Genomic DNA, 141,696 nt, shown 5'->3' with positions numbered 1-141,696 from the left:
ACTTATTTCTTCAGCTGTAGAGGATTGGGAAAGGGTAGGCTCTCTTGCTCTGTCAAAGCAATTAAAGATCACTTGTTTTGACCCTGTAAAGAACATTTCCACCTTTGGCATTTCTGTCCCTGAAGTTGGCTGAAACAGCCCTCCCTGAATGTTGTCCAATTTTTGCTTTATTCCTACTTATAAAGTGGGCAGGCTGGATCCCAGAATCTTTTTATAGCAAGTAGTAGGAGAGAAGAAGCCACTTTCAGCCTTGGATGCACAGTTTGCAGGCATGCCTTGAGCTCTCCAGAAAGAGAAGATGAGTATAAGAATATACTAGTGCAACACTCCCTTTTTTTAGTACCAGTGATTGAACCCAGGAACATTTAACCACTGAGTCACATCTCCAGTCCTTTGTTAAGTATTTTATTTAGAGAAGGAGTCTCACTAAGTTGCTGAAGCTGGCTTTGAATGGGCAGTCCTCCTGCCTCAGCCTCCCAAGCCACTGGGATTACAGATGTGTGCCACCTCAACCAGTGCAACACTTCTATTTTTCAATTGACCTTAATCAAGAGTCTGCAAACTAGGGCTGGTAGACCAGTTCTGGTCAAACCTACTAATTTACATACATTTTGGCTGCTTTCAGGCTGCAATGATGAAGTCATGTAGTTGCACCAGACTATGTGGTCTGCAAAGCTGAATTTATTCATTTTTTGCAGCACTGGCTCTGTCACTGAGGATTGAACCCAGGACTTCATGCAGGCTAGGCAAGCATTCTACCACAGAGCTACATCCCCAACCCCCTTTTTTTTTTTTAACTGGTGGTGCTAAGGAGCAAACCCAGGACCTTCTGTATGTTCTACCATGGAGCTATACCATACCATTAGCCCAAGCTGAAACTACGAGAAAAAATTGTCAACTTATTATCTAAACATATTGTCATTATAGATTACAGGGATTCAGTGACAGAATGATCCAGTTTCCATTGTGAGAAACTCAGCTACCTCTCTTAAGCTGGCAGGAAGTACTAAGGAGGGCATCTGCTCTCCTTGTGCTCATCTCCAGGGGTGAAACACACCTCTGCAAGAGGCTGCTTGCCTGTTGGTGTCACTGCTGAGGTTTCTAACCTGCAGCCTTAAATCCTTTTGCTCCAGACTATGCAAAGACTCAGACCACTGCTGCTCCTTCCTGTGGGGCAAAGGCTTAGACTCATAGAGAAGAAAGTTTCTGGGCTTCTATACTACACCCCCTATTAAAATGGCATTTCAGAAAACTACCTTCAAAAATATTTTGGGACAGGATATGGTGGTATCTGCCTGTGATCCCAGTAGCTCATGAAGCTGAGGCAGGAGGAAGATTGGAAGATCAAAACTTTGAGCCCAGGGACTGGGGTTATGACTCAGCAGTAGAGCGCTCGCTAGCGCATGTAAGGCCCTGAGTTCGATACTCAGCACCACATAAAAATAAATAAATAAAGGTATTGTGTCCAACTACAACTAAAAAAAAAGTTTGAGGCCAGTTTGGGCAACTTAGTGAGATCTTGTCTCAAAAGAAAAAAAGGGTTGAAGATTAGGTCAATGGCAGAGTAGCCCTGGGTTCAGTCCATAGTATCATCAAAAAAAAAAAAAAAATTTTTTTTCCTCTAAAGTTTCTTCAGCTGATAATTAAAGATAAGCAGGAAAGAAAGGGTCTGCTAAAGGGAACCCATTCTAAATAGTGACCTGCAAGGGCCCATTCCACTCATGATCTCCAGTGAAACAGGCCTGAAAATGATGCCCATGGGGAACAGCAGAAAAGGGGAAGGGTGCTTCCTGGGCTATTAAGCTATTTCTTCCTTTTAGCATTCCAGGCCTTTCTTTAAAATCCTGTTGCCACAACAGACACAGCTCAACTAGCATGACTGCATTTATTCTTATTAAACGTACAAGGGTGTATAAGTACAAGCCAAGAGGTCTGTAGAGCACTGTGTAAATACCAGATGGAACCATTCCTGTCTGTGAGGGAAGCCTAGATGCACCCCTCTCCATAGGGGACTGTCAACTGCATAATAACATCCAGCACTCTGAATTAAGGCTATTTGGCTCTGAGCAACTTGGAGCCTTTACTGGTGGTATTTTGGTCTGTGGCCCTTGAGTTGTCTCCTGCTCCATATCCCTGCAGCTTTCTCCACACGTAATTCCTACACAGAGTTGTCCAGCTGCGGAATATCCCTTCCAGGGAGAATTGCAGCCAAGTGCCCCAGTGTTGATTACAGCAACAACTTACGCAGAGGGTGTGATTTGGGGTCCTGCCACCTCCCAGCAGCTGCCAAAAGCCCAGGTAAATCTGTCCTAACCAAGCCTCCCACAGAAATATGGATCCATACCTGGCTTCCACAGCTACCTTGTGCCCTCACTAAGTCCCCACCACTATCACAAAGTCTTTCTCTATATTGTCCACATCTGCTCTTCCCCTCCATAGAAACCTGAAGGCCTAGAAACTAACTGGTGGGGTAAGAGGTTCAGAATGGAGATGCTAATGTTCCGTGCTCTGAATGTTGGGCACCTTGGTAAAGTTGCAGAGTCTCATTCCAGAACAGAAAAACCATCTGCCTCCTCTGTCCCCAGACCCCAAGGTGATACACCTCTGGTCTCCGATCTATCTCCCTTCTAGAATGCTGCTAGTTAGCAGAGTAAATTAACCACAGCCTCTGAATACTGTAAGCTCCTGTCAACCTTCCAGTTTGAGAAAAACAATCAAGCTCTATTAGGATGACCTTGAGGATAGTTGTCCAACAAATGATGATTAAGGTATATTTTATATCTAACTTCTCAGTCTCCCAGTCACCTCTTGTGGTAGGGATACCATACCATGTCCTGTAGTGGTCACAGGACATTATGTAAAGCAAGAACTTGGACACTTTTGCATGGGACCCACACCCTAATCCTATGCCCCTTGAGCTGAGAACCCTGTCCACTCCCACCTCACCATGGTCCTGGGTGAGGTGGAAAAAAAAAAAGAATGGATGAGGAGCAGTGAAAAACTAAATTCCAATAAGAGGCTAGGTATAACGAGAAATTATCCAGTGGGGGCAACAGGGGGAATTATGCCTGTTTCTGCTATGTTCAGGCGGGGGCCAAGAGAGGCTAGGTTCACACTGTGGTTTGCCTTAAAGCCCAATCCTTTATTTTTGGCAGAGCTAGGGGTTGAATCCAGGGATTCACAAAAGCTATGTAAATGCTCCTACACCCCCAGTCCATAAAGTCGAATCCTGAGCATCCACTGTGAGGCTGAGGCAGAGGAATCTGGCTCCACAGTGGCTTGTACTACAGGGGAGGCTCTGTGTAATGGTGGGCTGATCTCAGGCAGAGACCTGGTTTCTAGCTTTGGTCTCTCCTCCCAATTCTGAGAGCTGCAGTCTAGGCCAAAGACCACAAAGCAGCACCAGCAGAACACTCACTCTACCACTTCCCACAACTTTAAAAAGCAACAAATAGGAAGGCACTCTGCCTTTGCAGCTCCCTCTGCTGGTAATCATGAAAACTGCAGGCTTCTAGAGCCAGTGCCAGTACTTTCATGCCAACCTTCCAGCTCAAAGACTGGGTGGAGAAGCTAGCTCAGACCAAGGAAATATAAATGAATGAATATGTACATGATGGACCAGTTTTTCTCTAGGGAAGGGCTGACTGAGTTACTAAACTTACACAGACATTGAACTGGTACAGTGTCCCCCAGGTTCAGGAATTCTGAAAGCCATGATCCTGATGTGTCATTAAGCAACCTGTTATATTTACTGCCACAGCTGGACAGATGTAATATGAAGAGGACAAAAGGGATTTACTTTGCTGTCTTGGTAAGACAAGAGAATAGAGGAGAGGATTATAAGCCAGGATATGGAACAGAAATAATTGCTGCCCAAAAGGCAGACTCACATTCCCACATCAGTGCTTCCTTAATCCACCTTAGAGTTGGGAAGAAGAGGAAAACACAGAATTCTTTGTACTGGTCTCAGTTAAAAATTTGAAATTCCTGGCTACAGGCTGTAAAGTGGTGTCTCCTGCCTCCACACATCTACAGCACAGCCTGAACTCAAAAGCTCTCTTTTCCTCTTCCATACAGCACCATGACAAATACCAATAAAGATCTCTGCAATTGGTTTTCTTAGCCACCTGTTAGTCAAAAATCCTGTTTCTGCCCTTATTAAAGTAGTTTCTCTAAACTGCTCCAACAACAGAGGAAAACTGCAGAATTCTATCCATCCCCTCATCACCCAGATTGGAGGTGGGGCTCTGGCCTGAGAAGCACCAGGTGAGGGCTCTCCTGCAGGTTATGGACCTTCCCAGAGAGTCAGTGCCTCCACTGATTGTGAACTGACAGCAGTTCTCACTGCACTCTGAGCTATGAAGGGCCAACAGAGTTCTGTAGGCCTCGTGGTGAGCAGGGTCCACCTTGGAGAATTATGGCTACTGGAGGGTACAGGAAGAATCCCCAAGACAGCACCAGCAGCAAGAGCATGTGGAGGAGGCCATAGGCTTAGGGGGAATGAGGTCCAAGTCCTCATCATCTGGAATCTCATCCAGGTGATACCCATCTTGTAGCAGCTGCCGGCTCACATCCTGGTTTACCTGCTAAGAGAAGAGAGGAGGGGATTATAAGCCAGCTGCCTAAAAGGCAGCCTCACATTCCCATATCAGTGCTTCCTGTCCATGCTCCACCCCCAGGCCAACCCCACACAGCTCTCCTGACTATAGGAGGAAGTATCACCTTTTCCTGTTGTGCCTTCTCAGCAATGAGGGGCACCTAGGAGCCTTAGCTAGTAATGTCCAGTCTTCACTGACCCTCAGGAGCTGCTCTCACTAAAGAATCCTTAGGCACCTGGTACTAACACCAAATTCTAGATTATGTTGGAAGTCATTGTTCTTATCTTTCTCACTGAAAACCCAGATGTCCCTGTCAAGCCTAAAGAATATAGGACAATGATAACAGAACAACAGGCTTAGAGTCCTGGGTTACTGTGGAAGCAGGCAGGGAGCGGCTTTGTTTGTACTGCCTGTTAGACCTGTTATCCTTCCCTGCCAGCCAAGCTGGGTCCCTGCAAAGTAGAACCAGCCAGCCTGGTTTCACCAGTTCCACTGAGCAGACAGGAAATAAATAAGGCAGGAAAAAGTATAAGATTTCCTCTGCTTCTTGGATATTTTCTTAGTTTTAACACTCTTAGATACTCAAGGAGGATACAACATGCAAACTGCTTTTCTCTTTCCCAGAAACAAAAGGTTAACCAAAGATTCCAGGAAAATAAGGAAGAAATATTGGTGGTCTGCAGTTATAGACCCAGAATTTTACCTCCTTTAAAGGGAGTTAGCTACATGTTGGACCTTTTTCTTTCTTTCTTTCTTGCAGGGTCTTAGCTGGGCAAGGTGGCATAAACTTTTAATACCAGTAACTCAGGTGGCTCAAGCAGGAAGATTGTAAGTTCAAGGTCAGTCTCAGCAACTCATTGAGACCCTGTCTCAAAAAATAAAAAGAACTGGGGATGTAGCTCAGTGGTAAAGCATTCCTGGGTTCAATCTCAAGTACTGCAAAGAAAAAAAAAAAAAGAAAAAAGGTCTGTGTTCCCCAGATTAACCTTGAACTCCTGCCCTCAAGCAGTCCTGCCTCTGCTTCCTGAGTAGCTGCAACTATAGGTGCATGCCACTGCACCCAGCCAAGAATTTTATGTTCTTGGATTTCTATCTAGGACAGAAATATGTCCACAAAGCCAGCCAGGAGTATCTCAGTCTGGAACAACTGAAGGAACTGAAGTTTTTTTGGCCTAGAAGGAAAAAAACTGGTGGAAAGTGAGCAGGGGAGTGTTGAAGGCTGACCTCAGATAGGACAGTCAAAAGGGAGATTAGAGTTGCTGCTGGAAGGCAGGTATAGGACCAATAAATGGGTCCAGGTTGCATGAAACATTTCAGATTAAGAAGGAAGACTTCTTGCCAGGCACAATGGTGCATGTCTATGATCAGTTACTCAGGAGGCTCAGTTCAAGGCCAACTTTAGCAACTTAGTGAGACCGTCTCAAAAAAGTAAAATGGACTGGGGATATAGCTCAGTAGTAGAGCATCCCTGGGTTTAAACCCCAGTACTGGTGGTGGGGGTAGTGCAGGGAGACTTCACTAAATATTACTGAAGAAGGGGTTATGTATGTGTTGGGGGTGGGTAGGAAGCAATGCTTCTTGGAGGTACTAAGTACCCAATTACAAGAAGCATACAAGCAATCAGAGGCTAGTAAACTCTTAACTAGGATCTATCAAAAGGATTCCTTTAAATTGTGGTCTAGACTAGAAAATTTCTGAGGTAATTTCCAACCCTGAGGATATACCATCTCCTGGATTTTCAACAGATCTCCTAAGACGCCTATACCTCTGCTGGGGGAAGAGGGTAGAGTGGAAGATCGGAGAACAGACCGGAAGTCTGGTACAGTGCTGTGCTCACAGCAGGCACCAAACAAGCATTTGGTAGTGGTGGTGATGCTGCCTGTAGCCTGGCCCTGCACAGAAAGGCGCTCTGGACTTGCCTCTGCAGAGGAATACCCGGAAGAGTATCTGGATTCCAGCTCCCCATCACTAGGAGAAGAGGGAGACAGTCAGTTCAGGAGAGGCCTGTGGAGCACAGCTGCACATGGCAAGGTGGAGAACATGCAAAGGGAGGGGTGGGTCTGAGGGATTTGTGAAGCAAAGACCACACCATAGAACTCAAGCCCAGAATTTGCAGTGAGTGCAAATGGCTTCCTCAATTGGCTCCAGCAGGAATAAGGTCAATCTCACTAACAGTGCAGATATAATACATTAGGTCAGGATGATTCCCTGGAAACATTGGAGTTCCAAACCTAGAGCCGGATGATTACCTGTGAATCTTCTAACCAAGCCATCCTGGGAAAGGATAGCACTCAGAAAAGAACCTGGAATGTGCATGGAGGGCCTCAGAGGAGACAGGAAACAAGCAAAGGCACCAAGCTATCTGCAATGCTATCCAGGTCATTCCCCAAGGGGTAACACTCACCTGTCAGAATCAAGGGACACCAGGTTTTCATCTGGACTCTGGCTAAGAGCAGTATAGCCCTTGTTAAACTTCACTGACCTAAGGGAAGTGGGGAGGAGAAATCAAGCATAGATGAAAACAGGCATTTCACAGGGAAAGGCTTGATTATGAAAAAACTGACTGCACTACTCCAGACTGCCTTCTAACTGGTCACATGGTCACCACTGCCTATAGCTCCATGCTATTTGGCTTATAGCTCCTCAGAAAATGTACTGCCCCATTCCACTCCCCAACCCATGCTCCTGGGGAAAGTATACCTTGCCTTTTATGAACCAGCAAAAGCACCCCCCCCAACTACCTTATTTAATCAGAAGTTCTTGGGCAAATCCATTCAGTTCTGCAAGTTTCAGCTCACAGCACTAAAAGAAGGCATTGAAATGGGTAGCAGTGGATCATGCCTGTAATACCAGCCCACTCCTGCTGAGGCAGGAGCATCGCAAGTTCAAGGCCAGCCTCAGTGAAAAGTGAGACCCTAAGCAACTCAGGGATACCCTGTCTCTAAATAAAATATAAAATAGGGCTTGTGAGTGGGTGGCTCAGTGGTTGAGTGTCCCTGAGTTCAATCCCTGGTACCAAAAAAAAAAAAAAAAAAAAAAAGGCTGGGGATGTGCCTCAATGAAAAAGTACCCCTAGGTATAGTGAACCTGACAGGCTGCCGTCAGGGAATCACTGGGTCAGCCCTAAACGTGAGCACCCCGTCTCCCAGGCTGAGGAATAACGACTTTGGAAATTGTCGGCAGAGAGGAGGTGGAGCCCGCTGAGACCTTTTCCCTGAAGAGTCGGGGCGGTTCGGCAAGGAACCCAGCATGCCTTTTCTCCGCAGAACAGCTTTGGCCAGGTCCCGGTGCTTCTCTGGAAGTCAAAGGGCCCTAGTCAGCAGAGTTTCCCCCAGTCTGCCCTTGTCCCCTGAACGCCTGGAGACCGCTCTCCGAACGGATTTTTGGGGACGGAAGCGGAGTGCATCGAACCCTTCACTGGGTGCGAGACCACTGGGCTCCAGGACCCGCCCCAGTTACACGGCAGCATAAAACCTCGGACCACACTTACGCAGCTTGGCCTGAATGGACGGCGCGCGCGTCACCATGTACGGTCCACGCTTCTCCATTGTAGCAGGGGTACGCTCCCCCAGCCGGAGGGATCCGCTGGCGCTCCTCCCGGAGGGCGGTCCCACAGCTCCTGCCGCGTGCCCTGAGGCCCCGCCAGGCCGGGCTCCGGGGGTGGCAGCCCTCATCGCCGGCCCGCCGGGCTCTGCGGTCGCCATGGCCTGGCTCCGCCCAGCTGGGTGTCGCAGCCCCGCCCCGCCCCACCACTACCGAGCAGTCCGTAGGCCCTGGCGGGCGCTTCTTTACCAAGATGGCGGCGCGCAGGCGCGGGCCGCTCCCCACGGACTTTCCGGCCTAGTTGCTGGGCGTTGGCACAATGTCCTGCTCTGCCGGGAGATGGGCAGTTTCGGTCTTGCTCTTCTGGTACACAGCTACAGAACTTAAGTCCGTCTGGGCCTGGCGAGGTCGAGGCTGTCAGTTGTTTCTAGTCGAAATCGAACATTGACATTTGCCCAGAGCCTTGGGGTGTGCACCGGCTGGGCGTTAAGGGTTTATGCCCTTCCACCGACCCACTCTCTAAGCTCTAGCAGCATCTTCTTTGCGGTCTTCTCGCCACAACCCGAGCTCCCTGAGGATGGGCTCGGGAGAGCTTGGGCTGGAGAGAAAAGATCCATAGACAGTAGGGAGGTAATCGCAGAAAAGAGAATAGGCCTCAGAGGTTCAAAGATCTTGCGAGGTGGCACAAACTGGCTGCAATGCCTGGGTTGCTTAATCCGAGGCCAACCCCACCTTCTTACGCCACGCCACGTGGTGCCAGACACCTTGGACTGGCTGACCCTTTCTAGGTCTCAGTTTCCGCGTTTTACAGTGAAACTTTGGAGTTGAAGGTGTCGTTCAGTGATAGAGTGCTTACCTTATATGGGCAAGGCCCTAGATTTGATTCCCAGCACCAAAAAATACAAAGTCGAACCATGTCACTATCTGTTCTACAGTGACAAAAACAAAATAGGCACAAGAAAGGAGAGTGAAAGTGTACTCTTTGAGTCCCTGTGTGGCAGGACAGAGAGCAGTGTCAAGGCTCTTGACTTCTCCAACCCCCAAGGGATGTGCTCGTGGCTGGCTGGAAGTAAATTCCAGATCCTTATAGAACTGCCAAATCTCATGAGACTGTTCCATGGCTAATATATTGGCCTCCACAGGGTAGTTCATGGTATGCAGACTCTGAACCCGAAGAACTGTCTTCAGAAGGATAAGAAGAAAGAATTTCGGGCTGGAGATCTTGAGAAATCAAACAAATGAATCATATTTTGGTGTATCCTATCTCCTGCATAATCTGTTGGATCATTTTTGATGTCCAGAAACATCAATTTCATATGGCTCAATTTAATGTTTAATCCACATTAACTCCTAATGAAGCCTGCAGTTACTATTATACAAATGAGGCTTAAACGTGGTAAAACTCAGTACTTAGTGATAATTTGAACCCAGGTCCCCGTTAATCCCCTGCAAAAGCTGCCTGTGCCAGCTACTCTTTTACTGTGTGCGTGGGGAAGGGAGGATAGGGATTGAACCCTAGAGTGCTCTACCACTAAGCTACATTCCCAGCGCTTCTTTTTTAAATAAGTAAATAAATGTATGTGTATGTATATGTGTGTGTATATATGTGTATGTGTATATATACACACACACACACACACTTGTAGGTGGATACCTTTATTTTTATGTGGTGCGGAGGACTGAATTTAGTGCCTCACACGTGCTAGCAAGCGCTTTACCACTGAGCCATAACCCCAGCCCCCCAGCACTTATTTTTTATTTTGAAACAGTTCTCACTAAATTGCCAAGGCTGTCCTCGAATTTGCTATCCTGCCTCAGTCTCCCAAGAAGATGGGATTACAGGTATGCACCACCAAGCCAGGAACTATTCCAGATACTTTTGAGGCTGAGGTGGGGGCTCACTTGAGGCCAGGAGTTCAACCCAGCCTAGGCAACATAGCAAGACACCAAGTCAAGAACAAAAAAAAGGGGGCTGGGATTGTGGTTCAGTGGTAGAGCACTCACCTAGCATGTGTGAGGATCTGGGTTTGATCCTCAGCACCAGATAAAGATAAAGGTATTATGTCCATCTACAACTAAAAAATATTTTTAAAAAGAACAAAACAAGCCAGCCTCAGCAACTTAGTGAGACCCTGGCTCAAAATAAAAAATGAAAAGGGCTGGGGATGTAGCTCTGTGGTAAAGCACTTCTAGGTTCAATTTCCAGTACTCAAAAAACAAAGCAAAAATCATCAAAAATCAGTACCCAACATCATAAAGGAAAATAAAGAAAAAAAAATGGGGCTGAGGGGCTGGGGTTGTGGCTCAGTGGAAAAGCACTTGCCTAGCATGTGTGAGGCACTGGGTTCAATTCTCAGCACTGCATATAAATAAGGATCTATCGACAACTAAAAAATATTTTTAAAAAAGAAAGGAAGAACTTGGAGAAGAAGTAAATACAATAAAGCCTTTTTAAAAAATGGGGCTGAGGGTATAGCTAGCTCAGTGGTAGAGCACTTGCCTAATGTGAGAGGACCATTAGCACATATACACAAAAAAAGGAATGTGTGCTATTATTACTTTACAGTGTTTTAATTTAGTCTCATTTGCCTTCATTTTGTATCCTTTGTTTTTAGCACAAGGTCATTGCAATAAATATGTTGAGTGAATGTCCTATTTTCCCCTCTAACTTTTAGTTAACTTAGAAATCATAGAATTTTGGAACTGGGGACATGGTATACACATGTAAAATCCCAGTGACTTGGGAGGGTGAGGCAGAAGGATCACAAGTTCAAAGCTAGCCTCAGCAACTTAGCAAGATCCTGTCTCAACAAAACAAAACAAAACAGAAGAAAAAAAAGGGGGGAGGGGGGCACTGGGGATGTGGTTCAGTGGTTAAGCCCTGGCTGGATTCAATATCCAGTACCAAAAAACAAAATACATTGGGAATGTCGTTCAGTAGTAGAGCACCCCTGAATTTAATTCCCAGTACTGCAAAAAGAACTTTGGGGGTTGGAAAGGATCTTAAATATGTCTATAAATATATATGGGGGCTGAGGATATAGCTCAGTTGGTAGAATGCTTGCCTCCCATGCACAAGGCTGTGGGTTCAATCCCCAGCATCACAAAATAACATATCTCATACATTCTAAACTAATTAATGAAGAAACTGTTATCTTGTGATAGTTGTGACCAATTATTCTGATCTGGATATGTGCAATTTCCTTTCCACTTAAGAATGTCCAAAAAAAAAAAAAATTCACTAGGAACTTAAGAAAAATAAATTAGCCTCGTTCCCAAAACAAAACAAAACAAAATTTGGCTGACCTGGACACAGGGGTGCATGCCTATAATTCCAGTGGCTTGGGAGGCTGAGGCAGGATCCCAAGTGTGAGGCCAGCCTCAGCAACTTGGTGAGGCCCTAAGCAACTTAGTGAGAACTTCTCAAAATAAAAAAATAAAAATGGCTGATAATGTAGCTCAGTGGTATAAGTCCCTTGAGTTCAATCCCCAGTACCACAAAAACAAAACAAAACAAAAAAAAACTAGTTTATAAGAGGATGAGGCCCTAGGGTAAGAACTGCCAGAACATACAAGGCATAAAGCCCTTTCTTACCTTGCTACTATAAACCCTAACCCATAGTGACTGTGCTGCACCTGGGAATCCTCAACTCTTATATTCAGCAAAGCTTTATTCACCTCTGATTCTGTGGCAGGTGCTACAATAAGACCTGCAGACTTAATGATGACAGATAACATACTACCCCATCTCCAGTTCCCAGTCTCATTTCTTTGTTATTGGGAATCGGGGGAAGTTCCTTGTGGAGATATTCTTGGATGTTAGGAGCAAAGACACCCTAGTTTTAGGGCCCTCTTTCTCCTTTGGGTGGTCATATCCTTTATCCTCAGCTCTAAATCATGAGAATCCTACCTATTACCTAATCTTTCTTGGTCTTGAAACAGATGAATCTCTACCATCAGCTTAACTGTTTCTGCTCTTCACTGGAGCTGAATTCCTTCATATAGGCAAGTTATTTGGGGCTAGATATCAAAAGAGGATGGTAGACAGTGATTTTCTTGACACATGGAATTCAAGGAATGGCTGAATGCTCAATGCTATGAAGATCAGAGACACAGGAAGACTTTAAAGAATAACTGGACCCACACATGAGGGCTACCAGGACATTAACTATATTGTTTTGTTGTTGTTTTTTGGTACCAAGGATTGAACCAAGGGCACTCAACAACTGAGTCACATCCCTAGCCCTTTTATTTTCATTTTTTGAGACAGAGTCTCACTAAATTGCTTTGGGCCTCACTAAGTTGCTGGTGCTGGCTTCAAATTGTGATTCTCCTGCCAGTCTCTGGAATCACTGGGATTATAGTTTATGTACCACCATGTCCAGTTTTTTTTTTTTTTGGGTGCTGGGGATGGAATTCAAGTCTTTTACCATTAAGCTACATCCCCAGTCAGACAGTGATTTTTTTTTTTTTTCTTGATCCCATTATTTTGCTGAGGAGGTGCTCTTCCCATCTCAGAAATTTCTCACCAGGTGTGACTATCTAGTTCAGGGAAACTTCAACTTCTCCCAGCACTGGTAGTACAGATAACTAACAAATGGAGTATGTAAATATGGGAGTCTTTCTAGGGTCCCAGGGCCGTGCCCTACTTCTCCCCCAAATTAACTCATATTACCTCACTCCCAGTAAAGAGATTATTTCCCAGTCTTCACAACAGCCTCATATGACACTGGTATATCCACTTCAGATGAGGAAACTGAGGTCACAGAGGTTAACTGACTTGTCTAAGGCCACAAAATTTTACAGGTGAAGAGTTGATTCTTTTGTTTTTGAAGAGAGAGTCTTGTTATGTTGCCCAGAATGATCTCAAACTCCTGTATTCAAGCAATCCTCCTACCTCACCCTTCCAAGTAGCTGGGTTTATAGGTATATGATACTCTACTATGTTTAGAGTTGAATTCTTGTCACCAGTCAATCTCCCCTTGGTACTAAGGATTTAACCCAGTGTCACTTTACCACTGAGCTACATCTCTAGCCTCTTTTTCATTACTTACTTTGAGACAGGGTCTCACTAAATTGCCAAGGCTGGCCTCAAATTTGTAATCTTCCTGTCTCAGCCTCCCAAGTAGATGGGACTAAAGGTCAAGTGTGCTTTAATGGCATTTTCCATGTTTTCATAAAGAAATGTGCAGAATCTACTTCCAGGATATTTTCAGAATTAATATACTAGGAAAAAAGCTAGTTACGTGTCCACAACTGTGGACAGCTGAGACCGGCACAGAATCATCTCATTTTTTCAACCACATTTCCTCTATGTAGGAAAATGACAGACCAAACAATGTTTCTGCAAAACATGACTTCTTCTGTTATTAAGGAGGGACGAGCTCCCTGGTGAACAGCTAGACAGGAAGAACTGCAGTGACAATTAGTAATGTTGAGACGAGAATAGCTAGGCTTAAGCCATTTTCCCAAGCATATCCCAAAACTGTAACAAATATAATGTCACTAATCTTTCGTTCTCATTGTAATGCTGCAGGGTAGTTTCCATTTTCAGATAAGATATACACAGTACATAGTGGCACAATGATGCAGGCTGTAATTCCAGCTACTTGGGAGGCTGAAGCAGAGGGAGTGAAAGGTTTTTTGGTTTTTTAATTTCCCTTGGTACTGGGGATTGAACCCAAGGGCATTTTACCACTGAGCTATATCACAAGCCCTTTTGATTTTTTGAGATAGCCATCTCTCGAAGTTACTGAAGTTGGCCTTGAAGTTGAGATCCTCTTGCCTCAGCCTCCTGAATAATGGGATTACACACATACAACACTGAACCTGGCAAGGATTAAAAGTTTGACACCAGCTCAGGTAATTCAGTGAGAACTTGTTTAAAGATAAGATAAAAAAGGCTGGGAATGTAGCTAGGCAAATACGAGGCCTTGAGTTCAGAGCCCAGTAAATTAACACACACATGTACACACAAATACAAATATAAATCAGACTAAATTTTATTCATTTTGATGCTGCTATATAGTAGGTTGGGACTTGAACAATCTCAATCCAAACTCCCTTTGTTACCTTACTGCTCTATTATGCTGCCTTCCATCATTTGGTAGGCAAATGTTACAAATGGGAGATAGGAAAAACTGGTATCACGACTCTGCTGAGGACATAACCAGAATTTCACATAATCTACGTAGCATATTTGGCCAAAAATGTTTATTTGGATTTTAATAATGACGATATAACCAGGCAGGTAAAGATTACAGAACATTCTATAACGTAACTGGCCTAGCCTTTTTGTTTTGTTTTTGGTACTAGGGAATGAGTCCAGGGAGCTCTATCACTGAGCCATGTCCCCAGCCCTTATTTTTCATTTTCAGACAGGATCTTGCTAAGTTGCTGAGGCTGATCTTGAACTTGTGATCTTTCTGCCTCAGCATTCCAAATCATTCGGATTATAGCTATATGCTACCATGTACCACCTAAACTGAACTTTTTAAAGCATAAAGACTATGGTTATGTAAGAAGAAAAAGTTCTTGTTCTTAGATACATGCTGAAGTATTCAGGGGTAAAATGCCATGCCTTAACTTACTTTCAAATGATCGTGAGGAAAAAAATGTGTCTGTGTACTAGGTATAAACAAATGGTGGCAAACCATTTATCAGTTCCATTGTTTTTCCTTTTTACAGTACTGGATATCGAACTCAGGGCTGTGCTCATGCTACCACAGAGCCACATATCTAGCCCTCAAGTTATTCAAAGTAAAGCACAGGAGTTATTCAAAGTAAAGCACAGAGTCCAGCTTGATGGCCCACATCTGTAATCCCAGAAATTTGGAAGACTAAGGCAAAAAGATTGCAAACTTAAGGCCAACCTGAGCAATTTAGCAATGCTACAACCAACCATCTCGAGTTGGGTTTGGTGGCCCACGCTTGTAATTCCAGCCACTCCAGAGGCTGAGACAAGAGGATCGAAAGTTCAAAGCCAGCCTCAGTTAACAGTGAGGTGCTGAACAACTCATTGAGGCTGTCTCTAAATAAAATACAAAATAGGGCTGGGGATGTGGCTCACTGGTTGGGTGCCTCTGAGTTCAATCCCCAATAAAACAAACAAACAAACCCTTAAAGCACCAAGAAAGAAAAAGCTAGAGACCCTGTTTTGTTGAAGAAGAAACCCTGCCCATCCAAGTAAAGCTGTTGGAAGAATTCTGTATTTACTGTCTACTTTCTTTGGTGGAGCCAGAATCCATTAAGCTAAAAGATAAATGAATTTCTCCAGCAATTTGACTAACGGGGTTGTCACAGAAGAGACAAAGACACCCAATGGGATAAAGAAATTTATCCATAGATTGTACTTGTTACTTTTGTCTCTTAGTAATAGGCCTTAGATTTACAAGTCTGCTCACTTTGAAAATTATTTCTATTATTTTAGATTAAGGATTAGCAAATACTTTTTTGGGGGTGTGGGTTCGGTACTAGGGATTGAATCCATGGTCTATCTATACACTAGGCCAAGGGCTCTACTACTGTGCTACGTTGCCAGCCCACCAAGGATTGGCAAACTTTTTCTGTAACTGGCCAAGGGCCAAACAGTAAATACTTTTTATTTTGTGAATCATGCCGTCTCCTCCCAACTCTTCAGCTCTGTCAATGGAATGTAAATGCAGCCATAAATAATGCACAAAAATGTGAATTCAATTAATACCACTGAACAATGGATAGTAAATTTTGTGCTATCTATATTTTACAACTTTAAAAAAGAGCAAAAAAGTAGCTAAGACAATATACAAAAGGTGAGTGTGGCTATGTCCCAATAAAATCTTGTTTATGAACACTGAATCTGAATTTCATATAATTTTCACTTAACATGATATTGGTTTTTCAATCATTTAAAAACAAAAAATAATTCTTAGCTTGCAAGCAGTACAAAAACAGGTAGTGGGCTAGATAGATTTGTCCCATGGGCCATAGTTTGCCTCCAAGACATAAAGAAAATAATGTGAGCAAGTTAAAAAGTATGACTTATTTTTGAAGTCTAACATGTAGCCACCACAACTTTTCAGAAATTTAAAAGTCAGCATTGACAAAAAATACATCACGACATCCATCTATTTCTAGTAGAGCAGAAGACTCAGGCAAAACAAAATACAGAAATCTCAACTGAACTTGATATAAAGGAAACAGTAACCCACCACGTTCCATTTATCATATCTGTCCAGCTATACACTAAATCTTCAGCTGGTAAAAGAAACATCAATGCTTTCTTCAACCTTTACAATCTTTCAAACCATTTTCATTACCTAAGCTCACTCCTTCACCTCCTATAACTTGGCTTCAACCTCCCCCAATTTAAGTGAAGAAAAACTATCATTTGTTGACCATCATATGCTCTTTAACTTCAGTTGGTTTTTCATTTGTTTTGTGATGTTGGAGATTAACCCTCATACATGCTACTCTAGATCTCCAACCCTATTTTTAAAATTATACATAGAGACAAGATCTCACTAAATTGCCCAGGCTAGCCTCAAACTTGTTGATCCTCCTGCCCAAGCCTGCTGAGTCGCTGGGATTATAGGCATGCACCTGGAAATTAATGTCATGAAATTCTAACAAAAACTACTTTTAAAAATCCTCCATTTGGGGGCTGGGGTTATGGCTCAGCATGCTTGCCTGGCATGTGTGCAGCATTGGGTTCGAGTCTCAGCACCACATATAAATAAAATAAATAAATAAAGGTCAATCAACAAATGTTTAAAAAAAAAATTAAAAAAAAAAATCCTCCATTTGGGGCTGGGGTTGTGGCTCAGCAGTAGAGCGCTTGTCTCACACACGCAGGGCCCTGGGTTCGATCCTTAGCACTACGTAAAAAATAAATGAGTGAAATAAAGGTATTGTGAATAAATTTTTTTTTTTTAAAAATCCTCCATTCAGGCTGTGGTAGAGTACTTGCCTAACACGTGTGAGACACTGGATTTGATCCTTGGCACCACATGAAAATAAATAAATAATTTACATCTACAACTAAAAATACTTAAAAAAAAAAATTCCTCCATTCAAGCCAGGTGTGGTGATACACACCTGTAATCCAAGTGACTTGGGAGATTGAGGCAGGAAGATCACAAGTTCAAAGCCAGTCTCAGCAATTTAGCCAGACTCTAAGCAACTTAGTGAGATCCTGTCTCAAAATTAAAAAAAAATAAAAACGGCTGGGAACGTGGCTTGGCGGTAAAACGTCCGAGTTCAATCCCTTGTAGCAAAAAAAAAAAAAAAAAAAAAAATCCTCTATTCAGAAAAGCTGGGTATGGTAGGGAATGCCTGTACAGTCCCAGCACCTCTAGAAGCTGAGACGAGAAGACTGTTTGAGACCATTCTGAGCAACATAGTGAGACCCTTTCACAAAGAAAATCCCCTCTACTATGGCATATTATGCCCATTAAAAAGTACAAGACACACACTTATCAATATAGAAAACTATCTATTTAATCTTGACCTAGCAAAGAGGAAAAGAACAGAGTTGTGAAACAGCCTGCAAAAACACATAAGTGCCAGGAGCAGTGGTGCACACCTGTAATCCTAGTGGCTTGAGAGTGTGAGTCAGGAAGATTACAAGTTCAAAGCCAACCTCAGCAACTTAACGAGGCCCTAAGCAACTTAGTGAGAACCTGTCTATAAATAAATAAAAAAAGGCATTCTGTGCATCTATAACTACAAAAAAATTAAACAAAAAGGCAGCAGGCTGGGGATGTGGCTCAATGGTTAAGTACCCCTGGGTTCAATCCCTGGTGTGTATGTATGTGTGTTTGTGTCTCAATATTACTAGATATCTTTGTATAGTAATAGATATCTTTGTGTGTGTATCTATCTATCTATCTATCTATCTATGCCAGGCATGGTGACACACGTGTAATCTCAGTAACTTGGGAGGCTAAGGCATGAGGATCCCAAGATCAAGGCCAGCCTGAGAACTTAATGAGATTCTCAAAATACAAAGGGTTGTGGATGTAGCTCAGTGATAGAGAGTGCCCTGGATTTAACCCCCAGTACTCCGAGGAAAAAAAAGTTAACAGTGCTTCTTTATTATAGTTATACCATTACAAAAAAAAAAAAAACACATACTTTTGAGATATTCTAAAATATTTGCCTACAGATCAAAGGAGATGTGAGATTTAATTTTAAGTATTTGGAGCTGGGTGAGGGTGAAGGCTATAGGTGAAAAAAAGAATGGCTAGGACTGTTATCTGCTGAAGTACAGTAATGGAGTCCATGGGGATTTTTACTACTATATCAATGTCAATGTTTGAAATTTTCTTTTTCTTTTACAATATCTTTATTTTATTTTTATGTGGTGCTGAGGATCGAACCCAGTGCCTCACACATGGTAGGCGAGCCCTCTACCTCTGAGCTACAACCCCAGCCCTCAATGTTTGAAATTTTCTATAATAAAAAAAGTTGGCAGGGCTGGGGATGTGGCTCAAGTGGTAGCGCGCTGGCCTGGCATGCGCGAGGCACTGGGTTCGATCCTCAGCACTACAAAAAAATAAAGATATTGTGTCCACCTAAAACAAAAAAATAAATATTTTTTTAAAAAAAGGTGGGCTGGGGTTGTAGCTCAGTGGTAGAGTGCTTGCCTAGCATATCTGAGGCACTGGGTTCAATCCTTAGCATCATATAAAAATAAATAAATAAAGGTGCTGTGTCCATAAACTTAAAAAAAAAAAAAGTTATTCTCTTCTTTCTACATGTCAGCCTTCAATTTATTTCATACCTGCCTACAAATGGTTTTCATTGGAAATATTACCCTTTTTTGTTTCAAACTTTAAGTTTTTCTCACTAGTCTCTTTTTAGAACCTGAGGCCTTCCTGCCCAGTGATGCCTGAAATTTAATAGGTCCAGAATAAAATATAGCAACTTCTCCACCCTGAACCAAGATCCTCTTTTTATTGACTCTTCCTATAATGGCATCTTCACTCAAACATGCAAAAAAGGCCTTTTCAAAGTTCCCGTTTCCCCTTATTGAATTAGTGATCAACTATACCTCATTATGTGATTCTTGAAATTCAAACTTTTTCATTTCTACTGCTACCATCCTAATTCAAAATCCTCATTAAGGGACTATACAACTAACTTTCTTCCCTATCCAGTTTTTCCCACTTTTAGTTCTGTCTTTCCTATTCATTGCTCTGCATTCAGTGTCTTGGCATATGTTTGGTATGTGGAAGGCATTCAACAAACGTTTATAGCATGAAGACCACCATAACACTATTTCACCTTTGTAAAGTACTTGTGAACCTATGTGCCCTCCCATGACCATGAGAATAGACCATTAATTGATTTTGCATTCCTCCTGTCACCTATTAAGAGCCCAGAAGACTGACAAGGTCCCTCTTAGCTAGTTATGGTAAATCCTTTATATTTTGGTTACTAAAGCAAATTTAAATGTGATTACTTATACACATATAGAAACTATTAAAAAACAACAAACAAACAAACAAAAACTCACTCCAATGGTACAAAGGCCAAACATCACACAATAATTAAAATTATTTTTTTGGATCAAGAATTAATACTCTAGGGCTGGGGTTGTGGCTCAGAGGTAAAGCGCTTGCCTAGCATGCGTGAGGCACTAAGTTCAATACTCAGCACCACATAAATATAAAATAAAGATATGTGTCCACCTATAACTAAAAAATAAACATAAAAAAAAAAGAATTAACACTCTAGGGCTGGGTTTGCAGCTCAGAGGAAGAACACTTGCCTAGAATGTGTGAGGCACTGGGCTCGATTCTCAGCACCATATATAAATAAATAAAACAAAGGTCTATTGACAATAAACAAACAAACAAACACCACTCTTTCCCCAACCTAGGCTTCAACTTTAAAGTCATCTCCTGTGGGGCGCAATGGTGCACACATGGAATCCCAGCAGCTCGGGAGGCTGAGACAAGAGGATCCTGAGTTCAAAGCCAGCTGCAGGAACAGCAAGGCCCTAAGCAACTCAATGAGACCCTGTTTCTAAGTAAAATACAAAATAAGGCTGCTGATGTGGCTCAGTGGTCGAGTGCCCCTGAGTTCTCAACCACTGAGCCACATCCCCAGTAAAAAAACAAAAAAAGTCATTTCCTCAGAAGTCACCTATTCCCTCATGTAGGCCCCCATAGCATTTCATGTTGTTTCTCAATGCAAACAATAGAATAATACCTAATTTCAGTTCAAACTCATTTCCCTTTTATTAGTCCAAGTTACCATCACATGGTTTGGTACTCAATAAAGGAAAACTTGTTCAAATAAGGTAATATGTTATCATCAGCATTTCCAGGTAACTGTTTACAATCAAGTAGCAATACGAATAAATCCTTGGGAAGACCATCTGTAAGAGAAAACACAAAGAGTTAGCAATGGAAAAAATTAAGAAAAGATAGAAATCTTATTTAAAATAACCTTTAGAACTATAGCCTGGCAAACTACTCTCTGTAGCCTTTTTTTTTGGTACCAGGAATTGAACTCGGAGGGCACTCAACCACCGAGCCACATCCCCAGCCCTACTTTGTATTTTATGTAGAGACAGGGTCTCACTGCGTTGCTTAGCACCTCACTATTGCTGAGGATGGCTCTGAACTCTTGATCCTCCTGTCTCAGCCTCCCAAGACACTGGGATTACAGGCGTGTATCACTGCACCTGGCTTTCTGTAGCCTTTTCTGCTCGATCTTAATCTTGTCCCAGTCACGTCACAAGAGCTTGCTTTATGGCATTTTCATAATTTATATCATATGTAAACTGAATAGTCTTCTTTTTCAGTTAGAAAAGAATATGACAGTTGCACTTAAAAAAATAAATAAACCAAACTTTTTTTTTTTTTGCAGTACTAGGAATTGAACCTAGGAGTTTGTTATCACACAGCTATATCTCCAGCCCTTTTTCATTTTGAGACAGGGTGTCACTAAATTGCTGAGGCTGGCCCCAAATTTGTGATACTCCTGCTTTAGCCTCCCAAACTGGGAGGATCACAGGCATAGCTACACTCCCAGCCTTTAAAAATTTTTTTTGTATTATGGATTTAACCCAGGAGCACCTAACCACTAAGCTGGTCCTGAAGTTGCAATCCTCTTGCCTTGGCCTTCCAAGGTACTGGGATTACAGGTGATAACCGTGCCCAGCCAACATAAGCTCTTTAAATAACTTTGGATCCACTCATTTTGAAATTTTAATGACACATTTTAGTGCCACTTTTTAAAAATAAATGTCTTCTTACTTTTAGGGGAAAAAAATCCTCTATTTGAGCCTCATTATTTACATTTGAGAAACAGGAGTCTGGCCTTGGTAAATGCCCAGTACCAAAGTATCTGCACAACATGCATGGCTTAGTGAGTAAGAGCAATGGCCTCTAGGCCAGACTGCCTAGGTTCACACCACTAACTGTATGACCATGGCCAAGGTGCCTCAGTTTCCTCTTCAGTAAAATGGGAATAATTATACCAATAGTAACTACCTCGCAGGATTATTACAGTAATTAAATGGATTTAAAAAGAGAGAATGTACAGCACACTGTCTGGAACAGTAAAAGCTATTTACACCATATGTGTTTGTTAAATAAAATAAAAACAAAGCCAGATGCAGTGACACATGCCTGTAATCCCAGCAGCTAGGGAGGCTGAGGCAGGAGGATCACAGGTCCAAGGCTAACCTCAGCAACTTAGTGATACCTGGTCTCAAAATAAATAAAAAGGGTTGATGATATAACTCAGTGGTAAATTACCCCTGGGATAAATCCCTAGTAACCCCCAAAATTTAAAAAATTAAACAAGTTACTGCTTATAAATTTTCTGTTTTAACAAAGGATTTTCTGTACCCTGTTCACTGCTTAGACAATCTTGTGACTGTTTTGATTGCTCTGTCTTTCCAGAGAATGAGGTTACCAAATAAATTTTATTACTAAATAGTAGGTATTTAATTATTAAATCTATGGGGCCCACCAAAACGGAAGTGTCATTAAGTCTGCTACTGAAAAATTAAGGGCACACAAAGGGCTCTAACTCTTTGTGAAACTGGTCATTTTTTAGAGGAAAAATTAAAAACACAAAGGAAACAGGGCAAAATAATATCTGAAAATTTAGGTGTGGCACATGGACTTGCTGTTATGATGTTATTCTTTTTTTTTTTTTTTTGGTGGCGGGGGATGGGGTATACTGGGGATTGAACTCAGGGTCACTCAACCATTGAGCCACATCCCCAGCCCTACTTTTTTTTTTTTAATTTTTTTAATATTTATTTTTTTAGTTCTCAGCAGACATAACATCTTTGTTTGTATGTGGTGCTGAGGATCGAACCCAGGCCGCACGCACGCCAGGCGAGCGCGCTACCGCTTGAGCCACATCCCCAGCCCCTCCAGCCCAACTTTGTATTTTATGTAGAGACAGGGTCTTACTGAGTTGCTTAGCACTCCACTTTTTTGCTGAGGCTGGCTTTGAATTTGTGATCAGGATTACTGCTGGGATTACAGGCATGTCCACCGTGCCTAGCTATCTGTTATTCTTTGTGCTTGAAACAGTTTACATAGATACTTAAGTGAAGGAGGCTTTTGCTTGACTTTACACCACTTAGAGAATAATAACTATAAAAAATAACTTCAGTTCCTTAAATTTATCATCATTGTGATACTCTCTAAATCTATATGTTAGTGGATACTACCTGAAGCAAGAATAAGTGCTTTGAGAGCCCTGAATGACATTCACTTGCCCCTCCCTGGTTTATTCTCCTGCCTTGGTCACTGGTGTGCCGCTTACCCATGGGGATTTACACTTTGTCAAGGCCCAGTTCCTCTGGAGTGGAGATTCCCAGTTCATTTAAAGTTGGTCTAAGTTCCTGGATGACATAGGGGTAGATTTCCTTATGAGGTCCTGCTTTGTCCTGGTGGTAGAGAATATTGACATTTAACTGTCTGAAAACAAAAGCTGTCTTTATTAACAAAATTAAGTTGAAAAGCTTTTATAATATATGCAGCCTAGTGGCATAGTTAAACACAGATCATCAACTTTTACAGCAACACATTTGTCAATGAAGAGGACAACTTACACAAGTACTGTTCGAAGTAGCTTTTATTTATTAATTTTTTCCTAGCACTGGAGATGAAACCCAAGGACTCACACATTTGAGGCAAGCACTCTACTCCTGAGCTACAACCTCTACACCTTGAGGTAGTTTTTTTTTGGTTGTTTTGTTTTGGTACCATGGATTCAATCCAGAGGCACTTTACCACTGAGCCACAGCCCTAATCCTTGTTTTTTTTTTTTTGTTTTGTTGTTGTTGTTTTGTTTTGTTTTAGTTGTAGATGGGCATATTTTTTATTTTTACATGGTTCCGGGGATCGAACCCAGTGCCTCACGCGTGCTAGGCAAGTGCCGTACCACTAAGCCACAACCCCGGCCCCCAAATTCTTTTTATTCTTTATTTTGAGAAGGGATCTTGCTAAGTTGCTTAGGGCCTAAGTTGCTGAGACTGGTTTTGAACTTACAATCCTCCTGCCTCAGCCTCCTGAGTAGCTGGAATTAGAGGTATGTGCCACTGCATCTGGCTTGAGGTAGGTTTTAAAGATATTTTGAGAATAACAAAGATAATAAGACTAAATCCAGAAAACAAACAAACAAATAAAAAAAAAAAACCCAAACATTTTAAAGCCTGGAATTACTGGGAAAGAATGTGGTGAGGCCAGTCTCAGCAACTTAGTCAGGCCCTAAGCAACTTATCAAGACCTTGTCTTAAAATAAAAAATAAAAAGGGCTGTGAATGTGATTCAGTGGTTAAGGGCCCCTGGATTCTTAAAAAAAAAAAAAAATGGTGATGACAATTTTTGTAAGATAATTAAACATGCCCAGCAGGCAATAGGAAAAATTAAGTTAACACAGGAAAAAAGTTTTTTAATTTGCATCCAATTTGAGACTCTAACTGAATTAACTACCAGTGCTAAACGGATTGATAGCCTACAGAACCCTTAATTATCTTACCCATTATAGATAAAGTATGTCACTTTTCCCCTTACAGACTTTGAATTTCTTTCTTACAGGCCATAATATTTTTTCATGGAAAGCTGTACACAAAGAATATATATGTCCAGGGCCAGAGAATTTTGACAAATATATAATTATGCTTATATTGCCACAAAGTTTCTCAGGAGCAAATATTAAAGAGTCAAATGAACTAAGAAAATGCCAAACTGCCTTTGGCAAATTCTAAGTCTCCTTAATTGTATATATATATTTTTTAATTAAAATTCTGGTTTGTGGGCTGGGGCTGTATAGTTCAGTGGTAGAGCACTTGTCTAGCACATGTGAGGCACCAAGTTTGATCCTCAGCACCACATAAAAATAAATAAAAGGCACTCTGTCCATCTACAACTACAAAAAAATTTTTTAAAAATTCTGATTTGAAACACAGTATTTGGAGCTGGGGTTGTGGCTCAATGGTACAGCACTCGCCTAGCATGTACGAGGCCCTAAGCTCGATCCTCAGCACCATATAACAATAAATGAATAAAATAAAGATATTGTGTCCAACTACAATTAAAAAATAAGTTTTTAAAATAAATAAATAGAACAGTATTTGTTCTTTACAAACAAACAAACAAACAAACAAACAAACAAAAAACCCAGAAACAATAACCAATGGGAAGGGGGGATTAGCATATATGCTGCTACATTTTCATATATGAGTTCTCTTTTTTTAAAAATAAAATAAAATGAAATCAAACCACAAACACTGTTTTATAACTTTCTCCAGTTAATACCATGAATGTGTTTCATGTCAAACACATTTCTAAAATATTAATAGTAGTAATAACCTATTCTGGCAATCTCACCTCAAGAAACCATTAGCAACGTTTATTTTCATACTACAAGTAGCAAAAAGATTTATTTATTTATATATCTTTAGTTTTTTAGGCAGACACATTATTTTGTTTTTATGTGGTGCTGAGGATCCAGTGCCTCATGCATGCTAGGCGAGCATTCTACCACTGAGCAACAACCCCAGCCCCCTATCATGCAGTTTTTAAAGCCTTGAGTAATTTTTTTTTTTTTTTAATGATGCTGGGGATTAGAACCCAGGGCCTTCTGCATGCAAGGCAAACACTCTACCAACTGAGCTATTTCCCCAACTCCTTGGATAAATTTTAACTACAAAGTACATTCCCACTGTTTTGGATAGTTCAACAAATTAGAAAACATAATATTAATACCTGATCAACAGCTCACCCACTTCTAGAACAATATTAACAATGCTATTTCACTGACCTTAACAACCTCTAGGATACGAACAGCACTAGCAAAATCATTTAACCGCCTGCATGCTCGCAAAGCAGCATCAATGATTTTGGGTTCTGGAACCAGATCATAGCCAACAAGAGTGTTCATTCCTGTCAAATTAAAAAGAGGGCCATGTCAAACTGGAATACCCTCACTTAGACTAATATTTAGTATCTATATCCTTGTTGAATCATGACATATGATTATTTTTGGTACCAGGAATTAAACTTGAGCCCTCACCAAAAGCCACATCTTCTGCCATTCCCCACTACCACCCACCCATTTCTGGGACAGGATCTCACTGAGTTGACCAAACTGGATTTAAATTTGTGGTCCTCCTGCCTTTGCCTTCTAAGTAGCTGGGATTAAAGGCATGAGCCACTGCACCTGGCTAAAACCTGAGTTTTCTTACATGTAAACACTGTTTTCATTGTAATTATCATTTTCTCTTGAAACAAGAGGGTTATTTTCAACTCAGATCTTTAACAATATAGATTATTTTTGATGCTTTGAAACAGATTCTATTGGAAAAACAATCTGGACTGAGTTAAAATTATAGTATACTTACAATTAGTGACTAGTTATCATTAATGCTACTTATTTATCATTAAATACAAAACTGCAGCTTAAAAAAAAAAAAAGTTTTAAGTCCTATTCAGACTAGATTCTTATTCAGGGCAAAACCATTCATGACAAGAATTACAAAAAACTCAAACTATTACCCCAAAGGGCAAGAGAACCAATAACTGCTTAAGTAAATTATCTAAAAAGTACAAAATTGTTAACTACACTCAGCTAGTGCTATCTTTATAACAGTGGCTTTCAATTAGGGGTGATTTTATCACTCAGGAGACATTAGGCAGTATCTGGAGATATTTCTGGTTTTCACAACTGCAGGTGTATATGTAAATAATGGGTAGGTCAAGGATGGTGCTAAAACACTCTGTAGTACAAAGGACAGCCCCCTACAATAAAGAATTATCTAACTCAAATGTCCATAGTGCCTGCTTTTAAACTCTACTTTACACGAAATACCACAGAAGCTATAAACTTTCCTAACTGCAAATTGCACGACTGTAACCAGTTTATATGATGCATGTTTTCAAAAATAGCTACTTTCAACAAAGTAGTGGAAAAAGTCTGTATCTGCATACCAAAATAGACAAATATGTCTATGTCCCAATTACCTTTACGCAATTCCCAGGCATCTATATCTGGTTTATTGAAGTATGTCACCCAGCGAGCATCAAACTCCTCGTCTGTCTCATGGGACCCATGGGAATAGCAGCGAACTGATGGGATTGCTACAATGGAGAAAGAGCAATGAGTTTAATGTACAAAAACAGTATTTGACATATTTTGTCTAATGCATTGAGGGTTTATTGTTTTTTTTTTTGGTACGGGGATTGAATTCAAGGGTGCTTAACCACTGAGCCACATCCCCAGCCCTTTTTTATTTTTTATTTAGAGACAGGGTCTCACTAAGGTGCTTAGGCCCTGGGCTGTTGCCTAGGCTGGCTTTGAACCTGGGATCCTCTTGCCTCAGGCTCCAAAGCCTCTGGGATTACAGGAGTGCACCTCCACGCCTGGCTAATGCATTGAGTTTTGAATTAACTATATATTGTGGTTAAAAAAAAAAAAATCCAACAGGTCAAATGAAATAAATCTTGTGTATTGATATAAAAAGGTATCTTAAAAATTAAGCAAAGGGGGGCTGGGGTTGTAGCTCAATGGTAGAGTGCTTGCTTGGCACATTTGAGGCACTGGGTTCAAACTTCAGCACCACATAAAAATAAACAAATAAAATAAAGGTACAGAATCCATCTATATCTAAAAAAATAAAATAAAATAAATTAAGCGAAGAAAAGCAAGTAGAACAAAAAGTATTTTATGAGTACATTTATGCTTCCTGCCTCTAATGTGTAATGCTAGCTTGAAATTGTTACCTGGGTGTGGTGGCAAATGCCTATAATCTCAGAAGCTGCCTGAGGCAGGAGGACTACAAGTTCAAAGCCTACCTCAGCAATTTAGCAAGGCCCTAAGCAACTTAGCAAGACCCTGTCTCTTAATAAAATATAAAAAGTGCTGGGGATATAGTGATTAAGCACCCCTGAGTTCAATCCCAGGTACCAAGAAAGAAAGAAAGAAATCGTTAACGATAGTTGGGAGAGGAAAACTTTCTTCAGTGTCTCCCAAGTAGCTGGGATTATAGGAGTGTGCCACAGCACCGGGCAAAACTTTCTATATATATCTCCATACTGTTTGAATTTTTACCATGAACGGTATTAATTTCTAATGAAAAAGAATTTTGGGTCAGGATACCAGTGGCTCACAATTATACTCCCAGCTATGGAAGAGGCTCAGCCAAAAGGATTAAAACTTCAAGACTAGCCCAGGCAACAAAGCAAGATTCCGTCTCAAAATAAAATAAAAAGGACTGAGAATGTCCAACCTGGGAAACAGGTTAAAACTCTGTCTCAAAAAAATAAAAAAGTAAACAAGGCACAGTGGTGCACATTTGTGATCCCACCAACTCAGAAGGCAGGAGGATCACAAGTTCAAGGCCAGCCTCAGCAACTTAGGGAGATTCTGTCTCAAAATTTAAAATTTAAAGGGTTGGGAACATAGCTTATTGGTAAAGCATGCCTGGGTTCAATCCCAAGCACCAAATAAATAAATAAATACATAAATAAGAGAAAGTCCACGCTAGTTCTGAAGTGAATCTACAATGTATACTTACATTGGTTTACCTTTTTAAAAAATCTATGTGCCAGGTGCAATGGCACACACCTGTACTCAGCTATTTGGAAAAATGATCAAATTTGAGGTAAGCTTGGCCAACTCAACAAAACTGGTCTCAAATAAAAAATAATGGGGCTGGGGTTGTGGCTCAGTGGTAGAGCGCTTGCCTAGCACGTGTGAGGCCCTGGGTTTGATCAGCAGCACCTCATAAAAATAAACAAACAAAACAAAGGTACTGTGTACAGCTAAAAAATAAATAAATAAATAAAAATAAAAATAAAAAGTGTTGGGACGTAACTCAGTGGCAGAGTCTCCCTGGGTTCAATTCTCAGCACTGCAAAAAAATTAAATTAAAAATAAAAAGAATTTGCATGCTACATTTTTTGAAAACTAAAGTTAAAACAATAAAACCTAAAATTATCCTTGAATGCTTAAAAGTGCAAATATAAAGAATGATACAAAAAAAAGATACAACTGCCTTGGAAGACTAGGCAATTTCTTATCAAATTAAACACACAGCTACCATATAACACAGTAAACCACTCTTAAGTATTTACTCATGAAAAATGAAAGTATATGGACTTCCTTCCCAGAGTTAAGTATTAAACTTAACTTTCCTTTTACCCAGAAAAATAAAATGTTTCATAGTAACCAATTCCTTTCCTTTATTGCTAGGCATGAATTTGACTAGGTGAGTCCTAGCTTTGTTTTTCTAACTCTGAAACAGATGAGCAGCAAAACCATAAATTCAAGTAAAGGAAAGCATGACCCTGAATGATTCAATCACCTCTTTTCACGTAGTCAAATTACAAACTAGTTATACGCAAAAAGAAAAAAAAACCTTTCATAAAACATTTGTTTGGAATAATACAAGCATGTACTGCGACTATACATCTCTTCCAGGAAGGCAAAAACTGACTTCTCCCACTTGGTTTAAACTGTTACTTGGGGTGGGGGAACTATTACCGCAGGGGGAGAGTGGGTTCATAGTGGAGTACAATGAGCAATGGAGTCCACCCTCTTGCCCATGCATGGTAACAGTTCTGCTCCATAACAAAATTATGTTTCTAACTCCAGTAGAACAGATCTATTTTGTTAGCTATAGACATGTCCCCTACATATGTAACATTTTTTTAGGGAAATTATATAGGCATCCCACCACAACAATACTTAAGTACAACATTTCCACCTAGTTTTGAGGCTTGAAAGGCAAAATATTAGAAAACAACTATTCAATTCTTTGATATAACCTGAAAAGGGGAAGCAACTATGAAAAATGAGAACACTGTCACCCCACCACCACTGGGAATTGAAACCAGGGGCACTCTACCACTGAGCTTTACCATCAGCCTTTTTTATTTTCCATTTTGAGACAGGGTCTCACTAAATTGGTGAGGCTGAACTTGAACTTGCCACTCTTCTGCTTCAGTATCCTAAGTAGGTTACAGGTGTAATCAGGCCACTATGCCTGACCAAAAATGGGAACATTTTAAAAAAGCTTTTATGAGGGCTGGGGTTGTAGCTCAGCTGGTAGAGCATTTGCCTAGCATACGAGAGGCACTGGGTTCAATCCTTAGTACCACATAAAAATAAATAATAAAATAAAGTTATTGTGTCTGTATACAATTTTTAAAAATATTAAAAACAAAGAAAAGAAAAAAAAAAAAAGCTCTTAGGAACATTGCTTCAGTTATGTGCTCTATTTAAAAAACCACCACCCTCACCACACAGTTGGCTTTCTGTTTAATAACTAATCAGCTCAGACAAAGCTGAGGGAATGGTCATTTTGGTGGTAGTAATTCTAGGAATTAAGGATGGCAACATATAATGTGGAGGGAACAATAACAAGTTCAAGAGCAAGTTTTTTTGGGGGGAGGGAGCTGAACATGGACAGACACAATGCCTTTATTTTATTTATTTATTTTTTATGGGGTACTAAGGAAACCAGCAAGCGCTCTTCCACTGAGCTACATTCCCAGCCCAACAGCAAGGTTTTGATGATGTTGACAAAGCAAGGTTGAAGACCAGGCATGGATCTTGAGAGCCTCAAGTTGAGAACCTGGAAATGTGGGAGCGGTACAAAAAAGCAGTTGGAAAGTGTTGTTTAAATTCAGCCCAATTCTGACCCTTCTGAGCCTTCTGCAGCTCTCAGGAAAAGGATACAGGAGTCAGGATTTTAAGAGTTGACTACAGAATTTAACCATTATTTAAAACATTAAATCACCTAATTTTGCAATTATTGGGAAACAATTAGGTTTCAAACTGGAATCTTCTTCATGGACCAGATTTAAGCTGTTACCTAAGGCTTCTCAGGCCAACCCCTCAAAATTTCTCTTTCAAACATACTCTCATTTGACCTTGGATAGCCTCAATTAAAAAACTTACTTCTAAAAAATAAATAAGGGCTGGGGTTATGGCTCAGTAGTAGCGCACTTGCCTGGCATGCGTTGAGGCACTGGGTTCGAGTCTCAGCACCACATATAAATAAATAAAATACATAAATAAAGATCAATCAACAAATATTTTAATAAAATAAAAAATAAATACAAAAGAAACTTACTTCTTTTTGACTTTCACTTGAGTTAGACCTCTACAGTTTCATACTGATAACAAATCTCAACCTACTATATGCAAAAATAAAATTCACTATTATAAAGCTACAATTCATGCACTGCATAGCAATGTTTCAGTGAATGATTTTAAGCTTCAAAATGGACTACACCATACATATAATATAGGTGTGTAGTAGGCCATACTATCTAGGTTTGAATAAATATGCTCTATGATAGTCTCACAAAATTGCCTAAGGCTGAGGCATTTCAGACCTTATTTAATCCTTAAACAAGGCATGACTGTATTAAATATTTGTGTCAGGCAAGGTGACAAGTTATTTAAGGTGACAAGTTATTTAAATGAGTTAAATCTCATTTAAATACCAAAAATTATCCTGATTTTAGAAAGGAAGCAACTGAGGCTTAAAGTTAATGAACATGTCCAAGGTCACAGATAAAAAGTAGCCAACACCACTTGTACTGATACTGCCTCCTTGTGGCTAATATTTAGGTATATGGGACAAACACCTAAAATAAAGCCCTTGGTTTAGGAATTCATTATACTCAGGAGGATGAACAGAATATCTGAGAGACAAACCACAAAGAAGAAATCTCCTTAGGCTACAGTTTGCCAAAAACCTGTGCCATTTCCCAAAGAAATTTGTTTCAAGAAATTTTTTTGAAGAGGTCAAGAGAAACCTCCTGAAGCGTTATTTACATGAAAAAAAAATTAAAATAATATTTGCTACTTTAACAATTAAATAAGGAAAAAAAAAAACATGAAACATCACCATGGGTCAAACCTAACAACTATGGCTAAGAAACAAAATATTTCCCCCATTACTGAAGGAGTCAGTTTCTAGAGGTAGGTCTCAGTTTCCTCTTTTGTATGTGATTATCTCCATGGTATCTCTTTTTAAAAAAATTTTTGTACTCAGATAAACAGAATGCCTTTATTTATTTTTACCAGATGCTAAGGATTGAACAGTGCCCTGCCACTAAGCTACAGCCCCAGCCCTCCATGGTCTCTTAAGTGAACTCCAGCCTTATCATTCTATGAAACTTTACAAAAAAAAATCTAAACTGAATGAAACCAAAAATATTCTTTAGATTCTGAAGTGTCTAGTTAAAATATCTTAAGTTACCAAGAAAACGTTTTTAATTTTGAATTTCAAAGTTTTTATGTTTAAATATGCATGCATAGGGCACAAATTTCATAATATAGTATATACCACCACCAGGAGCCAAGATTCAAGTGTAGTTACTATAATTAAAAGTACAGTGCTGGGGCTGGGATTGTGGCTCAGCGGTAGAGCGCTCACCTAGTGCGGGTGCGACCCAGGTTCGATCCTCAGCACCACATAAAAATAAAGGCATTGTGTCCATCTACACCTAAGAAATAAATATTAAAAAAAAAATAGGTTTAAAAAAAATGTATAGTGCTGAGCGAGCACAGTAGCACGTGCCTGTATGTAATTCCAGTGACGCTGAGGCAGGAGGATCGCCAAATTCGAGGTCAATCTCAGCAATTTAGCGAGACCCTATCTCAAAATCAAAAATAGAAAGGACTAGGGATGTAGCTCAGTGGTAGAGTGCCCTTGGGTTCAATGCCAATTAGGAAAAAAAAAAAAGACACAAAATCTTCCATAACACACATAAGGGAAAGGAAAAATAAGAGACAAGAATTAACAATACATTTTATGCTCCAACAACCAGACTTCTAAACGGAAAGGGGGATAAAAGGCTACAAAGGGTTCCCATGTTTGCAAAACTCAGTACTCCTGGGTCTGTGTTACTCAATTCTCGAAACAGTAATGTGTGTGTGTGTGTGTGTGTGTGTATACACACATATATACATATATATTTGTAACACGTATCAGTTTCTCAGGCTGTCTTTCAGACTACAGTCACACACAAGGAGCTATTTTAAATGTGAAGGAATTAGAACGTGGCTCAACAGTACCTAAACATGACTGTGTGCGCAGTGAAGGTGACACACAAAACGCTAGCAGTGATCCGCCTGATTAAGGAAAAAACTATACAGTGTTCTAAGAGACGCTGGGGGCCGCCGGCGCACCCCGACCCCTGCCCTAGTGGCGCGCCCAGAGGTTCAATGTCACCTTCGTCAAGGCGCTGCAGGCCGGCAACGGCCACTCCCGGTCAGGTGGCCGCGGGGTCGGCGTCGGGACACAGTCACCGCCTGGGTAGTGAAGTGGAATGCTGCGTCCCTGCAGGACGCCCCCAGCAGGTCCACACCTGACCCATCACGGTGCCGGCGCCAGGAAGTTGCACTGAGGGAGGCCCCAGGAGCTCATCCTCAAGTCCACCATAACTCAAGGTAGAACCGAGAGCGGTTTGCGGTCATAGGGCTCGCCCGCCAGTCCGCAGGACAGAGGCTAGGCCGCCGGGAGAGCCTGCCCTCAAGTGGCGGCGGGGGCCCAGGTCACCGCAAGGACACGCGGGCGAGGCCAGTGACAGGAGCGGGCCTTACCGGCGGCGGGACTGGGAGCCGAGGCAGGGTGCAGGAGGCCTCGGGGGCCGGCTCTGGCGGCTGCTGCTGCCACGGCGCAGCGGCGGAGAGCAGCGGCCAGCATGACGGCGACGGCTGTGCGCGGAGTGAGGCTGGAGAAAAGCCGGGTGTGAGCTCGCGGGCCGCTCGAGAGATCGCGGGGGCCGGACTCACGCACCGACGCACGGTGGGCGGAGCGCGCAGTTCCGCCCCCTGCGACGCTCGCGCCTCAGGGAGTGGAACAGACGCAGCTACCGGTGGGGTACGGCAGCTCGCTGAGGACAAATGTTATCGGCGCCGCGCCCTGGCTCATTCCTAGTCTGGTGATTTGGAAGGTGATGGTGAAATGATAACGGAAAACAGGCGAGGAGCAAGCAATAGGCAGTGTAAGGGATTCGAGTCGGAGGAGACTCTAATCACCTCAAACGAGGAATGAGCAAAAACAACGACATATTATAATAAAAATAGCCGACTGCGGAGGCAGGAGGATGGGAAGTTCAAGGCCAGTTTCAGCAATTTAACGAGGCCCTAAGCAATTTAGCGAGAGAGATCCTGTCTGAAAATGTATATAAAGAGGGCTGGGGATATGGTTTAGTGGTAAAGCGCCTGTGTATTTAATTCCCAGTACCTAATAAAATAATAATGCCAGGCGAGCACGCTACCGCTTGAGCCACATCCTCAGCCCTGTTTTCCGTTTTGAAACAGGGTCTTACAAAGTTAAGGAGGCCTCGAATTTACAGTCCTCCTGCCTCAACCTTCTGAGAAGCTGGTTTTATGGGCATGAACCACCGCGCCCAACTGTATGGTGAAAGACCCCAGCCCAATAACTTTAGGCCCAGTAATAAATCACCAGGGCTTGCTTCCGCACCTGCACAGATGTCAGATGTATTTTTCAGAAAATCAGTTAAGTGTAACCGATTAAGAAAGGACAGGATGGTTGGGAAAGGAGCCGGCACGGTTGGGCAAACGGGATCATACAATAAAAAACCATACAATGAATAACAAATGGTTTTTATGTGGTTTTTCCAGGAACCTATAGTGAAAAACAAGTTTACCCTTTAAGTGACCTATATGCTGGATTCAAAAGAGCCAATGAGATACCTGTTACTGTGCTAGGAGGGAAACTGACCACTGTACCCTATAAAAGATCAGTACCCCAAAGCCCGGTGTGCCAGTTCACCGAAGCTCCGGCTGAGGTTTCGCTGAGCACCCGCAGGCGCCTGTGTATCAATAAATCGCCTCTTGCTTTTGCAGCCAGTGCCTCGTGCGTCTTTCTTGGACAGGGAATCGGCGGGTCTTTCAATGGGACCTTACTAATAACTATTCTTATATCATAAATCAGCAAGCATTAATTGAGCCTGTTTAGCATACATGTGCTCAAGTCCTTGGGTTCGATCTAGCACTTTGTGGTGGAGAGTAGGGTATGTCCAAATATTTCATTTCACAGATAAACAAGACTCAGAAATTAAAGTTTCTAGCTGGCTGCCAAGGCTCTTCACAGTTCTGAGGAATCATCTGGATTTTTTTAAAAAAGAATTTAACCTTTATTTTATGTGGTGCTGAGCATCAAACCCTGAGCCTCATCCGTAGTAGGCAAGCACTCTACCACTAAGCTACAACCCCAGCCGTCATCTGGATGTTATGGCCAAACACCCACCTCTGGAAGGGGTTGACCAAATTCTAGAGCTCTTGCATCCAATTTGCCTTCAATAGATACATCCTAAGTCCCCGGGCAGTGGAGACACTTTTTCTAGATCTGAATATCCATCAGTCATATTCACTTAATTTCTCTCTCTTTTACTTTTTTCTTTTTTAAAACAGAACATTTATTGGGTGGCTAATCATTTAAACAAAGTGATTTGGATGCTGCCCTCTTGGGTTTTGGAGTTGTTTCTTCATGTACTCCATACCTGAATCTGCAGTATATAATTTTTAGGTGCCTTTTTTGACCCATCCTAGTGGTATTTTATCTTTTAATCTTGGCACTCTAGTTGTACTTTCTTTTGCACTTGGCAGGGCAGCCACATTTGCACAGGCCAACTTCTGAAGGCGGTAGTCTTTATAGCCACAGTGGCAGCACAACATGTCTTATTAGAAAGTTTTTCAAATAATGATGTTCCCTTTCCTTTAACTTCTTCCTTCCAGACCAAAGAGCTGCCTGAAGCATCTAGAGCACTCAGAGTTAAGGAGAGTCTCTTTTGTCTTAAGCATTTCCTCATTTTCTATTTTGAGCCCACTGAAGAAAGAAAAGCTAGCATTCAGGTCCCTCTTCCTCACTCCAGGCCCTCACAATCTGTCCTTTTTTTCCTATAACTAGTAGTGGCTTTAGAGGGGTATGAACCTATTGAGAAAAGGATTTTAAAAGCATTTTCGGCCAGGCATGATGATGCAGGCCTGAATCCCAGCTTCTCAGAGGAGGATCATTAGATTTGAGGCCAGCCTGGGCAACTTAGACACTGTCTCAAAATAAAAAAGGCTGGAGATGTAGCTCAGTGATAGAACTAAAGGAATTCTGGGAAGCTTTGACTTCTTTTCAGTTCAATTAATGTTCACCAAATCTCCAAAAGCTGGAGGAAGCTCAGGATGAAGTTAGGTCTCAAAAGTAAGAAAGCATTAAGGTATATAGTAACCAAGTTCCAACTGGTCTCCCTGGTTTCAGAGTCTCTCAATTTTGCTTATAGGTATTTAGATCAGCTACCGAAGTGGTTTTTTTTTTAATATAATTATGATCTGGTGCAGTGGTGTCCCACACTTATAAATCCCAGTTACTTGGGAGGATGAGGTGGGAAGATTGATTGAGCCCAGGAATTCAAGGCCAGCCTGGGCAATATAGGGAGAACCCTATCTCAAAAACAAAACAAACAAACAAATATGACTGTGAAGTCCTCTGCATGTGACAAATTAGAATAAAAATTTTTTATTCTAATTTGTTATAGATGACAGCAGAATGCATTACAATTCATATTACACCTATAGAGACAATTTTTCATATCTTTGGTTGTATAGAAAGTATATTCACACCATTTGTGTCTTAATATATGTACTTAGTGTAATGATGTCCATCTCATTCTACCTTTTTTTTTTTTACCACTAACAATTTATTATTCATTCTGTCTATGCATTACAACCTTGGGAGATAAAAATTTATCCCTATTTTCACTTGCCCAAGAATCACACAGCTCATGAATAATGGGGTTTAGATTTAAGCCCACTTTCTGTCTTCAGAAATTGTTTTCTTTCTCAACCTTAGCTGAACGTAGATTTTGCTGACCCCCCAGCCCATCTTACATTTTAATTTTTAAAAATTTGCTTATTTTTATTTATTTATTTGCAGTACTAGGGATCAAACCCAGGAGCATTCTACCTCTCAGCTACATCCCCAGTCCTTTTTTAAAAAATAATTTTTTAATTGTAGATGGACATAATACCTTTATTTATTTATTTATTTTAAGATTTTTTTTTAATTTTTTAGGTCTAGATAGACACAACACAATGCCTTTATTTTTATGTGGTGCTGAGGATCGAACCCGGGTCCTGCCTGTTCTAGGGGAGCACTCTATCGCTGAGCCACAATCCCAGCCCCAATACCTTTATTTTTTTATTTATTTATCTTTATGTGGTGCTGAGGATCGAACCCAGTGCCTCACACATGCCAGACGACTGCACTACCACTGAGCCATAACCCCAGCACCCCCCAAACACACTGTTTTTTTTTCTTTTGAGACAAGGTCTTACTAAATTGCCAAGGCTGGCCTCAAATTTGGGATACTCCTGCCTCAGCCTCCCAAGTCACTGGGATTATAGTTGTGTGCCACAATGCCCAGCCCAGGGTAACCTTAACAATTAACTCTGAAAAACAAATTCAGTTTCTCTAATTCAATTCAGTTCTGACACTGTTACCTGGAGATAGTATCAAGTCCCACAAGTAGGAGCTGGGTCCCACCAAAGTACTCACCACTTCAAACACAAGTCTCAAGTCCAAGCCTCTAGAATTTATGATTTACTAACTTCCATTTAAGGTCTCTACAACCCGTTCCTTGGGTTTGATTAATTCACTGAAGTGGTTTACAAAACTCAAGGATAACACTATAGTTCTTGCTCACCTTCCTTTAAACTTCCACCTGTTGAGTTATTGAGAAGCTTTCTGCCCTGTCCTTTTGGGATTTCATGGAGAGTTTATTGGATAAGCATGATTGAAGCATGGACAATAATATAGAAATGTGATTGCAGAAACAGGGTATGATCTAATACTAACAGACTGAATGGGGAAAGCCAGCAAGGCCCGTCTCTTCAGATTCTTCATGGCCCTCTCTGCAACATTCCTTACTCCTGAGTTTGGGGCAGGACGCCTCTGAAACGGGGGTCTTTTTTGTTTGTTTGTTCTTTTTAGATATACATGACAGTAGAGTGTATTTTGACATATCATATATACAGGAATATAACTTATTCTAATTGGGATCCTAATTGGTTGTACATGATATGGAGTTATGCTGGTCATGTATTCATATAGGAAATAGGAAGTTATGTTCAATTCATTCTACTGTCTTTCCCATTCCAACGCTCCTCCCTTCCCTTCATTCCCTTTTGTCTAATCCAGTGAACTTTTATTCTTCCCCTTCCGACCCTTCCTTGTTGTGGATTAGTTGTGGAGACTATCATGTTAAGTGAAATAAGCCAGTGCTTATGGACTTTATTTTTTTGGGACTGGCTTATTTCACTTAACATGATAGTCTCCAGTTCCATCCATTTACTGGCAAATGCCATATGAAATGGGAGTCTTATAGTCTACTGTCAGACAAGGTGAGTCATAAATTTTCTCTATGGCCAACTATAAGAGAAGGTGGAGGAAGATGAGAGTATATTTTTAGTTTCTCTGACCTACTTAGAGAGGAGAAATTCTAGTTTATATGGCCTGCTCAGGAGAAAAAAAGGAGCAGGTGAAAGATCAAGAGAAAGTCAGAGAGAGGGATGTTGCTTTGTGAGGCCTACTTCTGTGCCCAATATTATTACAAAAGACTGTTTTTATCTTTCTAAAGCTGTTTTTTTTTTTATTTTTCTTTTTTCTTTCTGTCTTTTTTTTTTTTTTTTGGTACAAATGATTGAACCCAGGGGCACTTAAACACTGAGCTATGTCCACAGCTCTTTTGATTTTTTTATTTTGAGACAGGTTCTCCTTAAGTTGCTTAGGGCCTTGCTAAGTTGCTGAGGTTCGCTTTGAACTTGCCGCCTCAGCCTACCAGGTCACTGTGATTATAGGCATGTGCTGTAGGAGACCAACCTTACACGTGACTGGGTCACTCTCCCCGGCTGGGTGCTGAGATGCTCAGTCGCTCAGTCGCAGAAATGTGGTAGAGCTTTCCCCATCCTTCTTGGGTTCAAGGGTCTGTGTCTCGTGCATGGGTGTGTCTTGCTACAGCCCCATGGGTGGAGCTACGCTCACCTGTTCCTTTGTAATATAACCCCTTGCCCTGTTTAGGATAGAATCTTCCATGGAAGTGCCTTGCATGTGTCCCCTTCTGTGCCTCTGGGTGTGGCCTACCCAGGTGTCAGTCAACCTGCTGACAGTGGACATCATGAAGATAGACTCAGCCCCCTGAAACCTGACCCCTTGCCTCATTTGAATAGCTTCTCCTCAATAAAAGGGGTCTGCGTGTGCTCTTGCTCTCTCTCTTCCTGTGGACCCTTAAGGTCAGAGGAGCCCTCATAGCGACCCCAAAGAAAAAGGTATTTGTGTCTCTTGTGTGGTTATTTTGCGCAGCCCAGTCAACCCAGTTCAACTGGAGTAAACCCTGAGCCTTTTAGTTGCGAAAACAGAAACCCAGCAATGTGCTACCATGCCCGGCTCTGAAACTGTTTTAAAGCTGCTTTAGAATACAAGGACAAACACTTTGAGAAGAGATATACTTGTTGTTCCAGTCACTTGGGAAATAATAAGGGAGTTATAACTATGTGTATTATAAGCCAGGAACTATGGACCAAAAAAAAATACACATCATATCACATTAACTCAAAGTAATTTGATTAGTAGCCTAATATTGGGAATAATATCAAATTCACAGATTCCCTCCCCCCTACTAAAGAGGAGGGAATTATATGAGGGCAGGTACATTAAGAAGCATGAATCTCAGGTGCCATTTTTGGATTCAGCCTGCCATATCACCAAGGTAGAACGCCCCTATTTGTTCCCAATTTGGTCCTCAGATCCCACTACTTCTAGTGGAAACTCCTTTCCAAATGAGCTCATATCAGACATCTCAATTCTCAGCCAAGGATATCAGGGTCCCTTCTCTCTTCCTACCATCCTTGCTCTGAAAATTCTTTGCTGTCCCTGTGGAGAAGCAACAGCTGGACTTTTTGTCTATATATGCATATGTTTGTTTGTTGTATTGCTGGGGATAGAACTCTACCACTGAGCTACAGCTGGACTTTGGATACCTCAGGAATGTCACCATCAGCAGTGGATAAAGACATCATCTTTTGGCTGTAGCCCAAAGCCTTCATCCTTGAAGAATTGTGATGAGGCAATACTTCCTATATGTGCAGAAGGGAAGGGTGAAATTATTGTAGAGTTTGTGAGGATTGACATAGTTCCCCCATGTAAATTTCATCCAAAGCTAACATGTAAGAAAAGCTCTAATCCTCCATGATGGAAATTAAGCATGAGATGGTAAAAAGAAAGCAATGAAGGAAGGAGAGGAAGAGAGAGAGAGAAATAGAGAGAGAAAAAAGAAAGAAAAGAAAAAGAAAGAAAGAAAGAAAGAAAATCCAGGCTGGGCAGTGTTGCACACCTGTAACCCCAGAGACTCAGAAGGCTTAGGCAGGAGCACTGCAAGTTCAAGGCCAACCTAGGGAACTTAAGAAAGACCCTGTCTCAAAATAGGAAAAAAAAAAGAACTGTGGGTGTAGTTCAGTGTTAGCGTACCCCTGAATTCAGTACCAAACATACACACCACACAAAATGAATCCTGGGTTGATGGTATAGTTCAGTTGTATGGTGTTTGCCTAGCATGTGAGGTCATGGGATAGATCCCCAGCACTGGGGAGGGGCACAAGGGAAGAAAATTTGCTATTTCAAGACTGGAAGTGGCTCTATGGCTGTTAGTCTGATGGATTCTACATTAGGTCCATTTCCTCTGGCTCCAACTGGAGCATCTCCAGTGATGGGGATGTTATTAAAAGACATTTGAAAATGCAGATAAACAAGAGAAAGCAACTGCCAAGTAAGTGAATGACATTTTTACTGTTGTGGGAATTACAGCTTTGAACATGCCCTTGGGCAGGTTACTGCAATTCCCTGAACCAGCTTCCTCATCTATAAAATGGTAATAATAATGGAACCTACCCAATAGGTTAATAGGTTTTGGGGAAAGTTACCTGAGAAAATGCACATAAAACTCTATGTCCTGAATGGAAGGAGACCCTCAGGGTTATACAAAATTACATACAAGAGGAAGTGAGGGGAAAGGGAAAAATAATACAAGGGGGAGAAATGAATGACAGTAGAGGGGGTAGAGAGAGAAGAGGGGAGGGGAGGGGAGGGGAGGGGGGATAGTAGAGGATAGGAAAGGCAGCAGAATACAACAGACACTAGTATGGCAATATGTAAATCAATGGATGTGTAACTGATGTGATTCTGCAATCTGTATACGGGGTAAAAATGGGAGTTCATAACCCACTTGAATCAAAGTGTGAAATATGATATATCAAGAACTATGTAATGTTTTGAACAACCAACAATAAAAATTTAAAAAAAAAGAATCAGGAATTTAAAAAAAAATTAAAAAAAAAAGCAACTCTATGTCCTGGATGCTGTCAGTAAGGGCTCAATAAATGGGGAAGCATTATTCTCTAGAAAAAGCATTTTCCTGTTGTAGCAAATAGTCTTTGTGTATGTGTGTGTGTGTGTGTGTGTGTGTGTGTGTGTGAGAGAGAGAGAGAGAGAGAGAGAGAGAGAGAGAGAGAGAGAGAGAGAGAGAGAGAATGATGCTGGAGACTGAACACAGGACCTCACACATGCTAGGAAAGTGCTGTATCACTGAGCTATGTCCTCAGGCCATGAGTAGTCTTGTCAGGGCATGATAGGTTGTGAGATGGGGCATGTCTTAGTCTGTTTTGTGCCTTCTAGATACATAGCAGAGTATCTGAGACTGAGTTTTATAGTTTGGGCCTAGAATGTCCCCCAAAGTCCCATGTGTTAAAGGCATGGTCCACAGCCTATATAGCACTATTGGAAGGTAGTAAAAGGAATTTAGGCCTTTGGGGCATGGTTTTGAAGGGGATTTGGGAGCCCCATCCCTTCCTCTTTCCCTTTTTGTTTTCAGGCAGTTCTATAGTGTTCCTGCCAAAGCAACAGGGCTAAAGAGCAGGGTCAAGAATTGTCAAAACAACAGAGCCAAAAACCTATAAAAACTGAGCCAAAATAAACCTTTTCCCTTATTAAGTCAATTATCTCAAGTAGTTTATTACAGTAACACAAAGCTAATATGCTGGGTGATTATAAAAAATTGAAATTTAAGGGGCTGGGGATATAGCTCAGTTGGTAGAGTGCTTGCCTCTCATGCACAAGGCCTTGGGTTCAATCCCCAGCACCACATACACAAAAAAAGAATTGAAATTTAGGGTTGGGGTTGTAGCTCAGTAGTAGAGTGCTTGACTAGCACAGGTGAGACACTGGGTTCAATCTTCAGCACCAGATAAAAAACAAATCAATAAAAAATGAAGGTTAAATTCTTAAATTAAAAAAAGTTGAAATTTAGCTGGGTGTGGTGCCACACACCTGAAACTCCAGTGGGAGGCCAAGGCAAGGGGATCCCGAGGCCAGTCTCAGCAACTCATTGAGGCCCTAAGAAATTTAATGTCATAACATGGTAGAAGGCATCACATCGGACAGGGGTAAAGAAAATGTGATAGAGAACAAGAGAGGGCCAATCTACCCCAGAGATAACAGCATTTGTCCATTCTGAAGATGGATCTTTTGTGACGTATGTACATGTTAAATTTCCCACTCTCATTGGGCATAGTAGTATATGCCTCTAATCGTAGCAACTTGGGAAGCTGAGGCAAGAGGATATCAAGTTCGAGGCCAGCCTCAACAACTTAGTGAGGCACTAAAAAATTTAGCAAGACCCTGTCTCAAAATTTAAAAAGTTGAAAAAAGGGCCTGAGTGTGGTGGTGCACACCTGTTAATTCCAGTGGCTCTGGAGGCTGAGGCAGGAGGATTGCAAGTTCATAGCTGGCCTCAGCAGCTTAGGCAGGTCCTAAGCAACTTAGTGAGATCCCTGTCTCAAAATTTAAAAAAATTTAAAAAGGACTGGGGATATGGCTCAGTGTTTAAGGACCCCTAGGTTCAATCCTTAATACTGCCAAAAAAAAAAAGTCTCATTCACACTCAGTACTATCACAAAGGCAATTAAATGGCAACATGAGTTTTGGAGGGGACAAACATTCAAACTATAGTAGGCTTGGAGGTGGGTGGACAAACGCCACATGGATCACCTGGATATCAGGGAAAAGAAGTGACAGAAAGGAGGAGCCTTCAAAGGTGATCCCATGTGACCACCACCCAATGGAGGAAGAGGGCTCTAATAATACTTTTTCCTAATTTGTGTACTTATATTTACTATGAAATTTCCTAAATTAACTCAGAACATCATTAAATTATTTTTGAGATATAACTCATACTCCATAAAATTGCTCTTTAAAGTATAGAATTTGTGCAACCTTCATCACTAATTTCAGAACATTTTCATCACCAAAAAAGAGTAGCAATTCAATAGCAGTCTTTCCCCATCCTAAGCGACCTCTAATCTCTTTTCTGTTTCTATGGATTTGCTTTCTTTGGCCATTCCACATAATGGGAATCATACAATGTGTTCTCTCTCTCTCTCTCTCTCTCTCTCTCTCTCTCTCTCTCTCTCTCTCTCTCTCCTCTCTTCTTTTGCTTAGCATTTCTTCAAGGTTTTTTTCCATGTTGTTAATTTATTAGGGCTACCCTAACAAATTACCACAGACTGCCTTAGACAATAGGGCTTATCTTGAAGTTCTATAAACTAGAAATCCAAGATCAAGGTATTGGCAGGATTATTTCTGAGGCCTCTCCTTGGTTTGTTAAGGGTCATCTGTCCCAACTCCACAGAGTCTTTACTCTCTGTGCATACATGTCTGTGGCCAGTGCTCTCTTCTGATAATGATACCAGTCATGTCAGATTAGAGCCCACCCATGTGACCTCACTTCACCTTAAATACCTCTTTAAATTCTTATCCCTCAATGCAGTCACATTCTGAAATTAAGACTTCAACACCTGAATTTTGAAAGGACACAGTTCATCCCATGACATAAAATTAAGTTGTACTCCTTTCCTGTGGCAGAATTGTACTCCATTGTACCAATATACCATATTTTATCTCTTAATCAGCTGAGGGACATTTAGGTTGTTTCCATTTTGGGAGTATTATGAAGGAGGCCTCTGTGAACATTCATGTACACTTTTTAATGTGAGTATATTTTCAGTTCTTTGGGGTACATATTTAGGAGTGTCACATGAGTCATACAGTAACTCTGTGTCTAACTTTCTGAGGAACCAACAAACCGTTTTCCAAAGCAGCTGCACTAGTATGAAGGTTCCAATTTTTCCACAGTCTAGGACTTTATAGTGCTGTTTGAGCTGGGCCCCACTGTCAGAAACAGGGCCCAGAGTACAGTAGCTTCCTGCTTGGAGTTCATTAGCCTGTACTGAAAGGTTTCCCTCTCTCTCCAGTTTGGAACTCAAAACCTGTCTTTCCCACTCTAGCCTCTAGGGGGCAGCTTGCAGCAGCTCTTCAACAGATTCCAGAAGAGTTTCACATCAAGGCTGGGAGCTGGTAGTAATGTTCAATAATAGAGCCCTTGCCTAGCATGTGTGAGGCCCTGGGTTCCATCCACAACATGGGGCAAAAATCATGGCTAAATGTGAACAGTAGGAAAGGGGATTTAATTCTGCATCTCTCTTAGCACTATAAATGTAATAAACAGAATAAACAACCTAGATTAACTATCAAAATCTACTGAGGATCCTATAAATATGGAGATGGAACCCCATCCTTTCACACAGGACATCACACATACTAGGCAAACTTTTTAACCACTGGGCTACACTCCCAGTTCTCTTCCTGAAAGATTCTGATTCTATTGGTTTGGAGTTCAAGTCAGTTGATTTGTGTTTTTAACAAGTGTCCTAGGTGATTTTTACATTAAGCCAAGGTTAAGAGCCTAGTGTTGTTATCTCTGTATCCCCCAAAGCAATCAGGTTTATTGTGCAAATGAGAAACTTGAGGCTCAGAGAAGTAACTTGCCCCAAATCACAGGCTGACTTCCTTCAACACCTATAATCTTTCAAGACAACACCAGATTTGCAAGCACAAATATATAGCAGAGGGTAAACTCCCATCTCAATGAAGGGCTGGAAATCTGATATAGGCACCTTGACAACTGCCCCATTTTTCTTCCTTATTTCCACTGAACGCAGTGAGAATATCTAATCTATTAGTGTCCTAGGGCTGTCATACTCTTAGTACCAGAGATGAGTGACTTAAAAGTCAGAGAGAGAAAAAAATCATTCTCTCACCATTCTCAAGACTAGAAGTCTGAAATCAGGGTTTGCTCTCTGAAGTTTCTAGGGAAGAATCATGCCTTTTAGCTTCTGTTCATTGCTGGCAATCCTTAGAATTCCTTGGCTTGTGGATATGTAATTCCAATTTTTGCCCCCATTTCCCCCCCCCCAAAAAAATGGGTTTTTATATGTTGCCCAGGCTGGTATCAAATTCTTGGATTCAAGTGACCCTTCTGTCTCAGCCTCCTGTGCTGGGACTACAGTCACATGCCCCCATGCTGGCTTTCTGCCTCCATCTTTACATAGCATTTTCCCCTCTGTGTATGTCTCTGCTTCTCTTTTTGTCTTATAAGGACCCCACATTTGATTAAGAGCCAACCCCACTTCAGTATGACCTCATCTTAATTTCATAATTTACATTTTTCTTTTTTGCAATGCTAGAAATCAAACCCAGGGCCTTATACCTGGCTCTACCACTGAGCTAAATACCCAGCCCTTAATTTACATCTTACTATGTAAAGACTTATTTCCAAATAAGATTATATTTACAGGTACCAAGGGTTAGGACTTCAAAGTGTCTTTTGAAGGGATACAATTCAACTTACAGTACCTGTAAGGAAGTATCAGAAACAACACTAGCAGGGGAACCCAAAAGCCCAGATGGGATAAGGAAGCTATGGTGGGTCAGGAACAGCCTTGGCCACTGTCCCCACCACAGTACGTTATTTTGTACTGGGGATAGAACCCAGGGATGCTTTTACCACCAAGCTATATCCCTAGTCCATTTTTTTTTTTTTTTTTTTTTTTGGTGGGGAGTGGGTACTTGGGTCTGGGGATTGAACTCAGGGGCATTCGACCACTGAGCTATATCCCAGCCCTACTTTGTATTTTATTTAGAGACAAGGTCTTACTGAGTTGCTTAGTGCCTCGCTTTTGCTGAGGATGGCTTTGAACTTGTAATTCTCCTGCTTCAGCCTCCTGAGCTGCTGGGATTATAGGGATGCATGCACCACTGGGGTCCTATGCTAATCCTTTTTTATATTTCAATTTTGAGACAGTATCACTAAATTGCTGTGGGCTTTGCTAAATGCTGAGGCTGGTCTCAATTATAATCCTCCTTTATTGGCCTCCTGAGTCGCTGGGATTACAGGTGTGCACTACCACACCCAATCCATGGCAGAATTTTATTTCCTTCCTTTTTCTCCTTCTGCTCTCCTACTCCTTGTCTTTCTTCTCTCCCCATCCTATCTTTTCTTTTTTTTCTTTCTTTTTTTTTGTAGTTGTAGATTGTCAGAATGCCTTTGTTTATTTTTATGTGGTGCCGAGGATTGAACCCAGCACCTCACGCATGCCAGACAAGTGCTGTGCCGCTGAACTACAGCCCCAGCCCCAGCCCCAGCCCTCAGCCCCCTCTTTCTTCTGTTACTTCTTTCTTGGACACCTGAAGTTGTTCCAACATCTCAGTGACATAAAGGGAATTAGAGTGTCAGTAGTGGTCACAGCCATGACAAGAACTATCCAACTAATGGGGATAGGAGATGGAGGGAAGGGTTAGTGGGTGAGTGTGTTTGGCCCAGGTCTTCCTCCAATTGGGTAACGAGTATACCCTGGCAGATTCATGGCAGATAATGGACAATAGCTCCTAAAGTTGTACCAAGTTGATGCTGTGGAGCCTCCCCTCCCCTTGCAAAAACCTTCTTTATTATTTGGTCCTTATCTAGAATGTCCCCTGGGATGCCAGAGAGGCAGGCCAAGTCCTGGCCAATGTAGGCCTAATGCTCAAGGAGAAACCTTCCCCTTTTTTGGCTGTAATGGCAGGGAAATCCTGCCTAGACTGGGTAGCTCTCAAAACAGCCCCATCTCCATTCCCATCACCCCTGTCTCAGCTCTTAACCTCCCTGTAGTCTTCAGTTCCGGTTGCCCCTCCCAATCCATCTCCCACCTTCACAGGTACCAGAGGAACTCAAACATCAATTAGATCAGGAAGGACCTGGGGCATTCACTGGCTTCCTCTGGGTCCCTCACTTCCCTGTGACCTGGCTGCCAGCTGGTACTCCAGTCCCATTTGCCCCTGTTGTATTTACTCTATCCTTCAGACACCTGTGGTGGCCCCAGTACCATAGGCAGCATCACCTCTTTTTGCTCTGCTTGGAATTCCCTGTCCAGTTATGTCCAGCTGACTAACTCCTTCTGATCTTGGAAGAAACAGTTCTATCAGTACCTCTGGGCAAGTTAAGTGCCCATTCTCAGAGTTTCCCCCCTTTCTATCATCACAATGTACCCATAATTTATTTTTTTTAATATTAATCTTTTTTTTTTGACACAATATCTTTATTCCACTCATTTATTTTTATGTGGTACTGAGAATCAAACCCAGGGCCCTGTGCGTGCTAGGCAAGCGCTCTACCGCTAAGCCACCCAGGGCCCTGTGCGTTCTAGGTGAGCCATCTACCGCTGAGCCAAAATCCCAGCCCCTCATAATTTACTTTTCACTACACTGGGACCTCTGTGAGGTAAAAACAATGATTATTCTGATTCTATCCCTGAGCCCCACTATGTGCCTAGACTGGGACCTGGTACAACAATGAGAGCTTGTTGAATGGATGAAGGCCCAGCTGGTAATCCACCACCTCTCTGAGCATGCATTATATATTCTTTTTTTTTTTTTCCTTTGTGGTACTGGGGATTAAATCCAGGGGCACTCTACCATTGAGCTACATCCCCTACCCCTTTTTATTTTTTATATTTTTGAGACAGGATCTTGCTTTACCCAGATTGGCCTCAAACTTGCAACTCTCTCTCCTCTGCCTCCCCAGTTGGGATGACAGGTGTGTGCTACCACCTTGGGATCATGCATTATATATTCTTATGTTCCCAAATGACCTAACAGTTTTTGTGACCTAACAGTTTTCTGGGTGTAAGATTTCTTTCTTTCTTTTTTTTTAATGTTTATTTTTTAGTTGTAGTTGGACACAATATCTTTATTTAACTTATTTACTTTCTGCTGAGGATCGAGCCCAGGGTCTCGCACGTGCCAGGTGAGCGCTCTACTGCTGAGCCACAACCCCAACCCTTGGGTGTAAGATTTCACTGCCATCCTAGACTGGAAGTGTAAGAAGACAGCTTGGAGGCAAGCACCACGTTGGGATCAGGACACTCCTGGATAGAGGCCACCATCAGAAAGATGGGGTCTCGCCTATAATCCCAGCTACTTTGTGAGTCTGAGAGAGGAGGATGGCAAATTTGAGGTCAGCCTCAGCAACTTAGGGAGATCCTGTCTCAAAATAAAAAAATTTAAAAAGCGCTGGGGCTATAGCTTAGTAGTAAAGTGCCCACGGGTTCAATCCCCAATTCAAAAGAAAGAAAGAAGGTGGATGGGGTGGAAGGGGTGCTTCCTACTTCTCTCATTCTGCCTCTAGTCACTTCTGAAGTGGCACTGTCTCTGAGGTGCTCCCCTAGCTACCCCCTCCCCGTGTTCTAGGACTTCTTAGGTTTCTGCCTCAACCTGGGGATGGCTGTACAGGGACACGTCAACCTTTGGAGCCTGCTTCTGGGGCAGCAGGGTCAGAGCGTTAGTAATACAGAGATGGGGTGCTCACAGGTGTAGGTCCATTGGTGAGTCAGCACACCCTGGGAAAGGCTGGAAATCAAAATGACTAGGGTAGGGGCATAAAGAAGGCAGTTCATAACTTTTTTCTGGCATGGGGACAGGTTAATGCTTTGAAGCTCTTCCCCACCTCCCAGGATGTTTCTAGACTGGAAGGGGACTTACCTGGTCAATCACAAGAGGAAGCCTCTACAGCCTTGCCTCCCTGAGAAGACTAGCAGACTCCGCTTATAGAGTCCTGGTAACCAGGCAATCAGTACCCAGACCACTGGTGGTTCTGGTAAATTGGCTTTCTTCCAGAAATCCAACCAACTTCTGTTAAGCTTCTAGCATGCAGGGCTCATCCAAGTTTATTTTAGATGTTGAAACCCAGCAGAAGCCCAGGGCAAGGTACCTTAGTTGTCAGAATAGTTTACATTCTTTTTATGCTTTTTTTGAGCCACCTCTGAGAGAGTCAAACACACACAAACCCTTGGCCCTCCCCAGGGACTCAAGAATGGGAAATCAGGGCTGCGGGTGTACCTCAGTGGTAGAGTGCTCACCTAGAATGCTATAGGCAATGTGTTCAATCCCCAGCACCACAAACAAAAGTAGAATATCAAAGAGGTCAATAATTGACTGTGTGGATGACAGGGCTTAAATTTACTTATCCAAAACCCAAGGGGAAATATGAGGGAGTGCTTCCTGAAGAGGCCCTCCTCTAACTGCATAAATCTACCTCTTTTCACCAGCAGGATTTATTTCAGGGTTCTGCCAGTAAAATGATTTATAAATACATTCTTCCCCATCTCTTCTTTTCCAGGGGTGCTGCAGAGTTGCACAGGGTGGGGTCTGCTTCTTAGATCCTGGAGCTATAGCCTTCCTCCCTCCCAGCCCCCGGCAACCATTGGAGCTCTTCCTGCACACCCTCCCACCAGCTGACTTGGGTTTGGGCAGAAGATCCAAGGCCGTTATCTTTCAACAGACAGCTGTGCAGGGCTGGAGGCAGCAGCTTATCAGGAAGCCTGCAGTGATTCACAGCCCAAGTCCCGGCTTCTCTGCTGAATAGTAATTTCCAGCAGTAGATTTGTGCTCAGTCTCTCTCCTCCCCCTCTCCCAAGGGTGTGCTGTCCTTTTGCAGAGAGGGCAGTGAAGGGGAGATTCTACCCACAGGGATGAGGGCTTTGTGCCAGCCTTCTGGGTAAGGCTGTCTATTGAAAGGAGGTCGCAGTTTGGGGGACCTCGGCAGAAGTCTGCCATCCTTGGCAGTGACCCCCAAGAGAGCTCATCCGTGCTTTCCTTCCTTCCTCTCCCAGAAAAGCAATGTGCTACTCCCTTTCCCTTTATGGGGAGATAAAGGGGGATACTGGCCCCCCTTTCCATCAAAAACCCCTAAGTTCAGACCCAGCCAATGAGGGCAGGGGATAGAGAAGCCAGACACTGGGCAGTATGCCTCTTGTACCATTTGAAGCTGTCCAATCTCTGTACTTGACCCTGAAGACTCCAAGGCTAAGGCTGGAGGGGGGCAGCCCAGAACTCCAAAGGCTAAAGCTGAGACACAAGGGGTGCAGGCCAGAGCTGCTGTTGCATAGATAGGTGATTAGGAAAAAACCCAGAAACAGAGCCATTTTTGTGTTTGTTTTATTGGAAGCGACCTCAGCTGTGGAACTCAGGGGAGAAATCACGGAAAATTCTGTCCCGGGTGTCTCCCCCTGGGTCAGCAGGGGGGAAGGAGAATATTAAAAGAGGAAGAAAAACTAAAATGGAACCTGTTCCAGGGCAGGGGGCAGAGTTGGGCCCCCACATCTCAGACTATTCTACCCTCAAGCATCAGTTTCTCAGTCCTGACCTCCTCTGTCAACGGTGGAGGTGATTCCAAGACCTCTTTTCAGCTGCCAGAATTCGGATCCCTTCATGGCTGGGCACCTTTAATCCCTGTGAGTCCCAAACAAGACTTGAGTCCCACTGCCCACCATTCCCTCCCTATAGAAGACCCCAGTATGGCCGAGAAAAGGTGATGGTGGAGTTCTACATCTTTAGGTAACACAAGCGGCAGAGCAACCATTCCATGAAGCTTCCCGGGGGTTAATCGAGACCCTCTCCTGCCACTCTTGGGTCCCCTCTCGTCGCCTTGGGTCCATGCGGCTATTCTGAGGAGCTGTGTTCAGGATGTGGCCTCCTGAGGACCCAAGTATGACAAGCTAGAAGGGGTGCGTTGGAAGGTACAGGTAGGTGCTTGGGGTAAGATCCTGTCGGTCTGAATGGCCCGGAGTACAAAGTTCTCAGGCAGTTCTGTTCTCGTCCGCAGCCCCTGGCTCATGCTGCGACCGCTTCGCGTTACCTTCTTCAGCTGTGGACTCCCCTAGGCTCCTCTTGGACGTTGGAGCTGTTGGTGGAGACGAAGGACCAGGATGGGGGCTCGGGGGCTGGTAGCCGAGTTGCCGCGGATCCAGTGCGTCCTTGGAGAGTAGGATGGCGAGGCTGGGCACGTTCTTAAGTACACTGAGACTGGCGGCGGGCTCGCCAGGGGTCTGACCCGGCTTGGGCCCAGGCGGGAGGCTCTGCCACACCTCGCGCACACTCCGGTAGCGCAGCCGCGTGACCTGGTGCAAGCCCGCCAGGCGGCGCTTGAGGATCTCGGCGCACGTGACGGTCTTGGTGGTGGCCCGGCCGCAGCCGCTGAAGACGATGGCGCGCGTGGCTGGCTGCGCCATGCTGGCGGTGGCGAAGGCCATCAGGTTGCGGATCTTGCTGCCCTCCTTGACCCGCATGTGCACAGCGCCGGGTGCCAGATCCGCAAAGGGGCCTGAACCAGGGCCACCCTCCTCGGTCCCACCCCCAGCCGGCGCCTCTTCTGAGCGCACCTTACGGAAGTTCTCCATGCACTGTCGTCGCCGGGACCGCCAGCTTTGCTATCGGACCGCCTCAACCCCGAGGCTGCATGGTCGCGGGTCGCGAGGGCCGGCAGGGGTAAGGGTGCCGGAACAGGGCGGACGCTAGCGGGATGGCTGGGACCGCGCGTCCCTCAGTTCCCACTTCTCTCAGCGGGCGCTGCTCTACTCCGCGCTCTCAGCCCTGCGCTCCGGGCCTTTAGCCGAGGCCCCGCCTGGGAGGTCCCGCCCCCTCCTCAAGGCCCCGCCCCCACTCTCCCCTGCTGGGCCCAATCTCAGCCTCACCAACCTTTCAGAGAATGTCTTCGTGCTCTGCTTCTAGGGCACCGCGGCAGCGCTCACAGAGGGGCGCTTTAGCATCAGAGGGTGCCTTGGGAGGCGAAGTTCCCCTACAGTCGCCATCAGTCCTCCCCGAACCGACCCTTATAAAGGGGCAACCTAAATAAAAGCTATGCTTGCGATGCAAACGCCTTTTCAAGCCAGGTCTCTAAGCCCTTCCCAGTTCCAATTGAAGGCTCCCCTAGTCCCCTCCTAGGGAGAGATTTGCAAGCGGCCTGCTGGGGCCTCGCTCCTCCAATTCTCAGGAGATATTCCCCTCCCTTCCGCCCCCTAGTATTCTCGCCTCAAGGACAGCGGGTGCACGGTCAGCAGAGTGCGGGAGGCGCTGACTGCGGCTCCACTCCGCGCCTCCCCTCTGATGACTGTGTCGCGGCGCGGTCCTCCGCTAGCGGCCAGAGACCGAGATTTTAGCCTCACCACCCCTGACCCGAACTAGAAGATACCAGCCTCCCCCCAACATACACCACTCAGGCGCCGGGGATGGTGATGTCCTGGCCCCGACAGTTCCCTAAGGTGGATGGAGAAAAGAACGAGGAGACCCTTCAAGAGGCGTTAAGCTCCCCCTACCATCCCTGAAAGTCTATTAGGGAAGTATGCTTTAGCGTAAGCCAGCTATTGCTCCCTGCCAACACGAATCCCCCACCTTCCTTTCTCCCAGATGCAATTCGTTGTCAGTCAGCCTTGGCCCCTAGAGAGCCAGTGGAATCTATTTTCAAAAGGATACTGAAGTGAAGGCAAATTTTGAGAGAGATTGGGAGAAAGGTGTGGAGTTGAAGCTTTGGGGTATATGAAACTACTGGATGCCCTCTTTGGAAACTCCACAGGACCAAAGGAGAGGCTCAGGGTCTCCTGCGAGGGGAGATGAGCAGTAGACAGGAACCTGGGACTGACGGACTCATGGGAGAGAGAGAGGGGTTTTGTTTGTTTTGTACTGAGCATTGAATCAGGGGTGCCCTACCACTGAGCTACAGCCCCAGCCCCTTTTAAATTTTATTTTGCGATACTGGGGATCAAAGCCAGTGCCTCATGCATGCAAGGTAGGCACACTACCAGTGAGCTATATCCCCAAGCCCTCCAGCCCCTTTTAAATTTTAGACAGGGTCTCACTAATTTGCCGAGGCTGACATCTAATTTGTGATCCTCCCGCTTCAGCCTCTGGGGATGCTGGAATTACAAGCTTGCATCATGGAAACCGAGAGAATCTGAGAAGGAGCCCGACCCTCTCTAAAACTGCCCTAGGGCATCTCCCTTCATCCTCCACACTGTTCACACACCGAACAGCCGGGCAGATTTGGTCTGGGTTCTGTGACTGAGGAAGCGCAGCGAGGAGGAGCACCGAGGATTGGGGCAGGCTTGTGCCCTCAAAAATGGTAGGGGAGTAAAGGTGCTTGGGATTGCTGGGCTTCGGTGTAGGGATGGGGCTGCGTGGCGCCTTCCTGCCGCTTTCGGAATCGAACTCAGGAACACATGCTTGCTAGGCGAGCACTCTACTTTCTCAGCCTCTCTCGTGGCTATTCTCCATTTGGCGTTGTTACAGTTCTTGGCCCCTGCTGTTCAAAACTCGGGGTTTATCCTTTAGTCACCCCTTTGTGGGTGTCTGTAGCACCTTTGCTCCCCAAAGTATGAATGGCTGAACCCCTCCACGATCTCCTGCTGGTAGGTTGGGACTAGGAGCCTCTGAGTTTACTCTGCACCTGGACTCGGGCCCCCTCCCAGCTCCCGCGGGCTCCAAGAGGAACAGCGATAGGGAGCGGAGCAACCTCAGAAGACACAGACTGTGTGTACGGTGTTCTGGACGCAAGGAACCTCAGGCTCTGTAAGGCGGGGACGGTAATGAGAATTAAATGGATGGCAGTTTTGGAGAGGCCTGAGAAAATGTCTCGGAAAGATTAGAAGCTACAGCCTGGCGTGGTGGCGAATGCCTGTAATCACAGCGATTTGGGAGGCTGAGTCAGGAGGATTGAAAATTCAAGGCCAGTCTCACCTACTAACAAGGCCCTAAGCAACTTAGCGAAACCCGGTTTCAAAATTAAAAAGAACTGGGATTGTAGCTCAGTGGTAAATCGTCCCTGTTCAATCCCCAGTACTAGGGGTGAGGGTGGGGAGGAGACTGGAAACTACATTGGAACCGGCTGGCTGTGGATAAAGCGAGCTCCCAGACCCTGGGAGTATGCAAGTCTGGACTGCTGGTCATTTGGAAGCGATGTAGGCAAGGGTCTGTAATTTGGAAGAAGGGGCCTAGGAGCTGCAGTTTGGGTAGGATGAAGATGGGGCGGCAGTGCGTCCACTCAAGCTAATCCACAAGGACGACGCCGCCTCCACTCTGAACCACTGCCATCTGCTGTGGAAGACTCCACCACTTCACGCCTTAATCGGTGGAGGGAGAATGCCAAAAAGGCCCGCATCTCCTCCCATCGGCCCCCTCCCTTTCCTCCCGCTCCCTCTGCAGCACTTAAAATGTAAATGTACATCGTGATTAGCCGCGGGGTCGCTAATTACAGCTGAAGCCATTCATTACATTGTCAGCGCGCGTCGTAGCCCGCCGGCTGTGCGCTCAATCCCAGCCGCAGAGGGGTGGCGGCGAGGGGGATGGAAAGAATCCGGACTGTGGGTTCGGGTAAAGTGCAGGCTAGGAGCGAGAGGAGGCGGAGAAGGGAGCAGTGAGCCCAGCAAACCGGTTGGGCGGTGAAGAAGCGGAGGTGTCAGGGAGAGGGGAGAAACGTGGGAGACAGGAAGGAATGGGAGGAGAATCCGTGAGAATCCCCAGGAAGGGTTGAGAGCGGAAACCGGGATGGGGAGCCAGGCAAAGAGAGAAAACGCGGGGACCCAGTAGGAACCCACGGGAAGAGGGCAGACACCAGAGGGCGAGGGGAGAGGGTTCAACTCAGGGAAGTTGGATAAAATAAACTTGTCCATTTGTGCTGCGCATCACGCAATGGTTAGAAACGCGGGACGACAGTCAGGATCTTGATTAAGAGTGCCCGCCAAACACACAGTAGGATTCGAACTAATAATCATAAAAAGTTTGTTTCCGTCTATGTGTATTTATATATGTAAATGTATTTGTTAAATACCCGCAAGAAATAAGCACACTGATATAGTTGACCTCTACAGCCACATTCGCTTTTTGTTGCCCTCTTAAAGAAAGGACTACTGGATATGAATACAAAATTAAGTACTGTGCAAATTCTCAGAACCGTCTGTATAAATGAGCTATGACCCTGAAGCCTCAACTTCATTAGCTTCTTTCTGCCTGTGTGACCTAGGACGATTTACTTAAGCCTTGCTTTGTTATCCGTAAAATGGGGCTAACTATAGTAAATGGCCTTGTTGAGCTTTGTGACACCCATAACCGTCTTAAAACCTCCGAGGCTAAGTTCTCAGGAAATTTGGCTGTTATTATTTTAGCTGGCAAAAAGGAAAGGAAATGGGGAAAACCTTGGCATAGCAGTTTCCCTAATACGTTAGGGACTGGTGAGTAGCAAATGAGAGTCTTTTTCATTTCAGAAGGGGTGAGGCACAAAATGGGGCACCACCAGTCCTTGCTCTGCAAAGGCCCTTCCCAACAGCACACCCCACCTACCCTGGCCAAATTTCTCACCCCGGGACTGAAAGGAGTTTCTCTGTGTTCTGGCAGGAAGAGGGAGGAGCTCTTGCCCCTGGTGCTGGTCCCAGCCTCACAGGGCCAGGAGCTTGGGAGCCTGGAAGTTAGGGAGCCAAAGGGAACACAAATTTATTAGGCACCCACCAAACATCCAGAATTGAGCCAGATACTCTCACACATTCTATTTAATCTTCACACATTCTATCAAGAAGGGGCTCATCATTGCTTGAGAGAGGTGGAAACAGAGGTCCAGAGAGATTAAATAACTTGCCCAAAATGTCACATCTAGAAAGCTGCAACCACAAATATCTGAACCCAGAAACTCTGGCTCATTTTACTGCGTTAGCTGAATATAAGAGAAAAAGAAGCCAGATGCAATGGCTTCAATCCCAGCAGCTCAGGAGGCTGAAGCAGGAGGATCACAAGTTCAAAGCCAGCCTCAGCAATTTAGGGAGGCCCTAAGCAATTTAGGGAGACCCTGTCTCAAAATCAAAATAGAAAGGGCTAGTGATGTGGCTCATTGGTTAAGAGATTCTGGGTTCAATCCCTGGTACAAGAAAAAGGACATTCATTTTGGTTTTATTTCTGAGATGTAATTGTACAAATTTATGGAGTATAATGTGATGTTTTGATACATGTATACATTGTGTAATGATCAAATCAGGGTAGTTAGCATATCCATCATGTCAAAAAAGAAATTTTTAAATTATTTGAGCTGCCCACTAAAGGTATGAGTTGTCTTTGACTTGGGAGAGATAACCACAATGTACTGGTTGTCTGTTACTGCATAAAAAATTTCTCCACAACTCACGCAAGTTAGTGGCTTAAAACCATAATCTTTTCTTTTTCTTTCTTTCTTTCTTTTTTTTTTTTTTTTTTTGGTGGTGGTGCTGTAGAGCATCATGCATGCTTAACAAGTGCTCTACAAATGAACTACAGCCAGTCCCACCAACATTTTTTTGGGGGGGGTACTGGGGACTGAACCTAAGGGTGCTTTATCACTGAGCCCACTAAGTTGTTAGGGACTTGCTAAATTGCTGAGGCTGGCTTTGACCTTGCAATTCTCCTGCCTCAGTCTCCTGAGTTGCTAGGATTACAGGTGTGTGTCACTACACCTGGCAACATTTTCTAATTCACACAATTTCTGAGGGTCAGAAATCCAAGAGCAGCTTAAAGTGGTGGACCTAGCTCAGGTTCTCTCATAAAACTGCAGTCAATTTGTTGGCTGGGCTGGAGGATCCACTTCCAAGCTTCTCACCTGTCTGTAGGTCACAGGCCCCCAGTTCCTCCACTGGTCTGCTAGTGACAACAGCTGGCTTCCTCCAGAGCAAGAGATGAGAGAACGTGGGAGCAATCAGGCAGCTGCAGTACCTCTTGTGGCCTCCTCTGAAGCTGCACACAGTCATTTCCACCTTACTTCCACTTTATTCTATTATTTTAGAAGGGAGCGCAGCCCAAATTCAAGGGGAGGGGAATTAGCCTCCATTTCTTTAAAGGAGGGGTATCAAAGTATCTGCGGATATATCAAAACCATAACAAAAAGGGAGTGTTTGGGAAGCAAGTTTAGGAGGAAAAGAATTCCAGCAGGAATCAACATCGAAGCAAATATGTGGAAAGAGCACTGCCTTGAATTAGAAGAGCTGAATTTACTTCCTGGCATACAGTAAGCACCTAATAATTGTTTGTTAAGTGCATATGGCAAAGTCCCATGTTCAATTCCCAGCACCACATACCCCCTACCCCCACCCCCCCAAAAAAAAAGAAAAAGAAGAAGAAGAAAGAAAATGCTTGTTAAATTAATGCATGAGTGTCTGAGATTGTTTCTGTGGTCATAAGAGCAGTGGCCAGCTGGACACATGTCTGTAATCCCAATGGCTCAGGAGGCTGGGGCAGAGGATCACAAATTCAAAGCCAGCTTTAGCAATTTAGCAAGGCCCTAAGCAACTCAGGGAGATCCTGTCTGTAAATAAAATATAAAGGGTTGGGGATGTGGTTCAGTAAATAAGGCCCCTGGGTTCAATTATTCTATTATTTTAGAAGGCCCCTGGTACAAAAAAAAAAAAAAGGAGTGGCCATTTTACAAGGTTCTCCTGTGGAGTTGAGTGGGGTTATAGGTATCAGAGCTCTTTGTAAATTTAACAGTGCTAGACAATTATGCCTGGAGGCCAGTGTGGCCTGGGAGATGGGGAAAGGGCTCTGCCATAAGAGTCCTTGCTGGAACCAGGAATCTCTTATTTCAGACTGAGTCTCAGACCCTGGGCTGGTGCTCTAATTCCAGTCCCTAGTCTCAGCTCCTTTATAGCTCATCATGTCTTACCTCCAGTGAGAATGCTTTTATTGCTTTTCCCCTTGGGCCAGCCAGGACAGGACTTAAGAATGCTACCACCAGCCAGGCCTTGCACCTTTAGGCAGCTCCTCCTCCCATACTGCCCCTGGACCCAGAGATGGGGAAGGGGGGTGATGCATTGTAGACCTAGTGAAGGGTGCCACTTGGGAACAAGAGCCATTAATTTTGCATGAATTCAGTTACTAAATCACAGGCCAAGTAGCCTAAGTCCTGGGAGGCAGAGGAGGAAGGGGATATATGGGGCCTAAAACAAACAAGGAGAGGGGTCTGTGAAAAGGGGAAGAGGAGGCAAAAGCAGCTATTGGACCTCCTCCTCCATCTCCCCAAGAATTGGGTACTACCACTAGTTCCCCCATCCTTCTTCTAGACTCCAGATACAAATGCAGTAAAAAGTCACTCACCTGACCACATAAGGGCTCTAGGGAACTCACATCACCAAAAGACTTTCCAGGAGCCTTCTCTGACTCCTGAACTTCCTGGTTACTGCTTCCAGCTTTTGGATCAGCTTTGCCCTCTCCAACTCCAAGGCGAGAATTGATTAAAACAGAAGAATCAGGTTATTTGAGGACCTTGGAGTAAGAGGAAAATACAAACCTTATAAAGTGAAGGAATAGGTAGCCAATTCTACTTGACATTTATTTAGCATTCACAAGCGAAACATGGTTATGCACACCTATAATTAGGGAGTTGCAGGTTAGCCAACCTAATAGTGAAAAAATTAAAAATGAAAAAGGATTGGAGATATAGCTCAGTGGTAGGGTGCTACTGGATTCAATTTTCAGTACCTTGGAGAAAGAAAAAAAAAAGCATTTACTATGTGCCAGATACTATACTAAGCATTTTACATGTACCAACGCATTTAATGCAATAAGAACTATGAGGGTGCAGCTACTTACTTCTTAATCCAGCTAGAGCCAGATCCAGTCAGTCTGGCTCCAGAGTTTGTCCTTAGTCCTACAATAGATCACCTGCAGGAGGAAGGGGAATCAGGAAGAAGGCCATCAGCTATCATCAAGGCCTCCCCAGCTCTCTGTAAAGAAGGTCCTAGAACTCCAGGATTGAGTTCTGCTCTGTGCTGGCCTGGGGTGGGAATACCAGGGCTGCTCTATCTCCTCCAACTCTGACTTGGGGCAGAGCTTGGGTGCTTGGTTTGGGTCTTCTTTCCCAGAATTGTATCATAGCTGCCCTTCATAGGTGTACCAAGGGTTGTAGGTTTTTTGGCGGGTGTTTCGTTTATTTGTTTTTTTTAGACGGAGTTGCCCAGGCTATGCTGCCCAGGCTGGACTTGAACACCTGAGCTCAAGTGATCCTGAGTAGCTGAGACTTGAGAGGTTTTTATTTGTTTTGTTTTATTTTTAATAACTTAGAAAATGCTTGGCCTTTGGGCCCATAGAAACAACTAATGGGGTTGTTAAGATTATGGACTCTGGTATCCAGCTGCTGGGATTTGAATCCCAGCTCTACCCCTTGCTAGCTTTGTCTTTGGTCAAGCTTTGGAACTTCTCAGTGTCTGTTTTCTCCCTGGTAAAATGGAAATGACATTAACAGTACTTCCCTCTTAGAAATCTCTCAGGTTATCCTCCCAGCACCTCCATGGCATGGTCATTCCCACTTTTCAGAGGGAGGCTAGGTGTCTGGCCCACAGGCTCAGCTATTGAGCAGTAAAGCTTGCAGGCAAACTGGAGGGTAGGGTAAAAAGGGGGCGGCAGAGCAGGATGTCAGCCTCTGTCTGGCAGTCAGAGCTAGTCAGAGCTGTTGGGCCCCAGCTGTTTTTTGTTGACAGGCAGGAATGCAGGCCCAGTGGTTTTATTTTGATTGCATGTGATTGAGCATTTTCTGCTTCATTTCAATAGGGAGTGGCTGTCTTAGCTTTTCTGAGTATTACACATGTAGAGCTCTCTGCCTTCATATCCTGTGGAATCAGGCTCATGGTAAACAACGTAATTCTGTAGTTGAAGAGACCGCTAGGGTCTGGAGTGCTGAGGAAGCCAGGAAGTAGTAGTTCCTTCTTTCCTGGGTCTGCTCTCTTCCTTGGCAGTTGCCCCTGCCCTACCTCTTTTCAGAAACCACCCTGGACACCCTTGTTTCCCAGTCTGCTGTCCCAGAGCAAAGCCCCCAAGTAAAGCTGGATAAATAGGGGTTCCTCCCAGTTCAGGGAGATACTTCATCAAATTACCTTTGTGTGTGTGTGTGTGTGTGTGTGTGTGTGTGTGTATTACTGGGGATTGAAGCTCAGGGGCATTTTATCACTGAGCTCTTTTTAATTTTGAGATAGGGTCTCCCTAAATTTTCCAGACTGGCCTGGAATTTGCAATCATCCTGCCCCAGACTCCTGAGTTGCTGAGATTACAGGCATGTGCCACCATGCCCAGGTGGTCAAATTACCTTTATGACCATGAGGGGTCCTGTCACTACCAGGTCTTCCCTTCTCTTGAAGGAAAGATGAAATTAATCAAATGTACCTTCTGACTATTGTTCTGAAGTAAATCACAAGGCACATTGCACTTACTCTTGCTGAAGATATATTTTATGTATTTCAATAAGGGAAAAGAACATATTTTGTCTGGAAAATTTCCAAGAGAACATTCTCTCTGTGTCCAAAAAGTATGCATACATATTGATTAATGACCATCCAATAAACAAACTGCAGCAGAGTTTTTAAAAATCTATCTTTCTTTCCTTCCTTCCTTCCTTTCTTTCTCTTTCTCTCTCTTTCTTATATGTTGGGGATCAAACTTGGGGCCTCGCACAGGCCAGGCAAATGTTTTACCCTTAGCTACATTCCCAGTCCTAGAATTGTGATTGAATGTCACCAGCTCCCATCATTTCTACCGTAGGGTGAAATCATGGGAGAGGTCAGAACTTCTTCCTATAAAGCAGTTGTCCCATTATATCCACAAATTTTCACAGTAGGGTTGTGGGCCTTTCACATTCTGCTCTAAAGTGCAGGTGAGCTACACAGTTCCAGTGTTTTCAAAAAAGGAGCTAAAAAATTCATGTTTAAAAAAATTATTTTTTTTTAGTTGTAGATGGACACAATACCTTTATTTGTTTGTTTTTATGTGGTGCCGGGGATCAAACCCATTGCCTCACACTTGCTAGACAAGTGCTCTACCACTGTAAGCCACAACCCCGGCCCCCCAAAATCTATGTGATATTTTTATGTGATAGTTTGGAGTTTTTAGTTTGTCTTGTTTTGTTTTCAGGACTTGGGATTGAACCCAGGGGCGCTTAACTATTGCACCAAAGCCCAAGTCCTTTTTATTTTTTATTTTGAGACAGGGTCTTGTGAAATTGCTTAGGGCCTCCCTAAATTGCTGAGGCTGGCCTTAAACTTGTGCCCTTCCTGTCATGCACCCCTGTGTCTGGCTTTATTTTAATATTCAAGGCAGGCTCTTGTTAAATTGTCCAGGCTGGATTTCAACTTGCAATTCTCTTATCTTAGCTTCCTGAGCCTAGGATTATAGGATTGCATCACTGTGCCCAGTTTAGCCACTAAATTTTAAAGTGTTTTGTTACCCAATAATAGATAAAGGGAACAGCTTACATTCAAAAACCTGAAACTAACAGGGTCAGAAGCTGTCTCTGTAGACAATCTATCATATCAACTAAGTCTGTCTTTATTTTTACTTATGTTTACTTATTTTGCCTATAATCCCAGAGACTGAGAAGGCAGAGGCACAAGGATCAAAGTTTAAGGCCAGGCTTGTCAACTTCATGTGTGGGAGACCAACCTTGCATGTGACTTGAATCACACTCTCTGGCTGGGTGCTGAGGCGCTCAGTCACAGAAATGTAGTAGAGCTTTCCCCATCCTTCTTGGGTTCGAGGATCTGTGTCTCGTACATGGGTGTGTCTTGCTACAGCCCCATGGGTGGAGCTACGCTCACCTGTTCCTTTGTAATACAACCCCTTGCCCTGTTTAGGATAGAATCTTCCATGGAAGTGCCTTGTGTGTGTCCCCTTCTCTTAAGGTGCCCTTGGGTGTGGCCTACCCAGATGTCAATCAACCTGCTGACAGTGGACATCATGAAGATAGACTCAGTCCCCTGAAACCTGACCCCTTGCCTCATTTGAATAGCTTCTCCTCAATAAAAGGGGTCTGCGTGTGCTCTTGCTCTCTCTCTTCCTGTGGACCCTTAAGGTCAGAGGAGCCCTCATAGCGACCCCAAAGAAAAAGGTATTTGTGTCTCTTGTGTGGTTATTTTGCGCAACCCAATTAGCCCAGTTTACCTGGAGTAACCTCTGAGCTTTTTAGTTGCGAGAACAGAAACCCAGCATTCATGAGACCCTGCCTCAAAATAAAAAAAAAAGAATTAGAGATGTAGCTCAGTGGTAGAGTGCCCCTGAATTTGATCCCCAATATTGAAAAATAATAAATAACATTTAGCGGCTAAAAATAACAATGATTGCGCTGAGGTGTTGCTCAGTGGTAGAGCATGTACTTAGCATACAAGAGGCCTTGGGTTCAATTCTGAGCACCAAAGGGGGAAAAAAAAAGGGAAAAGGAAAAATACCAGTGATTTATTAATTCTAATGATTGTGATTTGCTGCAATTCTGCTCCACCAAGTGTTGGCTTTATTCAGCTGGGGGCTTGCCTGGGACTGGAGCATTCAAGGTGGCTTCCATCCTGCATTTAGGGCTGGGGCCTCAGCCTGGAATGCCTGGGGGTGCTAGCTCAGCCTCTTTCTGTATGGTCTTTAGCCTAAACTTCTTTCTTGAGAAGCTTAATCCCAAAAGGCTGCAGCTCCTCATAAGACCTAGACCTAGAAGTCACATATTATCACTTCCTCTGCATTCTTTTGGGCAAAGATGCACAGATTCAAGGTACAGGGAAATGAACTCCATCTCTTGGTGGGAGGCCTGAGGTACATGTACAAGAATGAAAGGAATTGTCAGCAGCTGTCTCTGTAGACAATCTATCATATCAACTAAGTTTGTCTTTATTTTTACTTATTTATTTATTTACTTATTTATCTTTTGCAGTACATGGGACTGAACTCAGGGTTTTGCACATACTATGTAGCATTCAAGCTATATCCCCAACCCCTAATTCTTTTTTTGTTTTTTTTTTTTTTGGTAATGGGGCTTGAACCTAAGGATGCTTTATCTCTAACCTTTTTTATCTTATTTTTAAAATTTTGAGACAGGGTCTCACTAAGTTGCTTAGGGCCTTGCTAAGTTGCTAAGGCTGGCCTTGAAATTGGATTCCTCCTTTCTCAGCCACCTGGGTTGCTGAGATTACAGGTATGTATCAAATGCCTGGTTCCCCAGCCCTTTTTATTTTTTATTTTTATTATTCATTTATTTATTTATTTATTTATTGGTACCAGAAATTGACCTCAGGGGTGCTTAACCACTGAACCACATCCCCAGCCCATTTTAGTTTTTTATTTTAAGATGGGGTCCCACTAAATTGCTGACGCTGTCCTCAAAACTTTTTTAAAGATTTTTCTTCTTCTTTTTTTTAATATTTATTTTTTATTTATAGGTGGATACAAGATCTTTATTTTATTTTTATGTGGTGCTGAGGATCAAACCCAGTGCCTCACGCATGGTAGGTGAGCGTTCTACCACTGAGCCACAACCCCAGCCCTGCCATAACCCCAGCCCCTTCTTTTTTAATTATTTTTATTTTTTTAATTTTTTTTAAAGTTGTTGATGGACCTTTATTTTATTTGTTTATTTATTTATTTGGTGCCAGGAATTGAACCCAGGGCCTTGTGCATGCGAGGCAAGCACTCTACCAACTGAGCTACATCCCCAGTCCCTGGATCTTTATTTTATACATTTATTTATATGCAGTGCTGAGACTTGAACCCAGTGACTCACACATGCAAGGCAAGTGCTCTACCACTGAGCCACAACCACAACCCCTAGCCTCAAATTTGTAATCCTCAACCGGGCACAATGGCACAATTTATAATCCCAGTGGCTCAGGAGGCTGAGGCAAGAGGATCATGAGTTCAAAGCCAGCCTTAGCAATTTAGCGAAGCCCTAAGAAACTCAGTGAGACCTTGTCTCTAAATCAAATATAAAAAAGAGATGGGGGGCTGGGGATGTGGCTCAAGCGGTAGCGCGCTCGCCTGGTATGCGAGCAGCCCGGGTTCAATCCTCAGCACCACATACAAACAAAGATGTTGTGTCTGTTGAAAACTAAAAAATAAATATTAAAATTTCTCTCTCTCTCTCTCTCTCTCTCTCTCTCTCTCTCTTTCTTAAAAAAAAAAAAAGATGGGGGATGTGTCTCAGTTATTAAGCACTCTGGGTTTAATTCCTGGTACAAAAGAATCTTGCAATCCTCCTGTCTCAGCCTCCCAAGTAGCTGGGAGGTACCACTATAAGTGTGTGCCACCTTGCCTCACCCAGAAAATGTAAACTATTTTAAAATTTAAAGTTAACATGTGTTGTTATTTTAAACCAATGAATACATAGTTCAAAAAATTCTGTTTTCATTTATAATAGAGAAAATATAGGTTGATATAACAAATATTTGAAAAGTTTTGTGGGGTTATCATTAATTTTTAAGAATGCAAAGTGAGTAATCCCAGTGACTCGGGACGCTGAGGCAGGAGGATTGCATGTTCAAACCCAGCCTCAGCAATTTAGCAAGGCCCTAAGCAACTCAAAGGCCCTGTCTATAAATAGAATGCAAAAAAAGGGCTAGGGATGTGGCTTGGTAGTTAAGCACCCCTGGGTTCAATCCCTGGTGTTAGGTGCAGCACAGGCTGAACTAAGTTGTCTGCAGGGCAGGCTGAACAAATGTTAGCTGCAGGATAACCCATGCACTCAAACCACTCAAACCCCCCTCTGTCTGGTTCTTTATCACCTGTTTGCGCCAAGTCTGAACACTCAACCCCACTCAAGGCTGAACACTTGACCCCCACCTGTCTGGTGCAACAGAAACCCACTTCTAGCCCCTGCCCCGTCTGCCTGAAGGCAGAAGATGATACAACTGCTGGGTGATCCAATCATTGTATGCCAACAAGGCAGCTTGCAGACCCAGAGACCCCATTAGATTTTGGCTATGTGGTGCTGAGGATCGAACCCGGGCAGCACGCATGCCAGGCGAGCGCTACCGCTTGAGCCACATCCCCAGCCCTGTCTCCCTCTCTTGCTTTCACTCTCCCTTGCTCTCTCTCTCTCTCTCTCTTTCTCCTCTTTTGCACTGCTGCAATAAAGATCTCTTGGTCGCTCGCAGTGTTGTGGTCACTTTCCTTTCACTTGGTACTAAAAGATAAAAGAAAAGAAAAAAAAAAGAATGTAAAGTGATTTTGAGACCAAAATGATTTTGAGGGTAGAAAGTAAAGAGGGTAAATTGTTCTCCAATGCTACTTTTTGGAGCTGATCATCAGCCATTCTAGAGAGACAAGGGTTGGGAGGGGGCTGAGGAGCCTGGACCCAGGGAAGAGTTGACATGTGCAAAGGAGTGCAACAATATTGTGTCCCATGTAGCCATGGATGTATAAGGCCCATGCAACAAACTCTGAGTTCAGGGATGACCAAAACTGTTCTAGGGGTTGTCATTGACTTTTTTTGGTTTTTCAGTACTGGGGATTGAACCCAGAGTGCTTTACACCTGAGCTATATCCCCAGCCCTTTTTATTTTTTATTTGGAGACAGGATCTTGCTAAGTTTCTGAGGCTGGTTTTTAAATTTTTTATATTCTAATTTGTCATATATTACAGCAGAATGCATCACAATTCTTATTACACATATTTTTCATATCTCTGGTTGTACATAAAGTATATTCACACCATTCATGTCTTTGTACATGTACTTAGGGTAATGATATCCATCTCATTCCACCATCTTTGTTACCCCCATACCCTTTCACTTCCTTTCCCACCCCTTTGCCGTATCTAGAGTTTGTCTAATCCTCCCATGGTCCCCCTCCCAACACCACTATGAATCACCTCCTTATATCAGAGAAAACATTCGGCATTTGGATTTTCACTTAGCAGTATATTCTCCAGCTCCATCCATTTACTTGCAAATGCCATGATTTTATTCTCTTTTATTGCTGAGTAATATTCCATTGTGTATATATACCACATTTTCTTTATCCATTCATCTACTGAAGGTTTCACAGTTTAGCTATTGTGAATTGTACTGCTATAAACATTGATGTGGCTGTGTCCCTATAGTATGCTGTATTTAAGTTCTTTGGGTATAGACCCAGGAGTGGGATAGCTGGGTCAAATGGTGGTTCCAGGCTGATTTTAAACTTGTGATACTCCTGCCTCAGCCTCTGAGTTGCTGGGATTACTGATGTGTACCACTACTCCTGGCTTCTTTTTATTGTTTTAATTGGTCTAAAAAGATTTAATTGCTGGGCATGGCTGTAATCCCAGCAGCTCGGGAGGCTGAAGCAAAAGGATTGAAAGTTCAAAGCCAGTCTCAGCAATCCAGGCCCTAAGCAATTTTGCAAGACCCTGTGTCAAAATTTAAAAAATAAATAAATAAAAAGGCAGGGATGTGGCTCATTGGTTAAGCAACCCTGGATTCAATCCCAGGTACCTAAAAAAAGATTTAATTTATTTGGAGGAATATGTATAACAATGTTTTTTTGGGGGTGGAGTGGGGGAGGGAAACCAGGGATTGAACCCAGGGTACTTAACCAATGAGCAACATCCCCATCCCTTTTTATATTTTATTTGGAGTCTCGCTAAATTACTTAGGGTCTCACTAAACTGCTGAGGCTGGCTTTGAACGCATGATCCTCCTTCCTCAGCCTTCAGAGTCGCTCGGATTACAGGTATGTGCCATCATTCCTGACTCAGTGTTTTCCTAGTAAGTTCCATAAAATAGCAAAATAATATAGCAACTTGGGCGCAGTGCTGTGGCGCAAGTCTGTAATCCCAGCAGCTTGGGAGGCTGAGACAGGAGGATCATGTGTTCAAAGCCAGCTTCAGCAAAAAGCAAGATGCTGAGCAACTCAATGAGACCTTGTCTCTAAATAACATACAAAATAGGTCCAGGGATATGGCTAAGTGGTCTAGTGCCTCTGAGTTCAATCCCCGGTACCACCCCCCCCCCAACAAAAACAAAAAGAAAAACAATAATATAGCAACTTGGTCTAGGGTTGTGGTTTAGTGGTAGAACACTTGCCTAGCATGTGTGAGGCACTGGGTTCAGTTCTTAGCACCACATATAAATAGATAAATAAATAAATAAATAAAATAAAGATATTATGTCCGCTAAAACTAAAAACATTTTTTTTAAAAAATGTATGGCTGACTTTTTTTTTCTAAAGAGAGAGAGAGAGAGAGAGAGAGAGAGAGAGAGAGAGAGAGAATTTTTTTAATATTTATTTTTTAGTTTTCGGCGGACACAACATCTTTGTTTGTATGTGGTGTTGAGGATCGAACCTGGGCCGCTCGCATGCCAGGCAAGCGCGCTACTGCTTGAGCCACATCCTCAACCCCCTAAAAACATTTTTTAAAAAGAATTTAGCATCAGATCCTTATTATTGAAAGCGAAGAACTTGTAAATTAGCTTCAGGGTCCAAAACTGAAAGTCTACCAGGGAATGTAGTATATTTAGAAAATGAGATAATGAATGGTCACAAAATTCCTAATGCATTAAAGGGGTACTGAATTATAGCAAACCAGTTCACAAGAGACTGATAGATAAACCAGATAAAAACTGTCAAAGGGTCTGGCAGTCACATCTTCTGAGTAGCCACATCCCTAGGAAGAGTCCAGAGGAGGCCAGACAATGACCAGAACTGGGATTGATGGGTCTTGAGCCAGAGTGAGCAAATTGTTTTCATGAGGTTACTTGCTGTGAGTGAATGGAATGTGTAATACTGGGGAGGAATTATCCCAATTGTTATACACAGAGAAGAGTGCAATGCTATCATTATTATTTATTCAAAATATTTATTGAGTATCTATTTTGCGACAAATTCTGTTGTAGGTGCTGGGGATATGGCCACTAATGCAAAAACAATTCCTGCTCAGTGGAGCTGATATTCTACCTAATGGAATGAAAATAACCCAGTTCCTGTTCTTCGCAATCTTCACTACACACTGCACCATTTGGTGAATTCAAGTCCCCATTGCTCCTGCAGACCACACACAAAAGGAAGCCCAAGTCACCTCCAATATGCTCATTTGGCAGCAGACCACTCTCTAGTGTGTTTGTGCTCACCAGGTGTGGCAGATATTGCTGGTACCCTCCTCAGGATCCATTCTTCCTTTCTTTCTTATTAATACTATCCTGATTTTATTGGCAGAGGCAATCCACTCAGTTAAAATGCATTTTCCAGCTTTTTTTTTTTTCCCAAATTGATGACAGTTCAGGCCGATGAGAGATAAATGGAAATTTCTGGGTAGAGATGGAAAGCTGATTAAGTGGGGTGTAGACTTAGCCTGCACGCCTATTTCCCTATGCCCTTCCTTTTTCCAGCTGCCCACAAAGCAACTATGAAGGCTGAAGTGGAGACATCATCTCAAAATGCCAAAGGAAAGATCAAGAGAATTGCAGAGACCTCTGCCTTGCAGGATAAAGTCACTGAGCCAACTCACTTATTCCTGGATTTCATATTATGTGAGGAAAAAAAGACCCATATTGTTCAAACCATTATTATTTGCATTTTCTACTCTATGTAACCAAGCTAAATCTATTCTTGATACACTGAGGATCAGCTGTCCTTGCTGCCTGTCGTAACCATGAAAATGGCTTCTCAAATCTGACTGCAGGGAGTGTAATTAACTAAGGCTGATTCTAAAATCCATCACTGCATTTGTGTTAAGGCCACATTTCCCATGGACTGTTCCCACTAATGGTGGAGTGCCATTGGAGTACTAAGGCAGAGTGGGAGATAGATGGAAAATGTCTGACTGTGGTTAGAGGATACCCTAATGGCCTTGCTGAACTTTCCTTAGAACTGCACTGCTTTCTAAGATGCTCCTATACAGCTCCCTTCCTTTTCTCCCTCCTTCAGGTGATATCAGATCTATACTGATCTCTAATATCTTTCCCAGCAACTTCCTATTTCTTCTAAGAGATGGTTCCCTAATAAATGTCTTGCATATTTATTCCCATTTGGGGATCCCATCTCTGAGGATCCAACTAACACCTTCCCAAATCTGTTTCACTTATTTGTGTGTGTGTGTGTGTGTTTGTGTTTATTTTTCTTTTGTGGTACTAGGGATTGAACCCAGGAGCACTCTATCACCTAGCTACATTCCCAGCCCTTTTTGTTTTTATTTTGAGATAGGGTCTCACTAAGTTGCAGAGACCAGCCTTGAACTTGTGATCCTCCTTCCTCAGCCTCCTGGGAAGCCTGAATTGCAAACATGTGCCACTGTGCCTGGCTGACTTGTTTTACTCATAATTATAATTATATAATGTAATTAAGCCATAACTAAACCACAGGAATGACTGCAAAAGGAGATTGGATTTTTTTCTGTGACAACTAAGTTGACTGCTTTAAAAAATTCTGAGAAAGATAGTTACTAAAAAAAAACAACAAAAAAAAAAAACCGAAGGGCTGGGGCTGTAGCTGAGTGGTAGAGCACATGCCTGCATGCGTGAGATCCTGGGTTCGATCCCCAGCACCACATAAAAATAAATAAATAAAGATATTGTGTCCATCTACAAAAAAAAAAAAAAAACCCTGAAAACAAAAACAAACAAATAAACAAAAACCACCGGTTCACAAAAAGACAAATATTGATTCTTCTTATATAAGGTACCTAAAAGAGTCAAATTCACAGACACAGAAAGTACAATGGTGGTCACTAGTGTCTGGGGGAGAAGTGGAAGTTGTTAATTGGTACAGAGTTTCAGGGGTTTTTGTTTGTTTTGTTTTTTATTTGTTTGTTTTGCAGGGTTTGGGATCAAATCCAGGGCCTTATGCATGCTAGGCAAGTGCTTTATTACAGAGCCAAATCCCCAGTCCCCAGAGTTTCAGCTTTGCAGAATGAAAAAGTTCTCTACAACAATGTGAATATACGTTATACTGAACTGTGCACTTAGAAATGGTTTTAAGATGGTAAATTTTGTTATTTTTTTTTACCACATTAAAAATAAAACTAAATGAAAAAAGAAGTTGTTGAGTTTGGCCTGGGGAGATGTAAAGGATTGGGAAAACCCTTTAGAAACCCAAAGTTTGCTCTCAGATTACTTTGCAAGTGTCTCAAAGCTGTTATCCACTTTATGGAGCATAGAAGTCTAAGCAAATTTTTTAAGTCTTCCTGTGTAGTACTGAGGATTAAATCCAGGCATGCTTTATCATTGAGCTACATCCTCAGCCTTTTTTATCTTTTATTTTGAGACAGGGTCTTGCTAAATTGCTTAGGGACTCACTAAGTTGCTGAGACTGGCCTTGAATTTGCAATCCTCCTGTCTCAGCCTCCCGAGCTGCTGGGATTACAGGTGTGTGCCAGTGCACCTAGTAATTATAGGTCTTCTTATACAAGAAAAGAAACCAACGGACCCATATTCAAAGAAAAATCCTGCTATGGCATGCACCTGTTATCCCATTTACTTGGGAGACTGAGGTAGGAGGATCATTTGGGCCCAAGAGTTCAAGTCCAGCCTGGGTATCATAGTGAGACCCTGTCTAAAAAAAAAAAAAAAAAAAGATTAGCAAATAGTACACATTTATATATTTTAAGTTTTGAAACATTGTATAAATACAGGTAATCCTTATTTTTGTTTTATTTTATATTTTGGTGCTGGGGACCAAGTCCAGGACAGAGCTCTACCACTAGATATTCCCCCAACCCAAACACACACACACACACACACACACACGTTTTTGTACTGGGGATTAAATTTACAGATGCTTTACTACTGTACCACTGAGCTACAAACCAAATCCTTTTTATTTTTTACTTTGAGACAAGATCTCACTAAGTTGCTGAGGCCAGCCTTAAACTCGGAATACTTCTGTTTCAGCCTCCTGAGTAGATGGGATTACAGGTATGTACCACCATGCCCAGCCCAAATACATATTTTTTAGAAATATTTTGAGCTCTACAGAAGTAGGCAGCAGTATAACAATACCAGAAAACAACAACAGGAAAGTAGTTGTTACTTTTCTAACTAACAAATCAACTTTAAAACACATATAACTTGGGCTGGGGATGTGGCTCAAGCGGTAGCGTACTCGCCTGGCATGTGTGAGGCCCGGGTTTGATCCTCAGCACCACATACAAAGATGTTGTGTCCACCGAAAACTAAAAAATAAATATTAAAATTCTCTCTCTCTCTCTCTCTCAAAAAAAAAAAAAAAAACATATAACTTAGGGCTGGGGTTGTGGCTCAGTGGTAGAATGATCTTCTAGCATGATTGAGGCACTGGGTTTGATCCTCAGCACCACATAAAAATAAAATAAACATATTGTGTCCACCTAAAACTAAACAATAAATGTTTTTTAAAATATATATATAATGGGCTGGGGATGTGGCTCAAGCGGTAGCGCGCTTGCCTGGCATGCGTGTGGCCCGGGTTCGATCCTCAGCACCACATACAAACAAAGATGTTGTGTCCACCGAGAACTAAAAAATAAAAAAAAAATTTAAAAAAAATACATATAAATTTTAAATGTCTTTTTTCCCCCCTGTAGTATTGGGGATTGAACCCAGAGGTGCTTTACCACTGAGATACATCCCTAGCCCCTTTTTAATTTTATTATTTGAGACAGGGTCTTTCTAGGTTGTACAGGCTGGCCTCCATTTTTCGATCCTACTGCTAAAGCCTCCTGAGTCCCTGGGATTATGGGCATGAGCCATAGTTCACTGATTCTTTATTTGGGGGGAGTACCAGGGATTGAACTCAGGGGCACTCAACCATTGAGCCACATCCCCAGCCCTATTTTGTATTTTATTTAGAGTCAGGGTCTCACTGAGTTGCTTAGTGCCTTGTCATTGCTGAGGCTGGCTTTGAATTTGAGATCCTCCTGTCTCAACCTCCTGAGCTGCTGAGATTACAGGAATGTGCTACCGTACCCAGCCACGGATTCTTTTTTTTTTTTCTTGGCCACCGATTCTTATACTTACATTTTTGTTTAATTGACCAACTTCTTGTCTCAACTTCATCAGATAAGAAGGATTCTACTGAAATTATAAAGTAAATATAAATTGCTTTATTGTGAAGTTACTACTATACATCCAGGATGAAAAGCTGAAGTGTTGATATAGCAGTTTTTTCCAAGGATCAGGAGGAGGCTGATAAACAAGGACAAGCAAGGGCTCAGGAAATGTTCTTCAAGGTCGACCGACATACTTGGAGATATTGAGAGGACTGGAAAAAGAAGGAGGCTGTAGTTCAGAATGAGGGTGGAAGATGTAATTCTGGGGTGAAACAGTATCTGGAAATGACAAGACCTATGATGAGGCCAGGGAAGCAGATGATGGCTGATGGAGAGACAAAGGTCTATTGGAGTTGAAGTGGAATCATACACCCAAGGTTGGGTTATCCAGAGAACTCAGAATCTATCTCTTAGATGGGCAGTGAGACTTGCTCTGGAGAGCAAACTTTGGGCCAGGGGCCAAAGCTTGGTTTGCTAGCGGTAGCACATGCTGGCTCTTGGGAATCAATTGTTAAATGTTCAATTTTATGAGCTGATTATTAAACATAGCTATTATTAAAAATTTAATTATATCAACTTACAATTAAACAAACTATATTAAAACAAATATTCAAAGTCTATGAAAACAAAGGGATATTGAAAACTTATCACTTTCTAATAACTTTCCTCATTTTAATTCTTTTTTTCTGTGTATATTGTACTGGAGATTGAACCCAGGGCTTTACACACGCTAGGCAAACACTCAACAACTGAGCTCTAATCCCAGCCCTACATTTTACCATTATTCATGCTCTTGAAGTTATTCATATTTCTTGCATCTGGATGGGGAGATACTATACAATGATGTATAGCACATCTCTGCCAAACTCTGCATTCAGTGACATCATGCTGTTAGCTAAAATCAGCTATGGTGGAAGTTCCTTCCTTCCTCCTGCCCACTCTCTTTCGGATGGGGTCTTTGACACCTGTAATCCCAGCATCTCGGGAGACTGAGGCAGGAGGATCACAAGTTTAAAGACAGCCTCAGCAATTTAGCAAGGCCCTAAGTAACTCAGTGAGACCCTATCTCTAAATAAAAAGCAAAAAAAGGGCTGGGGGTGTGGCTCAGTGGTTGAGTGCCCCTGGGTTCAACCCCTGGTAAAAAAGAAAAGATGGGGGCCTTGATAAATTGTCTAAGCTGGCTCAAATTCATAATACTTCTGTCTCAACCTGCTGAGAAGCTGGGATTACAGACACATACAAATGCATCTAGCTTTGTAGGGGAAGTATTTCTACTTGGGAAATTAGCAGAAACTACAAATTACAAGCTTGATTTATTGTTTTGTGAACTCATCACATGCAAATGTAAGTTGGCTATGGATCAAAGAATTCAGCAAAAAATAATGAAAGCATTCTGTGAGAATCAATTGACTATGTGGAATTTACAATAAAGATGAATATGCATTATGTGTAAATTGTGTGTTTAAAATCCTTTACATCAACAGAATTTATTTTTATTTTTTGGTACAGGGAATGGAATTCAGGGGTGCTCATCACTGTAGTAAATCCCCAGCCCTTTTTATTTTGTATTTTGAGACATGGTCTCACTAAGTTGCTTAGGGTCTCCCTAAGTTGCCCAAGCTGGCCTTGAACTCGTCATCCTTCTGCCTCAGCTTCCTGAGCTGCTGAAATTTTAGGCATGTGCCATTGAGCCTGGCTATTTCACAAAATTTATAATAAACACGCACACATATATTAATGATACAGTATACATTTTTTTCTTGAAGAACTGGTTGTTAAATAAATATTTGTCAACACACCATTCTGTCACAATCTCCTTTGCCTGAGATTGGCATTGGCGTGATGGTGAACGATACCAGTGTGAGCTCTCCTTCCTGTCCCTGAACTCAGTCTTGTGGGGAGTCCTAGGTAACAACACAGCACTGGGTGGCAGGGAGGGAAAGAGCTGAGATAGAGCAGAGGCCTCCAGGTAGGCCAGGGAGGAATCCAGAAGCGAGGCTTCTGTGGACCCTCACAGGACAAGTAGGAATCAGTCATCCAGGGAAAAACTGTCTTCAGAAACAATGAGTGACAGAGAGTGGGAAATCAAGAAACACAGGACATGGTATGCCTGAGGGTGGTGGCCATGGAATGTTCCTCTTGACCTCATGGTACCAGGGTAGTAGAGAGAGTGCAGCCTCTACCTGAGAGGGTCTTCTGGACCCTACTCCTAAGAAAATTAAGAATTTCTGGGCAGGTGATGGGGTTAGGAGTCAGGTGAGGGGAACAGAGGGTGTTCTTGGTGGAGGAACAGTATGGGTGAAAGCAAGGATGTGAATTCTATAGTGCCTGAGTTGGGGGCAATGTATGCAAAAGGTGAGGCTGGAGAAGTGGCCAGGACCAGGCTGAAGAAATGATCAGGAAGGCCAACAGCCAGATCAAGGAGAGTGTGTATATCTGCATGAGCAGTGAGGAGTCTCAGGACGGCCCTAAATAGGGTGAGGGGTGACATGTTTAGGATCTCTGTGGCTGCTTGGAGAACAGGTTGGATGAGTGTCAGGTGGGGAAAGACCTTTGAGAAGAGCTTTGCACTAAAGAAAGTTGAGAATGATCCAATCTGTTAATTAATATGGGAATGTAAAGAGAAGGATTTATTTTAATTTTAATTTTTTTTTGTACTGGGGATTGAACCCAGGAGCATTTTGCCACTGAGCCACATCCTCAGCTCTTTTTATTTATTTATTTTTTTAAATTTTGAGACAGGGTCTTGTAATATTGCTGTGGCTGGCCTTGAACTTGCAATCTTTCTGCCTCAGCCCTCCTAGTCACTGGGGAATAAGGATTGATTCCAAAGATATGGGGAACAGAGTTGACAGGACTTGACTTCTCAGAATCTGGTTTGGGTGGTTGAGGGTTGAGATAGTCTTTTTGAAGAGTACTTGTCAGCTATTTTGTATAATGTCCCTCAATTGGGGCTTGTCCGATTTTTTAAAATCATAATTAGATTGCACTTTTGCAATTTCTGGCAAGGATATCATAGAAGTAAGTGTACATCAGGAGGTACATGATGTAAATGTCTTATTATCAATGATAGATAATACCCGCCCCTACCCTGGGTACTGAGGATGGTACTGAGGATGGAACCCAGTGCCTTTGTGCATGCTAGGCAAGTACTCTACCACTGAACTACATCCCCAGTCCTTTTTATTTTATTTTGAGGCAGGGTCTCCCTAAATTGTGTCCTCCTTCCTCAGCCTCCGAGTAGTTGGTATTACAGGTGTCTGCCACTATGCCAGGTGACAGGGCCATTTTTGAAGGCAGGATCACAGAAGAGGTATGGATATAGGGAAAAGACCTGGGTTCCAGGTTGGGATAGGGCTGGAGTACGGGAGAGAATTCAGACTAGAGACAGAGCTTTGGCACCTCAGAGGTAGCTGCAGATTTGGCAGGGTGGAGGTGGCAAGGTTGCAAGGGCAGAAGGTGTCAGGATAAGAAGGAGGGACACAGTGGAGGCAAAAGCAAGATTAGCTCTTTTTTTTTTTTTTTTGGTACTGGGAATTGAACCCAGGGCTGTTTAGCCATGGACCCACTTCCCCAGCCCTATTTTGTATTTTATTTAGAGACAGGGTCTTGCTGAGTTGCTTAGGCCCTCGATTTTGGCTGAGGCTGGCTTTGAACTCACGATCCCCCTGACTCAGATTCTGGAGCCACTGGGATTACAGACTTGCACCACTGCATACGATTGAAAAGCCAATCTTACAGCTGGGTGTAGTGGCACACAAAAGGGAGGCCCTAAGCAATTCAGTGAGATCCTGTCTCTAAGTAAAATACAAAATAGGGCTGAGGATATGGGTCGGTGGTCGAATGCCCCTGAGTTAAAAAAAAAAGACTGGCTTTTCAATGCAACCAAGCAGTCAGGCAAGTGAAAACTGGAACAGTGTCCTGTGAATTTGGCATCCAGGGGCTTGGCCAATGCTCAAGGTTAGTGCTCACTAGGGCCAGGCCCAGGCCCAGGTCCAGGTTGGGACTTGTGGGGGACATTTTTCTTTCTCTGCAGTTTGTGGGAGTAGGTTTGAATGGGTACTGCTGGCTGCATGATTCCTGTTCTAAGTGAACGAGTGAGCAGTAGGCAATGTTCTGGATTCCATGTTTGCAGCTGCTGGCTAGACAGTAAGAAATGTGATGAAGCCGGGTTTTATGTAGACCAGAGGGCTGCCCTGCACCCAGCACTTCTAACTAGGCAGAGCAGCCCAGCTGGTGGAGAATCAGCGCTGCAATTGTTGGACACTTCAGACATGGGTGCCCCCAAGTGGTCCGCTGGAGGCACTGCTAGTAAAAAAGAAATAGGAGCCGCCAATGGATGGCAAGATAAAGAAGGTGGGAATGGTACTTGTTCTCTAGACTGGAGCTGCTCTAGAAAGCACTTCACCTCCTTTTATGATAACAAAACTTTATTGAGTTATAATTTACATACAATAAAATGCACATATCTTAATTTTTCAGTTTTATGAGTTTGATAATTTTTATATACCTTGTAACTACCATCTACAACAAGATCTAGAATATTTGTATGACCCCAGAAATTTTTTTCTATACCTTTCCAGTCAATCTATCTCCCTCCTCAATGAGCAACTACTATTCTAACTTCTATCATATTAGATTTCCTGTTCCCAAACTTCATATAAGAGGTGTAAAACAGTAATTTTTTTGTTGTTGTTTTGAGATGGGGTGTTGCTATGTTGCTCAGGCTGTCCTGGAACTCCTAGGCTCAAACAATTCTTCTGCCTCAGCTTCCTGAGTAGCTAGGATGACAAATATGTATCACAGCTTCAGCTTTATTTATTTTTGGTCTGGCTTATTTTGCTCAACATGTTTTTGTAATTCATCCATGTTGTTGTATATATCAGTTTTTTAACTGTTGAGTCATATTCCATTGTATGAATATATGAAAATTTGTAAATTCATTCTCTTATTGCTCTTCTTTTCCAGTTTTCAGCTACTATTTGTAAGGTTGCAGGCCAGGGCTGTAGCTCAGTGGTAAAGCACTAGCCTGACAGGTAGGAAGCCTAAGTTTGATCCCTGAACTAGAAAAAAAAATATTAATAAAGTTGCAATAAATATTATTGGTATTTTTTATGACTATGTTTTAATTTCTCTTGAGTATATCTATAGCAGAATTGCTGGGTTAAATGGTAACTTACGGGGCTGGGGTGGTGGCTCAACTGTAGAGCACTCGCCTAGCACATGCAGGCCCCAGGTTCGATCCTCAGCACCACATAAAAATAAATAAAATAAAGGTATTGAGTCCAACCAACTAACTAAAAACTAAATATTAAAAAAAGTAACTTATGTTTACATTATTGAGAGAGCCAGGAGTTTAACAGTGGTAAAGCATGTGCTTAGCATGTACCAGGCCCTGGGTTTAATCCCCAGCACAGCATACAGAATATACATATATACATATAGTGCATATATACTATACATTCAATCCTCAATACAATTTGGGGTGGGCCACAGAGATGTATGCCTATAATCCCAGCAACTTGGGATGCTGAGGCTAAGGATTGCAAGTTCAAGGACAGCCTGGGAAATTTAGTGAGATCCTGTTTCAAAATAAAAACAAAGTGAGGCATGGTGGTGCACGCCTGTGATCCCAGCAGTCTGGGAGGCTGAGGCAGGAAGATTAGGAGTTCAAAGCCAGCCTCAGCAACTTAGCAAGGTGCTAATCAACTCAGTGAGACCCTGTTTTTAAATAAAATACTTAAAAGGCCTAGTGGCTCAGGAGGCTGAGGCAGGAGGATCGCAGGTTTGAAGCCAGTTTCAGCAATTTTTTGAGGTTGTAAGCAATCTAGTGATACCCTGTCTCAAAATGAAAAATTAAAAGGGCTACGGATGTGGCTCAGTGGCTAAGTGCCCCTGGGTTCAATCTCCAGTACAAAATAAATAACTAATAAAAATAAAATGGCTGGGAGTGTAGCTCAGTGGCAGAGTGTCCCTGGGTTCAGTACAGGGAAGAGGAAAAAAAAAAAAGCTGAGGAACTGCCAAACTGTTTTCCAAAGTGGCTGCACCATTTTACATTCCCACCAGCAGTGTATGAATTCTGATTGCCCCATTTCCTCACCAGTAGTTATCTGTCTTTTTGATTATAGTCATTCTAGTGAATGTGAAGTTGAATCTCATTGTGGTTTTGTTTTGCATTTCTGTGACGACTAATTGTGTATTCATGTGCTTCTTCACCATTTGTATATTTTTTTTGGAGACATTTCTATTCAGATTATTTGCCCATTTTAAAGTGGATTTTTGCCAGGTGGGTGTGGTGGTACTTTCCTTTAATCCCAGGTGACTTGTGAGGCTGAGACAGGAGCGTCAGAAGTTCAAAGCCGGCCTCAGCAATTTAGTGAGACACTATCTCAAAATCAAAAGGGCTGGGAATGTAGTTTAATGGTAGCAGTAGTGGTTCAATTCTCAGTACCAAAAAAATAAAATAAACACAAAATAAATAAAGTGGATAGTTTACCTTTTATAATTGAGTTGTAAAAATGACTCATGTATTCTAGATTCAAGTCTGTTATTAGATATGATTTGCAAATACTTTCTTGAATTCTGTGAGTTGCCTTGGGGAGCTTCAGTCTGGTTGGGGAGAGAGGACAAATACTGGGAGTAAGCAGTGGGGAGCAGTGTGGAAAGGACACATATGTTCAGGGAGATCTAGGGTGGGTCTCTAAGACTCAGGGTTGCCCACCTGAGTAGTGAAGGAGCTGGATGAGATAATCTGACATTGCCATGGTTCTGCGGCTGAAATGTGTGCCACCGTATGCTGGGTTCTATGCAATCAGGCATGCATATTAAGAATCAGGAAATTGGCATTTCACAAGACTGGGTCGTAGAGGGGCTTGGGGAGAGCAGGCGGCTCTCTGTTAAGAAAAGAAATCCCATAATGTAAAATTCCACAGGACTAACAGCATGCTGGAAGCAGCATGATGTGACTCAGGAGCCAGACAGACTTGCGTTTAGATCTTGGCTGTAGTAGATACTACCATATACTGCCTTACCCAAACTCTAAGCCATTCCTGATGGTTTTACTGCAAGCCTCTGGAATTTGCTGATTGAGAGCATTCTCTGCTCAGGAGTGCTAGGAGCAGCCATCAATTAATAATGAAACCTCAGATGGGCATGGTGGCACATGCCTGTAATCCCAGTGACTCAGGAGTCCGAATCAGGAAGATAACAAGTTCAAGGCCAGCTTCAGCAACTTAGTGAGACCCTGTCTCAAAATTTAAAGAATACAATAAAATAAAAAAAGATTGGGAAAGTAGCTTAGTGGCGTAGTGCCCCTATATTCAATCCTCAGTACCAAAAAACAAAAACAAAAACAAAACAAACAAAAGCCCATCAGTCTCCTTGCTTCTTCAGCAGGATGCTTGCATTGTTTTCTTTTTTTTTTTTTTTTTTCCAAGCCAAACTGTATCCAGCTTTATTAAAGATACTTTTCATAAACAATCATGGTATTTCAGGCAGGACATGGGCAGACAATCGTTAACAGTATACAACAACTTTCAAACTCCTTTCTTGAATGGACTACCAAAATCAGAAAGCCACTATAAAACCCAATGAAGTCTTCATTTGATGCTCTGAATAGGGAAAGTTTAGAGTGAGGGTTGACATTTCACATTTAGCATGTTGTTTAACAACTTTTCACAAGCCGACCCTGACTTTCAGGAAATGAAAGGAAAATGGCAAAAATTATTAATCTGAAGATCCACAATCTAGAAAAGGAACTGCTGCTCTTCTGAGGGACACTATTCTCAATGACGTCACTGGAAAGTCCAGATTGCCCCACACACTGGTAAAACCAATCGTTGGGAATCAGGTCCCAATAGGTCTGAGTTTAGGGGAATTAAGTCTATGCCGATGGCAGAGAGGGACAGGAGGACATACAGATGAGTTTGAGTTTTTCCATACCACAAGGCATTTGTGCCAAGGTGGCTATGTGTGCCAACATCAGGGAATCCCTTCCTCTTGGGAACAAAGAGGAAGTCTCTCAAAACTAGAAGGGAAAGGTGTCTTCCCCCATAGCAATCCAGCTTTAGAGACATTCTACTAGTGACATATGCTCCTTCCCCCGAAAAACAACAATGAAGTGTTCTGTGTGCTAACAACATAGCTTAAAAAAAAAAAAAAAAAAAAGTAAAACAAAATTCTGCATTTTTATAAAACTTGATAAAAAATAGTATTTCAAACTGTACAGTCACCAGAAGTACACAGTTATCAAAAACGCACACACTTCACTTGGCATCTCCAGCACCTTCAGCTTTCTGTGCCTGGTCTGTTTTGGCATCTCCATTTTCTGCAGGGTTATTCCCATCCTTGCCAGTGTCAGCTTTTCCCTTTTTCCCTTTGGGTACCTTCTCTCCCTTCTTTGCAGGGGCCTTTTTAGGCTTGGGCTCTGGCTTTGGAGGAGCAGGTTTGGCAGACAACCTTGCAGATCTTCTCTGTGGTTCGTCTTTCACCTTGGCTTTATCTCCTTTAGCATCCCCTTCAGCCTTTCTCTTGGGCATGGTGGCGACGGCAGCGGGACGCAGGCGCTGGACGCGGGGATGCAGCGGCGCGCGGCTTTGGTCGGTCCGGGGGTCGTTCTCGCCTCTTCACACTGCTCCGCTTGCATTGTTTTCTGCATTGTCCCAAAGTTTCTCTGAAAGACCAGGCCACAGTTTCTTTCTTTCTTTGTTTCACTCTTCCTATTCCCCTACTAGTGCTTCCTGGGATCATCTCTCAAATAGAGATCATCTCTCAAATAGGAGGATTGCAGTTTTGAAGCCAGCTTCAGCAATTTTTTGAGGTTGTAAGCAACCTAGTGATACCCTGTCTCAAAATGAGAAATCAAAAGGGCTAGGGATGTGGCTCAGTGGCTAAATGCTCTGGGTTCAATCTGCAGTACAAAATAAATAAATAATAAAAATAAAATGGCTGGGGGTGTAGCTATTTGTACTTACATCCTTATCACAGTGTTTGCCTTGGGGAAATACAGCCTAAAGGTATCAGATCTTCCATTTCTTGGATACATCCACTTTATTTCCCTGGAAAGATCATTGTACCTATCTGATCTCATCTACAAATGGAGATAATAGCAGTTACTTCATACAAAAGTCATGAGGTTAAACTTCTCACATCAATGTAGCAAAGGTTCAGTAAATGCTGGTCTTCTCCCAGAAACCCTTGGATGGACATGCCTCATTTAGCCATGGTTGGGCAGGAAAAGACGAACAGGCTAGAATTACTACTGTGGATGACTGATTATTTTCCCAGTTACTTGCCCCTCCTTGCAATGGGATTAAACATTGCCACCATTTGTATTATGACTTTCCTTGACAACCCATGGCAGGAGGAGGGGAACTTTTCTCCCTGTCTCCAAGCACTAATCTTAGACTTAACCTTTTTTTTTCTTCTATTTTTGGTGGAACTGGAGATTGAACAGAGGGTCTTGCACATGGTAGGCACATGCTTTACCATTTTACTTTGAGACAGGGTTTTGCTAAATTGCCAAGGCAGGACTTGAACTTGTAATTCTTCTTCTTCAGCTCCCTGAGTAGCTGGAACTATAAGCATGTATCACTATGCCTGGCTTAATTTGGGCTTTAATCTTTTGACATGCTTTGACTAACAGATGTGATAGTCTCTATATCTGAGCCAATTTGAGTTCAGGCTCTCTCACTCCTGCCTTCTACCATGAAAAAGACATGTATCCAGTGCCTGGCATCCATTAAACATCTATTATGTCCCAGGCACCATTCCATGTGTTACACATGTCTAGTGCCTTTATTCATTTTCTTCTCATAGGAATCCTAAAGACAAAAAGGGCTCCTTATTTTACATATGTGGAAAGCTAAGGTTCAGTGAGAATGAGCACCTGGCTCCAATTTATGCTGCAGGCAGTCTGCCTTCTTGTCCCATGTTCATAACCACTGCACTATACTGCTTCTCATAGTAGATGTTCAGCAAATGCCTGTTGAATAAAAGCTTGTTTAAATAACTGTCACTACTAACAGCATTGTTCCCTTCCGTTAACATAAATGTAGAGGGTACAATCCCCTGGGACAAAGACATGCTTCTGACTTCAGACCTGGCTATTCTTCCTATCTCATCATTGTTAGTTTTATGGCCAAATAGGAGCCCTTCCAATTCTTCCAGTTGTGAAAAGCTGTATGTGGTCATCAGATGAAAACTTCAACATTTTCCCTATAGGATCCACATTAGCCATCAGTTATCTCTTATAATTCCATGTGGATTCTGGAGTGGAATATGGGCCTCAAAGCCTTCTCATGAAGGCCGGGTAAATCCTTATATCTTTCTTGAGGCCCAGACGGACTCCCCATATGTTTCCTGTAGGAGTCATGTGTTATCATCTCTTCAGGTTCCCATTTGTCCTCTCATTGGCTCCTCCCCACAGCTCTATAAATCATCCCAAACTTGCATTATTTCAGGGATAAAGGGCAGTGACCATGTATGTGGGTGCCCCCAGGGACAGGACCAACAGAGTACTCAGTTGTCCTGCTTATAAACCTGAACTCTTCCTTTATGGTTGGACTAGTGGTGGATATTGCTTCCTGTTTAGCCCCTCCCATCCCTGAACCTCCCTCCCTTCTTCCCTCTCTGGCACTAGTTCTTGGCTGCCTTTCTTCACTCCCTCTCCTTCTCATCCCAGCTGTGGGAGTGAGGCCCCATTCCTGGCAGGCTGGAGCCAGACAATGGGCTCTTATTCTGGGCAAAGAATCCCTGCAGTGTCTCCCACCCACTAAGGCCCCTTTCCAGGCCCAGGATGGTGTGGGTGAGGGGTGGGAGGTGGCGGGTACTGTGTGGGGGAGAGCAATTGGCTGGCAGGACAGAGAATGGCCCTGGCTGTGGAGATCCCACAGTAGATTTACTATGTAAACATCACTCACAATAAAAGCCTGTCTTCCATTCCCAGCCCCATTTCGCCAAGTGGACTCTCTCAACTCTCCAAATGTAGAATTTTAAAGCATTTATCCTGGTCTCTATTCTCTTTTGGTGTTCATTTCTGCATATTTCTGTGTGCCCCTCCACCTGGCCACTGGGGACTTAACCCAGGTGTGCTTTAGCACAGAGCTACACCCATAGCCCTGTTTATTTATTTAGGTACTAGGGATTGAACCCCGGGGCACTTAACCACTGAGCCTCATCCCTAGTCCTTTTAAATATATTATTTAGAGACAGGGTCTCGCAGAGTTGCTCAGGGCCTTGATAAGTTGCTGAAGCTGGCTTTGAATTCACTATCCTCCTCACCTAGCCCTCACTTACCTGCCTCAGCCTCCTGAGCTGCTGGGATTACAGGCTTGCCCAACTGAGCCCAGTGATTCTATTTTATATTTTTGAGATGGAGTCTTGCTAAATTGCAGAGGCTGGCCTTGAATTTGCAGTCCTCCTGTGTCAGTCTCCCAAGTCCCTGGGATTACGGGTCTGTGCTACCATGTCAGGCTTCTGTTTCTTTTTCTAAGCCTCTCCCTTTTTTCCTATTCCTTTGTGTAGGTTATCTGTTTCTATTTCTGGTTTCTTTCTCATTTCATCATACCTCCTAGTCTTATTTTTTCATGTCTCTTTTCTCTCATGTCTTGTCTCCCTATGTTTCTTTTCCTATATTCACGGCTTGTCTCTCATCTGTCTTTCCGTGGTCCATATATCCATGTCTATGTCTCATCTCTGTCTCTTATGTCACTCTGAGCCTTTGGCTCTGAGGAACTTCATCAGTCACCAAACTCTCTTGTTCTCAAAGTTTTTTTCTTAATCCTCCTTCCTGGCATGTCTTCGAGGCCTCTGGGATCAGCATGGGAGGTTATTCTTCCCAGTTTACAGATTTGAAAGCTGAGGCACTGGCTGCTGATGCCAGGCTCCCATCTCAAGGTCGTTTTCTTGCGCGTACTCGCCTTGCTCTTGTCCCTTAGGTGCCTGCAGACCACCTGACCCGGCCGGGGCCCGGGAACTAGCACCTCGGACAGCTCTTGGAAGGTGCGGAGGTGACCGCGCCTTCCTTCTCGCGAGCGCAGGAGGAGAGGCCTTAAGTGTGGACCGGAAGTCTCGCGAGAGCGGCTGCAGCAGACTGTCCGTGCGGGCGCGCGAGGAACGAGCCCCTGGCGCGCGCGCGCTCCCGCCCCCAGCCTCCGCGCCGCTCGCGGCCGGCTCCCCGCCGCATCCCTCGGGTGCTTCACAGCTTAGCGCAGCGGCCTTTCTGCAGCTGAGCGGCTGCAGCGGGTGAGTTCTGGGCCTGAAGGCTGGGAGGAGGGCTTTGCGGGGAAACTGGGAGCCGAATGGAAGGAGGGTCACCGACTCCAGCTTTGTACCCCCTACACCTCACCTTTGGATACGGGGGGCAGGCCGAGCTTCTGGAGAGGTGGAAAGTCGAGGTGACCTTCCTGTTTGGAGCTAGGGAAGAGTGCTTTGGGCGACCCCAGGCTCCTCCAGCTCCTACCAGCCCCATCTTCTGTTCCCGCAGAGGGAACCAGAGATTTGGGTGACGTCAGACCCTTGGATTCTGGAGCCTGAGCCTTGGGCCCTCCATCCCCCTCAACCCCACCTGGCGTTCCCTGGAAACTGGCCTCCTCCTCCTGGGGATGGCGCATGCAGCTGGGGATTGGGGCGACTAGAAGCTGGTGCCTGTGGCCTTCCTTGAGCCCTTCGCCACAACAGGCACCTGCAGTGATCTAAGTTGTATCCACCCTTGCCGACCTTTGAACAGCGAGTGTGAGCTACCTTAGGGTTGGGAGGAGGAGGATGGGAGCATTGGCTCCGGCCTGGACTCCACAATAGATTTGGGTCATGAGTTGGGGCCATGGAGGTAGCTGTTTCCAATGCTGGCAGGAGTTGATATGAGGAAGGAGGAGAGGTGTTTGTGAACCAACCGCTGACCCTCCCTGGGGGAGCTACTGATTTGGGATGGTGGGAACCAAATTCTAGAGGTTGGGACTGAAAATTGGCCATCACAGATTTAAACAGGTTATGTCCCCGCTTTCTCATGGGGAGATCAAGGAGGGCCTGGCAGACTTTCCCATGGACACAAGGAGCGGGGGGGGGGGGGTGGGGGGGATGGGGGGAGGAGGCAAGAGCCAGTGAATAGGAGACTTTCTGGAGGAGGTGAGATTTAAACGGAGAGAGCATCCTTGGGGAGATGGTATGGGCAAAGTATAGAGGTGGGAGTGAAGTCTAGCCCTCCTCCCTATCCATTATCCCAGCCATGTGACAGCCCATGGGGTGAGGAAGTCTGGAGAATTTTGCAACCTGTGCTCAACTCATTCTGCCTCCATAGGTCAGGACTGTGAAAGAGGGAGATGATTCCAGTAGGTACATGATTGGCAGAGAGCTTTTGTTTGGGGTTACACACAGGGTTGCTAGTTTAGGTTCCCTGTGAGATTGATGAGCCTGAGGGCAAAGTCTCCACTGCTGAGAGAGGACCATCTCCGCTGAATAGGTCACAGAAAGAGGGTCTTAGGTTTAGTAAAACTCAGGAATGAGTTAGTGGGGTTCTGGGAGGGGAGCTCTGTATAGGGGCCTTGGGCTCTTTGGCTATTTCTTTCCCTGGCTGGCCATGGCTGAACAAGTTGATTTCTTCCCTCTCTGGACATCTGTCTGCCCCTACCTTTTTGAAATAATAGGACTAAGTATCATGCTCCCTTGAGGAAGCACTTTGTTCTAGTTTAGAGCAGCCTCCCAGTTCTTCCTCCTCTTCCTTCTGCCTGTCTGGCCCCCCTCCCTCTGCAGGCTTCATTTCCTGTCCTGCTGCCAGCCTGGAGTCTGAAGGTTTCCTGGGGAAAGTGTGATACAAAGGGCTGACAGAAGTTGTGGCCCTAGCCTGTTTGGGGGAGAGCATCAATTTTCCCATCCCATCTTTTGGGAAGATGTCCAAGTCTTAGGCAAGAACTAAATATGAATTGACTGTGCTCTGTGCAGGTCCTTCTTAGAAATTCTATCTGTGAGGGATTGAGGAAGAGATTGGATGAGAATGAGTAACCACTTAGTGTTTGATGACTGAGCACAAAATTTTTGCAGTGGGTTGCAGAGCAGGGATGTCTGGAAAGGCTTCCCAGAAGAGGTGGGATGTGAGAAGATGGTAATATTTAGAGGAGGTGAGAGGGCTACTGGTTTAGGGGCACTGGAAACAAGACTAGTGGCTAGACATGATTTGCACGAAGCTGGTTGTGTAGGAAGCAGGTCAGCCTTTGGTAGAGAAGCACAGGGTGGCAGCTGATTGGCAAAATGCCTTGAGTGCCAGACACAGGATCTGTAGGAGGCTAATGAAGAATCATCAGTGGGACAGTGATAACATGGCCAGGAAAGTGCTGTTTTCTGAGGATGATTCATAGTTCCGGGATATCAGGGATAGAGAGGGGACTGGTAATATGATAAAGAGACGAGAAGTAGAGCAGGAGGGGTAAACTTGCATCTCAACAGATAGGATCTGAGGAAAGAGAAAATAACCATATCTTTGCCAGGAATAAGAAGTTCACGCTGGTAAACTGGAAGCCTAAGCCTAAACTAAACTGGTATTATATATAGGTGTGTGCTACTGCACCAAGCTGAGATCCTTTAACTGAGGAACACAATTTTGCTTCCCCTAATTGCAGTTCTATGAACTTTAAGTGTAAAAGCCAGAGATTCCTCTACCTCCTTGTTATATCCCTCCCCAAGTGAAAGGCTAGACCTGACATAAAGGTAAAGAATCTTGTAGTCTTCCATTTTTGTAACTCCAGTCTCCTACTGTCCTCTGAAATCTTAAATTCTCTCTGTTCTAACCTTTGTATACAAACCAGGCAGCTTTTTCTTAGGCTCTGGCTTCTGTTCCGAATCACACATACTTTGCAGCACTGAATAGCTGACTTCTCTGTATCTGTTGCTGCCCTGATTTCTCTAATTGAACTCACTTCTGAAAGACAGCCTGGGTCCAGGTTGGAACCAGGGTTAGGGAAGCAGCTTCCTTTATGGCTCCTCAACTCTAGTTAATATTTCTCCTCCCTCTGTTTCTTTTTGTTTTCCTGGAGAATTTTAGTGCTATACCGCAGTCTCCTACTCATCCAATTCACTCTCTCAGAGGAGGCAGGAATACCTCCTTTAGCCACCCTTTCTACAAGCCTCACATGAGTCTGGGCATCATTAGCCTTTGGCCACCTCTGCAATCTTAAACTCTTTTTCTACCACAGTTTACATCTGTTTACTGACTTGGTGACCTCAAGAAAACTTCCAGTTCTCTGATACCTCCATTTTCTCTGTCATGAGAACACCCTTGGCATCCCTTCAGGACTCTATGTTCTCAGCTACTTTGCCACTTTGCCTGTGTGCCCCATCTCAGAACTAGACTCCTAATTCTGGATTCTATACTGAGAATGTAGAATGATTCTGGAGACCATCACAGACCAGGGCAGTCTGGTTCTGCTTCTAGCAGGGTCTTGAGGCTCAGTTTTCCCTCCATCACCTGTGGAAACTCTTATCCATGTGTTCCATCTTCTCTCCAGTCCAGTAGCTGGACTACTCTCTCAAAGCCCTTTACTCATATAGAGGATGGTCTGGGTGTGTGGGGGAGGTAGAACCACTACCTATGTTTCCTCACTTTTCTTGAATCCCAGTAGAAGAGTCCTATCCAATGCCTCCACTTGGTGCAATGAATGTTGACCCTGCATGTCTCCCAAGATATCACTGCCCATCACTTTTTTCTCCTCTCTATGGTATCTTCAGCCTCTACAGTGTTTTCTTCAGTACCTGCTTCCCTGCTTATAGATATGCTCATCTCCTGTCCTATCCTGGAGAAGACCTTTCCAACCCTGTGTTCAGCTGCTGCCACAAAAGGGATATATGACCCTTGTAGAATATTTAGGAAAAAAGAAAAAGAAAGAAAATAACATCTCATTTTTTAAATAACATCTCATTATTAAGGGACAACTACTATTAATCTTTTGGTGTCTTGTCTTTTAGTGCTGTCACTGATATATTTTTTTTAAATTTCAGCCAAACCAGGTAAAGTGGTGCACACCTATAATTCCAGTAACTAGGGAGGCTGAGGCAGGGAGATTTCGAGTTCAAGGTTGGACTGGGTAACTTAGTGAGACCCTGTCTCATAATAAGGAAGGGCTGGGGATATAGCTCAGTGGTAAAGTGCCCTGGGGTTCAATTCCCAGTACCTCTGAAGAACAAAACAAACACAAACAGAAAAAAAAGTCAGCCAAGCTTTTGAAAGATTAGTCTACTAGATTTGTTCCTTCTTGTTCTCCTTCATAGATTCCTGACTGACTGTCTGACTTCTACCCCACTACTTCCCTTCCATGACCTTCTAATTACCAAATCAGCCTGTGACTCCTCTATGGCCATGGACATTGTTGACCCAGTTGACCAGTCACAAAGATTGAGATAGATCTGTATTCATTTAAAAGAAATTAAAAAAAAATTCTTAAATACCTTTAATTAATTAATTAATGTGGTGCTGAGTATCGAACCTAGCATCTCACACGTGCTAGGCAAGCACTCTACTGCTGAGCCACAACCCCAGCCTCATAGATCTGTATTCATTGACATGAAAAATTTCCATAGGCTATAATTGAATGGAAAATAACAGGTAGTAAAAGAACATATGTAGAATATAATCTCATTTCTGTCATGTATGCTTATATATATATATAAAATGAAAAACAAGCTGGTTGTGGTGGGGCACATCTGTAATCCCAGTGTTTTGGGAGGCTGAGGCAGGAGGATTGCCAATTCAGAGCCAGCCTCAGCAATGGTGAGGCTCTAAGCAACTCAGTGAGACCCTGTCTCTAAATAAAATACAAAATAGGGCTGGGGATGTGGCTCAGTGGTTGAGTGCCCTTGAGTTTAATTCAAAAAAAAAAAAAAAAGAAAAAGAAAAACAATAATAACAACAACAAAAAACAACCAGGGTTAAAGGAATTAGAGCTCCGTGATAAAACACTTGCTTAGCATGTGTGAGACAATGGGTTCGATCTCCAGTATCACAGCAAAACAAAATGAAACAAACAAAAACCCACTTTGAGGCCATATATGTAATTGTATTTTTTACATATATATGTATGATTTTTTTTTTGGTTTGTTTGTTTTTTAAGAAGAGAATCCTTCAGTGGCTCCCAGCCACTTAGGGTAAATGCAAAACCTGCTCATGGCCTGGCCAATTCACTTTTTTTTTTTCTTTTTTTTATAATTTTTTTTTTTTTTTTTAGTTTTCGGCGGACACAACATCTTTATTTGTATGTGGTGCCGAGGATCGAACCCGGGCTGCACGCATGCCAGGCGAGTGCGCTACCGCTTGAGCCACATCCCCAGCCCGCCAATTCACTTTTCAACCCTGCATTCCCTTTCCATCCCTCCCTCCACTTCAAGCTTTATTGGCAAGCACTCTGCCACTGAGCCACAATCCCAGCATTACATATTTTCTAAGAACATTCTAACAACAATTCTGCCTTCTTCTGTTCCTTGAATGTGCTATACCATTGCTCTTCTGGCATTCCCGCCTGCTTTCCTGACCCTCTTTCCCTGGCCAATTCTTATTAGAAAAATGTCAAAGCTACAGAAAAGTTTAAAGACTAGTGCAGTGAGCTTCAGTATACCCTTCACCCGGATTCATCAGTTGTTAACATTTGGCAACAACTTTATATGTACATATGAATTTTTGTTTTTGTAGAACTATTTGAAAGTAAGTTGTGGACCACACAGTTCTAAATACTTCATTGTCTCCTAAGAACAAAGCCATTTTGCTACATAACCATAAAACCCAAGAAGTTTTGCATTGAACTGTAGTATTTACCAAGAAATGAGTGTATGTTCAAACTTCTCTAGGTGTCCCAAAAATATTCTTTAATACCTGTGATTTTTAAAATCCAGCATCCAAGCCAGGTAGGTGTTGCTTGATTGTAATCCCAGCAACTTAGAGGCTGAAGATGGCAAGTTCAGGCCAGCCTGGGCAATTTAGCAAGCCCCTGTCTCAAAATGAAAAGTAAAAGAGCAGAGGATGTAGCTCAGTGGTAAAGCACTCCTGGGTTTAATCCCAGTACTGCAAAACAAACGAACTGTGTGAAGTCAAAGGAATAAGGGGTATCCATGTACCTTCACCCAGATTCACCAATTGTGTTTGCTACCTTTGCTTTGATTCTGTCAATATCTAGCCATTCATCATTTTTTTTTCCTGTACTGTTTAAAACAATTTTCAGATATGATAACACTGTAACTCTACTAGAGTACGTAGTTTTAAAAAATATTTTAAAAGTTGTAGATGGACAAAATACCTTTTGTTTTTGTAGAACCTTTATTTTATTTATTTATTTTTTTAAATGTGGTGCTGAGGATTGAACCCAGTGCCTCATACGTGTGAGGCAAGTGCTCTGCCACTGAGCCACAATCCCAGCATTACATATTTTCTAAGAACATTCTAACAATATTTTTTATATAACCTTAATACCATTATCACACCCAAGAAATGTAATATCAATAGAATAATATTATCTAGTTTAGAGTCCATATTTGTGCTTCTTCCATTATCCCAGTGATGTTTGTTAAATGTCTCCCCCTTGAATCACAACCCAATCGAGGTTTACACATTGCTTTTTTTTTTTTTAAAGTATTTATTTATTTATTTTTTAGACATTGATGGGTCTTTATTTTGTTCATTTATTTATATGTGGTGCTGAGAATAGAACCCACTGCCTTACACATGCTAGGCAAGTGCCCTACCACTGAGCCACAAACTCAGGTCCTACATACACTTTGCTTTTTGTAGTTATTTGCCTTTATTCTCCTATAGTTTAGAGAAATCACTCATCTTTTTCTTTTTTTCTTGTCTTTTAGGATGTTGGCATTTTTAAATAGTGTAGATCAGTTTTTAGACTGCTTCGCAACTTGGATGTGTGTGATTATTTCTCATGGTTGGTGTTAGATCAAGCATTTTGTGGCAGGAATATTACATGCCCTTCTCCATGGATAACACTGGGAGGCAATAATGTCACTTTGTTGTCACTGACACTTTTTTTTTTTTTTTCTTTTTGGTACCAGAGATTGAATTCAGGGGCACTGAACCACATCTCCAGCCCTATTTTGTATTTTATTTAGAGACAGGGTCTCACTGAGTTGCTTAGTGCTTTGCCATTGCTGAGGCTAGCTTTGAACTCATGATCCTCCTGTCTCAGCCTCCCGAGCCGCTGGGATTACAGGCATGAGCCACTGTGCCCAGCATTGTCATTGACATTATTGATAAAATTTATACTCGGTTATGGTGGCATCTGTGAACTTTCCTTCAGGGTAAAAATGACTTTTCTCCTTTTGAGTCAGTCAGCTTTTTGTTGATGTGACCAAAATACCCAATTAGAACAACTTAGAGAGCTGGGGATATAGCTCAGTTGGTAGAGTGTTTGCCTTACATGCACAAGGCCCTAGTTTCAATCCCCAGCACCACATACACACAGAACAACTTAGAGGGCGAAAAGTTTATTTTGGCTCACATTTCAGAGGTTTAGTTCATGGTAGGTTGAGTCCATTGCTCTGGGCCCAAGGTGAGGTAGATTATCATGGTGGAGAAAAGGTGCTCTATTCATGGTGGCCTGGAAGCAGAGAGGAAGGGGAAGGGGCAGCAGGGAAGATGAACCCTTCTAGATGAATCTCTCCCAGTGACCCACCTTCTCCAGCTATGCCCCACCTATTTACAGTTACCATCTAGTTCATTCAAACTAGGGTGGAACTGATTAGATTACAGCTCCCACAGTCCAGTCATTTCACCTCTGAACATTTCTGCATTAACACAGGAGCTTTTGGGGGACAACTCATATCTAGATGGTAGCACCTATGTAATTATTAAGTCATGTTAGGGCTAATCCTCTAAGACCTCATGACTCTCCTCTTCTTTAACTGTCTTTCAACTAGTGGTTTTAGAGGCTACTGATGTTGTTTGCCTGAATTAGCTATTGCATTAATGATTGTGAAACTGGGAGATTTTCTCATTCTTCATTTATGGCTGTGTTCTGTAAAGACCTTTTGCTTCTTACTTCTTCCATCTCTCTTTTTTTTTGGCGGGGGGGACAGGGGTACTTGGGATTGAGCTTAGGGGCACTCGACCACTGAGTGACATCCCTGGTCCTATTTTTTGTATTTTATTTGGAGATAGGGTCTCACTGAGTTGTTTAACACCTCACTTTTTGCTGGGGCTGTCTTTGAACTTACGATCCTCCTGTCTCAACCTCCCGAGCCACTGGGATTATAGGCATGTACCACCACACCATTTTCTTATTTTGAGACAGTCTTCCTAAATTTTCAGGCTGGCCTGGAACTTGTGATCCTTTTGCCTTAGCCTCCAAAATATTCTCAGCATAATTGCTGAGAATACAGGCATGTGCCACAGCTTCTAGCTCATTTTATTTTTTGATATTCTAATAGTCCCAAATTTGGTAGGTCATAGCCCCTTCAGGGTGGTTCCTGTGTCCCTTTGACATGCCTCATTAGTTGTTGAGTGTTTTCTTATTATTTTTGGTACCACAGTGCGTTCCATTCTAACCTTGTAGGACATTTCCTGTCCTAGTTTGGGGCCAGCCATACATATTTTTTAAATGATGCGTTAAAATCCAGCTACTGCAGAGCTCTTTCATACTCTAACAGGAAGAGCCTGTGTTCCCTACATCAACACCTTAACTTACTGACTCTCTGTTAGAGTGCATATGACAAAGCTTCAAAATCACAACAGGACCAACAGTAACAGTAAGCCTGCTAAAATTCAAGATTTCTTTTTCCTCTTTCTTTTTTTTTCTGAGGTACTGGGAATTGAATCCAGGGGCACATGCCATTGAGCTATATCTCCAGACCTTTTCATTTTTTATTTTGAGACAGGGTCTTGCTAAATTGCTAAGGCCAGCCTTGAACTTGTGATCTTTCTGCTTTAGCCTCCCAAAAAGGGATTATAGATATGCACCACCATGCTCTGCTAAAATTCAAGATTTCTTTCCAGTTATTTTTGTCCTTGAGGTATATCTTTTTAAGAGAACACAGAGTACTATGATCCAAAGATACTAGGCAAATTACTTTTTCTATGAATGTTATCAATTTAATATACACATAGCTTCATTTGTTTATGTTTGTTTCAGTTTTAGAGTTTGCTTTTCTTTCTGGCTTGTTGTTTTTTTTTTTTTAAGAGAGAGTGAGAGAGAATTTTTTTTAATATTTATTTTTTAGTTTTCAGCGGACACAACATCTTTGTTTGTATGTGGTGCTGAGGATCGAACCCGGGCCGCACGCATGCCAGGCGAGTGCGCTACCACTTGAGCCACATCCCCAGCCCAACTGGCTTGTTTTTGAATATGCAAGTCTTTGTATGTACAAAAGTATATAAAAAACTTTACCCAAAGAAGTCTCTCTAGGAGCTGGGTTGTTAGCTCAGTGATAGAGTACTTGCCAAACAAGTGTGAGACCCTGGGTTCAATCTCTAGTACCAGTAGTACCATTAAAAAAAAAAAAAGTCTCTCTCAAGGTCCTAGCCCTTCCATCATGTAAGTGACTATTTCATTACTTTCTGGTTTGTTCTTCCTGTATTTTTTCCCCAAACTAAGCAAATTCATATGCATGTTCTTACTTCCCCTTCTTTTGCACATAAGGAGTAGCATTCTATTTATACTTTTTTGTACTTTGCTTTTTTTTTTTTTTTTTTAACCAGGAATTGAACCTAGGGGCACCTAACCACTGAGCCACATCCCCAGCCCTTTTTATTTTTTTATTTAGAGACAAGGTCTCACTAAGTTGCTTAGGGCCTTGCTAAGTTGCTGAGGCTGGCTTTGAACTTGTGATCCTCTTGCCTCAGCCTCCCAAGCTGCTGGAATTACAGGTGTGCAACTCCACACCTGGCTGTATTTTGCTTTTTTAAAAATTTAATATATCCTGGAAATCTTTCCTTAGTAATTCATAGAACTTATCTTCATTCTTTTTTTTTTTTAAAGACGAGTGTGTGTGTGTGTGTGTGTGTGTGTGTGTGAGAGAGAGAGAGAGAGAGAGGGAGAATTTTTTAATATTTCTTTTTTAGTTTTTGGCGGACACAACATCTTTGTTTGTATGTGGTGCTGAGGATCGAACCTGGGCCGCACGCATGCCAGGCAAGCATGCTACCGCTTGAGCCACATCCCCAGCCCTCTTCATTCTTTTTTACATCAATGTAATAGTCACATTTAGGTTGCTTTCAACAATTTGCTATTACAAATACTGTCACTGTTGAATAGTATATTTGTTGTTTCTTATTTGTGGATAAATAAGATTTGGGGGTCAAGAGGAAAAATATTTTTGTTTTCTCCCTTCATTTTTTTTTTCTTATGTTTTTCTTCTTAAAACAAAGGTAACATATTATATTACTGTTCTATATCTTGCTGTTTTTGAACTACTGGTGATTGTGGAGATTTTTTTCATCCTTAAACCTGGAAGTTCTTAACATTTTCTTTTTAAACAGGCCAGGTTATGGTGGTGCATGCCTATAATCTGAATTACTCTGGAGGCTGAGGCAGGGATTGCAAGTTTGAGGCCAATCTGGGCAATTTAGGGAGACCCTGTCGCAAAATAAAATATAAAAAGGGATAACGTCCCAGGTTCAATCCCCAGTATTGAGGAGGGGAGGGGAGTAACAGTTGTAGAGCATTTTTAGAAATAGCTGTGGAACTGTCCATTGTATGACAGTACCATTTATTTCATAAACCCTTTATTGATGGTCAGATAGCTTGTTTCCAGTTCTTAATTTACATGTTACATGTTACAATTATGCAACTGTGGATGGGTATCACTTCATGCACATCTCTATCATGCCTTGTGTGTGTGTGTGTGTGTGTGTGTGTGTGTATGGTTGTAGATGGACACAATACCTTTATTTTATTATTATTATTATTAATTTATTTTTTTATGTGGTGCTGGGGATTGAACCCAGTGTCTCATGCATGCTAGGCAAGTACTCTACCACTGAGCCACAACCCTGGCCCTGTGCCTTATTTCTTTTTGTGGTAGATATTGTTGGATTTTTTTTTTAATATTTATTTTTTAGTTGTAGTTGGACACAATACCTTTATTTTATTTATTTATTTTTATGTGGTGCTGAGGATTGAACCCAGAGCCTCGCACATGCGAGGCGATCGCTCTACTGCTGAGCCACAACCCCAGCCCCAGATGTTGTTGGATTTTTGTCTCTGTATTTGATTCCATACTATAAAAGGGCCACAGAAGATTTTAATTGCCTAGATTAAGTTCAGAGGATTTTGACTGGAATGCTAATTTTTAAAATTGAAGTACAGATTGAACATTTCCAATACAAAAATACAAAATCCTTTGAAATCCAATCATGCTCTGAAAGTTTCAGATTTTGGAGCATTTTTAATTTTTAGGTTAGAGATGCTCAACAGAAAAACTAAAAAATGTGATAAAATGTGAAAAATTGGAATCAAACACTTCAGGTGACAAGCATTTTCGATCAGGAATGCTTGACCTATGTATATAACACAGGAAAGTATACAAATTGTAACTGCATGCTTAGTGAATTTTCCCAAGATCTACACCTCTGTAACTAGTATATGGGTCAGGCACAACCATTATAGGCAGCTCAGATGCTTGCACCCTGTCACTGCCTCTCAATGATAATACTGCCCTCATTTCTAACATCATAGATTAGATTTGCTAGTTTTAAAACTTTAGATAAATCTCAGCCAAACATAGAAATGTTACATTGCCTTAGGACTTGTAACATTTCTGCTTTTCGTTACAGATGTGTCCACCAAAGTTACTATTCCAGCAGTTATCTAGGGCTCACTAGCTTCCTTGGCCTTAACTCAACAATGATTACTTAATGTGTATCCTAGCCAGGCCTCCTGCTAAAGTCCCAACCACGTTAGCAAGAAGCCCTGCTGGGTGTCTCCCAATGCTGCAAACCACGTATATCCATAATTCAGTTTTCTTGTCTGCCCTGGACCCCAGCCTCTTCTCACACTGTTCTACTTCCCCAGGCACCTTAAAATCCCTTCACACTTGCCTCCAGCCTCATCTGCTGCTCCCTCCACATTTTTACTTTTTTGCTTTGACCACAGCAACTTTTATTCCCTTACAAATATGAAGCTCCTTCACACATGAGTGTCTGTGGGATGCTTCCCTTCTGCCTACCTCAAAGACTGCCCTGCTCTGGGTAACTCCTCTTCATTATCCAGGTGTTTGATTACTGCTTATATTTTATTTCCCTGATTCTCAAGATCAGGTTAGATCACCTTGATAGATGCTATGATGTTTTCAGAGCAGCCCTTCTTCCCTGCATAATTAGTGGCAGGGTTATTGACTATTTCATGTGGAGGTCAGGGACCACATCTGTTCTGCTCACACTCTGCTTGGTGCCTGGCAGCTAAGTATCAATAAGTGAACAAATGACTGAAGGCTACAGGGAGGAGGGAGGACAGTTCAGCCTGTGTTTAGGATCAAGGAACAGTTTCCTCTTTCTGAGGTCTTTGGTCTCTTGAGTCTTCACTGTCACTTGGCTTTCCTTGCATGAGGTCCCCTCCCTGAAAGGAATCAAGAGAAACTTTGTACCTTGAGGCAAATGGTAGGAGTAGCTGGAAGGATGTGGCTGGTGAATGGTGGCTCTGTGAAGTGGGGAGCTGACTCCACTGGGTTTTTTCCACTGTGGGAATGAGCCAGGTCCGTCTCTAGGAGACTGCAGCCCAGCTGGGGTTTAGAAAGGTACTAGGTTGGGTGGGTCCCTGAATCTCACCCTTTTCTGGCTTTTTCCTTTCAGTTCAGGACAAAGAGTTGTGGGCAGGCCTCTGGGCCAACTGGTACCAACATGGCAGGTAAGTAGAGGGATGGGCTGTGTGGGTAGATTGAGTGAACAAAAGATGTTCCTTGTCACGTTATTTCCTCTAGTCTTTAGAGGTCAGGCTCTTTCTGTCTTCTTGTCCCAGGTGTTTCCTACTCTCCCCACTAAAGCCTATCTGAGAACCTATCTGAGGGCTAGTCAGCTGTCTAGCCCTCTGTCAGATCTCTCTGATCCTGGGGATTGAGCATCTTAATTTCCCTGTCTAGCTGACCCATTGACTGATTAGCAGCCTGGCTAGCCCAGCCCCCTTCCCCTCTGTCACTGTTCTTTTCTAATACTCTGAGACCTCTTTTTTCTGGTTTCTGAGTGTCAGATCTTTGAAGGCTCCAAGGTACAGAGTGCCAGCTGGAGGAAACTTTAGGGACTATGTAACACCACTGGACAAACTGAATTCTGGAGAGGGGCAGTGATTTAAATGAATGAGTGTTGGGGTGGAGTCTGGGACTCACATCTCTTCACTCTCACCTATCCTGTATCCTCTGCTTGGAACTGGCTTCCCACTGAGAAGTGTGTCTCACCCCAGTGAATAGTCTTTATTTTTTATTCTTCTGAGGGACATCATCTCAGGACCTTTGGTTACATTGGGATCATCTTGGCAGACCTGGGAAGTAGGGACACCTGGGTGGGATTAGCAAAGCAGCCAGTGGCCCCAGGGGCTGAGCAGGTAACTTGGCCAAGGAGAAGAGTGGCATATTGGACTGTAGGGAAGGGAAACATTATAGATGATGCCATATGGTGTGCCTCACCCACAGAGAAAGTGAACAACTTCCCACCATTGCCCAAGTTCATCCCACTGAAGCCATGTTTCTACCAAGACTTCGAGGCAGACATCCCTCCCCAGCATCTCAGCATGACTAAGCGCCTCTATTACCTTTGGATGTGTGAGTACGGTGGGGATGGAGTGGGCCAGGGTGGGTGGGGAGGAAGGAAAACTGGGGGGGGCTGGGCATTGGGGTAGGGAGCCTACAGGCCTGGCTTCAGTCCCATGTGTGGCATCTGAGTGGACCAGGAAGTCTTTCCCCTGGCTTCCAGCAGGCTCCTTTCATGGACTAATTCCCCAGCTGGACCTCAGTTTCCTCCATTGAGGCCTTTCTTTCCTTCCTTCCCTCCCCCATCTTTCATTTATAGAGCCTTGGGTTAGAGTTCTCTTTTTTGCAGTGTAATTCCTCTTGTTTTGCTTCCCTTCCCCTTTCCACTTGAGTAGCTTTACAGGGAACTCTGGTAACCTGAGGATTCTGGATTTGGAAGAGAATTCTTCCCTCAAAGCCTCATTTTTCTTGCTCTCTCAAGGAGATTGCTCAAAGAGAAAAGCATTCAACTGTGAGTTGGGAGACATGGATCCAGTTTGTTTCATGGCTTCACTTCCCAAGCAGCAGATTCCCCATTTGTAGAAAGAGAATTGGTTTAGTAATTGCTATGGTTCCATGTAGCTGTGTGGTTTATATTTCTAGGAGTATAGAGTTCTAATGTTGCAAGGTTTTGAGGCTGAAAGTCTAAAGTCCCCCACTTCTGATGATCTATGGCAAGTTGAAGAGAAAGGTGTCATCAAAGGGGAATGGGGGGCTGGGGATGTGGCTCAAGCGGTGGCGCGCTCCCCTGGCATGCGCGTGGCCCGGGTTCTATCCTCAGCACCACATACAAACAAAGATGTTGTGTCTGCCGAAAACTAAAAAAAAAAAGAGGGGGGGGGGAATGGGACTTGGCTGTGCCCAGGTTGGTTTGAAGGCACTGCTTTGGCACATGAGGAGAGGGCAGGCTGCTGGTCCTGTGCAAGGTACCATCCTCAGGGAGCCCCAGACACCACATTTGTGATCTGTCATATTTGACTTTCCCTTGAGTCAGGCCTGCACAAATAGGTAGATGATTGATTTTGCCAAGAAGGTGAGAAAGAATGCTGTCTTTACAGCAGAGCCTTCATGGGATGGTAGAAAGAGTAAAGGGTCAGAGTTGGGTGCATATCTATTGTCTCATCTACTCAGGAAGGATTGTTTGAGCCTGCAAGTCCAAGATCAGCCTGAGCAACTTAGTGAGAACTCATTAAAAAAACAAATAAACAAACAAAAAAATTAAAAAGAAAACAAAGAATAGATGGTTAGGCAGATAAGCCAAGGCCTGGCTTGACCTTTGGGTAGAGAAGGGATCTGCTCAAAGGAGTTCCCTCCCTGTAACATGAGAGAAGGAAGGGATGGGGCAGCTGTGGGTAGATCTGTAGATGTTGAGAAAAAAATGAGGAGTTACCTCTCTTGGCTTCCATTCCTTTCCATCAGATATGATGTAGGCACGAGAGTGGGAACTTTCGGATAGATGAGTCCAGAATGAGAGCAAGTTTGTGGCAGAGGGTCAGGATACCTGCTAAAGAAACCTGGCCCCTAAGATTTCTGGGTCATGTAAAAGGTCCATTTGAGGTTACCTGCTATGAATTTTAGTCCTGCTAGGCTTTTCTGTGGCACGCCCCCCAACACACACACACCCACCAGGGACTTTCAGCTCAGGTGCAAATAGTCATTCAGAGTGAGTGTGACCAGAAGACAGGGCAGGGGAATGTAATGAATTATGAACTTTATGCTGGATGAAGAGAGGAGTGAAGATAGTAAAACTCATGGGTAGAGAAAGGATGTCCATTCCAAAGAGGGAGTAGAATAATTGTAGCAGAGCACTGGAGCAAATAAACTAGAGAGGGGTGTGACTGGAAAGAGAGATGTCAACCAATATGATAAATTGTTAGTGTCTTTTCTTTTTTATATATATTGTTTTAGTTGTAGATGGACACAATACCTTTATTTTATTATGTGATGCTGAGTATCAAACCCAGTGCTTCACACGTGCTAGGCAAATGCTTTACCACTGAGCCCCAGCTCCAGCCCGGATAGTACCTTTTGTATGTAAAAAGCAAATAAAATCAGTAAGAATATTAAGGCTCCAGGAAATTGTGTAGCATGAACAAGGATGGTAGTAGGACAGCTGGAATACATTGGAAAAAGTGTCCATACTTGTTATGAGGGGCTCTGAGATGGTCATACCTGCATACAAGTGACAGAGTTATCAGGCCAGATCAGATTTGGGAAGCATTGTGTGACCCTGGCTTCCTGGAACTCCACTCCTGGGGAGATCTCATCCAGAAGCTGGATTTAAGGGCTATAAATATCTCCTTAAGTCCTTATTAGGTGCCTGCTAGGTGCTTGGGTCCTGAGGAAATATATATAAGCCTGAGATGTGGAAGGATTCTATTCAGAACCACAGATGCCTGGCTGTTTGAGGCCAAGATTGAGCGGCCCTTGCTTTTTTTATTCAGCAGATCTTGTAGATTCAGTTCAGTGTTCAAAGAAGGGAGCACCCGAGGTGTGTGAGAGTACCAGCATTGATTTTTTTTTTTTTTTAAGTAAGGAGTCTTTGAGGCACCTGTTGGCTGTGACTCTGTAATACTGTGATTCCTAGGCTCAGCTAGATGAAGTGGGGACAGAGCAGGGAAAGCCTGGATCTATCTTGGGGAGCGTCTAGTCTGACTGATGGTTTGTATTTGGGGGACTATGAGAGCATCTCAGGTCTGCAGGAGGTCAGAGGGGTGAGAGATGAGTAAGGAAGGCTTCTTGGAGGAGGAAGCTTGATAGCTGTCTATGAAATTGATTAAAGACTGAGATCCTGATATCACTGCATATCCCATTTAAGTGCAGGGGAGATGTCACAGTGACTTGGAGAGATGTTTCCACAAAGCCTTTTGCTTTTGCCTTTTCATGCCCCTACCTTGCAAGTGAAGGTATAAGATGCCTTGAGCTTAGTGACTGCTGCAGGTCTGGGAGGATCAGGGACTGAAGCCTTTCTGTTTTGTGGTGCTGGGATTCATATGTAGGGCCTGGTGCATTTTAGGCACATGCTGTACCATTGAGCTATATCCCTAGTCCAAAGACCTTTCTTACAAGAAGAACATTTCTACCACCCTGAGGCTTGGGGGCCCTTAAAAGGGGCTTGATGGGCAGAAACTCTGGGTTCCTGTTCTGGAGACTCTTTGTTCTCTGGATTTCTCAGATTCCCAGGAGTGGGTATGGGGAGGGGTTTGGTCAAAGCTTCCAACTTTTTTCTTATAGTCTGTACTCCTCTGTATGTGTTTGTGTGTCTTGTGTGTCTGTGTGTATTTATTCATTGATATGGGTTGTGGGTCTTCTGTGTGGGTGTGAATCTATAAATGTGGTTTGTTTTTGTATGTGTATATCCGTGTGTGTCTACATCTCTCTGTGCTACTGGCATGTGTTTATGGGTCTGTGTTGAGTTCTGGGTATGTGTTATCCATGTTTGGGTGCTCACATATCTCTGAATGGACTTGGATGCACGTGTGCATGTTGGTGTCTGTCTCTGTGTGTGCATGTGCTCCTGGGTCTGCAGTGAACAGCATCACACTGGCCGTGAACCTGGTGGGCTGTCTTGCGTGGCTGATCGGAGGCGGGGGATCCACCAACTTTGGCCTCGCCTTTCTCTGGCTCATCCTCTTCACACCCTGCTCCTACGTCTGCTGGTTTCGGCCCATTTACAAGGCCTTCAAGTAAGTGGTTGGCACTGACCCTAGCTCCTAGCCCTATTTGTCCACTCCCTTTTTTTCTTTTCTACATCTTCTCTCTCTGCCATCACCCTACCTTCCCCAATATCACTTTCCCTTGTTCACCATTGCTTCAGATTGTTGTGGGGCTTGAGCTTCCTGGAAGCTCCAGGCTGGGGTGAGAGGGCTGGGAGAACCTTCCTGTTAGTTCTTTCCCTTCCACTCTGTCTTTGGGAGTGGAGGACACAGAGACCAGATCTATTTCTATCTTCTCCCATCACCTTTCTTGGTGGAGCTGCCCATCCTTGATTGGTGATAAGAAGACCATTTAACAATGTGCCAGTGGAAACAGCTATCTATCTATCAACCATTGGTACTATTCATGTGCAAATGAAGTCATCTGACTCTGTACCAAAGGGAGCACCCATCCATGTGTCAGTGGCATTGACTGTCTTGATGCCTGTGAGTGCCCATTTAGTGCCAAATAGGATTTCAACCTTTGTGCCAATGGAACATACCAACAAGGCTGTTTGTCTTGATGTCAGTAGACTATCCTAATGGGTCCTTATTTATTTATTTTTTTATCACTTATTAGTCCATCTGTCTATGTGCCAGCTAGTTATCTTCGTGCCAATAAGGTGTCCATTCAGTGCCAGTGGAATTTTCTGACTCTGGGCCTATGGGACCATCCATCCATGTACCAGTATGTTTTAGTGCCAATGTGGCTACCCTTGAGAGTGGGGCTGCTTGCTTCTGCCCCAATGAAGCCATCTATTTCTATGCCAATGGGGCCATCCTTCCATGTGCCAGTGGTTGGTCTATTCATGAGGAGATCCCCTCCCTGTGTAAATGTTGCATACACAGGTCAAACCCATGGAAATATTCAAAGATTTATGGATAAAGGGTATCCCATTCTGGTCTCTCGATTAAGGTCTCCATTATGCATTCACTTCAACTTAGAAAGGCTTGGGGTCCTTGAAGGCAGGGAAACCCTGGCTGTTTGCTTAGGCCACCTTCTCTGATGCAGGACCGACAGCTCTTTCAGCTTCATGGCATTCTTCTTCACCTTCACGGCCCAACTGGTCATCAGCATCATCCAGGCTGTGGGCATCCCAGGCTGGGGCGTCTGGTAAGAGGCAGGGGACTGGCTTGGGGCTGGTAGGAATGACACCTTGGGTGTGTCCTTTGCTTACCTCTGTGTGCTAAACTGCCTAGACTGTGAGAACACTGTGGGTGACTAGTTATTGGAAGAGTGAAAGGATTCAGGACAGTGTAGTAGCCACCACCAGTGAATTAAGGGAAGGAGAATTGGGCAGTGGTTTCTGGGCAGCTGGGAAGTGTCAAGCATTGTGGGAAAACCTTAGGGAAGGAAGACTTGTATCTGATCCCTAAGGAAGGGGTCTTCCTGAGCCACTGATACAGGCCCTTGGATATCAGTAAGATAGTCCTTCTGCATCCAATGATGTGGTTCCTCCCTGTGGCAATGGAATGGCTCCCTGCCTCAGTGGGATGTATCTGGGTATGCCTCCTTCTGTCTGCATAGCCCCACAGCTGGCCTTTTCTTACAGTGGCTGGATCGCCACCATCTCCTACTTCGGGACAAACATTGGCTCAGCAGTGGTGATGCTCATTCCCACCATCATGTTCACAGTCGTGGCTGTCTTTTCCTTCATCGCCCTCAGCATGGTATGTGGCCACCTCAAAGGTGAGAGGGTGGGTTTGGGAAGGGACTATGATCTGAAACAATCCTTCTTCCAAATTACAAGAGGAGCCAGAGGTTTTCCAAGTTAACTCACTCTGGAATTACCTGCTAGACTTTCCTACTGGTGCACAGTGCATGGGCCAGGAGGGAGGACTGGTTTTTACATGTGGATCCCATCTGTTTCCTGGATAGGCTGCCTCTTTCTTTGGATTAACTCTTCCTTATCCTTCTTCTACAGGTTCATAAATTCTATCGGGGAAGTGGGGGAAGTTTCAGCAAAGCTCAGGAGGAATGGACCACAGGGGCATGGAAGAACCCACATGTGCAGCAGGCAGCCCAGAATGCAGCCATGGGGGCAGCCCAGGGTGCCATGAATCAGCCGCAGACTCAGTATTCTGCCACCCCTAACTACACATACTCCAATGAGATGTGAGCCAGCCAAGCCTACAGGAGGCAGGGCTGGGGGCCAGTGGGACAGGGGGCTCAAGCTACAGCATCTGTTGTGGTAAACAAGCAGGGTTTCCCCTTCCCTTTTCTCCTCCTCCCCAACTTTGTACAAAGAATCAGAGTTATATATATATGTATATGTCTATTCCCTGCCCCCACTTTTTGGTTCCTGCTCTTAGATCTTTAAGAGCTGTGGGTTGCACGTGGAGCTATCCCGTGCAGTGGTAGCTGTGTCTATGTCCCCTTGTGAAATAGTTGCAGTGAAGGTCTCTTGTTGTGGTGCTAGCTGTATGTTTAGAACTAAACCAGCCCCCCCCACCCTCACCAGGCTGCCCCCTCTGACCCTGACCCAGGGACTCCTTATGGGGCAGGGGGAGGCAAAGCAGGGAGCCTGGCGCCCTCTGCAGGGTTATGAGCTGAAACTTTCCACTTTTGTCCCTATTGGGAAGCAACAGTATTTAGCACTTATGGTGGTAGGTGGGAAGGTGGGGACAAGCAGGGGTGCTTCCCTTGCTTCTCGTAATCCATCTGATCTCCTCCCTCAGTCTTCTCCTCTCCTTGTCTCCTCCCTGCCATCAGATTCCCAGTGCTCACTTCCATCATCCAGGGTCTCTTTCTCTTTCCTGTGTGGCTTTTCTGTCTTTGCCAAGGCTGTATCCCAGTTATATCTGCTTCTAAGACTAAGCCCACATTCCCAAATCTGATCTGATTTCCAGTTCAAGTAAGCTGAGAGGGGAGCTGAGCCTCAGCCCTGATGTTGAAGGGGTATGCAGCTGGAGATTCAAAGCCCACCTGGGGACCTGAATTCCAGGGAATGGCAATACAGGATTGGTCTCCTTGCCTCTGAGTCCATCTGTCTGTTTCCTTCTGCTTCCTTCTCAACCCTCAAATCCTTGGGCTTGACTCTTCTACCCTGGCTTTACTGCCTTCCCTGAGGAGTTTGGTTCTGTGGGGATTTGTCATCTCCAGTTGTGCTGGAGCAGAAGACATGTAAATAATTATTGGTCCCTGGGGAGGTCTGGCTATTCTCATTCCACTGGAGCTTCTAGGTATCTCTGAGTAACCATAGGATTCCACTGGATTCCTTGGAGCAAAGCTGTTCTGTTTGGGTCTGGCAGGAAGTACAGGGCTCAGAGGGCCAGAACTGGAAGAGAGACCAGAAGAAGGTAGACAGTATCCAATGAGAGAGGAGCATGCCACTCGTAGTCTCACTTGCTCTTGGCCACAGAAAAGTGCTGGGCACTTGAACTTGGGGCCCAGGGAAAAGTGCACAGGTCCAGTCCTTGTTGTAAGCACAATGAACCTAAATGGTATTTCTGGTTAGTCAGGGAGGGAAGAAGAGATGCTTTGGCTTTAGTTTTTGGTTTAGGTATCCCCCACCCCACATCTAAATCAAGATAACTTCCTTCCTTCTGTCTAAAGGATTTGGTTCTTGGCAATTCTTCACCCTGTTAACACCTCTTTCCCCTTCTAAGAGGCCCAAACAGGGGCTGTTTTGTTTGAAGCAGTGATGAACATTGCTGGCAGAGGCCTCAACTCTGTATGAGACCTGGATGGAATTGGGTTCTCACCCAAGGAGCAGCTCCCTATTTCCTACCCTCTCTTCTTCCAGTGGAAGCCCACCTGGGCTAGATGAATTGGAAAACCAGACCCCACTTGACCACTCTAGGCTGGCTCCTCCTTGAAACTCAACACCTCACTTTGCAGGCCACTCTGAGCATTGACCTACCACTACTTCATAAAGTTCTTTTCTAATGGTCCCTTAGGCTTGGGTCACAAAATATAATTGGTTCTCTTATCATTTTCCTTCTGGAGAGCAGTTGTCACAGCCCCTGGTATCTGAAGAGACCCTTCCTTCCCCTTGATCCCAGTCCTCTGATTCCCTTTCCCTTAATCCCTCTGGTAGTTCCAGGAAGACTGTGGTCCAGTTGCTAGCCTGGCATCCATGGCCTGTTGGATGCCACCTTCAATCAATTTCCTGTCCTACCTGCCTTTCCCCTGAACTGGCTCAGACCCGTATGGCTGTGCCTGGCATTGTCCTTGGAAACCCTATTACCTACGTCTGGCCCAGCTTATTCAGTCTCTGGGAGGCTGTATTTCTAGGCAACTATGCACTTTCCTGTGGAGGGAACCAGGATGAGAAGTGGGGGTTGGACACAGAACCCTCTCTGCTGGATGGTCTGGCTTGGAGGTGGGTCAAGGAGGGCCCAGTTATGGGGATCCTCAGGTCTGTGGCCAGCCAGTGATCTGTTTTTGCATTTTCCTGGTGCCCACTGCCCCTCCTTGTTTCTGGGAGGCATAAACCATTCCCTAGCTGGCAGTTGATCTGCCTGAGCCAATGTGTCTATCTGTGGTAACTGAGTGAACAAAAATAAAGGGGAACATTTGACCCTGTCTGTTGTGTCATGTGTCTTCATGTTGGCCTGCATGGAGCCTTACCTTGGGCCATAGGGCAGAGGTGTGAAGGTGAGATGGGTGAGTTGGGTGATCTGTGGAGTTATTCCTTAGCACCAAAAGCCGAGCATTTTTTTTTTTTTTTTTTTTTTTGGTGCTGGAGATTGAACTCAGGGCTTTGTACATGTGAGGCAAGCACTCTACCAAATGAGCTATATTCCCAGCCCAAGCCATGCACTTTCGTGTGGTTCTTCCTCTGAGGCAGCTTTGAGTAGGCCTTGAAGTTGCCACATAGGCCTTCTGCTTATTAGGAGGAGGAAGCTGTGAATTCCTGAGAAGGAAGTAGAAATAGGAATGATCAGTGGGTGAGGGGTGGTTTGGTCCACATGGTTCACTGTGGACAAGGGAAAGAGTAGAGCATAGTGGTCCCTCAGCTGTCACCGTGGGATACCTGTATCTGGTTGAGCAGCCTCAATAAACACAAAGGTCCTGAATGCAGGAAAATGAATAAGGTAGGGAAATGCATCCAACATGCTTTCTCCTGCTGTTTTCCCTTTGCCCTCCTCTTGGAGTGCCTTTCTGGTCATCTATCCTGGTCATCCTTCCAGATTCATCTCAAGTGACTGACTCCTTCGTAGAGAGGGCTTTCCTACCTGGAATGTTGCTTAGGTCCCTCGGTTTCCTCATGGAAAACCTTATCCTGTAATTGTGTTCCTGTTTGTCTCAAGAGCAGAGCCACATCTTATTCATCTCTGTATCCTGTGCACCTTAAACAGTAGGGGTGTGGTACTATTCAATATTAAGTGCCTAAGTTCTGAATTGTGTGTGTGAATGTAGGATAGCATATAAAATTGAGCGAGGGCGAATTTTGTCAGAAGAGAACTGCCTGCTGTCCTTTGAAATATTTGGAAACTGTTAGACAATAAGAGGAGAGCTTCCCAATTTAGGCCAATGGTGGGTGTCCTGGAGCAGGGCTTTTCTACATCTGCCTTAGCGGCTTAGAGGATAAAGGTGAGGAAGTCCTACAATTAGGCAAGTCCTCAGCTCCAGAAGTGAAGAGCTTGGAGTCTGTGAGTGTCCTATTCCCTCAGTGGACTACAACTCCCAGAAGTCAGAGGAGTGGACTACAATTTTCAGCGTAGACTACAACTCCCAGAAGGTTGTGCAATCTCTGTGCGCTCTCGTGAGGCTGCGTACCGTTCAGGATCTGTGGGAAAGGGCAGCCAAGATATCGCGGTATTTGGTGACTGCCTACGAGACGCGCCCGGTGTCTGGCGCGGGTGAGCAGTCGGAGGGGCTGGGAAGCTGGGTCTTGGCGTACTCGATGGGGAGGCGGGAGAAACTGTGCTTGCGGCTGTGTGTACGTGGGGGTGGAGCTGTGGGGGGATATTTCCGCGTGTGGACGTATAGACAGCCCATACAGCCTGTGAGACCTCACCAACCGGTACTCGTGGGGGCCCGCAGAAGCAATAGGGACCACTGAACCCAGAGTGGGGGATATATATCTACATGTGTGTCCACTCATTTTGACTTGCGTTACTCTTGAGATTTTTTGTTCTGCGCTGTTTAATTCAGTAGAAGGAGGCTTTATAATTTCTCGCATTTAACGCTCACCTTTAAAAAAACAAAAGCCATGTGAGTCTGCTTTAAGAAAGGAGCAAGGACTTTCCAAAGGGCAAACCGTATATTAATTAACTTTAAAAAAAAAAAAAAGGTATTTGGGATTTAACCTAGGAGCGCTTTGACAGAGCTAAATTGCTGAGAGGGGCCTCGAACTTTCGAGCTCCTGACAGGAGCATCACTGGGATTACAGGCACCACCGCGCCCAGTCGGACAGTATTTTAAAAGGTAGTGAAATCGAAAAATGAAAGCTCTAGAGTGTTGGATTTATCTGTAGGAACCTCCTGAAAATGCTGAATAGCATGTAAAAATTGAGCGAGGGCGAATTTTGTCAGAAGAGAACTGCCTGCTGTCCTTTGAAATAGTGGAAACTGTTAGACAATAAGAGGAGAGCTTCCCAAGTTAGGCCAGTGGTGGGTGTCCTGGAGCAGGGCTTTTCTACATCTGCCTTAGCGGCTGGGAGGTAGCAGTAGTCACTACAATCTAATAGTTGGAGTGTGTGTGGGATCTCTCCAACATGTGGCTTCCTGGACAGGTGCCCACAGGAAATTTCAGGATCAGCAGAGTCAAGCATGCCTATCTCTGGTTTGAGAGAAAAGTACTCTATTAGAAATACCAAGGCTTCGAGTGTTTCCAGCAGAGTTCCTTGTCTTACCTAGGCTTAGAGAAGAGTTTTAATTTTTCTTTGGGTTTTGGTGCAGAGTGACACTTTGAGAAGCTACAAGTTATTCGTTGTTGCTGGGGTAGATGATAGAGTGTATTGATTGGTAGAAGGTCAGCCTAGGTCAGTAGTGAGGGGCTTTGATGGCAGGCTAAAGGATTCGGGTTTTTGTTTTTAATATGCCAAGAATGAACTTAGGGCTTTACACATGCCTTTACTACTGAGCTGCATCCCCAGCCCTTTCAGGAGCCCTGCTTATCCATCTTCCTTTGGGCCTGTTTTGTCTTAGGTTCCAGTCCCTCATCTTTCCTGAATTGGGCTCAGCTTATACCCTGTCTTGTCTTGCTTACCTTGCTTCCTTTTTTAGCCCTAGTTCTATTCTGGTTCTACTCTTGACCATGTTGTTACTGGCAAATATCCCTGAAATCTTTCCATTTTGCCCTTTATTTAAACTGCTCAGAGAGGAAGACTTAGCCATTGCATGCTGAGGCTCCTTGCTCTTTCTGATAATCTTTCTAAAAGAGAAAAGCCAGGTACAGTGGTGCATGCCTGTAATCCCAACAACTCAGGCTGGAGGATTGCAGGTTTGAGACCAGTCTCAGTTTAGCAGTTAGCAAGACCCTGTCTCAGATTTTTTAAAAGGGCTGGGGATGTAGCTCAGCAGTAAAAACATCCCTAGCTTTAATCCCCAGAGCCAAAAAAAGAAAGTGGGGCAGGTGGGGGATAGGAGGAATAGAAGCTCCCATTTTTCTGGATGTGGGTTACCTGCATGGCTGGTGCCCTGGGACCTTAAGGCCCAGTAATCATGGCCTTTAGCACTATAACCCACCTGTTTGCCAACTGGCCCCTGCCCCATACTGAGGATTGTTACCCAGGGGCACTTTACCATTGAGCTATATCCCCAGCCCCTTTTTAAATTTTATATATATATTTTTTATTTTGAGACAGGGCCTCACTAAGTTGCTGAAGCTGGTCTAAAACTGTGATCCTTCTGTCTCAGCCTCCTGAGTTACTGGGTTTATAGGTGTGTGCCACTGGGCCCATCTTCAATTGATTGCTTACTGTAGCCTGTTTCGTAGGAATTTTTCAGTTTGTTTATAGAGGAGGTTCAGGGGCTGCAGAGATGTAATTGAACTTCTGGTTTTGCAGGAATCTCCCTGTCCTAATAGGATAGGCTAGGGTGGAACTAGGTCGGAGTTTGAGATCTGGCAGGTAGGTTTTCCCAAAGAACCAAGAATGTGCTTCTGTTACCCACCAATGTACTCTGACAAGAAACTGGCTTAGAGACCCTGTGGACCTTGCTAGTTGCTAATAGGGCTTTTTAGTTCCCAGATGAACTCAATTCTTCAACTCTGAGCCAGCATGGCCCTGGCTAGGCCTGAAATAGAAATTGAAATTGCTGGCAAATGGAACCCTGGGGGGTCTTGCTCTAGGAAACCAGCCTATGCTTAACCCCTACTGAGAAGGGTCTGAATCCTTGGAGACCCTTCCATGTAGAAGTGGGATACTGGAGCCAAAAATCATCTGCTCACATGGATATATACTAAGAGTTAAAGGCAAATATTGGGCAGAGAGGACTCCATGGAGCTATGAAGGTAGCCAGTAGAAATACAGCTGTTTACCAGTTCTTCCTCTGGGTCAGTTGGGTTTCCCTCATGCTGCTGATTCTGCCCTTTTTGAGCATTTTCTTAAGACCTTCTCCCTTGTACAAAGAGCCCTTACCACTGTCTTTTATGTATTGACTCAGGCTTCTACTGGAGGAAGCTTGAGAGAGAAACCCATCCTAACTGCATTTGGCACATGAAGGAGACTTAGGTTACATATCAAGTCAGAAGTATAACTATGAGCAGGATCCAGGGCTTCTGATTCACAGGCCACAGTGTCTAGAGGGTACAGCCTCCTCCCCACTATACTGGGAATTGAATCCAGCATTCCCAGCATGCTAGGCAAGTGATCTGCCAGTGTGCTACTTCTCCAGCCCCAGCATGCAATTTATCAATCATTCAGCAGACATTCAGGACTGCCTGGTAGTAGGCTAGTGACTGGGTGTTATGGTTTAGATATGAAGTGTCCCCCCAAAATTCATGTGTGAGACAATGTGAGAAAGCTTAGAGGTGAAATCAGGTTATGGGAGCCTTGACCTAATAAGTTCATTAATCCTCTGATAGGAATTAACTGGGTGGTAACTGTAGGCAGGTAGGGCATGGCTGGAGAAGCTAGGTCTATGGGGGCATGCCCTTGCAGATTATATTTTGTCTGTAGTGAGGGGAGCTCTTCGTGCTTCCTGGTGCCCTGTTCCAAGCTGCTTTCCTCTACCACACATTTACACCATGATATTCTGTCTCCCCTCAGGCCCTGAGGATTGGATTTGTCCATCTGTGAACTGAGATCTCTGAAACCATGAGCCCCAAATAAACTTTTCCTCCTCTAAAGTTGTTCTTGTCAAGTCTTTTGGTCACAGCAATGAAAAAAGCTGACTAAAGCACTGGATGGTTAAACATGATCACACTGCAGGGAACTTGCTGTTGGAGGTAGAGGCAAAAAACTTATACAAATTAAGTCAGTGATGACCAAAAAGGTACATGGTAGAGAAGGACCTGTTTCAAGTAATTCTGGGTGTGATCTCTGTCTTCTTAACCTTACTTATAGATTCCCTGATGGTAGCAGCTGTATTTTCTAGAGGTCCTTTGCCCAGAGTTGAACTCAGTCCTCAGTGATTGTTGCTGATGGAGTGTGGTTTGCTGGCCCAGCTTGCCAGAATGTAGGTTTTGGTATGTCCCTCAGTTCTATTATGAACACTCAGCTGTGTGTGATAGCCCACCCTTTTAATCCCAGCTATTTAGGAGGCCAAGACAGGAGGATCCAAGGTCAAGGCCCGAAACCTGACACCTCCCTCGCCTGCCCCCAAATTCAGGAACACTTACTTCTATCAACATCTGAGAGTCAAAGGAGGAAATCAGCTAGCTGGTCCCGTGGCGTGGCCTACATCTGCTTCTCCTTGGTAGGTTGGTGCTCAGGCTGATCTACAGAGTCAGAGCCATAGAGGCCAAAATCTCTCAACTCCTGGGAGTACCCAGTCCCCCTCGTTGCCTAGGGTTCTGCCTCACAAGCATCTTTGGACTCCATCTCTTACTACTACGCCCTTGGACCAGTCAGCCTGGTCTGCTGCAGTAGTTCCTTTCACTCTCCATCTTTTCACCCCCAGCCTCCTCTACACTCTTGGCAGCACCAGTACCAGCACCATCTTTCTCAAATAAAAACTCCAGGGTCTCACTGCCCTTGACATTCTGACCTCAACCTGATTTTGCAGCCTTATCCTAATATCTACATCACGCTTCAACCTCACTACTGAGCTACTTTTTGTTCTCCCAACTTCCTACCTCCTTTCAGGTCTTTCCACCTTTATAAGATTTTCCATCTTTTGAAGTCATTTCCTCCTGTTTCTGGAAAAAAATGTTTCTCCTTCAGGATTCAACCTGAATGTCTTTTCAATGAGACAGTCACCATACCTGGTATGACCCTTCTTCACAGCATTTGCCACATTACATTGTAACAGGCCTGTGGGGGAGGGGGGGGTCTGACTTTCTAATCATACTGTGTTAACAGAAGCTGGGACTGTGGGGATCCTCTGAGGCTCGCTGGCATCTGGTGTAGGGTCTAACATGATATTCTCTGTATACCTTTTGGTTGAATGTGTGAGTGAAAGGGTATCATTTGTTCTGCTCTAGATGCTGACAGAGCTTTATGAAGTCCAGGCTTTGCAGGCTCCCAGAATTTTAAGCCATTAGACCCCACATGGAATCATGTCCAGGTGCTGCATCCTTGGTGGAGAGAAAATTCCATGTTCTTGTGGGTGTCACCGGAAGTGTTGCTGCTCTGAAGTTGCCTTTTTTGGTGTCAAAGCTTTTGGACATTCCTGGGGTGAGTATCCTCTTTAGACAAGTGTAGTGGCCTCTGACATTAGACAGTCATCATTACTATACTATCATGTAATGATAGTAACTATTGTATAATGATACCAGCCTATTTCTCTTCAGTGTGTGGGATTTTCTTGTACTGGGAATTGAACTCAGGGTGCTTTACCACTGAGCTATGTCCACAGTCCTTTTTTTTTTTTTAAATTTTTGTTTTTGTAGTTGTAGATGGACAGAATGCCTTTATTTGTTTATTTTTATGTGGTGCTGAGGATCAAACCCAGTGCCTCACGCATGCTAGGCAAGCGCTCTGCCACTGAGCTACAGTTCCAACCCCCTCCCCAGTCCTATCTATCTATCTATCTATCTATCTATCTATTTTGGAATAGGGTCCCACTAAATTTCTGAAGGCCTTGCTAAATTGCTGAGACTAGCCTTGAACTTGTGATCTTCCTGCTTCGCTGGGATTGTAAGCATGTGCCACCATGCCTGGCAGGATTTTCTTTTTCTTAATCATGGTATTTGTGGAGCTCTTCTGGGTGTGTTCGTGTGTGGGCCGTGTAAGCAGGAGCTAGATTAGATTAGATAATGTGGACAGGATTTGAAGGGAGATGGGGAAAGGATGCTGTGGGTGGGGGTTTGAGTTCCTATACACTGACCCTGAGAGCCCGTGAGATCCTGTGGGAAGGAGGCTGGCTGAGTAAATACAGCAGGTTCTCGGCCCCCACTTGTGCCTTGGGCTCCTCTGCCCCATTTTCACTTGGTTCTGAGCACCAGGGTTCTATTCTTTTGTTAGACACCATGGTTGTCCTGTCAAATGCACTGAAATCTCAAAGGCTCCTCATTGCCCACAGCTCTGGTTTCAAACTTTGCTGCCTCAGGTGTTTGCAGATGCCCAAGGAACCCCACATTGTTTTGAGGTTGGAAACTCTAGCCCCCCGTTCTTGGCTAGGCCACCTCAATTTCGGTCAGTTTCATATTTTGGGCAAAAGTTCAAAGCCTTAAACAACGTGAAATCCAATAGACGACAACCCCACAGCCCTGTGGTTTGATTTGATGTGGAACCATAGGTTACTTTGGACATTGCTCATGTTATCTGCCATAGTTTTGGGAGCATTGTTATGTCAGCATTGTTATGTTAAGGCCCAGGCTGTGCCTTTTTCTTGTTTATCTGCTTAGTCCCTAATGTAGAGTGGCTCAGGCAGCTATATCTGACATGTCCAGCAGGGGGCGTTGCTCACCCAGAGATGACTGTGAGGACAGCATTGGGGTCTGGGAAAGCTTGTTTTACTTTTTTTTTTTTTTTTTTAATGTTCCACAGACTTCTACCCAGAAAGTCACCCCCTCACCCCACCTTCCAGGCTGGGATAAGCAGTGAAACTGCCAGCCAGACCAGAGGAGGGAGGGAGGAGAAACTCACGGCTGCTTTGAGACTGGATGCTGTGGTTTGGGGGCAGTGCTGTCAGGGACTGGCTACCCTCTTGTGTGCCCAGAATCATTGGTAGGAGGTAGACACCTAGAGCCTTGAGGGTGGGAGACCTGGAAGGGGTTGCAGCAGCTAGAGCTTCTGTCTCCACCCCCTGGGAAAGGAGGGAGCCATGTAGTTCCTTTTCTCATAGACCCAAAGCAAGTGAGTTTCCGGGACAGGGTGGATGGGGGCAGGGAGTCCTATCCCAGGAAACAGATGGGCAGCCTCAGAGCTAGGGGAAATGGCAACCCCGCCACTTCCTCCCATCCCACGCAGCCAGCATTTATGGGGGGTGTGAGGAAAGGGTTGCCTGGAGCAGGGAAGCTGTCCAGCCTACCCCAGGCATTTTAGCTTGGGCCTCCTGGGAGGACAGGCCATGTCTGGAACAGGACTTGGCCCTCCCTCTCTGGCTGGGGTTGAAACTGGATCGAGGCAGCCAGAGGGCACTGAGCTGGGAGGGAAGCCTCTTTACTTTGGAACCTGCCCTTCTCATTTTAAAATAGGGATAATTATTGCTACTCATCCCCCACGTGCTTGTCAGGTACCATGAGGTGTTGGCTGGGGACACAGATGACAGAGATGACAGTTTGTCATCTTGTGCAAGCAACTAGGCACAGAGCTTGGCATGCAGAAGCACGTAACAGTGTGTGTGTTTCCTGTCCACCACCCCCACTTTCCCCCATGTCCTGTCCTTGGGCCAGCAGCATAGTGTGAGGTATTGGGGTTTGTGAGAAAGCCATATGGAAAAAGCCATGGAACCACAGTTTCCCTGACAAAGTGAGGGTCCTCATCCCTCTTCAGGTAAACAGCTCACCATGCCTAGCTTTGCTAATTATGTTCCTGTGAGACATCCCAGGTTTACCTAGAGTTGGCCCCAGATGTTAGACACTACCACCCTTCCTAGTGGTCCTGAGCTCCCTGTTTCTCTCTTCTGCCCTGCCCCCCAGCAGTCTTTGTCCCTTGGAGCAGTCACTTTCAACTCTTTGCCTGCTGAATTGTGAGTTCATGTGCACAAGGCTTTACTGAGCTCCCTTCAGGACACCGGGATTGACTAGCCATTGAACAGCTGGGCTGTAGGCTGCTGGGAGCTGGGCAATTCTGCAGACCTGGCTCATAGCTACATCTGATCCATCAGTATGTGCAGGTGTCCCGGAGAGCCACTGATCTAAAGGTCATTGTGCTGCCACCCCAGAGCCAGATCAGGGAGACTGTGGTGGCCTATGGCAAGGGGTGGATTTAGTCATAATCTCATACCAGCAGCCAGGGAGAGAAGATACCCTAAAGTCCTCAAGCCTATATGTGGGAGGGGGGAACTGGTAGGGGACAACCCTATGCTAAGAGAAGCAGCTGAGCAGAGAGGATATCTGATGCTGGAACTCTGGGAAAGTCAGTTCTTTTTGGCTTAAATTTTCTTTTATCCATGCAGTTAAGGGGAGACAGGTACTCAGATGTCCATCTCCAGAGCTTCTGTCAGGTGGATACTAGAAGATTCTAGATGTGGAGGCAAAAGGGACTAGGACCTATAGGTAGCCTGAGGTTGGAGTCCAGGAGCTCCAGGGGGTTTGCATTTTTTAATCATCATGTAATTGGGCAGCAATTACATCTGGGCTATTAGTTCAAATCACTCTCTGCCCTTTGGCTGGCAGCCTGGCTTGCACCCTTCAAACTTAGAAGAAGACAGACACCAAAGTAGCTTCTCAGGGCAGGTATTAATGGCTGAGAGGTAGAAGAGGATTCTAAATGTGAGAAACTTTCCACTAAGGAAGTACATGGGTCTTTAGAGAAGGATAAGTTTCTAGAATGTCCATCAGGACATCTAGGATTGCCAAGGATGAAGGAAAGAGAGTCTGGCTCATTTGCAGTACAAAATAAATTCTGCTTTTCTGGAAGAACATTTGGCAACATAGAAATTTTAAGTGTTCTTAGCTCTTTAAACTATTTAGAGTATATTTATAAAAGTTGACCATATGTACAAGAATGTTCATTATAGCATTGTATATCATTTCAAAACAAAATGTTGAACTATAGAAAGCTGTGGTATAGCTGAGCAAGACAGTGTGTGCCTGTGATCCCAGAGACTCTGCATAATGAGGCAGAAGGATTGCAAGTTTGAGGCCAGCCTCGGCTATTTGGCAAGACTCTGTGTTAAAATAAAAAGGACTTGGGATATAGCTCAGTGGTAGAGTGCCCCTGAGTTTAATCCCCAGAACTAAAAAAAAAAAAAATACAAGCAAGCTATGGTGCACTTATGGCATAGCCTCTCAATGAGTTAGTTTGCAGCAGTACAGAAAAATGAGGTGTACCTCTCCATACTGACGTGGGACTATTCTTGGGATAGAAGTGAAATAAGCAGAGAGTAGGAGATGGCACACTTCACCTACAGGCCGGATCCAGCCCATTGCCTCTTTTTGTACAACTTGTGCCTAAGAATGATTTTCACTTTTTTTTTTTTTTTTTGTAGTGCTGGGGATCAAACCCAGGGTCTTGTGTATGTGAGGCAAGCATTCTGCCACTGAGCTACATCATCAACCCCAATTTCTACATTCTTAAGTGGTTAAGAGAAGTTAAAAAAAAATGAGCTGGGGGTTGAGGCAGTAGCTTAGAGGTAGAGCACTTGCCTAGTATGTGTGAGGCGCTGGATTTGATCCTTAGCACCACATAAAAATAAATAAATAAAATAAAGGCATTGTGTCCATCTACAGCTAAAAATATTTTTTATTTAAATGAGCTGGGTGTGGTGGCATACTCCTGTAATCACATGTGTGTGGGAGGCGAGGGCAGGAGGATTGCAAATTCAAGGCCAACCTTGGCTAACTTAGTGAGACCCTGCCTCAAAATAAATACATAAAAAGGACTGAGGATATAGCTCAGTGGTAAAACGCCTCTGGATTCAATCTCTAGTACCAAAAAGAAAAAGCAAGGAATTCACCTTTTAGAGTCCATATGTTTCATTGGCACACAGCCACACCCATTCACTTACATATTGCCCATGGCTGTACTTGCGCTCCTCCAGAGTTGAGTAAATGGGACAAAGCCCAAAACATTATCTGGCCCTTTATAGAAAGTTTGCTGACCTCTGGAGCATAGTGTGGTTCCTCTGTGTGTTCACACGTGAGTTTTTGCCTTCGGTTTTTTCCTCTGGATGTTGTTTCCCTTGCAGAAATAGACTTATTTTTCATTTTGCATCATTTTTTTCAATTTTCATTTCCTAACTTATGTATTTGTTTTCTTTTTTTTATGTCAGTGGACTTTTGTTCGGGGATTATGGAACATTCGCTGTAACTTTTTGCTTTTTTTTTTTTTTTTTAAAGTGGTCACTGAGGAAGGAGAGCAGGGGAAGCCAGGCCTGGTTTGAGGTTTTCCTTTCTTTCCAGGAAGAGGCCACCTGCCTGCTCTGTAGTCTTGCTGTGGAAACTCTGAGGCCTGTATTTGTGCCTCTGTTGGCTTGAATGGTCCCTTTCTCCCTGCCCTGCAGACCTCTCCCCTGCACCTGTAGGGAGTGAGCTCAGAGGCAGCCAGCCCTGGGCTTCAGACAGAGGGTCCTGCACCCCAGTGTCCTTCCATGATGCCCTAGAACAATATCCCCATGGAGAGCCTCTATAGCCTGCCTTTTTGGTTTTGTTCTTGGGAATTTTCTTGAGTTAGGGAATGGCACAGCATGAGGTGCTGATATGACTAGAATACCAACTCCCCCAGGAAGCAGGTGAGAGAATGCCTGTTTTCTGCAGGCAGAAACTCACATGTGTGAAAAGTGGGGAAAGCCAAAGGATTACAAAAGGACCCAGGTTTCCCAGTGTGCTGGATCAACCCATAGAAACCATGTGGTCAGAGAGGAAGAGACTCACTCGCCTGAGATCTTTCAGCAAGTAAGTTGGCAAAACTGGGCTTGAAGCCACGTGTCCTGACTTCTGTCAGCAAGTAAATTTGAGGTCAGACTTGGAACCTGGACATTCGTTGCTTAAGCCTACCAAAGCTGCCAGGTTGAAAACCCCTAGGAATTATGGACTTTTGCCTTCGTCGGTCCTGCTTTATAGTTAGGAGTCAGGGTTCTATGTGCCCCACCTCTGAATTAGACTGAGCCCTGTCTGAGGGCACAGCTCCTGTCTTGCCAGCTCTGGCCCCATGGTGTATAGTAGATGTTTGCTGAGTTGAGGCATCATTATGAGACATCGAGATACTTAGGCATTTGTTAATGAAGCCACCTCCACAACTCCTGTCCCATGTGCTGACTGCACTGGGTACCAAGAGTCCTTTTACTTCAAATATACCTGACACCTCCATGCTCAGATTAGAATCAGCGGTATCTTTTTTTTTTTTTTTCTTACAGTACCGGGTATGGAACTCAGGGTCTCATGCATGCTAGGCAAGGGCTCTACCATTGAGCTACACCCCCAGCCCTTTTTATTTTATTTTGAGAAGAGGTCTTGCTAAGCTGCCTAGGTTAACCTTGAGCATATCCTCCTGCCTCAGCCTTCAGAGAAGCTGGGATAATAGGCGTGCCACCACCATGCCCCACTAGGTCCTGGGCACAGATCAGGAGCATGTCACTGTCAATACTGATGGGCCCAATGTCAGGGTCCTCTGCTGTACATGCCAGCCCAGAGACCTGAGCCACCAATGCCCTGTGCCTTGCCTTATCATGGTTTGAGTCCCTGACTGATAGATCCTCTTAGAATCTTCTTTGCTTTCCTGTGGAGCCATCATCATATTCTCCACTATAAACTTCAGCTCTTCTGCGGTCACTCAGCTATAGGTTCCAGCTGGGGCTTTTCTACTTTGTTTGCATATAGCAGAATTGCGCCAACCAATATGATAGCTGCTAACCCATTCAACTTTAAGGTAATTAAAATTAAATAAAACCAGAAATTCAGTTCTTTGGTCACATCAGCCACCCTCGAATGCTCAATGGCCACGTGTGACTGGTGGCTATTATGCTAGACAGCTCAGACAGGACCATTTCTGTCACTGCAGAGAGTTCTGTTGGATAGTGCTGTAGAGTAGTGGTTTTCCACCGAGGCAGTTTTGCCTCTCACAGGACAATGGACAATGTCCAGAGACACTTTTTGGTTGTCAAACCAAGAGGTGGTGGTGCTGCTGCCTAATGATTGTAGTGGGTGGAAGACAAGGATGGAAGTGGGAACTGGGGCCACGAGATTTGTCTCATCCTTTTGCTGCAGAGTACTTTCTGCACAGTTTCTTTTGATAATCTGCCCAAGAAACTACCTGGGCCAGACTAGGATCCTAAAAGTAGAAGTTGAAGTGTCACCCCCAAATTCTGTTTCTATTTCCCTTCCCTGCCTCTGCAGGAACTCCATACTCCAATTTAGGAACTCCATACTTCTGATTGGGATTCTCTCTTTTTTTTGGGGGGTGGTATACCTGGGATGAACTCAGGACACTCAACCACTGACCCACATCCCTAGCCCTATTTTATATTTTATTACGAGACAGTCTCACTGAGTTACTTAGCACCTCGCCGTTGCTGAGGCTGGCTCTGAACTTGCGATCCTCCTGCTTCAGCCTCTCGAACTGCTGGGATTACAGGTGTGCGCCACTGCGCCTGACTAGATTGGGATTCTTGATGTCTCTTTAGGAGGGAAAAACAAATCAGACTTTCAACTGGTTTCAGGAAAGAATCTCTATAAATGCTAGACAAAATGTAGACTGTGCCAGGTGTGGAGGTGCACCCCTGTAATCCCAGTGGCTCAGGATTCTGAGGCAGGAGGATTACAAGTTCAAAGCCAGCCTTGGCAATTTAGTGAGGCCCTAAGCAACTTAGCATGATCCTGTCTCTAAATAAAATATAAAAAAGGGCTGGTTGGGGGGTGGCTGACATTGTAGCTCAGTGGCAGAGCACTTGCCTAGCTTGTATGAGGCACTGGGTTCAATCCTCAGTACCACAGAATAAATAAATTAAATAAAGGTATTGTGTCCATCTACAACTAAAGAAAAAAAAAAATAAAAAGGGCTAGGGATGTGGTTCAGTGGTTAAGTACCCCTGGTTTCAATCCCCATTACCAAAAATGAAAATAAAATAAAAATGCAGACTGCTTTATGGAATAGGGTCTTAGCCAGGTCTCAGTCTTATCACACAAAAAAGTTCAAGCTAAAAATGTTAGTGGTAGGGCTGGGGATGTAACTCAGAGGTAGAGAGCACAACTTAGCATATGTGAGGACTAGGGTCCAATTCCCAGTACTGAAAAGAGAAAGAAAAGAAAGATACAAAAACTATTCTTAGGGTTCTCTGCAGGAGAGCAAGCAAAGAGCTGCCTTTCAGGAATGTTGTAGTATACAGGAGACTGATGTGTGTGTGTGTGTGCGCACGCGCGCACGCGCGATGGTGTTTTTTTTTTTTTTTTTTTTTGTGGTACTGGTGCCCAGCCCTGCTTCTGTCAGGTCCCGTGAGGGTGTAAGAGAAAGCCCAAGAGAGTTCCTGGCCTTGAGGTGTTTGTGACCTACCAGGCAGGGCTCCTGGGCATTTGCTGGGAAAAGGTCAGGGTGAATGAGTGAATAGTTTTAATTATTTAGTAACTTAGAAGGTAATACCACATGCTTTAAAAAAAATGTATACAGACCCACACCCAGCCCTTGGCTCCCAGGACCTTTTGGCTGAGTGAATGAAGATGAAAGAACAAAGCCTGCAGGGCTGGTGACTCAGATCAAGTTGGTATCCCTATAAAACCAGAAAAACGAGCCTGGGCCTGCCCTACAGCACTGGGGGCCAGGTCACTGCCAGGAGAGGTGGCTGCTTCAGTGGGGCCAGAGAGGGGCTTGGGGAAGGACCTGCCCATCACATGTTCTTCACTGTACCCTTCAGGTGAAGACACTGACCTAGGAGGCTTCCTCATAATGTGACTGTGAAGTGTGGGAGGATACACAGGCTGAGAGGCTGAGGTCAACTAAAGTGCTTAGCTTAGCAGGAATCAAGTAGGACTATTGCCCAGGGTGGGAGGCCTCATAGACCCTGGGTGGGGGGTGCAATATGAAGGCTCTGAGACCTTGAGTAGAGGAAAGAAAGGTAGAGCCAAGAGGAAGGAGGGAGCCCTTGAACAAAGGGAATGCCAATTGGGAATATTTCTGAAGACTGGCATTAAGGTATAGACCCTTTGAGAGTTGGCAGGAAGTTTGGGAGTTGGGGAGAATGAGGGCACTAGATCCTCAAGAAGCAACTTTCCAAAATTCAGAGTAGAGAAGATGAACCAGGGATGTTCTCTTTCTTTCTTGGTATTGGGGGTTGAAACTGGGGTGCTTTATCACTGAGCTACATCCCGGCCATTTTTATTTTTATTTTGAGACACAGGCTCAGTGAGTTACTAATTGTGATCTTCTTGCCTTAGCCTCCCAAGTCACTGGGATTATGGGGGTTTGCCATCATATGTGGCTTGGGACATTCTTAACTAGCCAATAGATCAGGATGGTTGGGAAGCTCTCAGACATGAAAGACAGCCATTCCCATGAGAAAGAGGAGGCAGTGTGTGAGCAGCTGCCTGGGAAGCCCCCTACTGAAGGAGATGGAAAGCAGTTAAATAGAAAGGAAGACACGCTGCGGCTGGGGTTATGGCTCAGTGGTAGAGCGCTTGCCTAGCATGTGTGAGGCAGTGGGTTTGATTCTCAGCACCACATATGAATGAATAAAGGTCCATCAATAACCAATAAAAATTAAAAAAAAGAAAGGAGGACACGTGACCAAAGATGAAGTTAGAGCACAGAACAGAGGCCCCCAGAGTGAGCTGAAGTTTATGGGGAAATTTAGGAAAAACAAAATGACTCTACATATCAATATTGGGGAAAAGAATAATGGAACAGTGTCTGGAGCTTGAGGCCAGTGGTGTGACATCGGTGGGGGATGGGAGGAATCCCTTGTGTCCCATTTCATTTCATCTTCCTTTTGAGGTTTAAAAGTAGGACAAACAGTGGTTGGAGATCCCTGAACCCAGGTTGGGTGATTCATCTCCTAACCTGGACTAGTTCTGGTCTGGGGTACTGAGGTCACAGAGAGTTGGTTGGTGGCCTTCAGAATGTGTTGGAAAGAAATACCAGAGGAGCCAGAAACTGGAGATGGCTAATGCCCATTTATCAAAAAGGTGAAGGAAGGGCTGGGACTGGGGCTCAGTGGTAGAGCGCTTGCCTAGCATGTGTGAGGCACTGGGTTCAATTCTCAGCATTGCATTATAAATAAGTAAAATAAAGGTCCATTAACAACTAAAAAATATTTTTTTAGAGAATTTTTTTAAATATTTATTTTTTAGTTTTCAGTGGACACAACATCTTTGTATGTGGTGCTGAGGATCAAACCCGGGCCGCACGCATGCCAGGCAAGCGCGCTACCGCTTGAGCCATATCCCCAGCCCCTAAAAAATATTTTTAAAAAAGGTGAAGGAGGTGGGCTTTACAGATTACTACAGACAGGCTGTGAATGCTTTAAAAAGCATTTTGGAAATGGGTATCTTTGGGGCTAGGTAGTGCTTACTAGGAAAGGCATATTGATTGTAGTTTATCTTGGATATGAGGTAGTAGTTTGGGATTTAGATAAGACCTTTGATGGAATTTTATGACATCCTCCAGGACCATCTGGGAACATTGTCAGCCTGTTTATAAACTCATGAAACACCTTACTTAGAGTTCATTCTTGATTCTTTCTCACCCCCAACTCCAACCCACACCCCAAGGCAGTGGATCCTGTGGAATATCTCTGCCCTTGTCCTTATCCTTGATGCTGATTTGGATTAGTATCTCTGGGGGCTACTGATGGTTACATGAATGCCTAGAGGTGCAATAGGATTGAGATCTCAGGATCTCCCAGTAAACTGACAAACTACGGGCCAGTCTAGTGAGGGAGGATTTACCAGGGAAGAGTGAGGGACTACTTTTGGGACCAGAAAGATAACTGCTCATGTACAGTCTGAGGCTGGTGGCTTAGCAGCAGCATGGATGAAAACTTTTTGAGTTTTTGGTGATTGCAAGCTGCGTATACATCAGCAGGGGGGGCATAGCCACCAGAGTTGCCCTCGTGGGCTCAGCTGCATTGATAGACACGTGGGGCTGTGATACTCCATGGGAGTTTGGTAGGGACACCTGCTTGAACTCCTGCAGGCAGAGTAAGTACTTCCCACCTTTGAGTTTTTCAGTTCTGGAAATTTTAATTTTATTTCTTTTTTTGGGATTGGGATTTCACCATGTTTCCTGGAGTGGCCTCGAATTTGTGATCTTCCTACTTCAGCCTCCTGAATAGTGAGGATTATAAATGTGTGCCACCACACCTGGCTTTATTTTTACTTTTTTGATTTTCTCACCTCTGTTTTTCAGTTCTTTCCTTCTGTGATTCATTATTAGATTTTTTGCTTCCTGTATTGTCTCTTCTGATTTTCACATCTTTAATCTGTCATTATCCAACTTTTATCTTTTTGTTCTACTTTCCAGAAGATTTATTTTAAACTTGTATTGAGTTTCTTATTTCACTCTGATTTTAATATCCAGGAGCTTTTTTTTTTGTTCCCTGAATATTCATTTCTTAAAAATAGCATTATGTTCTTGTTTCTTTATTGTGAACTCTAACCTTTAAATTTTCTTCTCCCAGCATTGTCTCTGAGTTTCTGTTTTCTGCTAATCTAATTTCTGTTGCTAAAGGTCTTTCCGCAAATGTCTGATATTCCTTGGCTCTTTCTTTTTGGGTGGGAAAAGCAGATTTTTGGAAACTATTGTCACTGCTAAGGACCCCACTGCCCTGTACTCAGCTGGGATGAGATGTTCTGACAGATTTAATATCTGAAGGTTTCCTTCCCCACTATACCCCTGTGTTCCCAGGATCATTTGGGTTTTCCAGAAAAGACCTCACCAGTCTTCTGCCTGGTAGACCCAGCATTCTTAGGATATAGTAAAATTCTCTGGCAGCCTGTAGATACTTCTGTTGCAGAATTTCTCCTTTGACGTCTGTCTGCCAAGTGTTCCAAATCTGACAACACTTGGGATGGAGAAGGGTGATATGTTGGCAGTTTGGGATGGTGCTGGGGGGCTTCACTGTCCTTTTGGCAGATGGTGCAGTCCATCTACATTCAGCTGTCTGTCCCTCCCACCTTCCCAGGTACTCAGCACCTCCAATTCCTGAGATTTCCTTGGGCTCCTTGTCTCTAATGGGCTTTTTTCTTAGCTGCCTTGTAGGTTTTTGGAATTTGGTTTTTAAATCTCATCTCATCTGATCTCATTTCATCTCTAATACTTCTTTCCACTTCTATCTTAAATGTATTGACGTGTCCTAGTGGCTGTCATTTTTTCCTCCTTTTTGTTCTTGAGAGTTTTAACTGGAAGTTTATTCTTCTGTTTAACCTTTATGTATCTTTGGTTTGAAATGTGTCTTTTTAGACAACCTATTGATGAATTAAAAAACATTCAAGATGAGCATTTGAATTTTGATCAGGAGTGCAACTCATTATATATTTACGCTAATTCCTATTACACTACTAATTTTGCCATCTTTCTCTCTCTCTCTCTCTCTCTCTCTCTCTCTCTCTCTCTCTCCAGTACTGAGGATTAAACCCAGGGAGCTCCACATCCCACTGAGCCACATCCCTAGTCTTTTAAAATTTTTTTATTTTGAGACAGGGTCTTCCTAAGTTGCTGAGGTTGGCCTTGAACTTGTGATGCTCCTGCCTTGACCTTCTGTGTTAGTAGGATTATAGGCATGCACCATTGCACCCTGTTACTTCTGCCATCTTACTTAATGCTTTCTACTTTCTGTCTGCTGCTGCTTCTCCTTTTTTGTGTAAATTGAATTTTCTTCTCCTGGTTTGAGAGTTTTACATTGTTATGGTTATGTTAACCATAATCATGGTTATGTTAATCATGGTTATGTTAACTTTTTATGTCTCACACTTCCCCAAGAAGAAGTCAAGACCCTCAGCATGGTCCCCCTCCCTCTGCTCTTTCTGCCTGTGCAAGTGCAGTAGCTTCTCCAGGCCTGGATTCTATGGAGAGACAAGGCAACCCTGCTTACTTGCCATTTTGCTCAGAACTGGGCAAGGTTTGTTGAGGAGGAGCCTCCAGTATTCTGGCGGTTTGGTTTAAAGGACCTCTAAAAAGTCCCTGAGGTTTGGAGCAAGTCCTGGGGATGGTAGATTCTTAGAGGAAGTGGTCAGGCAATGGACAGGTCAGTAGAGCCAGGAGCCCCAGACCTTCAGTTGTTCCTTAGTTCTTCTTTGTGACATATCTGCCCCTGGTCCCAGCTTTGCTCTCAGGTGCTGTGTAGACTATGGCTACCCCCACTCCCTGTACTAAAGACAGAAAACAACAGGAAAGTGGGCCTCAGGGGGACAGTAGGAGGAGTAGTGACTAGGCTGAATTGGCATGGGCATTGTAAGGTCCTTGCTTAGCATCTGGATGGCCATCTTAAGTGACAGCCACCATTTTAAGAAAAATTTTGCTTTCCTGCTCAAGGGCCTGTCTGAGAGAGGCTCACCACTCCCTCATACCAACCCCATCCTTAACCACTCACATTAGGACCCACCTGGCCCCATAAAAGTCCCGAACCCCAAGCCTGTTTTGCCTCTCTCTGTCTATTGAGAGATGGCCTTTATTTGTCAGCTCTGATAAATAAACTCTCGTGTGTATCTCGGCCTGGTCTCCGTCTTTCATTTCTCGCTCACCTGACTCCTGGTTCTTCACTTTCCTTTCAGACATGCCCCATCCAAAGGAGCACCCTGACCAATGCCACCAAGTCCTTATCAAGTAGGAATGTGGATCCAACAGCACCAGAGTTTTTGCTTTTGCACGAGAAGTCAGGAAATTGAATTTCCTGCGTGAAATCTTCCAATCTCCATATTAGCTCACAATTGTTTATAACCTGTGCAGGACACACAGAGTGTCTGCAGGCTGGCTCTGCTCCAGATATTGTTGCCCTTGCCCATTGCCATGGTTAGTCATTGATTCTGTCAATGTTACCTTTGGTTCTTTTCCCTCTGGGACTCAGTGTCCTCTCCTAACTCAGTGGTTTCCCCCAAAATTGTGGTTTCCCACACCCTTCCCCTCCAGCCACTCCTCTGGTCCCCTTTGTTACTTTGCCAACTAGTTAGTCTGACATCTTCTTTTACAGATGATGGCCAGCCCATCTAGGGCCTTTCACACTATGTGTGTGTGCTTTTTCTCTCAGCCATTTGTTCTTTGGAGCAGGTTAAACACCTTCTTTGTTTGTATTAGTGATTTGTAAATGGGTCAGGTAAAGGGAAACTCATTCTCCCCTATGAGTGTTGGGCACACAGGGTTGGCTTTCCGGGAGCCTGACTGCAGCCTGAGCCCACGAGTCCTGTTCCTAGAAATAGAGAAGAAACTGCTCTCACTGGTGTGTGGATGCAGACTTAGCTTGCCAGTCCCAGATCTTGTGCCTTGGCCTGCAGAGGGCAGGACTGCCATGTGGCACAGAGCTGGTGAGCTGTTTCGTGCGCCCCTCCTGACTTCAGTGGCCTCACTAGTTGCCTTGGGTTCCCTGCCTCGGCCCCTGGCCTCACTCTGCCTAAGTGGCAAGAGTTGCCGCTTTATATGCACTGGATAGTTTGTGACTCAGTCCTCAGTGGCCCCTCAGATGGGGAAGTGAAACAGCTGCACCTGGCCAGGCCTGACCTTTGGGTGACAGCGGAAGTAGCTGTACAAACATGGGGCTCACTGCTCTGGGGAAGTCCTCTCTTCAGCCAGACTGTGAGGAAAACGTCTGCCTGCCTGGCCCGTGTGTGGCCTCCAAGTCTGTAGCTCCAGTAACAATTTCTCCCTCCTTTTCTCTCCTTTCCTCTACTTTTTCTTGGTGACAGCTGGAAGTCACAGTGGTCACAACTGAAAGAGCCAAACATTTCTACAACCCCCAGGACATTCCTGTCACCCTCTACAGTGACTCTGATGAATGGGAGGTTAGTGCTGGGCCCCTAGGGCTGAGTTTTGTTGCATTTCTACCAACAGGACAGAACTGTCCTCCCTTAGCCTGGCGGCCAGAGCAGACAGGCTGGGCTGAAGTCAGCGGTCAGGGCCATCTGGGCAAAGGCGAAGAGGAAAACATCTGTCTAGCTTCTGGCCTGCGGGAGGCCCACAGTCCCTCCCTTCCCAGGCAGAGCTCAGCTTTGGCCCAGTGCCTGAGGTTGAGTGTCCTTGTACTTATCTGGGCTGATGAAACCACAGAGGAGCTCTGTTCCCACCACCCTTGTCCACGTGGCTCCTGGCGTCAGGGCTGTGGAAAGTGCCTCACTTCCCATGGCCTCCAGGCTCTGCCTCTGCCCTCCTGTGGAGGGGCGGGCACTAGCTGACCCACCAGACGCGGAGGGTGGGCCTCACAGGGATGCCCTGCCAGGCATTTTTAAACATTCTCAATCTTGAACATTTTTGGCTGGCTTCTTCTCCCAACCCCGCCCCCTCCATTTCTCATCGCCCCAGAGCCCTTCCACTGGCTTGGACAATCCAAGCATCCGCCTCAAGCAGACAGGCCAGGAGTTCCCTGCCAGATGTCAGTTCTGTTGAAAACCAAACCATAAAGGGAATAGCTGAGAGAGACAAGGGGCGTTTGTTTCCTCAGGCCTGGTTTCTGTCAGGTTGCTGGCTGCTTGGCCAGTGCTTGCCAGCCGAGCTATGAGAGGGAACTGTGGTGGATTTGAGCAGGGAGGTCAGGTGGTCTCCCTGGGTTCCTGGTTTGTACCTGGATTGCTTTGGTCCCCTCCCCCTATCACATAGAGAGTGACACTGTTTCCTCCCTCTGCCAGATGTGGAAGCACCGCTCTGACCCAGTTCTCCACGTTGATCTGCGGAGGTGGGCTGACCTGATGCTAGTGGCTCCTCTCGATGCCAACACCCTGGGGAAGGTGGCCAGTGGCATCTGTGACAATTTGCTTGTGAGTGACTCCCTGGCATCCTCATCCCTCCCTCTCCCACTTTTCTGAGCTGCAGACTTCCTTGTACAAGAAGACCTATTACTTTGGGACCCAGGTTTGCTCAGGAAGAATGTGGTGCCCCTGGCTCCACTGCCCCTAGGGGGACTAGTCTCCAGCAAGTGGGCAGCAGACCTGGGCCTGCAGATCCATTGGACTTGCTGATGCTCTCTGGGTGTGTCCACCTCTTGCCTACCTCCCAGTGCTCAGTCAGATGCCCAGCCTTGGCCCCATGCTTTCTTTGTCTTCCATCATGGCTGCCTTCTGCTGTCCATTCCCTTCCCCTTCAGCTCTGCCTCACCAGGATCTGGATATATGCACATGTGGGCAATCTGATAAGGGTGCTTACTTCCTTATAGATCTCCAATAGAAACATATTTCTTGTAGCTCTTTAGCCCCAAGGCTAAGACTCAGTTTTCCTGTGTATTAGAGAAAGTTTAGAGAGAAAAGAAGAAAAAGTCAGAACAAGAGATAATTGCCTATGAACGGTGGAGGAGAGGTTCAGATATACAAAAGTAGGAATTGGCTTAGGCCTCTGTGACAGCCAGGGAACTGTCACTCTTAAAGAGGATCTGCTGGTCTCCTGATTTGATTATATGATCATCCTGGAACTATTTGGGTGTGATTTTTCTACTTCCTCTCTCTTTCTTATTACCTTTCCCCCATATATTATTAAGCTTTTACCTCCCATGTCCTAGTGACTGTGCTAAGGACACAGAGGGCTTTCATTATGGAAGAAGAGTAGTTTTTTGTTTTTGTACTGGGGATTGAACCTAGGAACATTTTACCACTGATATACAACCTCTGTCTTTTTTTTTTTTTTTTTTTTTTTAATTTTGAGGCAGTGTCTCTAAGTTACTAAGAATCTCACTGAATTCTTGAGGCTGGCTTCAAACTTTTGATTCTCCTGACTCAGATTCTGTGTCACTGGAATTATTATAGGCCCTGGCAGAAGAGGGTTTTTTATCATAGTCACGTGTATAGTGACTGATGGGTGATGATGGTCTTAAGTGACCATTAGTCAGTCCATTTTTTAAAAATTCAGTACTGGAAATTGAATTCAGGGGTACTCTACCACTGTGCTATGTCCCTAACCCTTTATTTTTAATTGATTTTTATTTTGAAACAGAGTCTCACTGAACTGCCCAAGCTGGCCTTGAGCTTGAGATCCTCCTGCCTCAGCCTCTTTAAGTAGCTGGGATTAAGGTCATGCACTACCACACCAGGCCCCAGTTAGTCCTTTGATAGCAGAGTCACTGCCTTGCTTTACTGAGAATGTGGTAGACATTCAATAAAATACTGTATGTATGTGGTCAGAAGTAATTTTCCATATGTCAACAGCTGGGAGTTTTTTAGTTTACCATGGTGAAAAAGGTGAATACTAAAGCTGGATTAGGGTTTTGTGGGGGTCGGATAAGAGATAATTAGTGAGCCTGTCAGTGAGCCCCACTGTGCCGACTGTCAGGGGGCTCTTGAGGCCTTCCTGGGGAATCTACTAGTGACTTAAGCATCTCTTGACCAAGAGCACAGGTTGAGCAGAACACGCCTGGATGGTGTGGCCCTGAGCAAGTGCAAAGAAGGAGATCTGAGAGCAGCATTATCAAGATGGCCCAGTAGGAGTGGGTGCAGTGACGCAGGCCTGTAATCCCAGCAACTCAGGAGGCTGAGTCAGGAGGATCAAAGCCAGCCTCAGCAATTTAGTGAGGCCCTAAGCAACTTAGCAAGACCCTATCTCAAAAAGGGCTGGGGATGTGGCTCAGTGATTAAGCACTGCTGGGTTTAATTCCTGGTACAAAGGGAAAAAAAAGGGACTGGAGCTATAGCTCAGTGGTAGGGTGCCTGCTTCACTTGTGTGAGGCACTGGGTTTGATCCTCAGCACCACATAAAAATAAACAAAGATATTGTGTCCATCCACAACTAAAATAAGAAAGATAGAAAGAATGCCCAGTAGTGTTGGAACCTGGCCAGCAGGCACTAAAACAAAAGAAATACCCTGTTGCTTTTCTTGAAGCAGCTCAGAGTGGGGTGGTCTGTACCATCCCACCAAACTCTCAGATTCCCACTGCCTGGTCAGGGGCGTCTGATGTGCTGTAGCACACCCACCTCAGAGTTCAGTCTCGGCCGACCTCTAAGAGTTCTGTCTCCTGAAAGCTCTACGTCCTTTTTTTTTCCTTCAAGGCCATTGCCACTCCCTGAAATTTTGGGGGTTCTCTCCTCCAGAATTGGCAGTAGAATATGTTCCCAAGTCTGGCTATTTGCCTCAAAGGAATTCACTTGAAGGCGCAAATGTTTTAAAGAATATCAAATGTTATAAAAATTGAACTGTCAGCATCCTTGGTATGTGGGTTGGTGTGCTTTCCTTTGATGAGGGCTTAGAAACCCTAGCCCAGCCCCCGTCTCCATACCACACACACACACACAAGGGGCTCTTCTAGGTATGCTCAGGAATTCTGCAGAAGTATCAGGTGGCATGGGGCCAAGAGGAAGTGTGACTGAAACTGTCCACTCATAACCCTGTTGCACATTGAGAGGACTTGATGGGAAACGAATGCTAGTGTCTGGGATGACGCAAGCAGACAAATCCTGAGGCTCTTTGCTGTCCTGGGAGAGGGCAGGGGCACCAAGGGATCAGGCTCTAGCCTGGCCTGTGCATAGCATTGTTCTCTGCACATCCTCTTCTTTTCCCAGATGGACTTCTGGGGAGGAGTGTTCCAGCCACTGTCTCCCCAAGGAGCTCCTGGCCAAGAGGAGGTGCCTGGTGTAGTCAGAGCACAGGGAAACTTATTTCCCCCTGAGGCAGCCCCCAACCTAATAAGCCTGTCCTGTAGTAATAACAGGAACCACCGCCCTGAAAGCCTGTTCTTGGTACCATTCCCTATGCTAAGAATTTTGAAAGCATTCACACCCTCAGTCTTCACAGCCACCCAGTAAGGGGGCCCTTTTGCAGAGGAAGCTGAGGCCCTGGCATTAAACAATTTGTCCAGGTTCTCACAAATAGTTTTTATACACACACACACACACACTTGATTTATGCAACCTCAGAACTCAAAGCCTATGGCATTAAGGACTCAGAGCTGTTAGGCCCTTCCGCAGCTACTCTGGTCTGTACCTCAGTGGGATGGCCTGGCTTCAGGAGACAATAAGGTTGCCCAGTGCAGTGAAAGGTTACACGGGTTGGTGTTTGTCCAGGTGTGACTTTGGGCAGCAGTTCACCCTGCAGGGAACTATGGCTTGCCCATCTGTGAAAGGGGCAGGGCTTTTCTCCTAGGGTCACAATGAGGGTTCCTGAAATAAAGTATGAGAGAAGGTGTTTGTCATGTGTTGGATGTTTTCATTGCCATGGTTTAATTGGCTCAGAAGTAGAGTTGGTGGTAGGTAGGTCTCCCTATGAGCCGTCTGGTCCCTAACTTTCTGGTGAACTGCGACACCTGCCTCTTGCTCCCTAGGGTTGCTTCTACCTAAGAGACACAAGCCAGTATGGAGAAGGGTCAAGCTTAGATGCGGGGAGACTACACACAGGAGGGAGGTCTGCTGGAGGTGGCTGAGCCATTGAAGGCATTGGTTGAGCACTTGCTGTGTGTAGTGCCTGTGCCAGAGCTTGAGGAAAGATGGTGAGGTTTGAGGAGTCCCCTAACCCCAGGGACATGAGACAGGTGGCACCCAGTCATCCTGAGCCTCCGACTGGGCTGCTGACTGTAGCCTGGAAGACAGTGGGGATGGTTTAGGAGGGCTAGGAAGGGGTGGTAGGCAGAGGAGCAGGACCTCCCCCTTCTTCACAGACGTGTGTCATCCGTGCCTGGGACCGCAGCAAACCCCTGATCTTCTGTCCTGCCATGAATACCGTCATGTGGGAACACCCCCTTACTGCACAGCAGATGGACCAACTCAAGGCCTTTGGCTATGTGGAGATCCCCTGTGTGGACAAGAAGCTGGTGTGTGGAGATCAAGGTAGGTATCTTATCAGGCTTACATCCCATGACTATGGAAGGGGCTCAGCTTTGGGGTTCATATTCTGGCCTGTAGTGACCTCGGGTAGAACTATTCTCTGAGCTCAATTCTTTTGTCTGGAAAATGAGAATCCTAATTCTTGCTTCTCAGAGTTGTTAGGATAAAATAACATATATCAAATGCTTACTAGAGGCTGGGCTTGGTGGTGCATGCCTATGATCCCAGGGACTTGGGAGACTGAGACAAGAGGATCGCGAGTTTGAGGCCAGCCTCAGCAACTTAGCAAGACTCTGTCTCAAAATAAAAACAGGCTGGGGATGTAGCTCAGTGGTAGAGCACTCCTGAGTTCAATCTTTAGTATTACAAAAATAAGTAAAAGTGCTTGTTAGAGTCACTGGCATTTAGCATACACACTGTCAAGGATGACTAGTGGAATGATTCCTGGGGACTATTCTAGGGTGTCTTAGGAGGGGTTTGATGGGTCTTGTTGGTGCAGTGATGGGCCTGGCCTTTTTAGGCCTTCATCTCTGGATGTGATGTGATGGGGAACTTTGGGCAGGGGGCTGCAAGCATTGTTAGCTGTCCGGCCCTCCCTTGATTACAGCACAGAACTTTGCTCCCAGGTCTGGGCGCTATGGCTGAGGTGGAGACCATTGTGGATAAAGTGAAAGAAGTCCTCTCCCAGCACAGCGGCGTCCAGCAGAGTTGAACTGATTTCTGTTATGGGTGTACCTCTGCACTCAGTGTGTTTTCAGGCCAAGATGGTGAAGAAGGGCATCATCAAAATATGGTGAAGATGTGGCTGGGGCTGTGGGTCAGTGACAGAGCGCTTACCTTGCAAGCGCTGCGTTTAATTCTCAGCACCATATAAAAACAAATAAATAAATAAATAAAGGTCCATCAATAACTAATAAAAATTTTAAAAAATATATGGTGAAGTGCTGCCCCCAACCTGCGCGGGCAGCTGAACTTAAGGTCGCTCATGATTTTCCAGGGACACCAAATAAAACACAGACACACTTTACCTTTAAACAAACTTCTGGATGGCTCCGCTGTCTGCCTCAGGCTCCCCAAAAGGGAAAGCAAGAGAAAGTCAGGCGAGAGAGGCTGGTGAGAGAAAGAGAGAGTGTGTGCGTGCTTGAGCGGGAGCATGTTCAGAAGTGGGCTTTTATTGGGGGGACTCTTGTTCTTTAGTAAGTTCTATCTGGAAAAGGCCAGAAGGGGCAGGGTTACAAGCAACAGATGAGTGTAACTCAACCTCAGGGTTGACACCTACATCTGAAGACACACCTACTTCTTGGGCTGAGACAACGCCCAAGTCACTACAAAATGTAGTGATTGATTAGAGCCTCTTGCTTCAGGACTGGAAGGTGGGTCATTCAGAGTGGCTCCCCACAGTGAAGATTCCTGCATTTGCTCAAGAGGCCTCTGACCTGCTCCAGGTTATACAGGACCAAAGGCGCAACTTCTTTCAACCAGGGGGTGCCTGCTTTCTATAACCCCTCCCCATCTCTTCCTGGGAGGGGTACAACAAGCTAGGAGAGAAAACTGCTATATGTCCCTGAACACCTGGGAGGACTAAGTGACTGGGAGACTTCTATTTTTTCTCTTGCCCAGGAATTGCTTTTTGAAATACTAGCTGCAGGTCCCTGGCATGGCAGGCCCCTGGCCAGGCCTCGGGAGCTTCCATTTTCTGATGAGGTGCCCAAGTGTCACACAGTCAGGAAATTTGTGAGGTGGCAGGACTCTCAGATTTTCCACAGACCATGCTATGAATTTGGGGATTCTGGGAAATTAAAAAAAAATGTGATCTTTTAGGAGATTCTGTCCTTTCTTTACAACCCATCTATGGTCTCAGAGATTTGAAGGCATTGATGGATCAGGCCAGGGAAAACGTAGGGTGATGACTGACTAGCACTCTCCTGTCCCCATATAATATGAGTACATATGGACAAAAAGCCCTGAAGCCAGACAGACCCTATTCAAATCTCAGCTCTGCCACTTATCACCGGTAGACCTTGGCTTGGGACTTTCCCTTTCTGATCCTCACTTTCTGCATCTGTATTATCATCCTTCCCTTGTGAAACTGTTGAGATTAAGTGAGATGATGTGTGCAAAATACAGGTGTCCCCTTTATCCTCTGGAGACACATTCCAAGACTCCCAGTAGATGCCTGAAACCACATGTAGTACTGAACCCTATTAATACTATGCATTTCCCCACACATAACATACCTATGACAAAGTTTAACTTGGAAATTAGGCACTGTAAGAGATTAACAACAATAGCTAATAATAAATTAAAATATGCTGTAATAAATGTTGTGTGAATGTGGATTCTCTTTCTTAGCAACGTCAGCATTCAATTTCTTTTTTCTTTCCTTATGAAGTCAAGAACTTTCACTTCTTCACGTAAAGGAAGCACCTAACAGCTTCTCATTCTGAATTGCTAGCTTCACCATTCTGCGATTTGGGTTACTGCCACAGTCTGGCTGGGCACAAATGCCGCAGTCTGGCTGGGCACACAATCACGAGCCACCACACAGCTTGTAGATTCAAACAGCAACTCTTTATTCCCGAACTCACACCAGCCGTCTACAATCACGTTCTGGGGAAATCCACGTTCTCTGCCCAAATCCACCTCCACTGGGCTTCTATCTCCAAAAAATATTGTCTAAATCCTGTGAGAACTCAAGGGGAACTCAGGCAGCAGGATACGCCCTATTCCCAGCAGGAATAATCTTAAACCTTAAACCTGGAACCTAAACTGGGAACGCCCTAAACACGATTATCTTAAACCGGGAACACCCTAATCCGCCTTGGTCCTTGAGCAAGGTCACCTACATTCAATGTCACTGCAACATGGGGTACGCTGGCAAGGAAATTGTCATACCTACTTGGCTAATGGCTCCCAGCATCTCCCCCCTTCTGATTAATTAAACAACAAGCAATGTGGCTTAAGGACCGTGCCTGGTAGGTTGTCCAATTCAACATATGGTTCTTACCCGTCATCGGAAAACTGACCTTTAGGCGTCAGCCTCCTGTCTTAGGTTGATACCACTGCAATTGGATCATACCCGTCACTGACTACCGGTCCAGCATACAGCCATACTTGTGGATAGGTCTATGCACCAGTGGGGGGGTGAGGTTCTTTGCCTCACCTCTGTTGGCCCCCAAATTTGGCCTTGGTGCCAGTGGGGGAGTGAGGTTAATGTGGCTTAAGGACCGTGCCTGGTAGGTTGTCCAATTCAACATATGGTTCTTACCCGTCATCGGAAAACTGACCTTTAGGCGTCAGCCTCCTGTCTTAGGTTGATACCACTGCAATTGGATCATACCCGTCACTGACTACCGGTCCAGCATAAGCCATTGGCCCCCAAATTTTAGACCATCACTAGCAGAAGGGAGGAGGATACAGAAATGCCACGACACCAAGCCAATTGATGGCTCCTTGGGAAAAATTGCATCACTGGTGACACCATCAGCAAAGATATGTCAGCACTACCACAATTAACATGGGGTGCGCTGGCAAGGAAATAAAAATTGCATCACTAGTGACACCATCAGCAAAGATATGCCAGCATTACCACAATTCGCTGCACCAAACGATAGTTACATAGTCCAGGCAAGTTCTGCAAGCAGTTCAAAGCGGAGGAATCTATCAATATGTACATTTCCTCCCAAAATCCGTTTCCTCCCAAAGTAAGTTAACTCCTTGATTGAGCATTACTTGTTGAGTTATATTCATTGATGCATCAGTTTATACAGTTTACTGTGATAGCTATCATAGAAGCTGTAGTCTGGTTGTATCTTTGTCTTCACCGGCACTGGGATGAAGATAGGAATTCTGGCAATGATGCTAAAGAGACATTATCCTGAAAAGAATTATTAAATATAATGAAAAGGAAAGGTGAAAGTAAACAAACAGATCTGTTAACCTACTTTAAAAACAATCCTTAACAGCTGTTTACCTAATTTAAATTAAACCATTTAAATCATGTGAATAAAAAAAAAATAATAATTCGGATCCATTTTTTCATGAGCGCTCCTCACATAAGAAATATGGACATACGCACATACAGACATACAACACAAAACACAAGAGTGTACACAAACGTACAACACATAAGAAAATAGTAAAGGCCTTGTAGCTTTACCTGGGTGAAATCTCCATTGCAATGTTTAAAAACCCCACAGTCAAAAAATAAAACTGATCAGAAAAACATTAACCTAGGTTTGTATGAGCTCAAAAAATAAAAATAGAACCTTATGATGTGGAAAAATGCAATAATAAAATAGCTATTGAAAAAAGCATCCTGGTTAATCACTGTCGCAGATGTAAGAATGGCCAAGCTGGAGTTCTGGATATCAGCTGTTATGGATTTGAGTCAAATCATCTTCTTTTCGATCTGTAGAAATTGTTTTAGTTAATCTCTCTGGAATCCAAATCGGCTGCTGTTCTCCCTGTGGAAAAACACAAACAGACCCCCGACTCCAGACAATCACTGGGTCAGGACCTTTCCATTGTCCTGTTAGAATATCTTTCCAAAGTACTTTAGGCTTATGTACATTTTTTGGATACATATGCCTTTCCGCAGCACTAAGTCCTGATGAATCCAAATTTAAAAAGTTTAGAGTAAAAAGTGTTATTTTAAGTTTATCTTTGGGGGATATATACCCCCTTCCAATTCCCTCTTTTTGCTTTAATAAGTATGTTTTAATAGTTTGATGAGCTCTTTCAACTATGCCTTGTCCCTGTGGATTGTATGGGATTCCTGTTATATGAGTAATACCAAATGATGAGCAAAATTGTTTAAAAGAGGTAGAGGTATAGCCAGGACCATTATCGGTTTTTAACTGTTTAGGAACGCCCACAGTGGCAAAATTTTGTAAGCAATGAGCTATAACATCTTTAGTTTTTTCTCCGGCATGAAGGGAGCCCATCAAAAATCCGGAAGAAGTATCAACTGTAACATGTAAATATTTTAATTTTCCAAATTCTGGCAAGTGTGTGACGTCCATCTGCCAAATATGGTTAGGTATCAGTCCTCTAGGATTGACCCCAAGATTAACTTGTGGTAAAAATGTCACACAATTTTGACATTGTTTTATTATATGTCTGGCTTGTTCCTTAGTTATTTTAAAACGCTTTTGTAAAGTATTAGCATTAACATGAAACCTTTTATGAAAATTTGTAGCTTCTTCAAATGTAGAGAAAATATGTATGTCATGTGTAGTTTTATCTGCTAAATCATTGCCTAAACTAAGGGCTCCAGGCAATCCTGTATGTGCCCTAATATGTCCTATAAAGAATGGATCTTTTCTGTCCCAGATTAGACTTTGTATAGTGGAAAACAAAGAGAAAACAGTAGAAGAAGGGGAAATCCTACCAGCATCTTCAAGAGATACTATAGCATTAACTACATACTGACTATCAGAAAATAAATTAAATACAGAATCTTTAAACATCACAAAAGCTTGTAAAACTGCATTAAGCTCTACCTTTTGAGCTGATTGTTTGGGTACTAAAAATGTAAAAGTTTGATCAGGGGTAACTACTGCTGCTGTACCATTATTTGACCCATCAGTAAATATATTTGGAGCATTCATGATAGGTGTTTTTCTTGTCATTTTAGGAAAAACTACAGGATGCTTAGACCAAAAAGACAACAAAGGATTAGATGGTAAATGATTATCAAATGAAACATTAGATTTACACATGATTATTGCCCAAGTATTTAACTCATTAGCTAACTCATCAATTTGATCCATAGTATATGGAGTAATAATTTTATTGGGAGAAATTCCAAACACTCCCTTCGCTGCTTTTATTCCTTTGAGTATTAATTGTCCTACAGCCTCAGGATACCTAGTAAGAATAGTGTTAGGAGAATAAGATAAATGTATCCACAATAATGGACCTTCTTGCCAAAATACTCCTGTAGGAATATTTTTTGTTGGTAGTACAATAAATAATAAAGGCAAACTTATATCAATTCTATCCAAATGCATATTTTCCATATATGTTTCAATAATTTTTAATGCCTTTCTTGCTTTAGGAGTTAACATGCGGGGTGAATTTGGATCTGATGGACCTTTTAGAATATCAAATAAAGGTCCCAACTCTCCTGTTGGTATACCTAGATAAGGCCTTATCCAATTTATGTCTCCCAATAACTTTTGAAAGTCGTTAAGTGATTTGAGTTGATCTACTTGTATTTGAATTTTTGGTGGACGGACCATGGTTGAGGATAATAGAACTCCTAAATAATTAATTGGAAAATTTAATTGTACTTTATCTATTGCTATCTCTAGATTATAATTTTTTAATAAGTTTGTAAGTGTGGCATAACATTCCAGCAATATGTTTTTATGTTTATGTGCCAATAATACATCATCCATATAGTGAAATATTTGTAGTTCAGGATTTTGATTTCTAAGTGGCTGGATTGCTTTGTTAACATATGTTTGACACATAGTTGGACTGTTAGCCATGCCTTGAGGGAGTACTTTCCATTCATATCTCTGATCAGGACCTTCATGATTTAATGCAGGGATAGTAAATGCAAAACGTGGACTATCCTCGGGATGAATTGGAATTGAAAAAAAAACAATCTTTAATATCTATAGCTAAAACATGCCAGGTTTTTGGCAAAGCAGACAATTGAGGAATCCCTGATTGAGCAGGTCCCATAATAACCATCTCATTATTAATGGCTCTTAAATCTTGCAATAATCTCCATTTACCAGATTTCTTTTTGATGACAAAAATGGGAGTATTATGGGGAGATATGGAAGGTTGTATATGTCCTTCCGCTAATTGTTGTTTGACCAGATCATGGGCTACTTGTGTCTTTTCTTTAGTCAGGGGCCACTGAGGAACCCACACTGGTCTTTCTGATTTCCAAGTAATTTTGATTGTTTCAGTGGCCCTTTCTGAAAATCCAACCCATGTCTGTCTGTTCCTTGATCTATTTGTACTGGTGCTGCTATACCTTGCCCTTGTTTTCCTAATCTTTTTTCTTTCCTAAAGCCCTGTCTAGCCCTAGTAGTGGGCGCATTAGGATTGATGTTATTTGTTAACGTCAAACCTAATTGATCTAGGACATTTCGTCCCCATAAATTTATAGGAAGATGATCCAATACATATGGCTGTATAGTTCCTTCAAATCCTTCAGGATCCTTCCAATCTAATATCATAGAACTTCTATGGGGATTAGTCGCCACTCCTAGGCCTCGAAGCGTTTGAGTGGCTTGTTGTAATGGCCAATGTTTTGGCCATTCTTGACGAGATATGATGCTAAGGTCAGCTCCTGTGTCCAGTAGCCCATTAAACTCATGACCTTGAATATTTAGTTTTAGCATTGGGCGAGAATCTAAATTTAAAGACAACATAGCCCAATCTACACCTGTGGAGCCTAATCCCCTGGAACCTCTTTCTACACTATGACTAGGAAATTTATTATGTAGGCTGGGTATTATTAACAACTGTGCTATTCTATCTCCAGGTGAAATTACTGATATACCTCTTGGAGAACTAGCTATAATTTTTATTTCACCTACATAATCGGGATCAATTACCCCAGGACTTACCATAAGTCCTTTTAATGTAGATGAACTACGTCCCAGTAATAAGCCTACTGTTCCTTGGGGAAGAGGTCCTTTTACTCCTGTGGGAATGATTTGAACTCCCATCTCTGGAGTTAATACTGCTCTGGCAGAGGCGCAGATGTCCAACCCTGCGCTCCCTCGGGTTTGTCTGATGAGGGATTTAATGGACAATGTGTCCTGGGCACTAGCCTGATGGTGTTGCTGGGTTCCTCCACTGCCCCGTAGATTTGTGGTTGTGGGCCCCGGGGCATTGGGCCCCCCTGTCCGTTTTTTGGCAATGGAGCCTGATGCCTTTCTCCACGATATCTTGGATAAATACCTGGTCTTTGTCCGTTTTTTGATAAGGGAGTACCTTCTATGGTGGTTTGAGAACGGCATTCATTAGCCCAATGTCTCCCTTTACGGCATCGTGGGCAAATACCCGGTATTCTAATCCTTTGATACCTACTTTTGTTAAACCCTCCTCCTATGGGGCAATTCCTTTTAAAATGTCCTGTTTGTTCACAATCATAGCATGTTTTTGGCCTGGCATCTAAAGCCTGTTGTACTGCAGCTGCCAAGACTTGCCCTTGTTCATTAATATCTCTACATAATTTAATATATGTGTTTAAATCTTCATGTCTCCGTGGTCTAATAACCTCTCTGCAGCAACGATTTGCTTGGTCATAAGCCAGTTGTTTTATTAATGGCATTGCTTGTTCTGTATCCCCCAAAATTTTGGCAGCTGTTTGAATTAGCCTATCTACAAAGTCAGCGTAAGGTTCATTAGCTCTCTGTATTACCTTAGATAGCTGACCTTGTAAATCTCCATGTCCTTGTAAAGTCTTCCATGCCCTAACTGCGTCTGCAGCAATTTGTGCATATATAGCAGGATCATATTCAATTTGTTGCCGTTGACCCTCATAAGGTCCTTTTCCTAACAACATGTCTAGATTTCTTTGAGGGTAACCGGCTGCTGCATTTCGCCTAGCTGTCTCTGCGCAAAATTCCTCATTGGCAACCTTCCATAACAAATATTGTCCTCCATTTAGTACATATTTACACATGCTAGCCCAATCTGCTGGTGTCATGTCCAAGTTAGTAATGGACTCGACCATGCTTACCGTGAAGGGAGCTTGGGGACCACAGGTTGTTACAGCCTCCTTTAACTGCTTCACTGTTTTAAAATCTAAAGCACGGTGAATTCGCTGCCCTCCTGCCTGTTCAAGTACAGGGCATGCTAATCTTTGAGGTCCTGTCTCAGGATCCCATTTATCAACTACGGGGTTTGAGGGCCACTCAGCTGTCTCCATCGGTGGGGCTGTTGGTTGAATTACGCCCTCTTGTGATAAAACGGAGTTACTAACAGCCTCCTGTTGTGGCCTTTTTCCTAACAACCCCTTTTCCTTTAAATTTTCTTCCTCTATCTGACTAGCTCGAGAGACCTTCTCTTTTGCTTGATCTAAAATGTCTTTCTCCATGGTCTGAACCTCTAACAATTTACTTAACATCTTTTCGGTTTGTTTTTTACTAATTTCTAATCTACTATAAAGATAACGCAACCCAATAAGATAACTCAAAACAAAACCGAAACTGAATGAAACAAAAATGGAATAAAAAATCGTATCAATTTTCTCTTCCTCAGGGCCGACAAACTTCAAACCTTTAGTCAACCATTTTTTCCAGTTTGCCTGAGAAATTTCTAGGGATAGGCAGCTTGAAACAAAAACAAGATAAATCAAAACAATAACACATTGTTTTTTGAATTGGTCACCCATTCTTTCGCTCTTCCTCAGGGGCGAACAATTTCATTTACCTCTAAGCTTCAGAAGTTCCCTGCACGGGACGCCAAATGCCACAGTCTGGCTGGGCACAAATGCCGCAGTCTGGCTGGGCACACAATCACGAGCCACCACACAGCTTGTAGATTCAAACAGCAACTCTTTATTCCCGAACTCACACCAGCCGTCTACAATCACGTTCTGGGGAAATCCACGTTCTCTGCCCAAATCCACCTCCACTGGGCTTCTATCTCCAAAAAATATTGTCTAAATCCCGTGAGAACTCAAGGGGAACTCAGGCAGCAGGATACGCCCTATTCCCAGCAGGAATAATCTTAAACCTTAAACCTGGAACCTAAACTGGGAACGCCCTAAACACGATTATCTTAAACCAGGAACACCCTAATCCGCCTTGGTCCTTGAGCAAGGTCACCTACATTCAATGTCACTGCAACATGGGGTACGCTGGCAAGGAAATTGTCATACCTACTTGGCTAATGGCTCCCAGCAGGTTACTTGAACACAAGTATTGTGATAAAACAATAATCTGAAACCAAGATAGCGTGTACTGATAAATTTATACTAACAAAGAACAGGCAGTGTGACTTTTCACTTAATATTTTCAGACTGGGGTTGACCACAGGTAACTGAGACCATGAAAAGCCAAAACTGTAGGTAAATGGGGTCTGGAATGCAGTAACTGTCAAGAAAATGGAAGTTAAAGCTAGACATGTATATATGCCAAGAGCTTTCCTAACATTTACTGAAATAGTCCATCTCATTTTTGGAAAAATTAAATCCCAGATCCTAAGGTGACATGACTCCTTAGGCAAATGAGGGGCAAGTAGTCAGCAGGGTTGGAAGCTGCATTGGGTCCTAGGTCCCTTGCTTATTTCCTGGTTTCTCGGTTGTCCTCATCCTTTCCTCTTGGTTGCACCTGCAACAGGGGCCTGGGTGTTTACCAATGCAGACTAGTCTCCAAAGAGACCCTATACTCTAACCTAAAAACCCCCTGCTGCCCTGCTATTGATTAGGGGCTCTTTAGTGTGGCTACAGTGGTGAGGGCTTGACTGCCTATTTGTAACTGAGGTAGGGGCTAGCTCCTTGCTCTCCTGGCTTCCAGTTCAGGGGTAGGAAGCACATCATGCATATTCTGAGAGTACTGCAGGCATAGATGCTTTGAGGAACCAAGGCCTCCAGCAGTCTCCAAGGGTCTTTCTCTCACTGCAGTTGAATTAATCAAGTGACCCTTTGGGATACAAT

The 141,696-nt window shown here is 43.9% G+C and overlaps 7 protein-coding genes across 17 annotated transcripts in view; 3 read left to right on the top strand and 4 right to left on the bottom strand.

The window, feature by feature from the left end:
- The window catches only part of Mpi (mannose phosphate isomerase), a 9,060-nt gene extending 8,967 nt beyond the window's left edge, over positions 1–93 (top strand). For all 4 annotated transcript variants that reach the window (XM_046427990.2, XM_046427989.2, XM_046427986.2 and 1 more), the window contains one exon: positions 1–93. This exon is cut by the window's left edge and continues 608 nt beyond it. The gene's annotated coding sequence lies outside the window, so the exon portion shown is untranslated.
- A 1,778-nt stretch (positions 94–1,871) lies between these two features.
- Positions 1,872–8,846, bottom strand: Fam219b (family with sequence similarity 219 member B). 6 transcript variants are annotated; one of them, XM_058573813.1, is made up of 5 exons: positions 8,089–8,846; positions 7,806–7,893; positions 7,003–7,080; positions 6,364–6,566; positions 1,872–4,586 (listed from the first exon to the last, which is right to left on the bottom strand). In XM_058573813.1, the coding sequence occupies exons 1-5, from the start codon at positions 8,300–8,302 to the stop codon at positions 4,531–4,533; spliced, it is 639 nt and encodes a 212-aa protein (XP_058429796.1). In that variant the 5' UTR covers positions 8,303–8,846; the 3' UTR covers positions 1,872–4,530. The 6 variants fall into 6 exon arrangements, with proteins under 6 accessions (XP_058429796.1, XP_058429797.1, XP_046283951.1 ...); XM_058573814.1 differs by having other exon boundaries at positions 1,872–4,583; XM_046427995.2 differs by having other exon boundaries at positions 1,872–4,583; positions 6,518–6,566; positions 8,089–8,839.
- Positions 8,847–20,340: 11,494 nt separating this feature from the next.
- LOC124081704 (cytochrome c oxidase subunit 5A, mitochondrial) lies at positions 20,341–33,412 on the bottom strand. Its single transcript, XM_046427997.2, has 5 exons — positions 33,219–33,412; positions 26,621–26,737; positions 25,422–25,543; positions 22,920–23,043; positions 20,341–20,505 (listed from the first exon to the last, which is right to left on the bottom strand). The coding sequence occupies exons 1-4, from the start codon at positions 33,319–33,321 to the stop codon at positions 22,930–22,932; spliced, it is 456 nt and encodes a 151-aa protein (XP_046283953.1). The 5' UTR covers positions 33,322–33,412; the 3' UTR covers positions 20,341–20,505; positions 22,920–22,929.
- A 16,624-nt stretch (positions 33,413–50,036) lies between these two features.
- Positions 50,037–51,524, bottom strand: Rpp25 (ribonuclease P and MRP subunit p25). Its single transcript, XM_046427993.1, has one exon. The coding sequence runs from the start codon at positions 51,291–51,293 to the stop codon at positions 50,694–50,696; it is 600 nt and encodes a 199-aa protein (XP_046283949.1). The 5' UTR covers positions 51,294–51,524; the 3' UTR covers positions 50,037–50,693.
- A 27,553-nt stretch (positions 51,525–79,077) lies between these two features.
- LOC124081705 (non-histone chromosomal protein HMG-17) lies at positions 79,078–80,270 on the bottom strand. Its single transcript, XM_046427998.2, has one exon. It carries the CDS (start codon positions 80,176–80,178, stop codon positions 79,906–79,908), a length of 273 nt encoding a protein of 90 aa, XP_046283954.1. The 5' UTR covers positions 80,179–80,270; the 3' UTR covers positions 79,078–79,905.
- A 3,483-nt stretch (positions 80,271–83,753) lies between these two features.
- On the top strand, positions 83,754–105,556 carry Scamp5 (secretory carrier membrane protein 5). The gene is made up of 7 exons (XM_046427992.2): positions 83,754–83,884; positions 96,405–96,459; positions 97,238–97,366; positions 100,863–101,019; positions 102,041–102,142; positions 102,582–102,699; positions 102,954–105,556. The coding sequence occupies exons 2-7, from the start codon at positions 96,453–96,455 to the stop codon at positions 103,146–103,148; spliced, it is 708 nt and encodes a 235-aa protein (XP_046283948.1). The 5' UTR covers positions 83,754–83,884; positions 96,405–96,452; the 3' UTR covers positions 103,149–105,556.
- A 1,168-nt stretch (positions 105,557–106,724) lies between these two features.
- On the top strand, positions 106,725–131,992 carry Ppcdc (phosphopantothenoylcysteine decarboxylase). 3 transcript variants are annotated; one of them, XM_046428058.2, is made up of 7 exons: positions 106,767–106,836; positions 110,673–110,838; positions 111,566–111,758; positions 126,014–126,109; positions 126,950–127,078; positions 130,895–131,063; positions 131,687–131,992. In XM_046428058.2, exons 3-7 carry the CDS (start codon positions 111,633–111,635, stop codon positions 131,770–131,772), a joined length of 606 nt encoding a protein of 201 aa, XP_046284014.1. In that variant the 5' UTR covers positions 106,767–106,836; positions 110,673–110,838; positions 111,566–111,632; the 3' UTR covers positions 131,773–131,992. The 3 variants fall into 3 exon arrangements, with proteins under 3 accessions (XP_046284016.1, XP_046284017.1, XP_046284014.1); XM_046428060.2 differs by lacking the exon at positions 110,673–110,838 and having other exon boundaries at positions 106,725–106,836; XM_046428061.2 differs by lacking the exon at positions 126,014–126,109 and having other exon boundaries at positions 106,765–106,836.
- The last annotated feature ends 9,704 nt before the right edge of the window (positions 131,993–141,696 follow it).

Source organism: Marmota monax, unplaced genomic scaffold (assembly GCF_021218885.2).
Source record: "Marmota monax isolate L192 unplaced genomic scaffold, Marmota_monax_Labrador192_F-V1.1 WCK01_AAM20220418_F8-fsc00111, whole genome shotgun sequence".
Taxonomy (NCBI): Eukaryota; Metazoa; Chordata; class Mammalia; order Rodentia; family Sciuridae; genus Marmota; species Marmota monax.
Note: the sequence above shows the minus strand (reverse complement) of the source record. Positions and strands in the feature narration are given on the sequence as shown.

Coding starts and splice junctions, on each gene's coding strand:
- Ppcdc (XM_046428060.2), top strand. CDS start 111,633: ATGGAATCATGTCCAGGTGCTGCATCCTTGGTGGAGAGAAAATTCCAT. Junction 111,759..126,013: donor AGCTTTTGGACATTCCTGGG/GTGAGTATCCTC, acceptor TCTTGGTGACAG/CTGGAAGTCACAGTGGTCAC. Junction 131,064..131,686: donor GCTGGTGTGTGGAGATCAAG/GTAGGTATCTTA, acceptor CTTTGCTCCCAG/GTCTGGGCGCTATGGCTGAG.
- LOC124081705 (XM_046427998.2), bottom strand. CDS start 80,178: ATGCCCAAGAGAAAGGCTGAAGGGGATGCTAAAGGAGATAAAGCCAAG.
- Rpp25 (XM_046427993.1), bottom strand. CDS start 51,293: ATGGAGAACTTCCGTAAGGTGCGCTCAGAAGAGGCGCCGGCTGGGGGT.
- LOC124081704 (XM_046427997.2), bottom strand. CDS start 33,321: ATGCTGGCCGCTGCTCTCCGCCGCTGCGCCGTGGCAGCAGCAGCCGCC. Junction 26,738..33,218: donor GGCTCCCAGTCCCGCCGCCG/GTAAGGCCCGCT, acceptor TCTCCATTGTAG/CAATCCCATCAGTTCGCTGC. Junction 23,044..25,421: donor GTATCCTAGAGGTTGTTAAG/GTCAGTGAAATA, acceptor CTCTACCACCAG/GACAAAGCAGGACCTCATAA.
- Fam219b (XM_058573813.1), bottom strand. CDS start 8,302: ATGGCGACCGCAGAGCCCGGCGGGCCGGCGATGAGGGCTGCCACCCCC. Junction 7,894..8,088: donor GTCCATTCAGGCCAAGCTGC/GTAAGTGTGGTC, acceptor TTTGACTTCCAG/AGAAGCACCGGGACCTGGCC. Junction 4,587..6,363: donor ACCCTCTTCCCCCAGCAGAG/GTATAGGCGTCT, acceptor CTCTTCTCTTAG/CAGGTAAACCAGGATGTGAG.
- Scamp5 (XM_046427992.2), top strand. Junction 97,367..100,862: donor CCTCTATTACCTTTGGATGT/GTGAGTACGGTG, acceptor CTGGGTCTGCAG/TGAACAGCATCACACTGGCC. Junction 101,020..102,040: donor CCCATTTACAAGGCCTTCAA/GTAAGTGGTTGG, acceptor TCTCTGATGCAG/GACCGACAGCTCTTTCAGCT.